The sequence below is a fragment of the Diabrotica virgifera genome, chromosome 6, assembly GCF_917563875.1.
Source record: "Diabrotica virgifera virgifera chromosome 6, PGI_DIABVI_V3a".
NCBI lineage: Eukaryota > Metazoa > Arthropoda > Insecta > Coleoptera > Chrysomelidae > Diabrotica > Diabrotica virgifera.
The window spans coordinates 194,252,179-194,393,110 of record NC_065448.1 but is presented as its reverse complement, the minus strand read 5'-3'; the positions used below and the strand labels follow the sequence as shown (position 1 = coordinate 194,393,110).

Sequence of the window (140,932 nt, the reverse complement as noted above, 5' to 3'; positions counted from 1 at the left end):
TTACGTAATAATAGTAAACTTACGTATATATGTGAAAAAATACAAAAAAAACTATCCCCGCTCGTTGTCTGAAAGAGCCATGTACCGAAAAGTGCAGACTTAAGTGCTCCGATAATATCAATACAGCAAACAGATATGGTATTTTTTGCAAGTTCTAGGAATTGGGCAGTTTGCTAAAGCAAAGAGCATACATAAATTCTTGTATGGATGATATTCAACCTAAGTACAGGTACACAAACGCTGAGAATCCTAGGCGCTATAACCAGGCTTTCCATTTTGTTATAAATGATGTCAAAATTAGTGTGCAAAACATTTTTTAAATCAACTTTAGATATTTCTGACCGCATGATTTTTACAATACAGACTAAGATTGATGCAAATGGTTTTGCACTGGATGATTTAAGAGAAAAACATTGAAAAAATGATCCCGAACAGAAAAAATGATCCCGAACTGATAACCGACATCAAGGGGCATATTAATTCTATACCAAGGGTCGAATCTCACTGCCTACGCGTTTCTACTTCAAGAGAATACATAGAAGGCAGCAAAACCATTAAAGATTTATACAATGATTTTAAATTAGAACAAGAGCGGAACAATAAAGAAATTGGTACATATATTACCTATTATAAAATATTTACTACTGAATTTAATATCGGTTTCTTCCAACCAAAAAAAAGATAAATGCGATCTGTGTAATACCTACAACAATTCCAATGTTAATGAAAATAAATACCTGGAGCAAAAATATAAATCAAATTTAGAAGAAAAAAAAAACTGGAGTAGGGCTGAGAAATTAAATGACCGAAACAAAGTCAGCCAAAATGTAAGAGTATGCTGCAATGTCATACAGGTCAGTCTTCTTCATTTTATTATAAATCAAAACTGAACTGTTACAATTTAACGGTGTCGGAACTGACAGAAAGAATCTAAGCAGGCATATAAAAATGTACACTGTTATTTTTGATCTAAATGTGATGCAAAACGAGGCTCCATAGAAATCGGTTCTTGCATATGGGCCTATTTAAAAAATATAAGTGAAGAGGGCGATGGTGAAAAAAAAGTCATATTCTATTCAGACAATTGCTGTGGACCAAAACAAGAATAAGTATATAACGTCGCTGTATTTATTCGCTGTGCACACGTTAAAAATTAAGAGAATTACACATACATTTTTAATAAGGGGCCACAGTCAGAACGAAGCCGATAGTGTGCACAGTCTTATTGAGAAAGAAGTTAAAAAGAGCTTGAAATCTGGATCTATTTACACTCCAGACCAATACGTAACTTTAGCAAGGAATGCTAGAAAATCGAACCCACCTTTAATTGTGCACGAGATGAATTACCAATCATTTTATGATTTAAAAGGTTTGCAAGAAGAATTGGGGTATAACTTTACGATTAATACTGAGGGAGAAAATGTTAACTGAAACGAAATCAAAGCAATACAAGTGAACAAAGATAATCCTACATATTTTTTATAAGACATCATACAAGGATGAGACTTATAAACAGGTAGATGTAAGGAACAAACGAAAAAAAAATAGGATCAATAACGGAAATAGCACTCAACCCGCCTATACAGAAAAACAAAAATTGAGTACAAACAAACGGAAAGATTTGCAAGCATTGCTATCTAAAGGATTGATTCCTTCTTTTTACTCCCGATTTTATAATTCAATAATTTAATCATTTTTTTAATTCATAGTTCTAAGATAAACGTTGTGCCATATTTGAGAGTAGCCACACAAGTTTCTTGAAACAATCTATTTTATATTTTCGGTTTATTTTTAAAATGTATTAACATCTTTTCATTGTAATATTATAGTGTTACTTATGTTTTAGCTTAATTTTGTAATCAGGCAATTTTGTTAATAAAGATAAATAAACGAATAATCAGTATTTTATTATAAAGAAAACGAAAATTCATTTTGTGTTTAAGAAAATATAGAAACAACTAGGATTAATTCAGTGTCAACTCAAAGTTTTTACATCAAAACTGCAACAAACCTAATTGTTTATTTTACATGACAGTTCATTTAGCAATAAAAGAGCATCATGTAGAATTATTTCATCGGCGCAGAATATATGTTTAATCATAAAGTGAAATAACTCTAAACTATCAAAAGAACAACACATTTGCACCCTTAACAATAGACGAGAGGATTACCATTTACTAAAATCTAAGAGCTTACTAATTAAACTCTCCACACCAACCTTTAGAATTCCTCTAACCCGTATGATTTTTGTGAAATTAATTTTTAACCTGTACTGTGCAAAACTTAAAAACTTTGACTGCAAATTCCCACAAACTGTGTTTTTTGAGTTATTTCTTTTTTTTTATTAAAGGTGCGATAAAGTCCATGCCATTAGAAAAAATATTAAATCTTACGACTAAACTTGTCACTAGCAATTCAAATAAATTATGTTTGTTCTTTCGTTTTTATGTCCAATCTATACAGGGTGTAATAAAAATGTAGGTCATAAATTAAATCACATATTCCGGGACCAAAAATAGTTCGATTGAATCTAAATTACCTTAGTACAAATGTTTACATAAAAAAGTTACAGCCCTTTGAAGTTCTTCTTCTTTAAGTGCCATCTCCGCGACGAAGGTTGGCAATCATCATGGCTACTCTGACGTTCGAGGCAGCTGCTCTGAACAGTTGCCTTGAGCTGCAACCAAACCATTCTCTCAGGTTCTTCAACTAGGAAACGCGTATCTTTCCAAGTTTCTTCCTCCTTTGAAGTTACAAAATGAAAATCGATTTTTTCGAATATATCGAAAACTATTACAGATTTTTCTATTCAAAATGGAGATGTGGCATTTTTATGGCAGGGACATCTTAAAAGAATAATAACAGTGAAATTTGTACACACCATAAAAATTTTATGGGGCTTTTGATCCCTTAAACCACCCGAAACTTTTGTGTACGTTCCAATTTAATTATTATTGCGATACCATTAGTTAAACACAATGTTTTTAAAATTTATTTGCCTCTTAGTATTTTTTCGATAAGCCAGTTTTTATTGATATCTTGATTTCTAAAATCTTACGCATATTTTTAATTTACATTTTGTAGGTATATTTTGAAACCTATTAAAAAGAAGCCGCATCTCGATAAAAACTGGCTTATCGAAAAAATAAAAAGGGGCAATTTTTTTTAAAAACATTGTGTTTAACTAATGGTACCACAATAATAATTTATTTGGAATGTACACAAGCCTTTGGGGGGTTTAAGGGAATAAAACCCCCATAAAATTTTTATGTTACCATATTAAAAAAAGCCGCATCTCGATAAAAACTGGCTTATCGAAAAAATACTAAAGGACAAAAAAAGCTTTTGAAACATTGTGTTTAACTAATGGTACCACAATAATAATTTATTTGGAATGTACACAAGCCTTTGGGGGGTTTAAGGGAATAAAACCCCCATAAAATTTTTATGTTACCATATTAAAAAAAGCCGCATCTCGATAAAAACTGGCTTATCGAAAAAATACTAAAGGACAAAAAAAGCTTTTGAAACATTGTGTTTAACTAATGGTACCGTAATAATAATTTACGTGGAACACACACAAAAGTTTGGGGGTGTTTAAGGGAACAAAACCCCCATAAAATTTTTATGGGATGTACAAATTTCACTGTTATTATTTTTTTAAGATGTACATGCCATAAGAATGCCAAATATTCATTTCCAATAAAAAATCTCTAATAGTTTCGATATATGCGAAAAAATCGATTTTCATTTTGTAACTTCAAAGGCCTGTAACTTTTTTTATGTGCTTATTTGTACGAAGGTAAGTTAGGTTCAATCGAACTATTTTTGGTCCCAGAATATGTGATTTAATTTATGACCTGCCTTTTCGTTATACCATGTATTTTTTGTTAAAAAATTGAAAACGAGATGACATGTGGAATAACTAAATGGCTTTCGTGAAGGCCAATTATATAGAGCATATTTTCTCTAAAGTTATTGTGTGAAAAGATTAGCCCACAGCCTTTCAACTCATATAGTCTTTATAGATCTACAAAATCATATGATAGTGACTACTTTCAATGGTCTGAGTAGCAATAGAAAAACAAGGAATAAACAAAAAATTTATAAAACCGGTACAACAGTAGAAAAATATGACAGCAAACATTAAAATTGACAACAAACCAGAGAAATTAGCAAGGGTCTAAAGCAAACCTCTTACATAGCACCTACACTCTTCAAAATATGTACCTATATTTGAATGAGGCGCTCTCAGTGTGAAGAAGAAAGTGCTGCCATATGGGCATTCCAAATGATTCAATTCGCTGACGACCAAGTCATTCTAGCGAAAGACGTCAGTGCTATAGACTATATACGGTGCGGCAGATAAACGGCCAGTTAGAAATATCTCGAGAACTAAAGGTAACTGACTCATGAAAATTGGAATGAAGGGGTTTTGATGAGTGAACTGTTTAATGAAAATATTTTCATCCATTTGCTACTTCCGGTTACACCGGTTTTAAATGTTGGAATTAGGTAACAAATTCATTAAAATCATTCTTTTGATATACATATATTTGTTTTGCTTCATAGTTTAATACAACAACATTGGCCAAAAATAGTTAATGCTTAAAACATTTTGAATATATACAGTCTCGTTAAATATTTAAAGTTTTGATCTATCCTAGAGTTCTAAAAGATATAACATTGAATGTATATTTCAACATTACAACGAATACCTTATATAGGGAGCATCTAATAAGTCAGTAAAATAAAATTTATTTTGTGTAAGGGAAAATTTATTACTATTTAATTATAAGACTAATATAATACTGATATTATTTCCAAAATAAATTTAATGAATTTTTTTTTTTTTGGTAAAAGGTATATTTATTTAAAATCCCTTAAAAGGGCCACAAATATCACAACAAAACATTTTCGCTCTATAAAAAGAGCATCATCAGTGTTTCAAGTCTAATATGCTGAGCCACTCAAAAATACAAACGTTTTGTTGTGATATTTGTGGCCCTTTTAAGGGCTTTTAAATAAATATATCTTTTACCAAGAATAAAATTTTTTCATTAAATTTACTTGTAAGTAATGGGCATTTTTCAGTACGTCACAAATGATAGAAAAAAAGGCAAGTCCGTTAATACACATTTATAACATTTATTCTAACATGACATTTTAGTTAAATAAATCTGACAGTTGTCACATTTTATTTGCAATTCAGCATAAAAACAAATCAATTGTGTTTATTGCATTTATAAAATGGTATTTTCTTTGATTTGTACAGTCTTATAAATTGTACAGATTATATTCGTAGATTTATAATATAATTCGTAAATAATTTTTTTCGATTATAGCGCCATCTATCGACAACTAGAATAAATGTTATAAATGTCTCTAATCACAGACGTGCCTTTTTTTCTGTCACATACAATTTAATGCGTTAGAAAGAAATCGAAAAACTGACGCACTGAAAGATGCTCATGAGAAAAATAATATACACCCAGCTACAGGAAATTCTTCCTTCTGAATATATCCAAAATGGTTTGCCACTTTTTAGTTTTTAAGAATTTAACCTGTGCATTTAAAAAAAATAGTTTCTTCTAGCGAATTTCTCAACATCAACAACACTTTACCTCTATTATACCACGTTTTGTTTTCTTTTGTGTTAAATATTTCTTATCCTTTAGTCGTAATCCACAAACTTCAATTAAATAGAGTCCAAGTTGAAAAAGTTCACCGATGACTTATTTGGGAACTGTCACAATGGACCAATTAGATCGACACATAAATAAAACACAGAATAGCAATGACTAAACCCGCTATTATGAAAATAAAGATATTTCTTTGCAACAATCATCTCAGTTTAGAACTCAGATAAACAATGGTTAAGCTATGCTATGTTTGGCCTGTACTTTTGTATTGTGCAGAAGTGTGGACACTAAAAGTATCGACCAAGAACTGAATTAAAGCATTGAAAATGTGGATTCATATATGGATGCTGAGGATACATTGGACAGCAAGAAAAACTAACGATGGTCAACAAAGATAGAGAACTCCTAAAGACTGTTAAACATCTGAGACATACACTGAGGGGAAATCGATACAAAATAATTACAACTGATCCTTAAAGGAAAAATAGAGGGCCGTAAAAGTGTAGAAAGAAAACAAGTTTCTTGGTAAAAAGCATCCGTGAATGGGCTCAGATACTCATCAGATGCAGGACAATTATTCCATGTTGCAGAATATCGAGAAGGCTTCGCAATGATGATCGCCAACGTCGAATAATTCTGATACGGCACGTGAAGAAGAAGAAGAATTTCTTCTCCAAATTACTCAACCACTTTATTACACATATTGTATGTATATGTAATATAATACTGACTTATTAAGAGCATCCCTGTATATATAGAGAAAATTGTAGTATATATTGCTTAAAAATAATGTAGGTATATTTGGAACAATCTCTTACAAATATTTTGCTAAATAAGATTATCTTGTAGAGTTTAATAGTGATTTAAATATTAAGGCAATTTCAATTTCAAAAAGATATGACAATAGATCGTTGTGTTTGAATAATATCAATAAAACTTTTAATTTGTAAAAACATAACATGCTAGAGTATAAAATATGAATACTACTGGAAAATTTATATGTACTTTTATGCCTGGTTGCACCAACAGATCTTAAGCTCCAGCTTAGCTAAGCTCTACTTATAGATAGGGCCTCCTTGAGTATCAATTACGTTGCACCATAATTGTGGATTCTTTCCTTATTATCAATTATATCTATTATTATATTATGGTATTTTTATTGTAATATATTATAATTATATTATATTAATTCTTATGATATTCTCGACTTAAGCCTAAGATCTGTTGGTGCAACCGGGCATTAATGAAACTTTTTTAGAAATAGCAAAACATAGTTTTAGTTGGTTGGCTTTGTAGGTAAGTTTATTTAACATACGAGATGTTTTCTCGTTCTAAAAATCCACTTTTTGTCGAAAATCCTTAAGCTTAATCCTTAATCCAACGCATCACAAAAATGCTTTATATCCACGTGAGGGTGGCGTTACATTTAGAGTTTGATACCGGTAAGCATTAAGTATTTTATTTTCATATAGAGCATACACAAGAAGAGCTAAAGCTTTTTTTGCATCACTAAAAGTAGAAGAAAAGATAACTCTTACGCTCTAATTCGATTGCCAGAAAATTTTGCCCAGTCCCAAAATTCCAGATCAGAAGACTTGCTATGGGTGTCAACTTCACCTCTTTAAATTTTTTTATTGTTGTTAGTCAGTGCAATATGTCTCAAAATATCTTGCTATAGTCTAGTACATCTTCACTTTTTTTTAGTAAGTGTTGAGGTTTCCGATTCATATTTGAGTACCGGTCTTACTAAAGTTTTGTATAAATGGCATTTCGTTTTTCTTATACCTGCTCTTCGTTGCTTAATTAAACTATGATAGCTTTTATTCGTGATGAATATGCGTCTTCTCTCGGCTGTTCTAATTACATGCATTATTTTTTTAAGCTTGATTGATTTTCGGGACATTGTTTCTGGGAAGTCGTTCTGTCGGATTAAATACCTTTACAGTTTCTCTTCTTGATCTTATTTTTTAAGGTTATTTCTCTTCTTAAGGTATTTGTAGATTTTGGTAGGGGAGCCCAAGCGGGGATTTTTGCAGTTACTCGAGCGCGTCAGATTATCATATGGGGAGAAACCTGGTACCCTGCAGATGTACCTTTACCATATATTGGCTCTTAACACAGGGGAGTTCGTTAAGGGGGGCCCGAAAATAAAATATATCCTTAAAATAAATAGAAATTGTCAGATTAAGATAAGGTAAGTTAAGTACATGCAAAAGAGTGTATATTTAAAAAATCTGACGATTTGAGCCGGGCGTAAGGAAATGGGCGAGTCCCAAAATTTCACAAGAAAAAAGCGAATATTTCGCGAAACTAATGACTGATCGAAAAACTAAAAAATATGTGCTCAATATTTTTTAAAAATCTATCGAATGATACCAAACATGACTTCCCACGGAGAGAGGTGGGGGCAAATTTATTATTTTAAATACGAATCCCGCGATATTTCGCGAATTGAACATCAGATCGAAAAACTGTAAAATACACTTATTCAATATTTTTGAAAAATCTATCGAATGATACCAAACACGACCCTACACGGAGGTGGGGTGGGGGGTTACTTTAAAATCTTAAATAGAAGCCCTTATTTTTTATTGCAGATTTGGATTCCTTACATAAAAATAAGCAACTTTTATTCGAAAGATTTTTTCGAGTTATGGATAGATGGCGTTATAATCGGAAAAAACCATTGTCGGAAATGGAAAATTAAATTAAAAAATGGCAAGCGCCCACTAAAATGGAAAACTTTAATAAACTTTTTTTGGTTTTAGGACCTACTCTTCACAACCCAATAGGTCCCCATAACGCTCGAGTGACTGCACATTTAGCATACTTTGCTCCCCTACTATTTTGATTGATTGTCATTTCCTGAATTGACAGCAGAGTTTCTTATCCAATGTGATGTTGAATAGAATGCATAAGGTTCTCCCTGTCGTAGACCTCTTCTTTACATCAACGGTTTCCAAACTAGCTTAAAAATAGTTAAAGACCGATGTGAATAATAGGATTATACAAAAATTATAATAACAGAGACCCAAAAATTTGAATTAGTATTTTAGAAAAAGTATACGAAAAACCGTCAGATCCCGCAGCTTTACAAAATATGGTTTATATATAATCGTTGATTGGATATCGGAATTGAATATTCGGATATTTAATCAACGATATAATATACAATATCTAGCTGTGAAGGAATCACAAATAAATACTTTCGGTTTCATATGACTCACATAACTGTTAGTGTAGAATCTAACATCAATTTTACTCTATATTTTAACTGATTACAATAATTTCTGGACGGACAATAACTATAATATAGTAATAGTCTCCCGTTTTATATCACTGACGCGGCTTTGGGATTATAGCAGTGTAGTCTGTATCTCTAGGGCCTATGGTATACAGTGCTCTTCAGATAAAACTATCCACCTTAAATAACTTTTAAACCACTGAATTTTAGAAAAAACGCATAAACACGTCAAATAATACTTGAAGGGGGAGACATTATGCCATACTTCTTAAGCTTGCCGAGAAAGGCATCCTCTCACCCCCCGTATCATCCCTTAATTGTTTTTAATTACTTCCACCTTTTTTATTTTATATTTGGATTCTCCTCTTTGTACTGATTTGAAAAATGTATAACACTATGATGCTTAAAGTGATTAGTTTATAAGAAAAATAAATACAAAAGCAAGAAAACTGGATTGAAAAAAAATTATTTCTTTAACAATTTTATTACATACATACAAACATTTAGAATGAAAATTTCACTACCAAAAATTTTAACAATATTTATTCAAAATGACTTCTGAAATTTTTAATAATTATTGTTAAAATTTTGAATAATTATGTTTAATATTTTTAAAATTTATAGTTAAAATTTTTGGTAGTGAAATGTTCATTCTAAATGTTATAAAATTGTTAAAAAATAATTTTTATTCAATCCAGTTTTCTTGCTTTGTATTTATTTTTCTCATAAACTAATCACTTTAAGTATCAAGTATTATACATTTTTGAAATCAGTACAAAAAGGAGAATCCAAATATCAAATAAAAAAAAGGTGGATGTAATTAAAAAAAAATAAAGGATGATACGGGGGGTGAGAGGGTGCCTTTCCCGGCAAGGTTAAGTATGGCATAATGTCTCCCCCTTCAAGTATTATTTGACGTGTTTTTGCGTTTTTTCTAAAAATTAGTGGTTCAAACGTTATTTAAGGTGAATAGTTTTATCTGAAGAGCACTGTATAAGGAAGATAACAGGGCTAGTGTTACGCTTCAACCGCCTATTATTACCCATGGTTTCACCCAAGCTACTCATTTTATTCAGGCTGAGTCGACATGGGACCAGTAGACATTTTTAAAAATATCTAGATGTTCTCGCCGGCGCACGGTGGTTCCAAATGCCGAAAACGTGGTCATGAGGTAAAATACAACGTCGGTATTTAGGAGTTTTTATGTTTACAGTTGTTTTCTCATAGTATCGTAGAGTTATAATAAGCTGGTATAAGAATCAGACCGGATCTATTCTTATTCATAACTCCGGGACAAGTGGGCCATGAAGACCTTATTTTGGCCGGCAGTGAAAGTCAAAAAGAACGCGTATATTGAAAACGCTGTAAAACGTTTTGTAGTTTATCAATTTTATTGCTGTAAAGCAGATTCTTCTTTTTCAAGTATGTATTAATGTAAGATCAAAGTTGACTAAAGATTTTATATCAATAAATGCATAAAATTTGTTAGAGAATAACAGTGAAAATATACTTGAAATAATCAAAATTTCGTAAAAATACATTCAAAAAGTACATAATTATGCGATTAATGGTTATTAATCTCAAAATGTACAGTCATAATAGGTACAGAATAACATTGGCTTAGCTGCCTTTAACTGCCTTTGCTTTGCTGGCAGTTGTTTGAATACAAAAGTGTGAGATGACGCATATTAAATGATTCTGGCGACTGTTGCATATGTGTGGGCGGTTGTACATAATATGTTCTAAATTTTGTAAGTACCTCAAAAAGAAAAAGTATTGGTAATCAGCAATTGAAAAAGTCCCCCCTTATAATATAACATTTAAAAAAATATGTGTTTAAAATAAAATTTTCGAATTTCTTTCGGCCATATTGGATCTGCCATTTTGTTTTTCAAAAAAATAATGTTAAATTTGCAATCAGCGACTTTAAACTACCAAATTTGACAAGAAAATTTTGCGTCTTGATGGATATTTTCAATTTATTTCCGCCATGTTGGATCCGCTATTTTGTTTTTAAAAACAAATAATGTCAGATTTGTAACCAGCGATGCCAGGAACCGTTGAGTACCAAAATAATTCCGAAGTGTATGAACAATATACGCTTTTAAAGGTTCATGACTACCTTTTCGGCATTTGGAACCACAGTGCGGCGCTTGGATTCGATCCCAGCCTACCTGCGTGGAAGTCAGACATCCTACCGCCTGGTAGGATGCTGAGCTATTCCGCCCTTAATATTAAACTAAAGACTGATTTTTTAAAAATTTTGATTTCGATCCATCTGAACAAAAAATTATCATGTGTTCATGCTAATTTGTTTTATAATTGTTACTAAGAATTTTTAACAATATGTTATATAGATTTTCCAGTAATTATACAGACAGAAAACTGCTTTTAAAAACACAATATTCTTTAAGTTAAATTTCTAGTTAATTCACAAGTTAGAATTTAAATTAAATGGTTAATTATATGCCTATAGACTGCATTATATTCAATATTATTTCTAATGTAGGCATGTGCAAGAATGAATTCCGCCTTTATTTTAATAATGGCAGTAAAATGATTACTGTGCTTTCTAAGCAGTACTATTTGGAAAAAACAAAATTCAATAATGAAACAGTATACCAATGTACAAAACAAAAATAGGATATTTTATTACCCTATTGTAGAACAAATAACGAATCTATTACATTTGACATTCTACAAGTGTCTTTAGACAATTTTTTTTGATATGCGATTATGACATTTATCAAATACAATGTGATTGCAACATTTTCCTTTAAAAATAATGTATACGCTAAATAATAAAACTAAAGAAAAACTAAAATTTTTTTATTTGCAACTATAAATATAAGGAAACGCCTCGTTATTAAGTAAAGCCGGCTTCATAGCCTTTACTACAAAGAGTCGATTACTGTATCAGAAAAAAGGCAGCACCTAGGGCTCTTATTTTTTTTTAATTTAAAATAATTACTTATAAGTATGGCAAGGCAAGAAATTTCTTCCACTAGTCAGCAAATTCAGCAATTCAGACTCACGAAAAGTTGTAAAGCCATTGATGATGATGATAACACGGGCAAACTGCAGTTTGTTCTTTCTTTCGGATCTGAAACCGATGTCTTCTTTGACTTATTCTTCTCTCACATCTCTACGAGAGTGTATCAACTAAAACTGTCACTGTCACAGTGGTAGGTAGTTGGCAAACTCGTCCGATACGTCTAAAGGTGGGAAACAATCAATATCATGTGATTTTATATGTTTTTATCGCTAAACCCTTCTGTATTCTGTATTTCAGTTGATTCAAGCATATTTTAATGAAATAAGTCACTGATAAAATTAAAATTTATAAATAAAATTAAATATATCGTTATTTTTTATCCGATGAAATGATAAACCACATTCTATTTGATAATGTACCTACCTATGTTGCAGGCGTTTAGATAAGATGTTTAATCAAATGCCTAGAACTTGAGGTAAATAGAGTAAACAGCAAGTTTATTTCTTTTTTTTAAACTCTGTTTCTTTTTTTAATTAACCACATCAAGCATGAAAGTTTATTAACGGAATAAAGTTTTTGTCTGTAAATCTGTAGTGTGTGTGTGTTGAGTAAATGTGTTGTTACTTGGTAAAGTCGACTTCATTATCTTTACAAAGAGGCGCTTATTGTATCCGAACGTCTGCGGTCCCTCCGGTGAGTACCGATCCCACAAGGATATAAATTATTTTTCCACCTACCTCTACCGAAAGTATACTTTTCCGGACCTGATTGTAGGGAGCAAAGTTGTACTTTTCCTCCCTAGGGAGGAAAAGTAAACGTGACGTCATAGTGTTTCATTTATGAAATATAACTTATTGACGCCCTGTACAATATCTAATTTCTATTACGTAAGTATCTATACATTTTAACGTTTATTTATAAAACACCCTGTATTTTGCAGAATGGTAAAAAACAGTAAATTGTTATTTTGATTTAACAATGTTTACATTAATAATATAATTTGACTTATATTTGACAGTTCACAGTTATATTGTACCTACTTGTTAGTTTTAGTTCTAATAAATTTTGTTGTTTAGTTACATAAATATATTAAGTAAAAATTAAAAAATTACTTGTTATTTGAGGAAGGTGGAAAAACCATATGTATAACATGGGAGTAAAGTGCCTTTTCCCCCCTTGAATGATTACTGCCCTCCGCTACGCGTCGGGCAGTGAACTTCATTCTCGGGAGGAAAAGTAGCGCCTTCCTCCCTTGTTATACAAATAGCTATTCATTTATTAATTTTTAATAAAGAAAATTTTCCCACCCGGCTGAGATTCGCACTCACTACCCTAGGATCCAAAGGTAGGTTCTCTTACCACTAAGTCACAGAGGAATAAACCATAATTATTGATTGTAATAACAATTACAATGTACGTTTGTTTTTGACGTTTCGGTTTCTACTCCAGAAATCATCTTCAAAATGATGGCTATTTGCGTACAAGATCAAGGTCAAGTAAGTCACTTGTAAAATTTGACTAAACAAAGCGCCAATTAATGTAATAACTCTTTATTTTAAAATAATCTCTTTAAAAACGATTTTGGAAACGAGTTAGGTACAACGCCGCCGCCTACGAAAAGTATAACTCCGAAAAATGCCGTTAAGAGTAGAACTTTCAATGAACGCCGCGAAAAATATTATTTTCGATTATGTGATTGTGAAAATTATAATTCCTAATAAAGTGTTAGCGAATAAATTTATTTTTCATTATCAGCAAAATTATATAATTATCAGCAAAAAACATCATTTCTGTTTGTGGGTCCACGAAAATTATAATTAGTAAAAAGTTCTCAGAAATAATTGTTTTCGTCGGCAGAAACAGAAACAGAAAGGGAAATAATTGTTTTCGTCGGCATCTATTATGAACTAAATCTTTTCGTTATAAATATTTTGGGAGTTATAATCTTCGCGGACACGCATATAAAAAAATTGTATCGCCAACACTTATCAAAGAGTTATTATTTTCGCCGGAAATGTATTAGGAATCACATTAATCATAGGTACCAGCAACAAAACTTTGAAAAGTTTGTGTTCTATTTAACTAAATCGCTAGTGTAGCATATTATAAACACTACAACGCCTGCAACAAATGTATATAGTGAAATTTAGAATTTACAATTTGGTCGACATAAACTTAAACTGTTAACTTCGAATATTTTTCTACAGAAAACGATAACACCGCAATTAGAACGTTAGTAAAATTATCACAGATATCCTTATAATAAAAATAAACAACACAATGGCTAACACAATATGTACTTTATGTTATTTTGCAACACTTAAGCACTTTTTGGCGAGAAGACTTCATATCTGTTGGAAGAAATGTATGTTAAAAACTCATTTGAAGAGATTACGTGATCTACTACGACACAAGGTGCTTTTCTTTACAACAGATTATGTATTTCTACTTAAAGCAGACAATAAGAACTCCCCAAGTATATACATAAGCAATTTTATTTTAAGCTATGTGGTGCAACATACTGTATAGTACTACCAGCTATCTAAGAGACTCGTTAATATTCAACTTAGCGAGGTGTGGAAATCCTGGTTGGATTTCCACACCACCAACCGAGGAGGTTGGTAAATAAGGGATCTACCTTTTTTATGAAATGATCCCTTGTTTAAGTAATCTCACACCTCGAACAATAGCACCCCGCTGAGTTGAATATTAATGAGTCTCTTAGATAGCTGGTACTACTATAATATGACAACGTAGAACGAAGTAAACACTTCTGTTGTATTTAGGTATATGAATTTATTAAAAAATTCCTTAAAATTTATCCACAAGGTAGTAAAAATTGTACAAAAAGTTTTCGGACATCGACTTAATGTCGACTACTTTGTAATGGATAATGTAGCAGTAATGTAATTTAGAGGTTTTTACACCTGTTGAAGTGGCTAGTTACAACTAGTTATACACTGGACGTTCACACTGATGATGGTCAGTTTTGACCGAAAACGTTTTGTTAAATAAATTCATACAGCTAAATACAACAGAAGTGTTTAGTTCATTCTACGTTGTCATATCGAAGGTATACAGCCAACTACAGGGTTTACCCTTTTTAAAGTTTTACTATAATATGACCTTTTATTGGAATAATGATAGGTAATTGGCTCCTTGGGACTGTATTACTTTAACTGTGCGTCATCAAGTCCTGGCTACTACGTATATTACCTGATATTATCAAAAAGGAAAGAGGTCGTCTAAATTTGAAAGGGCCTTGTATCTCGTCAGGTATAATCTAATGATGCAATGGTAAAGTAATACCTTCCTGAGTATAATATCAGTATAACTTGGCAATTTCGTTAAAAATACATAGCATGAATTTATTTAGTTATTTACCAAATATCCTATGTAAGTGATACGTTTTAGTTTTCAATTTTGCTCGAAATTTTGTTTGAAAAATAGTTGATAGAAATTTGTTACTACTTCCAGAAAATATCATATATTTACAATATTTTGTAGAGATACTACCTTACGGCACTACCTTGCTAACTATGCAGAAACATATTTTTTATCTTAAAAACATCTTAATGCCTGTTAATTTTTTTGTGATTATTTCTGTGTAGCGCAATGCACATCTAACCACCGACTCTGGCCACCCACAGCTGACCGGATAAGGGATGAAGATCATGAAAATCCCGGTGCCGAAAGGTATAGTGGCACGCCAGAAAAGAGAAAGATTGTATGAGCATCCTATGTAAGTGACAGAGATAGAGCGGTATTGCACTTTTAATATACGTTTAAATTGGACTCTCCGTGCCAGGCTCGAAATCTCGATAAGTAGATCTTAAGATACAATGTTTTAGATCTATTTCTAGTTTCTTTACGCGTTCGCTTGACGCTATTGTATTTATTATCTACTACTGTATTGTATATTTGTGTTTACACTCTACTATATTTTTTAATTTGTAATTATTAGTGCGTCGTGGTCGTGGGTGTCGTAGGTATATAAATAATATTTTGATTATTTTCTACGTTTAATTTATTTATTGACAGTGAATCAAATTAGTATATTAAAAAACTCTTTTGGTGGTTTTTCGTTAGAAAAAAAACTTCAAAATAAAGAACTCGGTCGGCCTTTACCCGAATTAAAAATTGAAAAACAAAGTGGAAATGGACAAAAACTTCGCTGTCGTAAGTTTAATAAAACTATTTATGATAAAAATAGCTGGCTGTGTGGTTGCGAACAAACTAATAAACTGTTCTGTTTTGTATGCGTTTTGTTTGGAGGTGACGAGATATGCGATGCAGTTTTGTTGCGAATAAAAACAAGGTTTACCTTCTCCGGACATTTAGTTGTTTCTCATTTATTTATGTCAGAGAAGTTTTCTGCTTATAAGGATAAGTTCCCCGAATCATTTCTTAATGAAACATGCACACAATTTTTATTTTTAAACAAAACTCGGCTTAAAACTTAATTACAAGTATTGTATCAGCGAGACGAATTAAGTACTACCTCTGGGGCTGTTCCGTTATCAGTTTTATTAAATGATGAAGGTTTAAAATGTACATTTGAAGAAACTGTTAAACTTTTAAGTATATTAATAACCATTCCCATGTCAACATCTGAAGCAGAACGTTGTTTTTCAATGCTAAAACGAATTAAGACATTCCTCAGAAATACCATGAAGGAAGAACGACTAAGTGCTTTAGGTATGCTGTCTGCAGAAAGACATTTTGTAAATGGCATTGACAATTTTAATAATAAAGTCATTGAAAACTCTGCCACCAAAAAAGAAAGAAGGATGGACTTCACATATCGTAAACTTTAACAGTGATATTAAATAGCTTTGTGCGTGTGTGTAAATAATAGAAACGTGTTATTTTTATAATTTTCTAAATAGGCTCTAGAGACCAAATCGTAACAACAAACTTCAAGTACATCAGCAGTGGTAGGAAGAATGAAAGATTGACAGCATAGGATTAAAGGACGTGGTGGTCGGATGAGTGCGAGAGACGGAAGCTGATGCGTGATGACGAGCGACTGAGAATCGGGCAAAAGAAGGACATCGGGGAGAAATCATGCCCTAACGGGCGATTCCACCCTGATGCCCTAGTATGAGAGGGGTGGGGTTTAGCTGGTCTCGGCCACATCGGAGTTACGGAGGGCAGGGAGGTCCGATTTAGGGTCAAACTGGTCGACGTGACACTCATGAGGTTTCAGCTCAGGAACCCAGCACTGTTGGAAATGTTTACTTCCGACGTCTGTTTGCAGATTCCCCACCTAGTGATGAAAAAAAAAGTACATCAGCAGTAAATACTGGTGGTAAGTTGAGTTTTTTATTGTTAATTACTTAATTTACGGAACTGTTTTGATAAATTTTGGTCAATTTCTTGGCATCCCAAAAATAGTAATATAAGATAAAAATATCTGCACCTATTTTTTTTTTAATTTCTATTTTATATCCTTTTTGACAATATCGTGAAACCGTCACTAAAAATTTAGGCAGCTGCCCGGATTCTGGCACTACCTTCCCAAAGTTATACGAGCCGCCACTGCCTTACGCGTATCCTTTATTATATATACATATTTAGAGGGTACACTCTGATAATTGCAGTGTATATTTAGAGTTCAACAGGATGTAAATGCTATTTCAGGAATATTCTTTTGTCATTTGTTTTTCTTATTTTAATTTCCATTTTCCAAATAGTTTTTTGTACTTTAATTTTTTATGTTAGACGATTGGTGCGTTTGATATACATACATACAATGGACGTCTAAAGTCACTGCCCCTTCCAGAATGTTTTTGAACAAGACAACTTCAATTAATAAATTTCTGGTTAATTCTACATAGTGTTCATAATTTTTTGTAGCTTTCAATGATGTGACAATCAATACACGATTTAAATCTCTCGCTCTAGTTCCATCCTTCCTAGGGGTATTGGGCGCTGATGCCTTTCTTGGCTAAAAGTGTAAGATAACTGACTGGTTGGGTCAGCGCATCTTTTCTGTTTTTCTCTGGATAAAATGTGTACTAGTTCCTTCAACACTCTTCTATTTCTTGCTCTGTTTTTTACTTAACTCCAACTTAACCCAATTTGTATGCCTGTTGTCTGATCTTCATCTCTTTCTTTTCCCCTTAGGTTGGTATTCGAGTGCTTGTCTCGTTATGTTGCTTTGTAGCCTAATAAAATAAAAAAAGTCAAAATCTAAATTCGTACAGGTTAAAACAAATTTTATATCAAAGTTTAGGTGGGTACAAAAGATATTTTCAAGAAAGTATCCATATCATACAAGGGGATCATTGTTAAAATAATTAAAAAGGGGTCATTTTTGCAAAAAAAAATACTTTTTTAACTGCTGAGGTAATTCACTTATTAATGAAGGTCTATGGGATTTTTTCTGCAAAGCTTAAAGGTAAATCTTTCACATAAGACTTACTAGATTAAATTTGACCCCCTAGTTATTTAAATAATTGTATATAAAACTATAAAAACAAATTTACAAAAAATTATTTTTGTTGTTTTACAAAATAAGTTGCGCTATGTTACCAGTATTAAGCAAAAAAAATTGGTCAAAAAATATTTAATATTTTTTGAGATATTGAATTTGTTTATTAAATGTTACTATATTTTCAATTGCAAAAACGCGGTTATTGCCAAAGAAATATTCGCCTGCTTAAGATCTCATTATTTTTATTTTTATGTATATTTTCGATAAATGTATTGATAAATTTAAATTTCAATTAAACTCCCCCCTAAAATGGCATTTGAAAATTATTCAAATATGTTTATAATTTGTGTTTTTAATAACGTCGCGGGAATTAAGTATTTTGAAATGCCGTTTCGATAATTGAGTTCCTGATAATTTTTTACTAATTAACAAAATTTTTTGTCGTTTTTTCTTCTTCTTTTTTTTTCTTGGAGTTATATTACTATGGGCCCTTTTAGGGTTAAATTTTATTAAGAATGTCGAATGTCCGAGTTGTAGATTCTAGACCTAAAAATATTAAGATTTAACTAAAATCTCTTAAATAAAATGTGGCTACTTACCAAGTTACCGGGTGTTTTATTTAAAAATTTAAAAATGATTGTTACCAAGTACTTTAAAACTATTTGACATATCCTTATCATACTTGGCAGAAAGTGTGGCTATTATACACCCTACTAAATTGTGATTAATAAACGTTTCTAGCTAGTGCCATAGGCGTACGGCAGGTGATAGTAAATGATTGACCCTTCCTAAATTCTACGCCACTGAGTGAATTACAATTTTAGCGAAATTTTTCAATTCACCAATACTTTTTATGTAAATAACATTATTGGTATCAATAAAGTCATCAGTTTGAGAGATATTGGAAGTTTAAAATTAATGAATGAATGAATCAAATTAACTATGCCGTTTCATTTTTAACGTCCAATATCTCGAAAACTAATGACTTAATTGTTACCAGTAATGAGTATATTATTTACATAGAAAGTATTGGAGAATCGAAAAATTTCGCTAAAATAGTAATTCCCTCAGTGGCGTAGAATTTGGGAAGGGTCAACCATTAACTATCCCGTGTAGTACGCCTCTGATAGTAGCTAGATACTTTTATTTATCACAATTTGGTAGACTGTATAGTACCTACACTTTCTGCCAAGTATGCTAAGGGTACGTCAAATAGTTTGAAAGAACTTGGTAAAAATAATTTTTAAATTAAACACCCTGTAACTCAATAAGTAGCCACATTTTATTTAAGTGATTTCAGACCAATCTTAATATTTTTAGGTCTAGAATCAACAACTTAGAGATTTGACATTTTTAATGAAACAACCCTAAAAGGGCTACAAAAAGTAGTAATATAACTCCAAGAAAAAAAAAGAAGAGGAAAAAAAGACAAAAAAATTTGCTAATTAGTAAAAAATTCCCAGGAACCCCGCGATGTTATTAAAAAAAAAAACAAATTATAAACAAATTTGAAATATTTTAAAATGCCATTTTAGGGGGAAGTTTAATTGAAATTTGAATTTATCAATACATTTATCGAAAATATACATAAAAATAAAAAATAATAAGATTTAATACAGGTAAATATTTCTTTGGCAACAACCGCGTTTTTGCAATTGAAAATAGAGTAACATTTAATAAACAAATTCAATATTTCAAAAAACATTAAATATTTTTGGACCAATTTTTTTTTGATTAATACTGATAACATAGCGCAACTTCTCCTGTAAAATAAGATATTTTATAGTGCTTATTTAAAACGCTAAAAATAATTTTTTGCAAATTTGTTTTTAAAGTTTTATGTTTAATTATTTAAATAAATAGGGGGTCAAATTTAATTTAGTAAGTCTTATGTGAAAGATTTATCCTTCAACTTTGCAGAAAACAATCCAATAGACCTTCATTAGTAATTGAATGACCTCAGCAGTTAAAAAAGTAATTGTTTTACAAAAATGACCCCTTTTTAATTATTTAAACAATGATCCCCTTGTATGATTTGGATATTTTTTTGAAAATATCTTTTGTACTTACCTAAACTTTGATATAAAATTTGTTTCAACCTGTACGAATTTACATTTTGATTTACATGGAGTCTAATTTTATTTTACTAGACTATTGATCTTTCCTCAAAGTATGGCATTAATTTATATTTGGTTTTCTTGACTGTAGGAGATGTTTAGTTTACTTTCTTCTTTCCCATAGTGATGTATTAGTTATTTTGTCGGGCAGTATATTTTCAGGATTTGTCTGAAATTTGTATATGTTTACAAAAGTTTGCAGTGTTTAGTTGTAATTTCGCCCTGATTCCATGTTACTGTTCCGTAAACTAGTATACTTTTGATGCAACTGTTAAAGATTTAAATTTTTGTTGTTTCCGATATTTTGTAATTATTTGTAGATATTTGCCAATAAATTTTTTCTGGGCCAAAGATGGGTTTCATTTGAACGAGGCCCACAGTGAAGAATACTGGTCCGAGAGCTGTGAGACATTTTTGAGTAGGTATTTTAGGCAACCTGAAATTTTTTCAGGTGACTCTTCCATGATAGCCTAATACAAAAATGCCGGTCTGGCAGGAGGGTAGCGGTTATTTTCCCCGAAAATCCCCCCCTAAGTTAAAAAAAGGGTAAACATTGTTATTACAAAAAATATCTTTGCCGTGACTTTAAACTAAATTTAAATATTCAAATACATATAAAGAAAATAAACAGGCCAGCCGATTTGAGGGCGATTTTAACGCTGCAAGATACTTGCATGGGCGCCCCAGGATTATTTTCAGGGGGTGCATCTGAACTTCCGAAGATGTCATCTGAATCTGTACATACTATTAACGAGTATAAAATATACAACTATACATGCATAACTATGTACATTCCTTCCGGACAGGGAGATGCAATTTTCATTTTGACAGGGTATTTTTTAATATTAAAAATAAATATTCCAAAAGACAGGTTTTTTTGGTGAAATTTTCCAACTGCCAGGTGATTAAACAAATTACGCGTGCATGTAAATGAAAAACGTTATACGCTCTGAGCTTCGCTGGTGTCGCTCCTAGCGGTTACTAATTCAACTTTTACCGGTAATTTTTAAATTTATTATTTAATTGTTATCGCTTAATATTTACAACGCAAAAAAGTAATTAAATTGTAATCGATTTTTTTTAAGATTTTTCTAATCATTTTGACGTTCTATTGATAAAATATCAATTTCTTACTTCGGATACTTTGACAATAATCCTGTAGATGGCGCTAAGATTATAATAGATTATTTATAATTAGATATTACGGAACATTAAAAAAACTTCAATTCAGTATTTAAAACGTAAGTATATTTAAGGTAAAAATATATACCACAGCATTGACCAACTAATATTGTTTATAATTAATGTTTTTAATTTTAATTTTAAATTAATCACTTTGACATTTATGTCAAATTTCCGGTAAACGTTTACAAACTTGTCACTACTGGCGTTCGCGAATTTGTAAATATCCCCTCTACGTACGAGCTCACAGCGTATAGGTAAGCAGCAGTGTGAGAAAGAGCGTATACCGATAGCTGTTTGCGTGCTCTGTTGTAGCTGAACGAGTCCGTTCGCTCGAGAAAAATCACGTGATCTGCCGATACCCATGTTGTTGTGCCTCGAAACGTTAGAGTAATTATTATATATTATAGTTTTTTAAATAACTTTTTATTAATTAAAGGAAAATAATACGTACACTTCGCGTCTTATAAAACTGGTACACTTTTTTTTCCCAATGTAAACCTGTGTTCAGACTGACAATTATTGTTCGTGAATCACTTCGTTGTTGCCATCACAGATAACGGAATTGCACTAAATCTAAATACAAAAAAATAACGTTTAAATGTATATTTTGAATTGTAATACATATATTTAAATTCCACACTTGTTCACTGTAAAAGTTATTAATTTTGTATTAATTTCAAATTAAATTTTTAATTTTTCCAGTGTGTTCTATTTATTCTACACAACTTAATGCAGTTTTGTCCTATAATTTACGAGAAACCAATCACACCTCTCGATTTGACATTAAACATAATAATTTAAAGTCATGTCAAGATTTATTATCTATCATTATTTTTGAATTGAAATATTTTCATAAATTATAATAAAACACGAATCAATGTATGGGTACTTAATTGAGATGACGGAAAATTACAATTGTTTTAGTTTTTAGTATATTAAAAAATACTGTCTGTCGCACAGCCCCGTTTTTACCTAGTTTGATATAATATTTTCGTTGAACTGGCAACGTTGCCATAGAAATTAGAATGACACTTGTGACAAGATCAACTTACACAACTTGAAAAACACGATTTTCGGTTATAAGAGTTGTACCAGTTTTTTTTGACGCGAAGTGTACTATACAATAAATTGTTCGATAACACCACATCTCAAAAATGACAAGTCTTTTTTCAGATGCGCCCGTGATTGCCAAGGCTTCTATAAAAGGACAGCGAATACCTAGCAATTCAATTAATTAATCACCAATGAATTTTTAATTAATTCTAAATATATATTACAACTATTTACACATCATGTAGAAGAGGAATCTGAGTCTCGAGGGGAGTCTGACGAAGAAGAAGGGAATACATATTTAAGCTTAAATGAGGAGTTTGAAGAAGAAGTACAATATTCGGACACACAATTAATTTAGTTAATAGTTTTATACATTTCCGCCTATATATTTATAATAATAAATTTATCTTTTTCTATCTTATTTGCAAAATCGATTGTATAGTACGTATTATTTTCCTTTAATTAATAAAAAGTTACTTAGGAAACTATAATATATAATAATTACTCTAACGTTTCGAGGCACAACATGGGTATCGCCAGGGTACGTGATTTTTCTCGAGAGAACCGACTCGCTCAGCTACAATATAGGACGCAAACAGCTATCGGTATACGCTCTTTCTCACACTGCTGCTTATCTATAGCCCTTTTCATTTACATGCACGTGTAATTTGTTTAATCACCTGGCAGTTCAAACATTTCACCAAAAAAAAAAACCTGTATTTTTTAGAATATTTATTTTTAATACCAAAAAATACCCTGTCAAAATAACAATTGCACCTCCCTGTCCGGAAGGAATGTACATAGCTATGCATGTATAGTTGTATATTTTATACTCGTTAATAGTATGTACAGATTCAGATGAAATCTTCTGAAGTTCAGACGCACCCCCTGAAAATAATCCTGGGGCGTCCATGTAAGTATCTTGCAGAGTTAAAATCGCCCTCAAATCGCATGGCCTGTTTATTTTCTTTATATTTGAATATTTAAATTTACTTTACGTCACGTCAATAATATTTTTTGTAATAACAATCTTTACCCTTTTTTTAAATTTGGGGGGGGGGGATTTTTGGGGAAAATAACCGCTACTCTCCAGCCAGACCGGCATTTTTGTATTAGGCTATCACGGAAGAGTCACCTAAAAAAATTTCAGGTTGCCTAAAATACCTACTCAAAAATGTCTCACAGCTCTTATGCTATACCGTTACACACGTCAATTATGATGAGGTTGCAGCTAGTCGCGAGAAATATTTTCACCTGGAATCTTTATGTGATATTCAGACAGATTTGCACACATCACAATTTACTCAAAAAATGCTACAAATAATTGATATTAGCTGTATGCTATTTACTATTAACTTACAGATCAAAAGACTCCCATTGTCAAACTGTTGTAGCAGGATGTCATATCACTTTCAATGTGTGGTTTTGCTATACAGTGCATTGGTTCACAGGAAATGGCTGATATCAAAGACAGAAAAATATGTCAAAGATTTTAAAAGTATTCCCTCAACTAAAACAGTGCTGTTTATCGTTATATCCAATAAAAATTCTCAATTTTTAACTACAATCAGTAGCGGACTGCTTCCCAAGTTTGGTTATTTCACCACATAAGAAAAAGAAATTAATACTTTCTAAAATAATTACGAAAGAATGTAATTGTAGACGGAAATAACGACGGCTAAATTTCTAATTTCAAATATAACAAGCTGAAAATGCGAGGATTATCATAACGAAAACTTTGTTTATTTACATATTTTAATTCATAATATGAAAAATTTGCTATTATGAAAAGTTGTTCAGAATTAAAAATTATGTTTTAATGTGCAATTACATCATTCTAATTTAAATGTTGTGAATTATAAAGGTACTTTACTCTTGATCGAAATTCATATTTTTATTTACCTAACTCGTATAAAATTAATAAAATTTGATATAATATGATGGTTGCATCATAAGTCTTAGGCCATGAAGAGCTTTTTATGAAGAATAACTTTTCTTCGTAAAATTAAAAATAAAAGAGTTATAAATGAAAATGTTGTTGGTATCCATAATTTGAGAAAAATCTTCAAATATTTTTTTTTTCATTAGAAAGATGTAATTGCACATACATAATATAAGACCATAATTTTTTATTCCAAACAACATTTCATATATACGGTTCGCTAAACTCAGACACAACTGGCTAGTGATTTTAGTCAGTAATTTTGCCAATTCGACAAAAAAATAATGTTTATCCTAGACCTTAAGTCTCTTTTCAATATGTATTTCACTATTTTTTAAAAACCAGATTTATGTAACTACAGACTTTGTTGAAAAGTTGTTCAATCCAATAGGGCTTTTCATTCACAGTCATTTGTTTCGAGCTTCTGTCATGTGTCACATAATATTAATATATCTACGACATACGTTATTTTTATATACAATAATACAAACCAAAGACGTATGACGTAGATATATTAATATTATGTCACACATGACAGAAGCTCGAAACAAACGACAATCGATGAAAAGCCCTATTGCTAAAAAATGTCATATGTCAATTGTCACTTTATATGAGAAAATGTGAAGACACCTTAACGAGCACACCCTGTCTACATCGACTGTCATTAAAAATCCTCCATGTGAGGCGACCATTCTGCTATCTGACACCGCAGTATTCAAATGGTAAGGTTTTTTTGACCTTACCATGATCAAATATTCGTTTTATATATAATGTAATTTTCGTGTGAAAGTCCTTTGTGCTCGTTCTTGATGTTTAACTTTTCTGGATACAAAAATAACCAACAGCATATTGAACAATTTTTTAAACAGACAGACAAGGCTTTTTCCAACCAATAAAAAACTACATAAGAAACAGAAGTATTTCATATCACAAATGGAACCCATCTCTCTTCATAGTGGTATTTTGACCTTTTTGACGTAAGTTAAACTTTGAATTCTAAGATCAATTATTCATTAGAGATATTTTATTGTAGCATAGCTCCGAAGATGGCTTTATAAGCCGAAAGCGCTCAGCTAAGAATTATTAATTTTACACACTTCAAAAGTACACTTCTCCCCCTTTTACCTGTTGTCATAAGTGTGTACAAAACTATTTCAGTCTTTACATTTAAAAAAATAATTACTAAATAGTTAATAATTACTAAATAATTAGTAATTTTGCCAATTTCGGCAAAATTGGCAAAAACCAAAAAAATTACCTACTAAAATCACTAGCCAGTTGTGTCTGAGTTTAGCGAACCGACTATAATAACAATTTTCATTTCATAACAAATGGAACAGTCCATTTATCATTAGGTAGTCCCATTAAAGGGGAGGCCGTATACTCGTATAAACCTTTGTAAAGTTATTAGTAAATTATTGCTTTCAAAATATACTCAAATTGTATTTTTGAACATCTTATTTATTTTATATAATAATTAAATTCACTATCAAATGTCATTGATATTTTATTAATACTTAATTTAAAATTTAGTTTGACATTCACGAAATGTCAAATTCAAATGTAAATAACCTATGCTTTGCTTAACAAATTCAGATTAAAAAAACTAGCCTACTTACTACAAACGATTTCAGCTGACGTTTAGTGTGTCGGTGTGTGTCACATTTTAGACTTTGAGGTTGATTATCTCGAAGACGGTTAGGGATATCGAAATGTCGTTTTCAGATTTGGATTCAGAAGACAAAACCACATACGAATCCATCGATAAATCTACTCTAAGTATTGCAGGAGTGGCGACGCAATAACACACAGACTTTGCGAATTTATAAACGAAAAGTTTTCGTTGATAATAGTCTCCCGTTTTATACCGCTAACGCGGCTTTGGGATTATATCATGGTAGTCTGCTGTAAGTGCTATATCTAGGGCCTATGGTATTCAAGGAAGGTAACAGGGCCAAAGCTACGCTTCAACCGCCTATTATTACCCCTAGTTTTACCCAAGGTACTCATTTTATTCAGGCTGAGTCAACGGCGGATCCAGCAACGTTGCAAAGTGGGGGCAATGAAATAAAATTTTCTCGTCACTGGCGTACGCAGGGTTCTTTTTCGGGATGGGCTGTTATTTTCTTGTTTTCATGTACCATGTTCTTTCAGAACGTTGGTTACCATCATAGCTATCTACATTTGAGACCTCTCATTAAATGTCCGCAATACTCCAGCTTTGTCTTCTTGATGCTTTTTATAATCGCAGTGATCTTTCTGAGACATTCTAGTATTGTAGAGTTTCGAATCTTCTCCACCCAATAAACTATTAAAATTCTTCTATAGCACCACATCTCGAGAGCCTCAAGGCGATTTAGATCAATTTTATTCTCAGTCAAAGACTCGACACCATACAGTAAGACCGAGAACACGTAGCAGCGAAGTAGGCGGATCCTTAATGCCAATCTTAGGGTTACATAATACTTTGGACATCCTTCTAAAAGCGGCTCTTCGGGGGTTTTATTAAATGATGAAATTACCATAACATATAGCAGCGGCAATTACTATTTTTATCTGGTCTCTGGCATTGAATTGAATAGATGGTAATAAACAGATTAATTGTGGGAATTTTTCATTTATCATGTTCCAAAGACTTTTAATAATTTTCGATTCCAAGGAATTCTGCCATATTGATGTTTCATTTATTCAGTTATCAACAGGACACAAAACTCACTATTTATGTTCAATCTATATCTCAAAAAAAGTGTCAGTAGACACCAGGCGAGGTCTTAAGGAGGGGGCAATTGACTCCATTAATCCCCCTTGGATCCGCGCCTGGGCTGAGTCGACCTGGGGCATATAGACATTTTTTTACAAATGTCTAGATGTTCTCGTCGGCGCTGGGATTCCCGGCCTACCTGCGTGGACCTCAGACATCCTACCGTCTGAACTATTCGGCCCTCAAATATACCTAATCTAAATTCAGAGTGGTTTAACTGGTAAGAGCTTTGGACATTTTATAGGTATTTTTCATTGTCGGTTTTTACCATCAATTTCAGTTTATTTGTTGTATTTGTTCGATTTTTCCGTGTTTTTGTACCACTCGAGATAAAGCGTTTTGCAATGGCAACTGCACCATGGTACGGCGTTTACAAAGGGGCCACACAAAAATGGGCACTTATTGATTCTAAATTAATAGGTTAGGAAGTAAAACTGTTTTAATTTCTCATTGTAGAACTATCTGTAGTCTATTTTTGTGGTCTTAACATATCTTTGAGGATACAAAAACACTTTACTAACATTGTGCTACTAAGTCAAATTAATGGTCAGCTTTATTTTGATTTACTTCATTTTTTATAGTCATAATACTTTTTTATTTTTATTTTACTTTTAAAGAAAAGTGCAGTCGTCTTTCCGTCTATTTCAGTAAACAAGAAATTCAAAGTTGGGTGTAATGTTACAACCTTAAAAACTGCATTCGCATTTTGCAATTATTTAACTTTTGTATAATCATGTACATATATGGGTATATTTTTAACAGACTAGTATAAAATGAATACTGTTTTCTTTTATTCGCCGTTTATAATGCTAAATATTTGCAATAGCGATAACATTGATAGAGTGAGTCGCAAATCTCAATTACTACATAAAAATAAAATAACTAATCTTGCTGGTGAAGTGATAGGTGAAAGTAACAACGAAATGAGAGAAAAGAAGTTATTCTATGTAAGTAGATTCCAGTTTTGTAGTACCTCAATGCCTTACACAATGGTCTATGTAGAAGATGAATGGTCCCGTAATTTGCATATTATTGCGCTTGTATAGAAGTCAAAATTTGAAGTTTCTTCCTAAACCACGCCTTAGCATTAAATAATTTCAATACTCAGTAGTAAAATTAAATGTCAGTAACCAATCACCAACTTTAAAGACGATTCTTAGACCATTTTTATATGCGCCATAATATGCAAATTAGTGCCTTCCCCAATGAGGGGATCTCTGTTTCTCTTCATGCTACTCAACTATTAGACCAGGGCTGATCTGTGAAAAAACGTCTATTTTTGAATGTGAAAGGTGGCATCCGGATTTTTGCAGATAAAGTTAGGTGACAACTTCAATATTAATAATTGACTTATGCTCCTTCTCAAATATGCCCGGAACATTAATAAAAAAATTAAAATATTTAAAAATTTTAAAAAATATCGATTTTTTTCTGCTTTCTTTGCTTATAACTTTAAAACGATTAGTTTTGGAAGAAAGTCATAAAAGAAATAAAATAAAGATAATTGCATTTTGTATGATATACCACTAGTTAAAAATGTCTTAAAATATTACCCCTTAAAACATACCTAAACAGTTTACCAAATTTCATTAAAATCGACCTAATAGATTTTGCATAATAAATTTGCAATCTAAATTTTTTTAGAAAAGTTCAAATGTTTTAAAAACTTTCCGAACAAAAAGTAGACCATTTAGAAATTGGCTAATTGTTTTACATATAAAGAGGAGCTTTACCTATCTAATACACTTTACAGAATTAAAATCGGATTATTTAAGGGGCCCCAGCAATGTTTTAAAATTATAAATAATTTTTTGGCTTATAAACAAATAGCAATACAAACAGTTAAAACCGGTATAATTTGACCTTAACTTTCAAATGCTGTCAACAGAATTGCTTTTTTATTTTTTAATTAAAAGTTAGTCAAGATATACAAAAAAATGTTTTATTTTGCGAAAAATTGCTGTAATGTAATTCCTCGAGTTTTTTATTTATAACAATCTTATCGACATCCGGATTAACTGTTACCCAAAAAATTCGTGTTCTACGGGTCAAAATACATAAAAAAACTTGGGTAAGTCCATCTAAATACAGGAGGCCGTTGCATTTCTACTGGCGACAGCACTAATTTGTTTATAAGCCAAAAAATTGTTTAACATCTTAAAACATTACTGAAGCTGCCTAAATAATCCGATTTTAATTCTGTAAGGTGAATTAGAAAGGTAGAGCGTCAAGGAGACCCTTTATCACCATTGCTATTCAATTTGGCTTTAGAATACGCAATAAGTAAAATATCTATCCATAGCTTATATCACTTAAAACATAGTTGCCATTCACAACCAATTACTTCTTACTACATTTATATTCCTATTTACTGTCTATTCCAATTCTCCACCCTTTAATTTATGTTTTATTTAAGTACCTACATTGTTGTTTTAATTCATATTTTAATTCACATTCACATTTTTTACTTTTGTTGCTTTTTATTAAATGACGGCTAATATAGCATTTTAACTACAATTTGAAGCTTTCGATCTACCTACTCTTAGGCGAACAATAATCCTACACGAGCAGTACTCGTCAAAGATCAAGTACGGACCTTAAATATTCAGTTTGCAACTGCACATCCAGTTCTTACATACACAATAAATACTCGCTACATTTTTGATCCAAACGTTGTCAACTTACATCTACTAATAAATAGAATTCTTTAATATATATATATATATATATATATATATATATATATATATATATATATATATATATAAATATAAATAAAATTAAAACAAAATCTTTAAAATCAACACACATTAAAATTGTATATATGTCATTCACTAATTTGATCTACACAAACATTATAACAGGCACAGATTTGTTGGTTGACTTACACCAACTATCTCATCACCCTCAAAAATTCCTAAATCCCATAAATTTGTTTACCTTTGCTGCATCCTCCGTCTATTCCACCATATCCCGTTAACATAACTTCAACAGAAAAATCATGATAATGAATACTGAGTTGTTAGTACCTTGTATCCGAATCATTTTCTAACTTGTTACCTTTGACCTGAAGATGCTCTACAAATTTTAAAGAGCGAAACCGGTCGTCGGAAGTTATAATAAAGATTGAGAGTAAGTCTGACTTTTACTTCAAGTAAAATATCGTCTGAACTAACAGGGGGATTCGCAAATCGAGGATCAAAACTATTGTTGGCCTTTGCCGATGATCTAGATGCAGTCGCTCATTCTACAAGAGACGTAAGAGAGGTGTTTTCACAGCTCGAGGAGGAAACAGGTAACCTGGGCCTTCGAATAAATGAAGAGAAGACGAAATATATGCTGGTGACCAAAAATCCAAGACCAAGAGTTAGGCAGAACTTAACTATTAATGACCACAACTTTGAAGTAGTAAAAGAGTTTAAATATCTGGGAGCAGTAATCACAGAGGACAATCACATAGAAAAAGAGGTCTCAGCAAGAATAGCTGCGGGAAATAGAGCATTATACTCCCTATCATCATTATTAAGATCTAAGCTGCTGAAAAGACAATCTAAATTAAGACTGTACATGTCAATTATTCGCCCAGTTGTTACATATGGGAGTGAAACATGGACTCTACATCAGCGAGAAATAAATAAATTGCAGATATTTGAAAGGAAAGTCCTCAGAATGATATTTGGTCCTCAAAGAGATGAATTGACAGGAGAGTGGAGAAGGCGCCGCAATGCTGAATTGGTGACTCTATATGGTACTGAAAACATCGTCAGACATATAAAAGCTAATCGGATAAGATGGGCAGGTCATGTAGTAAGATCAGAGGAAGACAAGACTGCTAAAGACAGTGTTCTTCGAGAGACCAGACGGTAGAAGATCAGTGGGCCGTCCCAGAAAAAGATGGAAGGATGATGTTGAAACCGATCTATCTAGGATTGGGGTACAACAATGGCAAATCGAAGCGCAAGATCGCAGACGATGGAGGGCCATAGTGGATGCGGCGAAGACTCACCCCGAGTTGTAAAGCCAGTCAAGAAGAAGAAAGAAGAAGAAGAGCGTCTGTTTATATGTAAAAAAAAAATATCCAACTTTTAAATGGTCTACTTTTTGTTCAGAAAGTTTTTAAAAAATTTGAACTTTTTTAAAAACATTTAGATGCATTGAAAAAAAAACATTTCCCATTGAAAATAGTTGATTGCAAAATTATTATGCAAAATCTATTAGGTCGATTTTAATGAAATTCGGTGGACGGTTTAAGTATATTATAAGAATTTTTTAAGCGAATTACGAAGGTTCTAAAGGCAACCAAAGTGATTGAACAAAAATAGGCTCATTTTGCCCCCTTTTTTTGTATTTATTGCTATTTTGCAGAAAGGTTAACAATTTAAGACATTTTTAACCAGTCGTACATCATACAAAATTTAATTATCTTTATTTTATTTCCCTACGAAATTTTTGAATACTTTGTTCCAAAATGAATCGCTTTAAACTTATAAGCAAAGAAAGTAGAAAAAATTCGATGTTAATCGAAATTTTTAAATATTTGAATTTTTGTATTAATGTTCCGGGCATATTTGAGAAGGAGCATAAGTCAATTATAATTATTGAAGTTGTCACCTAACTTTATCTGCAAAAATCCAAATGCCACCTCTCACATCCACTTCAAAACAGATCCGTCCTGGTCTATATAGGGTGAGGCAGATAACTGGCCTATTAGAAATATCTCAAGAACTAAAGGCAACAGAATCATGAAAATTGGAATGTAGGGGTTTTGAAGGATGATCTATTAAATGAAAATATTTTCATCTCTTTGCAACTTCCGGTTATACCGGAAGTTGCTTGTAACTTCGTTTTTTAAAAAGGACACCCTGTATATTTTTACATTTTTGGATTCTCCTCAATATCTTCTTTCTTAAAATATGAGGTTTTGTAATATTATACAAGGTATTTTAAAAGATATTTACGTTTTTTTTATTAATTTCGTAGCAACATTCACACCCTGTAGAATTGTAACAGTTTGACATTAAAATTTCTGCTTACGTTCAAGTGATTTTTAATATAGTCTACTATTGTTAAGAATCATTAGTATCGCTAATTTTGAAATTTTAGTATACAGGGTTGGTCGAAACTCGGAATGAATATTTTCTGAGTTTTCTTAAATGGAACATCCTGTATTTTAGTATTGTAATGAAATGATATTTCATGGTACATTTTTATTTTATAAGTATTCCCTATACCTAATTGCTTTAATTTGTGAGTTATTGGTGATTCAAGCTAAACATTAATTGCAAAAAAAATACGTAAAATTTTATTAGGTTGGCCGTAAAAAAATTCAATCACAAATAATTTTTCAGAAATAAATGCATTTTAATCCAGTCTGATCCTTAAAATTATCAATAATGGTTTAGCTATCAAAATACCTATGTAGTTAAGATTGTTGGTGCGATTAACAATTAAGCACAAATTAAAGCAGTTAAGTATAGGGAATGCTTAAGAAATAAAAAAGTACCATAAAATATCATTTTATTACAATACTAAAATACAGGGTGTTCCATTTAAGAAAACTCAGAAAATGCTCATTCCGAGTTTCGACCAACCCTGTATATTAAAATTAAAAATTTAGCTATACTAATGATTCTTAACAATAGTAGACTATATTAAAAATCATTTGAACGTAAGTAGAGTTTTATATGTCAAACTACTACAATTCTACAGGGTGTGAATATTGCTACTAAATTAATACAAAAACGTAATTATCTTTTAAAATACCCTGTATAACATTACAAAACCTCATATTTTAAGAAAGAAGACATCGAAGAGAATCTAAAAATGTAAAAATATACAGGGTGTCCCATTTAAAAAAACGAAGTTATAAGCAACTTCCGGTATAACCGGAAGTAGCAAATAGATGAAAATATTTTCATTAAATAGATGACTCTTCAAAACCCCTTAATTTCAATTTTCATGATTCTGTTGCCTTTAGTTCTCGAGATATTTCTAATAGGCCCTTTATTTGCCTCACCCTCTATAGGCTAACTCGGTTCACTCGCTAATTCAATGTTTAAGATCCATTTTGTAGTGTCTACCGCTCCTTTGGAATATTTTCCTTTATACCGTGTAATTCGAACTATGAACCAAATAAATTACCTATTTATCACTTATAAGTGAGTATGCAAGCCGTGAAATACTGCTGATAATTTTTCTTTCAATAGGACATCCTGTATAATTTTATATTTTTGAAAGCTCTTTTTGAAATACTCAATTCCTAGAACTCGGGCAAATCTGGGACATCACAAATTCTTCGAAGTGCAGTTTTCTTTTTAATATTCATCATCATCATAAAACCTCTTCTGTCCGCTGCTAGACATAGGTCTCTCCCATTTTTCCATGGTTCTGTGCGTCTTGTTGCCATTTCTTGGATATCCGTTTAACGTCCATCCAGCGTGTTGGTGGTCGTCCTCTGCTGCGTTTGTCTTCTCTTGGGCGCCAGCCAGTTAGTTTTCTGGACTCAAGATGGACCAGAAAAACTAATTTATTTTTAATAACTTCACCAAAATTCATTAAAAAGAAAACTACACTTCGAAAAAGATTTGAAAGGCATCTCCATAAAGACAAACTTAATGCATGTATAACTTTTACTCAGAAGCTACAATAAGACAAGTTTGATCGTCATGAACTAATTACAGTTCTGTGAGGGAATGAAGAATAAACTGGACAAAAATTAGATAACTTTGGGAACCACTCCCTTACGCCCAAACCAGACGGGCCACTCTGTAGCGCTACTCTGTGGATCCATAGAGTGGCTGAAACAGGCGATTTTCTAACGCCGGCGACTACGCTGCGAATTGGATCGTTTGGAAGGGTGCGGGTGTCATAAACAACTTTAACAGTTGCAACGTGGAATGTCAGAAGTTTGTTCTCTGCAGGAAAACTGGATAATGTTGAACAAGAAATGAATAGACTAAACATCGATGTTTTAGGAATCAGCGATACACAATGGCCAGGATCTGGGAAATGTTCAACACGAAATGATGGCGTATTTTATTACTCCGGAATCGACAACAACACCCATCGGTACGGAGTTGGAATCATCATTTCAAAGAAATGGAAAAATTCTCTGATTACCTGTACTCCTTACTCAGAACGCTTAATATTAATACAAATTAAAGAAAGACATAACTTAATAAATCTTATTCAAGTCTATGCACCAACAGCAGATAAAGATGACGATGAAATAGAACAATTCTACAACGACTTAGAAGAAATGCTGAAAGCAATAAAAAAGCAACACATTAACATAATAATGGGCGATCTTAATGCCAAGGTCGGTCAAGGTAAGGTAGAAGAACATGTAGGAAACTATGGACTTGGAAACAGAAACGACAGAGGAGATCGATTGATTCAATTTTGCCAGAGCGAAGACTTCGTAATAACAAACACCCTTTTCAAATTACCTCCTCGGCGATTATATACATGGACATCTCCACAACATACCAAAGAAAAAATAGTGAGAAATCAAATAGACTACATTCTGATAGCAAGGAGGTATCGTAATGCTGTTAAATGTACTAAGACGTACCCAGGAGCTGATATAGGCTCAGATCATAACCCGGTAGTTACTGTGATAGAGGCGAGACCAAAAAAGATTAGCAGACCACACAGAAAGACACTAGATTTAGATAAACTTAGAAACAAAAATATACGACAAGAAACAGGAGAAGAAATAAATGAAAACCTTAGTTCAGTGCAACAACAAATTAACGATACAGATAACGTTAACCAAAAATTAAAGTACATAAATACAGCTATACAAACAGCAGGAAAAAAACATCTGACAAAAACGACAACAAAGAACAAGGGGTGGATGACACAGAACATACTAGACTTGATGGAACAAAGAAGAAAGATGAAGAATTACCTAGACAAATACAAAGAAATAAACAAACACATAAAAAAGAGAATAAAAGAAGCCAAAGAGGCGTGGATTAAAGAACAGTGTGAAGAAATGGAAACCTGTGAGAAAAAGTACGATGCGTTCAATATGCACAAAAAAGTAAAAGAGATAACAGGAAGCATAAAGAAATGCCAAATAGGTAAACTTAAAGACAAAGATGGAAATCTTATTGTAGATCTAGAGAATAAAATAAAAAGATGGACAGAATACCTGAATGAATTATTTGAAGACGATAGAAACAACTTAACTCAGATAATCAATGCAACTGGGCCAGACATATTGAAAGAAGAAGTAGAATACGCAATAAGAAACGCTAAAAATGGAAAAGCAAATGGACCTGATGAAATCCCTACAGAACTGCTGAAGCTTTTGAATGATAAATCCGTAACCATAATATTGCATATATTCAGTACAATATACAGTACTGGCATAATACCGCAAGAATGGTTGCTGTCTACATTTGTCACCATACCGAAGAAAACTAAGGCAATGCAATGTTCAGATCATCGAATAATCTCCTTGATGAGTCACCTGCTTAAAATATTTCTTAGAGTCATCCACAACCGAATCTATCAAAAACTAGACATCGATATTAACGATACACAGATGGGATTCAGAAAAGGATTAGGTACAAGGGATGCTCTCTTTGCCTTGAACGTTCTAACACAGAGATGCCTAGATGTTAACCAAGAGGTACACGCCTGCTTTATAGACTTTGAAAAGGCCTTTGACAAAGTTCGCCACAGTAAACTCAAAGAAATCCTGGAGAGTAAGAACATTGACACCAGAGACATACAAATAATATTAAATCTGTACTGGAATCAGCGAGCTAATATAAAAATAGAAGACCAAACATCGGACGAAATAGAAATACGTAGAGGGGTACGACAGAGTTGTATATTGTCACCGCTCTTGTTTAATATCTACAGCGAACAAATATGCCAAGAAGCTCTCTCATATGCAAACGAAGGGATAATAGTCAATGGAGAAGTTATCAATAACATTCGATATGCTGACGATACTGTGATAATGGCAAGAACAGCGCCAGATCTACAACATCTAGTTGAAAGTATGAATGAGATATGTAATAACTACGGCATAAGGATGAACGTCAAAAAAACCAAATATATGACCTTCAGTAAGAATCCAATAAATGACACTAGTATCACAATAAACGGTACCCAACTTGAAAAAGTAAACGAATACAAATACTTGGGAACCCTTATCAATGAAACAGGTGACCAAAATCACGAGATAAAAAGACGTATTGAAATTGCCAGGTCTACTTTTATAAAAATGAAAAAATTATTTTGTAATCGTGATATTAGTATTCATCTACGAACTAGAATGTTAAAATGCTATGTATTCAGTACTTTGCTACGGTGTTGAGTCATGGACTCTTAAACAGAGGAATATTAAAAATCTTGAAAGCTTTGAGATGTGGTGCTACCGCCGTATACTAAGAATAAGTTGGGTGGATAAAATTACAAATGAAGAAGTAATACGCAGAATAAATAACGAGCCAGAAGTTCTACTGAATATAAAAAAGAGAAAACTTGAATACTTAGGCCACCTGACGAGGGGACAAAAGTACACATTCCTACAAAATATAATGCAAGGAAAAATCCATGGACGAAGAAATCCAGCCCGTAGAAGAATGTCCTGGATGAGAAATTTGAGAGAGTGGTTTGGCTGTACCACTAACGAATTGTTCAAAACAGCAGTAAATAAAATTAGAATCGCCCTAATGATATCCAATCTCCGATAGGAGAGGCACTCAGAGAAGAAGAAGGGTGTAATGTAATGGGCGAGAAAAAAAGTTTGTTCAAATGATTAAAAACTTGCCGGCTAATATTTTTTTTAAAAAAGTGTGTTCGTCAAAATCATTGTAATGTCCATAGTTTTAAACATTTTATAAAATTTCAACGCTTTTGAAAAAATACCAATAAACTCCATAAATGGAATTAGAAGAACCAGACAAAAACAGCTATATCACAGAAAGAAGCACATAAAAATTCAACCAGTACATCTGGTATCCTACAGGCGTAAAATAGTTTGATACAACCTGATAACTGAGTGAAAGTGAAAAACATGTTAGCTTGCAACCCCCTTTTGACTGATATCTTATCGTTTTGTTTTCAACAACAAACAATAAAACCTTTTTTGACCTAGAATGGGACCCCACTATTTAACATAAATAAACAAACAAGATTGTGAGTACCTATTTGTTTTGTTCAGTTCAAATGCATCCAATGTATTCATATATAGGCCAGGAACCGAAGCTTTTCACCTCGCAATTTTTACAGAATGGATCAATTTGCTTGAAAATTTAAGAATAAGTAGTGGATAGTCCAAGGATCAAAATCTATATGATGCCGAAAGGCGCTTTTACCATGGGGGTGGTTGCCACCCCATGTCGGGGGTGGAAATTTTTTATTATATTTTGACTGCAAAAGTTGGTAAAAACATTCATTCTAAGCAAAAAATGTTCTATACATTTTTTTTGATAAAATTAATAGTTTTCGATTTATTCGCTGTCGAAAGTGTTTGTTTTATATCGAAAAAATCAATGTTTTTCGATATACTCATTTACGATTTACTCATTTTTTGCCGTAGAACAAATTTTTTAAAACCAAGTTCTTGGGAATTAAATAACCTACAATTTTATATTAATACATTTTTTCGTATCTCTGATGCTAATCTTTCTATTCTGAAGAAAATGGCATTTTTACCAAACTACAAAAATTAGTTATTCGCTTTCAACTCCAGTTTTTTAAAAACTAATCATTAAATAAGAAAATCTAAAAAATCATCAAATAAATAAGAATGAATAAGGCCAATGACTAAAAACACCGCTAACTTACATTATTATACATACTTCCAATTGGTTTCCCCCTTTTTGTTTTTCAAAAAAATATATTGATTTTTTAACCGTAACTTTTTATTTTTTACTTTGGAAAGTTTGGCAAAAAAGAATTTTGTAGGTTTTTACAAGGTCTATAAGCCTATTAATATTAAATCTTTTTAAAATCGTCAGTCGCAAAAAGATGTGAATTTGAAAGGGTTGGTAAAGGTGGTTTTTGCATGTTATTACAAGTTTTAATTGTCAATAGCTCACTCAATTTTTGGAGTAGAAGAAATTTTTGCAAACCAAATTCTTGGGAACTACATAAGCTACAATTTCATAACAGACATTTTTTTCTTATATCTGATGTTAATCTTGATATTCTGAAGATAAAGCCATTTTTTCCAAAACTACAAAAATTCGTTATTCGCTTTTAACTCCATTTTTTTTAAACTAATCATTCTAAACCGGTCAAACTTCTAGAACCTATTAATAATACATAAATAAAAAAGACCAAATAAGGTCCATGACTAATTTCAATTAGGGTGGTGATTAGGGGGTTGCTTCCGAACACTTTTTTGCTGAAAAAAATGGTGACTGATATTCTTTTAATTATAAGTCACTTTATTGTTGAGCTAGAGACTTTTTTATTTCTGGAGATAGACATTTTTAAATACTTTAAATTAGTTAGAACAAGTTTTCCTCAAAAAATGCATAGTTTTCCCGTCTTTTGACTTTGAAACTACAATATTTATCATTTGACGAAGAAGAGCCAACATTTAATAAAGTATAGCTCGATTACTATTGGTCTTAAAGACAATTTAAAAAAACGGTTTTGTTTAATTTTTTAAAAGGTACATATTTGTTAAGTAAAGTTGTTTTGATAAAACGACGATAACGGAGTTATTAGCAGAAAACTTATTAAAAACATTGATTTTTTCGATATAAAACTAACACTTTTGATAGCGAATAAATCGAAAACTATCAATTTTATCAAGAAAATGTATAGAACGTTTTTTGCTTAGAATGGACGATTTTACCAACTTTTGTGGTCAAAATATAATAAAAAATTTCCACCCCCGACATGGGGTGGCAACCACCCCCAATGGAAAAAGCGCCTTTCGGCATCATATAGATTTTGATACTTAAACTATCCACTACTTATTCTCAAATTTTCAAACAAATCGATCCATTCTGTAAAAATTGCGAGGTTTTGTCCTATTTTAAGCTTCATTACTTGGACTAATAATATAATGTAAATATATATAGAGAAAACATTGCTTATGGGATTTATTCTTTTCGATAGGGCTACCTTCTTTAAAATCAGAAACAAATAATTCAAAGATTACGTCCCACGGTTTTCCTTTTAATGCCCTCGGGATCTTGTATCACATATTATATTCGGTCTGTTTTGCACTTCAATCAAAAACCGTTCCGAATCGAAATTCATTTTAGGTGCTCACCCTATAATCTCTCGTAAACATCTGCGGCAGCTACAAAAGTGGTCCGTCTGAATTGGGTTTGCCACTAGTGGACGCTACTAGCAGTGACGCTCGGCGACTGTGGCCAGCTACACTCGCTCGTCTGTGGTGCGACGGCTACTCTACATAAGAACCCACGGTAAATCATCGTCAGCCACTCTGTGGATCCACAGAGTAGCGGCGCAGAGTGGCCTGTCTGGTTTGGGCCTTATAGAATGAAAAATTTTTCATAATGAACAGGGAGGTAAACCTTGGGATACTTCTTGAATGTGTCATGTGAATATCATCAACAAATTATCGCTGATACCATATGTGACCACATAATTGATCCCATTTTTAGAAGGAAATTTGAAAACTGAAAAATATTTGGGGATTAGATTAATGAGTATAATTAGAACGGGGCCCATTGAAACCTCATTATGCTGTAATTCTAAGAGATTATTTAAATGAATTATTTCCGAATAGAGGAATTGGAGGAGAGGTACTATCTAGCGGTCAGCTAGATCACCAGATATTACACCGGTTGATTATTTTCTATTGAGAAATTTAATAATATAAAAATGTATACCATTTTTATTCAGTTGCAATGCGAAGGCAAAACAATCTTACTTTTCAATTAGAATACGGAGTGCAGTCCAGTCCCTTGAATCGCGATTTTCGGCTCTTATTGGAGCCTTCAGCGGAAGGAACGTAGGCACTGTTCTCCATATTTTAACTGATTCGTATCGAGAGGTTTTCCCACCCATTGCAACTGAAATGATGATAGTAGGTGGCTAGCGCCATCTGGCATTGAAAGACGAAGTAGTTTTCAATCCTAATAGTAAATTATTAATATTGAAAATTTTGAAAATATTACTAAAAGATTTTTAAATTGAAAACTTATTGGTACACTTTCCTGGTGACACCTCCAAGACTTCTACAATTTGCAAGTCAAATGGATGCTGCAGTGAAGACGGGAGGGAAGGAATTCTACTCTGCAGCTGGTAAAGTTCCAACGGAAAAATGCACCTAGTTACTCTACGGAGTAATACGACTATAAAATAAAAAATTTAATAATATGTAGCTAATTTTTGGTAACAATTAAGTGGAGAGAATATTTCCAAAATTTCTTCCTATATTTTAATCATATTGACCATAAACGTTATAGTATTTTTAAGCCACAGCATTAAGGAACTACTTAAAATACAAGGTGTGTCATTGAAAAACGAATGTACCAATGTACCGTCAAAACTAAGGGTATACGAGGTCAACGTTATATCCTGCATGTTTATACTTTTTGAAATAAAAACAGATGGTTTCGTTTTGATTCAATTCGGTTTTCTTACCATCATCTAACACGTGTTTATAGGTTTACCGTTATCAGAGAGGCTTTGCAAGAATACTGAACTGAATCAAAACGCACCGACTGGTTGGTAAATATATTTAAATATTCTACCAACGTATGCCTTTAACGACCTATCTCTCTCCTATTATGGCGCTACAGCCCAAGTCGGGCCCTGGCCTCCCCTAGCATCCGCCTCCAAGTATCTCTGTCTCTGGCAGCTCTCCTCCATTTGTCCACCCTCAATATCTCTTTAGCATCTGTTCTCACTTCGTCTATCCACTTCTTCCTTGGTCTTCATACTGGCTGACGTCCCACCATATTTCCGCTAAGCGTTCTACTAGGTGTTCTGTCGGTTCCGAATTGAATGGGTGGATGAGTAAGCGGGCATAGATGAAACTATGAATGATTGGAGTTGAATGAGAGAAAGTATGAGGGAGCGGACGAGAAAGAGTGCATAGATGAAAGTATGAACGACTGGAGTTGCTCGTAACTGCCAACTGTCATCTTCTGGCTGTTTTCATCCGGGATTGGGGGCCTCCTTGTCGCCCTACCTGCGCACGGGTTGCGCCAGACGGTCGCTTCGCTGACTGGTTTGGTGCGGGGCGTGGGCGGGGAGTCGGCCCAGGGGCCAACTGATTCATGGAATGCACGCTAGAAGTGCCGGAGGGGAGATATGAGTAAGGTCGACGGGTCAGATATGCTCGCTAAGAGCGGTCCCAGACCCGTCGGCTGGAGAAAAGAGGGGGTGGGTTTAGTCGGTAGGCGGCCCGTGATACAGATAGGATGGACCGAATCCGACACGCCTGGGACACCTTCCCAGACGGTCTTGAGAAGATTCCCACCTCCCAAAAAAAAGGTGTTCTGTCGGTATCCATTCTTATAAGGTGAGCTGCCCAACGCAATCTTTGTATTTTTGCATAATTTGCTATAGAGGGTTCTCTGTACTATTGGTATAACTCGAAGAAAAATGAAGTGAGTGTCGATTTATACTTTTTTTTAAAGACTGTACGTTTAGTTTTTAAACTTATCGTGTCCCTTTATCATAATTTTCTCAAATAAAGCCAAAAATCATGATGCCTCCACAAGAGATTTCCATACTATACAAAGGTAATGAACATTGGAATACCCAAGTAATTCTATAGCAATATTATGTCACTATGAAATTATTTGGTGACACATAGTTACAATAAATGGATCAGCTGCTTTAATATTTGAATTATAGTGTAATAACTTAAATGTTTGAACTTCTCTAAAAGCGTATGCAGCGTTTCCAAAATTTCGACAAGCACAAAGAAAACAAGAGAATAAGAAGTATTAATCATTGTTTGTGTTTATTACCGACACAGTAGATGGCGCCTCTGTAAACAACCACTTTAATGGAAAATATTTATTTACTCCTTGGGTGTCTCTCGATTTGGAGTTTGTAGCAATATCTGATGATAAGCAATAACTTTAAACTCACAATAATACGCTGTCATTTGCGAATTCAAATACAAATACTGTCAAAACGTCGTGTCCCTGACACGTAGACAATACACCTAAGCTTATTGAAAGCTTTTCTGGAAGATTTAATTTGCATATAGATTACATATATTCGACTCACTCTAACTATCATTTTTTAACATAAAACAACATGATAAACATTTATTAAAATATAACAAAAATAAATGTTGCAAAGATGCTTTGTATAGTATATACACAAACAAACACAACAGCACTACAATTATTGCACAAGTTGTACTTAAATATACATGTATTATTCTCCATTTGGACCTTGTTGTTCCTCCTCGGTCAAATTTTGTAGAGCTTCTTGTACGGCATTTTCGAATTCATTGCTTACTAATACTTCGTAAGATGTAGTACCTTCTACACATAAAGCACCGAAAACGTTCTTGGATACTTCCCAGGCTTGAATATTTTTCAATATGGCGTCTACCAGACATTCCGCACTTGAAAATAACTTGGCTAGAATTCTATTAAAAAAATCAATTGTAAATAATTTGTAAAAAATGGAAACAAACAGTAAATAAAAGAAAATGCAAAGAAAGGATAAATAAATTCAGTGAACAAGGAATTTTAATAAAATAAGGGAATAGATATAAATACTGGCAAGCAGTGCTGTTTTTGTAACAATATAGGTTCCGGTACGCAATGTTCAGGGGTGCTTGGGGAGTGTTCATAAAGGGGTCCACCCCCGGGAAAACTTTTTAAATTTAGCCTTAATAAGGGCGTTTTAAAGCTGTTTGGGAGCAAGGCAAAATAGCCCGATCAAAGAACAATCTGACCCAAAAAAAAAATAAATAAAGGAAGGATGAAAATTTGGGAATAGGTAGTTGAAATTGTCTATTATTATATAAGAAAATGTTTACAATACTACATCCCCTCCATTTTACAAAAATGGAGGGGAATACCCCCTCTCGAAGGTGAAAAATATACATTCAAAATAAGACCGGAATTGGATAAAATGACTGATTCTAAACAACTTTTGTTCTATAGAGTTTTTTCGCTAAGTCAATACTTTTCGAGTTATTTGCGAGTGAATATGTTCATTTTTAACAAAAAAAAACATGTTTTTGGACGGTTTTTCGGAGATAACTCAAAAATTAAATATTTTATTGAAAAAAATATTTTCTTAGCAAAAATATAGCTTATAAAAATTTGAAAAAAAATGGTGTGTGCATGAGGTCTGTAGACCCAGTAGAAGCAGAGTTGTAGCTAATGAAAAGTAGGTTCTTCTTCGTCAAATTCCAAATCGAATATTTCAATGTGAAATAACCCAAAAACGCAGCACTTTTCGGGGAAAATTCATTTAAACTTTTTTAAAGTGTTTAAAAAAAGGTTTATTTTTGTTTTTTTTAAACTTCTAACATTAAAAGTAAGTGAGTTACGCTCAAAATATTGTTGGCCCCTTTTATTTTCTGGTAAAAAAAATCGCGAAACTCACCCCCTAATTAGCATCACAAATAAATTTTATCACTACCACTGGACAACTTACTTTGCTTATGTATTATTTATATGATCTGTAAGTTTCATCGGTTCAAAGTGCTTATTTTTGAAAAAGCTGTAGTTAAAATGGCTTGAACGAGTAACTAATCACGAGTTTAGGCAAATTTTGAACAGCCATAGCATTTTTGCATAACAAATTTTTGTCAAACAAGAAAAGCAAAACGAACATATTATTACTCTTTGAGATTTTTGATATTACTAATAATTTTTAAGTTAATTCCATAAAAAATTCCATTTTTTTCAAAATTAAAAAAAAAGTTTTATTTTAAACCCAATTTTTTTTTTCAAAAATGAGCACTTGAACCAATGAAACTTATAGACAATATAAACAATACATAAGAAAAGTAACTTGTGAGGCGGTAACGATTAATTTTATTGAGGAAGCTAGTTAGGGGGTGATTTTCGCGATTTTTTTAGCAATAAATAAAAAGACCAGCAATATTTTGAGCGTGGATGAATGGATGAATTACACATCCCTGATAAACTGATAAGATTGGTTAAGGCTACAATGCGTAAAGTCGTTTGCAAAGTCGAAATACAGGGAGAACAATCACAGGCGTTTGAAACGAATGTTGGGCTGCGACAGGGAGATGCGCTGGCGTGTCTCCTCTTCAACATAGCTCTGGAAAAGGCGGTCAGAGATGCCCGAATGGACAACAGAGGAAATATTTTTAATAAATCATCCCAAATTTTGGCATATGCCGATGACGTGGACCTAGTTGCCCACACAACACGCAAACTAAAAGAAATGTATACCACCTTCTCAAACGCCTCGAAAAATATGGAGTGAGGAGAAAACTAAGATGATGGCATCAACACCCAACAATAGAGCCAGAAACATCGGTCACCAATTCTCTGTTGATAACTCTACCTTTGAAGTGGTGGACAAATTCACATACTTAGGCTCCCTGATCACCAAGGAGAACGTCACGACGGAAGAAATCAAGCGAAGGATAATCCTAGCGAACAAATGCTATTTTGGACTTAGTAGACATATGAGACGCAGAAACTTAAGCCAAAAAACAAAAATAACCATATACAAAACCCTTATACAAACAGTGTTGACATATGGATCGGAGACATGGACTATCTCCAAGGCAGATGAAAACCTTCTGCTTTTATTTGAACGAAGGATCCTGAGAGGCATATTCGGTGGCATCTGTGAAAATGGTATTTGGAGGAGGAGGTACAACTACGAGGTATACCACAGATATAAACATATATTTGGCGGTAAAGACGTAGCATCTGTTATAAGAATAGGAAGACTAAGATGGGCAGGACATCTAGCAAGATCACAGCATAACAACCCTCCTAGAAGAATCCTTATGTCACAACCTGTGGGAAGTAGAAATAGGGGTAGGCCAAAACTTAGATGGGAGGATGGTGTAGATGAGGATGGGAGAAAAATAAGCGCAGCAAACTGGCAACGGTTGGCAATGGATAGGACTAACTGGCGTAATAGACTTGGGAAGGTCGAGGCTCTTTCAAAGGCTGTAGCACCATTGATGATGATGAATATTTTGAGCGTAACTCACTTACTTTTAATGTTAGAAGTTTTTTTAAAAAAGAAAAAGAATGTGTGTGTACTTTGTACGCACGTAAGAAGTTATACTTCTATTATATGATTTAAACGAAATTAATATTTATACTTTTTATTTATATTTTGTTTAAATATTAAACGAATTTATACTTACTACTTCTCAAACATTTTTATTAGAACAGTGCCAAAAATTAAAATAATAAAAGAATAAAACACACACAAACACATTAAACAAGCCACAAATGATGTCTGAACATTAATTGTCGAAATTTTTTTTAACTAAATACGTATTTTCTGAAAATACAATTATATAATAAATATACTTACAATCATAAAATGTATTAAAAAAAACAAAAAAGAAAGTTTCTATTGGGACTCGAACCAGCGCTGATAAGCGCGGTTGGTATTGGAATTCATTCGCCTTCAACGCTTAGCCACGGACACTATGTGTCATTATTTACGAAGATCGATTAACTAAACGGATTAAACTTGTGATATTTTGATATTTTGAAAATTGATCAAATTATTTTAATTTTGAATTGAAATGATTTAGAATTGAAAAAATACAACAAAACATAGAGTAAGAAAACAATATATTAGGTGAATATTGATAGAAATTTTGATGGTAATCAAATTATATAAATAAAAGTATTACATACAGTATTTCTCATGATCATCTATCAGTGCGTCACAGTTTTTCGATTTCTTTCTAACGCATTAAATTGTATGTGACAGAAAAAAAGGCACGTCAGTGATTACATTTCGTCGGTGAAATTTTTATAACATTTCTTCTAGTTATTCTAGTTGTCGATAGATGGCGCCATAATAAAAAAATATTTTTTTTAATTATATCATAATATTACAAATATAATCTGTATAATTTATAAGACTATACAAATCAAAGAAAATACCATTTTATAAATGCAAGAAACACATTTGATTTGTTTTTATTCCAAATTAAAAATAAAATGTGACAACTGTCAGATTTAACTAAAATGTCATGTTAGAATAAATGTCATAAATGTGTATTATCACGGACTTACCCTTTTTCCTATCATTTGTTACGCACTGAAAAATGATCATGAAAAGGACAATACTATGTATTTTGGCAGATCAAATAGGTAGGTTTATACCCATGATACATTAACAATTATTACGTACCTGTTGCTTTTAAAAACTATTTAAAAGTCACTACAATATTATAAACTTTTTTGTTTCTGTCCTCACAACAATAAAACTAATATATTATACATTTGTTTACCTTTACCTTTACCTCCAAACCACAGCTGTCCTACAGCTGCCATATCGGATAATTTTTGACATGTCATTTGAACATCCAATCAGAACAAAGTTATAATGCGCATGCGCCGGATAAAAATTCACCCTCTATCGCCGGTAAAGAAGTATAACTTCAAAAAATAAACCTTTTTTTAAACACTTTAAAAAAGTTGTAATGAATTTTCCCCGAAAAGAGCTCCGTTTTTGGGTTATTTCAAATTGAAATATTCGATTTGGAATTTGACGAAGAAGAACCTGCTTGTCATTAGCTAAAACTCTGCTTCTACTGGGTCTACAGGCCACATGCATACACCATTTTTTTCAGTTTTTTATAAGCTATATTTTTGCTGAGACTATTTTTTCGCTAAAATACTTACTTTTTGAGTTATCTGCGAAAAACCGTCCAAAAACATGTTTTTTTTTGTTAAAAATGAACATATTCATTCACTCGCAAATAACTCGAAAAGTATTAACTTGTGAGTGAAAAAACTCTATAGAACAAAAGTTACTTAGAATCAGTCATTTTATACAATTTCGGACTTATTTTGAACGTATATTTTTCACCCCAAGAAAATATTTTTCACCCCGTATTTCCCAATTTTTGTAAAATGGAGGGGATGTAGAATTTTAAACTTTTTTTTATATAATAATAGACAATTTCAACTACCCATTCCCAAATTTTCATCCTTCCTTTATTTTTTTGGAGGTTTTCGTAAAATTTTGTGTTCCCTGATGAAGCTAAAATTCAGGAATTTGTCTATAATTTTGTTGTTTTTTTTTTAATTTTTTTTTGTCCCAAGAGGTACCGGTACGGCGTACCGTCACAAAAACAGCACTGTTGGCAAGTATTAGTATATTGGTATACAGTATGGTGCAAATGAAAGGAATAAAATCTTTATTTCGTAAGCCGGCGACTTTAAAAAAAAATCCTGAAACAAGCCCATTTTTATTTTTAAATTATTTTTTTATATATATCATATTAGTGACGTCATGTATTGTACGTGATGACGTAATCGATAATGTTCTTAAATGAGAATAGAGGTCGTGTGCTAGTTCATTAGAAAAGTTATTCAATTCTATATTCAGTAATAGAAACATTAACATAATTATTTACACAGGGTTACCAATTTTTTTGAAGTTATACTTTTTTAGGCGCCATTAAGAGTGAATTTTTATTATCCTGCGCGCATGCGCACACAGACAGTATGGACTTTGTTGCTAAATCTTTCAATTTATGTAGATATGTATCAGCGCAAATAATGTGCAAAACGAACATATTAGTGTTTTTAGTAAATATATTTCTATTTTTTTTGTTATTGTTTTAATAAAATTTTTTTGAAAGTGGTAAGTAAAATTAGTTTAATATTTAACAAAAATACAACTAAACTGTTTAAAGTATAATTATTTCGTTGAAATCATATAATAGAAGTATAACTTCTTACGTGCGTACAAAGTACACACACATTCTTTTTTTTAATTAAATTAGTCGGCGCAAAAAGAAGAATGTATATAGTTCATTTAATTCAAAATACATTTTACTACTGTCAGGAAACAGAAAAAAATGTCAATTTCACAAAGAAACATTGCTTTTCGCTTAAATTCAATGTTCAAGTTGCCACTCACCTGCCTCTTGGCAGTTTGAACCTTGAATTTAAGGGAAAAGCAATGTTTATCAAATAAACATTTTTTCTGCTTTCTGACAGCAGTAAAATGTATTTTGAATCAAATTAATTACATACATTATTCTTTTGTGTCAATTAATTTAATTAAAAAAATTTTTTGGACACCCTGTATAAAAAATAATTATGTTAATGAGAAATGAGAAGACCCAGATATAAACAATAAATCTGAATCTTCTCGTGGAACCACTTTCTGGTAACATCCTTAATCTCTGCCTTTTACAGTTTATAAGGCAAGGATAAACTTTATAAGTCACATTCAGTCTATTCGTCCAGGAAAAATTCCAACCAAAATTGACTCCCTGTACTCGAAATATGAGTAAAATGAAAGATTAAAAACAGCTTGTTTCAATTGGGTTCAGAGGTGATGCACCATCCCCATGCGTACGTTTCTCTCTCTCCAGACGTCTTCAGTAGGGCTACATGACCACCTCATGAAAATTATGTTAATGTTTATATTACTTAATAGAGAATTAAATAACCATTTAAATGAGCTAGCACACGACCCCTATTCTCATCTAGAAAAATTATAGATTACGTCATCACGCCCTGACAGATGACGTCACTAGTATGATATATATGTCAAAAAATCATAATTAAAAATAAAAATCGACCTGTTTTAATATTTTTCCTTAACGTCACCAGCTTACGAAATAACGAATTTATTCCTTTCATTTGCACCATACTGTATAAACAAAATTATTAACAAATGCTTAATACTTTTAAATAGTTAAAATGGGACACAGAAAAAGCTGTGAATACTAGGGAGAAGAAACAAAGAAACCGTTTTAAGACATAGAACCTAACTACACTAAAGGCTAAATGAAACAAACGATTAAAATAGTTGGCAGTTTAAAATACACAAAGCAGAAAAGGTGCTTTCTGTTACTGTTCTGTTATTACTGTTTTCATCGGAAAATTCCGATACACCTGTTCCGAGGAATAGTGATTCTTGTTATTGCCATCTATAGTTGATTTTTTAACCAAGAGGAGTAAACTAAAAAGACAGATTCACACCCAAGAAAGTTACTAGAAAAGTCACCAAATTCATCTTCTTTTTTCGTTGATCATATCACCTATCATAGAAAAAAAGTTGATTTACTACACTTTTCTTCGGAAAGTGCGATGTGACGTTTCGATTTCCACCTCGAGAATCATTCTCAAAATACAAACTAAACAAATTATTTTATTACTTCTAAAGTAGAAAAATTCATATGATAGCTTAGCCTCCTAACTAAGGATTCAAAAATTACATTCAAATATATTATATTCCAAAGAATGCAAAAACAAATAAAAAACAATTAAAAATAATATTACTGTATGGGTTTGGGTGATGGTTGAATGTTATTTTTTAACAAGTCCTAGTGATTGTCGTAACAGTCTGAGAGTGAGGATATGAATATTGTAATACGGTGTATTGAACAATGACTGTGTCTTGTTATAATGCATGTATGTGTGATGCCTTTGCTGAATAAAGAAAATATGGAAAAAAATACAGATAAAACAGTTAATATCAAACAAGTATACTGGATATAGTCGGTTCGCTAAACTCAGACACAACTGGCAAGTGATTTTAATACGTAATTTTTTGTTTTTGGCCAATTTTGCCAAAATTGTCAAAATTACTAACTATTTAGTAATTATTAACTATTTCAGTGGCGGCTCGTGACCTCAGTATGCGGGTAGGCGACACATATACCTTTATGTATACTCTATACTCTAGATATTATATACTCGTATACCTATATACACAGTGTGTCGCATTTAAGATGAAGACACCCCTATATTGCAGCTATCAAAATAAATACAGATTTAAAATTTTGCAGTCAAGCTAGTGTGATGGTTCACATTTTTTAAGATAGTCATAGTCATCTCAAATTTAAAATTTAAATGCTATTTACTGGGAATCTACAAACAGGGCGAATTTTCAATATTTTGCTTCGCGTTAGAGATATCGGAAAAGGTCCAAATATTATTCTAACCCCACGTATCAAATTTCATGACAAAATTCACACTTTTAGTTTTTTTTATTATTTGTAGTCAGGATCCTAAAACATACAATTGGCTATCCCGAGATGCAGCTCGGGACAACCATTGTCGAAGGCGCAAAAAAATGTAGCCTAACCTAGCCCCAAAAAGTTCCGGAAATTCTCGTCCACTACGGCTAGACAAGCCAGTTACAGCGCTGTGATTAGCGTAAAGAATGAGAGACGCATATCATTCTGTTCTGTTCTTTAGGCGGATTTGAAAAGTGCCTGACTATAGGGTAGTGCCATAATAGAAGTGAGTAGCACTACTACGAGGAGCGTACAATAATTACAACTTCGAAGAGAAATTAAAAAGTAGCTTTTTTATTTTAGATACTTACGTATTGTGTCAAAATTTATAAATTACAATTTTGAAATAAGTAATTTATATTAATAAATAATTTATTATTGTATTGTACATTTGAAGATGTTAGGCGGCGCCTACCTTGCCTACCCCGACGGGCCGCCCCTGAACTATTTAGTATTTTTTTTGCCAATTTTACGAAATTGGCAAAATTACTTACTAAAATCACTAGCCAGTTGTGTCTGAGTTTAGCGAACCGACTATACAAACAGATGTGTTAAAACAGTTTAAGTATCTACTTTGTATATTAAATGTGGGTAAGAAAACATAATTTACCTGTATATACAAATGCAGCAATCTGTCAAAAATTCCAACTGGTGATCGGGAATGGAAGCTTTTTCTCTATCCATCATATTGTCAACCTCTTTACCCATTTTCTTCATCATATCACCTTGAGTGAAAAATTCTGCGTATATCAGTTGGGCAACGCGTTTAGTCTCACCCCAGTCCTAAAACGGAGAATCGTTATTTACTAAAGCATTATTATCAATTTACAGTAAAATTTTACAATACCTTGGTTTGATCTGACAAATCTGCACAGGTCATCAGTAAACTGCATAAATAATATCTGTGTTCGGGATCTGTATTGTTATAACTCTCCTAAAAATAAAAAAATATATACGGTGCGTTCATAAAGTGTAAAACCGTTTAATCATCGTATAAATTCATCATTTTCTCCGATACAGATAGGACGGGTCGAATTTGTATTTCAGGTTTTTTTTCTTCTCTTTATTGGAAAATGATCAAATATTTTTTTTACCTTCGCCATAGCTAACTGTCGTGAATGTATCCTATAATGGACGGCAAGATCGGTAGCGAGAATCATATTTTTTATCAGATCTAAACATATAATGTAGTCTTCTCTGTTTAAATTTTCTAGAAAATTACATCCCTGAAACAAATAATATTATTTAGTCAATTGTCATTGACAGAAAAATCAAAACGAATCAATAGGCAAGTAGTAAAATATTGTTACTTGGTATAAGAGTACTCGTATATTAAAACTTTTATCTATTGATACGCCATTATCTATTTATGTTATGAATTCAGTCCTTTTAATAACAGCTCTTAGATCCATTTTCTAAGAGAGTATGTTTAGTCCAGGGCGGATCTGTTTTGAGATGGACGTTGAGAGGTGACTCAAATTTTTTTGCAGAAATTGCTTGAAAATAAATCAAATAATAATATTTGAGTTATCCTCCCTCTCAAAAAGGTCCGGAACATTGTTTAAATAATCAAAATGTCAAGAATTGAAGGAAAAATTCGATTTTTTTCTTCGTTTTTTTTATTATAACTTTAACAGTATTCATTTCCGAGAAAAGTTGTACTGACATAAAAGTTGCGTAATTCAATTTACTACAATATAAAATTGGTTAAAAATTTAAAAAATAGTCACCCTAGTTGCAAAATAGCAATAATTGCGAAAAAACCATACAAAAACAAGTATTCGCATTTTACGTTTTTCAACCATTTATACTACACTTAGGACCTTCATATTTCACCCAGAAAAACTTTATGATACAGTAAAACAATACTGTAAATTTCATTAAGATCGGTTCAATAGATTTTGCAAAATAAATTTTGCAATACAGCTTTCGCAAAAAAATTCATTTATTCAAAATGTTACAGGACTGAAAATAAAGCAGATAGCAAGTTGAATTTTTTTTTTGCTTATAGAAGTCTACTGTACCTTTCATTTGCAATTATCAAAATTAAAATCGATTAATTACCACGGCGTCAGAAAATTTTTGAAATAAACAATAATTTTTGGTGCTATGCGCAGGACAGCGGTGTTCGATTCACACAGGTTGATTTCCACCAAAATTTGTTCCAATCTTTATCTAATATAGTATTTTCTTACTCTATATTTTGTTGTATTTTAATTTTTTAATTCCACAAAAATCAAACTAAGTTTATTATTGTTTGTGAAATATTTTTTAAACAATTGCATATGTTTAAAAATAATAAACTTTTATTATTTAAATTAAAATATATGAACAAAGAAAGTTTTTGCTAATAAAAGTGTTATTTCAAAGGATAGACTATGTGTTTTTATTTTGCAATAAACAAATTTATTTATTTATATCGAAATGTCATAAAAATTAAAATTTATCAATCATTATCAAATGTCATTGGAATGCCCAATCAGAGCAACCTATCCGCTGTCCTGCGCGTAGCACCAATAATTAATGTTTATTTTAAAAATATTCCTGGCGCCGTGGTGTTAAGCGATTTTAATTTTGCGAAATTGCAAATGACAGGTACAGTACACTTCTATATGCAAAAAAATTTTCAACTTGCTATCTGCTTTATTTTCAGTCTTGTAACATTTTGAAAAAATGAATTTTTTTTACGAAAGCTGGATTGCAAAATTTATTTTGCAAAATCTATCGAACCGATCTTAATGAAATTTACAATATTGTTTTACTGTATCATAAAATTTTTCAGGGTGAAATATGAAGGTCCTAAGTGTAGCATAAATGGTTGAAAAACGTAAAATGCGAATACTTGTTTTTGTATGTTTTTTTTTCACAATTTTTGCTATTTTTCAACAAGGGTGACTATTTCTTAAATTTTTAACCAATTCTATATTGTAGGAAATTTAATTACGCAACTTTTATCTCAGTACAACTTTTCTCGGAAATGAATACTTTTAAAGTTATAATCAAAAAACCAAGAAAAAAATCGAATTTTTCCTTAATTTTTTGACATTTTGATTATTTAAACAATGTTCCGGACCTTTTTGAGAGGGAGGATAACTAAAATATTATTATTTTATTTATTTTCAAGCAATTTCTCCAAAAAAATTTGAGTCACCTCTCAACGTCCAAATGTACTAATATTTTTACAGATGCGCCCTGGTCTATGTGATTTTGCTGATAGCAAGTAAATTAGAGAAAATTCAGTGAACACATTAAGTAAATGGTATTCGCTGTGAGCCGGCAATTGATGAAATCCGATTGACATCATTAATTAGAATAAAGAATTATAGATATTATTTCTATAGTAAACAAAAACAAAGAAAAATATCTGACAAGTAATGACATTAACGTGGCCATGATGAAAAGTCACATTCTAATGTTTTGACAGGGCTTTTAGGTCAGAAATTTTGACCTACGTAATCTTGCTTTTGTAGTAAAAATACTATACATTCAAAACAGTGTATATTTCAAAAATCTGACGATTTGAGCGGGCCGCAAGGAAATGGGTGTCCCAAAGTTTCACAAGAAAAAAGCGAATATTTCGCGAAATGAATCACCCACCCCACCCGACCTCCGTGGGGGGTCGTGTTTGATGCCATTCGATAGATTTTTTAAAAATATTGAATGCGTTTATTTTTCAGTTTTTCGATCTGATGTTTATTTCGCGACATATCGCGGGGGGCGGGGGGTATTTTAAAATTTACCCACCACCCCTCCGTGGGGAGTCTTGTTTGGTATCATTCGATAGATTTTTGAAAAATATTGAGCATGTATTTTTTAGTTTTTCGATCTGTCGTTCATTCTGACGATTTTCAGTTTTTCCCTAAAGATAGAATTTCTTTTCGCCCCCCCCCCCTTAACCAACTCCCCTGTATTAAGAGCCAATATATAGTAGGGGTACAAGGTTTCTCTCCATATGATAATCTGACGCGCTTGACGCACTAACTAACAAATTAATGTCGAATTGTGAAAGATAGCTATGGGAAATAAACACAAATAACTTTTGTTTCAAACAAAATGTAACCGTCGACTTCAAGATCTTTCATCGTATGCTAATGATTTGCGGAAATATATATTTTATTTACTTTTTAATTAATTTTAATTTTAAACTCAACTAAAATTCTACTAGGTACCTAAAGGACACCGCACACATCTTATGGAAAATAAAATAGCACTCAAATAAAATAAAATTTACATGAATAGATTGGTCTTGAAATTACAATCATTTCACATATCATTACGCCAACTCTGAAATGTAATTAATAACGGCGTAAATTGTAATTAAAGTTTATCGAAATCACATTTTTGAAGTCCATAAAACTGTCTTTCATAAATACTAGTCTAGTGGCTATTAAAATGAGCTTCCAAGCGTGAGCTAAGCAGATTAGATTAGAAGAACTATATACTTTTGTACAGCTGGCCAAATTATATCTACTTTTAAAACGGTACCGAAATCATTAATGTTTTATCTTTTATTTTTTTTGGTTTTATGATCTTATTTATAGTACGCCCCTGGTATTGATACATTTATCGTTCCCAATAAATTAGCCAGTGTAATGTTTTTTTCGTTAAAGAACTGTCGAATTAGATCATCTGTGATATTTTATTTTCACGACATCGAATATTAACCCTTAAACGCCCAAGGGTGGGTAAAAAATGTCCACCTAATGCGTATTCCCTTGTAACATATTTATTACGTGTTTAATTTTTTTTTTAATTATTTATTGTTAAAAAGACAGCCCATTATCGAATGTTAATTTGGTTCTACCAATATTTTTGAAAATAAAAGCAGCATCTTGAGTTAAATATGGATGGGCATAAAAAGTACACCCTTGGCAAAACTTGTTACTAAAGGTTTCTATATAATTTCTCGTTGGTAGGAAGATAATCCATATAATTATCGATGTATAATTACATAATCTACATAATTATCCGCCAATGAGGAGGCTGAAAGAAAGAATATGGAGAAAATCGACAAATCTGAATTACTGGTATGTTAATTTTGATGTACATTGTAATTTTGTTGTAAGGTTTGTAAATTGTTTATATTAATATTTTAGAAGATGCTGTGTTTATTAAGCATAAGATTCTTAAGTTTAATCCATTTTCAACAACTTTCAATAAATATATTAGCTATTTTCGAGGTGGACATTTTTTACCTACCCTTGGGCGTACATGGAACCTAAAAAAGGTTGGGCGTTTAAGGGTTAAGCGGGCTCCACACTCTCGGCGAAGTTACTTCGCCAAAGTTGACCGAAGTCCGAAGTACCTCTCTACATACTCGTTCTACTTCGCGAGGAAGTGCGATACCGACAAAGAGCGGTGCAATACCGACAAAGACCCCTTTGACTCGGACGCGCCAGACCGACAGAGAATGGAAGCAGAACGAAGTGAGGCAAAGTTGCACAAGGTGACCGTCTACAGTCTACACTGTCGTACTTGTTGAACCTCCATCGACTTCGGCGAGAGTGTGGAGCTCACATTATACTGTTTATCTAACTTATGTTCTCAGGGATTTGGCGTAGATATCATAAGTACCTCGAATTGTTTGTGTTCTACCGAGTTACGCGGTTTTACTTCAAAGAACCTACTCGCTGAGAGCCGTCTGGATGTCGCAAGTTTGTGTATGTTATTGTTCGTCCGTTATAACTTTTCCCATGCGTCACAATTCATTTTCAAACAAATTAAGTCAAAATATAAAGTGAAACGTACGACGATGTGTGTAGTATATAGTATACAGTATACAAAATGTATATGTTATGGACCATATGATTAATTGGTCATTTTTCATAATGCCCGGGCTATATAAAAAATGCCCAATACTGTCGGTCAATATAATAAATACTATTAAATTCATCACATTGCCCGGGCATTATGTATAATGCTTGGCATCTACTAGACAGGATGATTAAAACTACTTTTATTTTTATTAAATATGAAATATATTTATTTTGATACAATCAAGTATGTAGTAAAAACTAAAATATTTCTTATATACTAATGAAAACAGTCTTGCAGTCTTCTGTGAAATGGCACATGAGTACATTTAATGAATAAGTATACATAAAAAATATAATACGTATTAACGGTAATTGAGGAAACCAAAAAAGAATTCTGTGTTTTTATTTGCATTTTTTTCTAATGACCGAAATCGATGGTAACACACAAAGCGGCCAGTGAGAAATTAAATCGTTTTTCTTCTAAATCAAACTCAATTTTAAATAAAAATACACTTACCACCTTTGCGTGCTACATCATCGAAATTTATTTTGTATGAATGATTTACAATACATAACTATTTGTTGAAACATGTTCCACTATGGTGACACTTGGAGTTACATATTTTTTTTTTCTTTACGACACTTACACTTATCAGATTTACACCCACCTTTACAACCGCACCTACTGTATCCTTGTCCCCCATAGTTAGAAGATTTTCTTGCGCATTCTCTAAGAGATATCTCAGTGTCTGGAATCTCTTCTATGGAGATAAACTTTTCTTTACAAACGGTAAACTGGTATCTTGAATATAACTGATTTAGTATGCCATATTTTGTGCCTAGTTTGTAAAGCTTTTTTTCAGTTATCTCTGTCACGATAGCTAGTAGATTTCTTTGATCACTACGAGCTCGGTCCACATCTGGCACTCGTATCCTAACTGTGTTACCTAGTTTAGCCGATGGATATTTGGAATTGGAAAATTTTAACATCTTCTCTGCTTGTTTTTCTGGATTCGTCAAAGCCAATTTTCTTTTCTTCCTTACATCGTTTATTCTAATATCTATATTGGAATCCAGATTTTCATTATTTTCTAAATTAACTACAATAGCCGTTTCTACCGCATTTGTTAAAAATTCTGGAACTTGACTAGATTCACGAGATGAATTTTGAACATGAGATGAACTTGATTCGGGCAACATTATTGAAGAGTCCACATTTATATTATTATTTTGTATTATATCCGGTTCTGTAGATAGCCCAGCCTCTTGATTTTTGAACAGGACCTCTAAGTCTTCCTCCGAATTAACATCAGTCAGAACTTCTTGGGGTAGAGAGCTTTTTAAACCAACTTTCAACTTTGTGCCGAACATGGCTTCATATGGACTACAACCTATACCAGTGTGATGAGCTCTATTTTTCATTAGTTGAACAAAACGTAAGCCTTCAGACCATTTGTTTGTATTGTTGTCTTCTAACCACGAACTAAGCATATTCTCTACGTCTTGATTGGCCCTTTCTATAGATCCTTGACTCTGAGAATGCCTGGGTTTGCCATGTACCATTTTTAACTCGGGCCACATGCTACACAGCTCTTTGATAATATGGTTAGCGAATTCTCTGCCATTATCTCTATGAAGCACACTCGACGCCCCAAATATTATGAAAATATCCAAAAGTACATGCGATACTTCTTCTGCTCTTTTACTTGTAAGAGGTCGAAGTTGGACAAATTTGGTAAGATGGTCTTGATAAACAAGCAGAAATTTATAACAGCCATCGGCTTGTGACTGCATATCGATTAAATCGACTTGGCATCTTGAATTCATTTCCTTGCTCAATATTGGTTTCACCACCAAGCCTTTCTTTGGAACATTATGTTTTTTCTGACAGGTCATGCATAAATTTAAATAGATAACAATCATCTTCCTTGTAATATTTTTAAATTTAGAATGTACTTCCTTCTCCATTCGGTTTCTACCACCATGCCCGATAGTAATATGAAGATCGCGCAATGTATCAAATATTTCTTCTGTATGGACGTAGTATTTAATTACGTTATCTTCTTTCACAGGAACAATCAATTGTTCTACTTCTCTAATCGTCATAACGTCGAATCTTCGTAAGCGCTGATATCACTCGGCGTTTTATTTGTCTGTTTACTTTTAGAGTTTTTTACCTTCTGTATCATTTCCATGTAGGCTGTTTTTGTGAAAATTTGTGAATTTTGACTTTTTACTGAAACTAATTCAGTTAACCGATTGTTAAATCGATTTTTCATATCACTTAATGGTTCTTCTTTTTCCATAGTTCACTATGCAATACTTTATAAACAAAGAATTAACAAAGAAATGTCACAAACAAACCACTTGTCGTATATACCATTACTAACATTCAACTGCAATATGATTTATAAATAATGGCCGACCTGCTTCGGTGACTGTAACCTTGGATACAGCGCGTTGGTTCGCTGCTGAAGATCGCATGATTTACTAAGAACGCCGATTTATCACATTGCCCGGCCATAGTATAGCATTTTTCATAATGACCAGACAATATGATAAATTGTAAAAAGTTATCAAATTGCCCGCTGAAGTTAGTCATTATAATAATGACCGGGCATTATACATAATGGCTAACATAATCACTTTGTCCATAACATATATACAGTATACACATCGACGTTCGTTTCACTTTATGTTTTGACTTAATTTGTTTGAAAATTAATCGTGACGCATGGGAAAAGTTATAGCGGACTTACAAAATGCATTCCTTTGCAGAGATAAAGGCTCTGAGTTGTTTATGTAATATATTTGTTGGTATCAAGTGGGCCAACTGTGGGAAATACTGAGACGGCTGTTATCATGGGAGAATATGGATCTAAAAGAGTGATCAGAATTTTGTTTGGTTTATTCCTATTCGCTAAAAAGAAGCCTTATAGAGGCGTGATTTAAGTTTGCTTAAATTTTTTCTATTCGTTGTTAAGATGAAGAGTGGAAATTGGCTAATTTATTGATTGGTAAAACCTGACATGGTTGAGTAGGGTAGAATGATAGGGAGATGGAAGGAGTTTTGGTTGTGTGAGAGTTCTGAGAGATTCGGGATCAGTTCTGAGGAGTCTAGAGTAGAAAGCTGGTGCTCTTTCCGTCGGCAGGCTAAGTCTTTTGCCTTGCCGACGGAGATAATTGTTTGATAATAGTTTCGTGGAGATAGTTAAAAGTATTTAGTGCAGCTCAGTTTTAGTTCCAGAGCCGAAGTAGGCTCAGATGTTCCGCTATATCTACGGTCGTACAGAGTGCAAATTCTCGGCCGCATCTTGTGTTTCCAGAAATGGATTAAACTGATCAAAATTTGGTTTTTTTTTGTCGAACAGTTTTTCGTTTCTTTCAATTAAGTTTAATCAATAACAATAATATATTATACAGGGTGGTTCATCTTATTCGCCTCGGTCTCTGTACGGAAAACCACTTGATATTTAAAAAAAATTTCTTCACAGAAATATACAGGGCCTTTAATACTACAATCTAAAAATAATGTGAATTATACAGGGTGCTCCAAAAAAGAGTGGTACATCAAAGTTATATTTTTTCTTATGGAATGCCCTATATCTGATGACATTATTGAATTGACCTTAAAAAATAAACTATACTTTCATAAGGGTTGCATATACCTAAATACAGGGTGTTTTGATTTATTTTCATTTTTATAAAAATGTAAGGTTTTAGAAAAAAATAAATATCTACGAATCTAAGAATCAATAACAAATTCTTTCTTGGATCTTAATAATAGATTACTTAGCATACTTAAACAGATGCTTATTGCAACAAAGTTTCTTACAGGGTGGTCAAAATATGAGATTGTAGTATTAACAAATTCACGTTGTAATAACTTACTTATTTTAAATGGAACACCCTGTATCTTACTAGTCTATCGCGTATAAAATTTACTAAGATTTCAATTTGTATAAGAGTTTCCTATACCTATCTTTTTACAGGGTGGCCAAAATATTAGATTGTTCTATTAACAAATTCAAGCTGTAATAACTTACTTATTTTAAATAGAACACCCTGTATCTTACTAGGCTATCGCGTAAAAATTTATTTAGCTTTCAATTTATATTAGGGTTTCCTATACCTATCTTTTTACAGGGTGGTCAAAATGTTAGATTATTATATTAACAAATTCAAGCTGTAATAACTCACTTATTTTAAATGCAACACCCTATATCTTACTAGTCTATCGCGTATAAAATTTACTTAGCTTCTTATTAGAGTTTATTATACCTATCTCCCTTCATTTATCAAATATTTAAAGATTTCCTAATTTGTAAGCTTTAAAAATTAGAATTAAGTACCTATATCGTGGTTATGTACAACACGTCACCAACACCGGCAATATACTTAAATATCTTAGTCAAGATACTTTCGTTAATAAAATTCACATTTTTATCATCTAATCACACAGAGTGTTCTTATTTTAAATGACATACTCGATATTCTATTCTTTATCATGAAAGATATTTAAAATCTCTTCAATTCCATTCATTCTCAATACACATGTTATTCTGTAAATATAAATTCCCATGTTATTCTGTAAATACCCATTCTTACATATTTTTGTAGAATAGGCTCATTTTCGTCATAGTAGCCATTGCATTTAATTGTTTGTAATTGCGATTCAAAGATTCAAACAAAAAGTGGTGTTCTTAAATTTACTTAATAACCGTCGGTTTAAGATATGGAAAATACTTAATACGGAATGAAATATAATTTAAATATCTTCCAGAATACGGCATCTAATATAGGGTATGCAGTTTAATACAAATATATTATTCAATGTCACATGTAGGCCAAAATCAACTAAAATAATACAACACTCTGTGTGATTACATGATAACAATGAAAATTTTATTAATGACAGTACCTTATCTAAGTATATTGCCGGTGTTGGTGATGTATTGTACATAACCATGACATAGGTACTTAATTCTAATTTTTAAAGCTTACAAATTAGGAAATCTTTAAATATTTAAAAAAATGAAAGGAGATAGGTATAGGAAACACTAATAGGAATTGTAAGCTAAATAAATTTTCTACGCGATAGCCTAGTAAGATACAGGGTGTTCTATTTAAAATAAGTAAGTTATTACAGCTTGAAGTTGTTAATAGAACAATCTAATATTTTGACCACCCTGTAAAAAGATCGGTATAGGAAACCCTTATACAAATTGAAAGCTAAGTAAATTTTCTACGCGATAGACTATTAAGATACAGGGTGTTCTATTTAAAATAAGTAAGTTATTACAGCGTGAATTTGTTAATAATACAATCTCATATTTTGACCACCCTGTAAGAAACTTTGTTGCAATAAGCATCTGTTTAAGTATGCTAAGTAATCTATTATTAAGATCCAAGAAAGAATTTGTTACTAATTCTTAGATTCGTAGATATTTATTTTTTTCTAAAACCTTACATTTTTATAAAAATCGAAATAAATCAAAACACCCTGTATTTAGGTATAGGGAACCCTTATGAAAGTATAGTTTATTTTTTAAGGTTAATTCAAAGATGTCATCAGATATAGGGCATTCCATAAGAAAAAATATAACTTTGATATACCACTGTTTTTTGGAGCACCCTGTATAATTCACATTATTTTTGATTGTAGTATTAATGGCCCTGTATATTTCTGTGAAGAAATTTTTTTAAAATATTAAGTGGTTTTCCGTACAGACACCGAGGCGGATATGATGAACCACCCTGTATATTAATAGTATCCAAGTGTTGAATACAATAAACGAACAATGGAATTTCATCTCTAATATAATTAATAGCTGTACTTTATCTGTCAAAATGAGTGTTATGTGCCGTGACATCAAGGAAATCGTTTAACACCTTAACTGCCGCATTGGCTATGGAACACCCACGGGTAAAGAAAAGAACAAGGTACTTGCGATATTTTTAATTGTTGAACTCTTACGTTTCCTCGCAAATTAATAAAATGATTACAGAACTTTTTTTTTCTTGATAACAACTTTGCCAAATTTTTATTTGTTTTCAATATAGTAAGCATTATGTTTAATTATTAGATTTTCTTTACCAATCTCCACAATTCTTAGAAAGTAACCATGCATGAAAGTAGCTACGGTAAGTACAAATATTTCAAGTAGCCGGCATTCTTAGTTTTATATTTTTTTTGTACAAGTAAACATATAATATATCTTCTTTTTTAATTATGGCGCCCCCCAAGCATTTGAGTTTCTATTATATTTAAAATCTATTAAGAATCCACCCCCAGGTCTCTGAAGACTTAGAGCTACCGAGGTATTTCAAAAAGTTACGTAGCACCAAGTATATTTTTGTTTGTTTAATTTGCCATGTTACATAATATTTTTTTGCCTTTGTTATCCATAGGCGTGGTATATTAAATGGCGCCCGGAACGCTGGTGCTACACTTTATTATCAATAAGTCTCTGCCTTAAAGATTTATGAGATGGCGATTCCGAAAATCTTCTCTCTCTCTCTCTCTCTCTGTCTCATTTAAATTCCCATTTGATTTTAGATTTATTTATATAAATTTACGCCGTTATTATTCAAAATTCAGAGTTGGTGCAATGATATGAAATGATTGCAATTTCGAGACCAATCAATTCATGTGAATTTTATTTCATTTGAGTGACATTATATTTTCCATAAGATGTGTGCGGTGTCCTTTGGTTGAAAATATAAAACAACTTACCTCCATGTTGAGTATACACAATGTTTGTGATAGATGGTGTCTCTCCATCACTGAACCTTCGCTAGAATATAAACTGGCTAAAACAGTATCAGACTGTTGCTGGAATGCATTCGTTGTTCCTCTATGATCAATATCATGGCACAAACATGAGATTAAATAAGCCAGGGATTCCAATTTTCTATATAAAAAATGTAGTTGTCATTAATAAGGTTTAACTTCCTTTAATGGACCAGTTTACACTAGTCACAAGTATTTCATAACTTTAAAACATAAAAAGAAATCATAAAACAAAAAATAAATATTAACCTTAGGAACGACACTTTCATATGTATGTATGATCTTTATCCCCAAGAAGCTCTAGGCGAAGAGACCAGTACAGTCCACAGATCAGCGGGAAAAATCACTTGGAATACACAGTTGGAAGAGCAAAGAAAAGAGCAAAGAATACACAGTTGGAAGAAACAGAAAGCGTACAAAAGATGGCTGAACACTAAGAACCTTGAAGATAAAGTGATATACAAAGATCAACAAAGAATATTTAAAGAAATGACAAGGAACAACAAAAACGAAACATGGGATGCAAAATGTAAAGAAGTTGACTGTTACATCGGAGGAGCACGATCATCAGAGGCATGGAAATTAATAAAAACCTTGAAAACTGACACATCAAATACAAGTCGAATACAATCCATCCAGATAGATGCATGGAAGGAGCATTACGCAAAGGAATTAAATGAAGACAGAAATATCTATAACACTGATTCACCCCAACGTATACGAGTACACGGCGAATATGTAAACGTGGAAGAACAAATACAACAAGCACTTAAATCCATGAAGAACAACAAAGTATCCGGGCCGGAGAACATACTAGCAGAACTTTTAAAACACCGAACACCAAAACTAATAAGGTATCTTAAAGTGCTATTCACAAGACACTTGAATGGGGAAGAAATCCCGAATAGTTGGAAAGAAGCATGGACTACTCCAATTCATAAAAAAGGTCCAAAAGATATCTGCAGAAACTACAGGTGTATCTCGGTCACTAGTACCTTTAGCAGGCTCTTTGGTAAAATCTTAAAAAAAATTATTGAGCAAGAATACGAATCTCATGAAATTGAACAGCAAGCAAGTTTTAGAGCTGGAAGATCTTGCGTAGACCACATATTTACCCTAATACAACTTAATGAAAAGAAAATTGCAAGAAGCCAGGAAATACACCTTTTATTTGTGGATCTCACAAAAGCATATGACACGATTCCTGTGAGAAAGCTGTGGCAGTCTCTTGAACGATCTTCCTTAAATAACACGATCATCGCCGCTGTCAAACAATTATACAATAAAGCAACATCAAAAATCAAACTAAACAACACCTTATCAGAAGAATTTCCAGTAACAAAAGGATTACGACAAGGATACTGCCTCTCCCCAATACTATTTAAGATCTATTTAAATGAAGCACTAAAAAACTGGAGACGATCTTGTTCAGGGATGGGAATTCAACTTGACGATGATACAACGTTGTATACTCTACATTTCGCGGATGACCAAGTCGTAGTAGCAGCGGATAAAGAAGATTTAGAATTCACGACGAGACGGTTATTTCAAACATATGAAGAGTGGGGCCTTTCTGTAAATAGCAGAAAAAATGAAGCAGAAGATCTAATAGTTAACGAACAATAAACAATTAAGAACTGTGAGGAATATGTATATTTGGGAACAACAATCAACAAGAGTGGGCGCACCGAAAAAGAGATAGAGCAAAGGATCGTGAAAGGAAAAAGGGTGATTGGATGCCTAAACCCGATGCTATGGTCAAAAGAACTATCTAATCAAAGAAAACATCTCACCTTTAACTCGCATCTTTAAAAATATAGTGCTCTATGGATGCGAAACATGTTAACTTACTAAATCCCTGGAACGACACCTACTTGCATTGGAAATGGACTTCTGGAGAATATCGGCTAGAAAATCAAGGCTTGAAATAATACAAAATGACCAAATCAGAAATATAATGGGAGTCAAGTCAATGTCACCAGACAACTGATCTGGTATGGTCAGAAAAAGAAAAAACAATCAATGGCGAGTACTTTGACTGATGCCGAATTGCGTCAAAAACGCCCCGGTTTGGTATGTAAAAAAGTGCTCTTTCGCCAAGACAACGCACCGGCTCACCGATCGGCCGTCGCCATAGCAAAATTACACGAATTGGGCTATGAATTGGTTGAACATCCACCGTATTCCCCAGATCTTGCCGCCAGCGACTTTTTCCTGTTTGCAAACCTAAAAAATGGCTCGGAGGACGCCGTTTCGCAACAAACGATGAAGTCGTCGCTGAAACTTCGGCCTGTTTTGAAGAGCTCGAGCAAAAGTACTATTCGGATGGGATAAAAAATTGGAATTAATTAGTCTTACTAAGTGTATCGAGCTAAAATGAACTATGGAACTATGGTGAGAGGAACTATGTTGAGAGATAAATCGATTTATTCCCCAAAAACTTCTTTTTTGATATAAAACTTGATATAAAACTAGCCAAAAGGCTACTTTTATATCAATCCACCTTCGTATCTTCTATTAATGGAGATAATGAGGAGCCCGTGGCTAATCCAAAATCTTGTTTATAAAAATAGTGGTCTATATAATTCAAAATAATGTTTATGCACACTGTTAATAGTCGCATTATAGCTACTGATAATATTCAGTTTTGTCCTTCTCCAGTTTGGTTCTTATTACTCTGGGCTAATTAGCAAAATACAAACAAAAGTTATTTACCAGCAATTTTATTGCTGGAATCGAATCTTATGACCCTCTATATTAATAAAATAGGTATGCAAAGTAAACAGAGAGTGTGCTACTTTTTTTATAAACAAAATGGCGCCCGAAAATCGTGTTTTTTCAATTTTTGCTCTATAACTCAAAGGATTTATTTTGCTCTATAACTCCACCGCTATTAAATTCTGCATCGAGACATGTTTCTCTCGATTTACTTTGACGAAAAGTTTGCTTGGAAAATGCTTGTTTTTCCAACAAAATCTTTAATTTCCAACTAAAATTTTAGGTAAGTAATTATTTATCAATAATTAAATAACTTGGTGATATAAAAGCCCTTTTGGTATATATTATATTTCCAGAAGGCGATGCAAATTGAATGAACAGTTTAGCAACAATTAAATTGTTAATTAAAAATTTACGGTCGCTATAATATCCATAATAATTACGATGCATAAGACTAACTATGATTTTTGTATAAAAAGGCACTATACCTATCTAATGTACTTTACAGAATTTAAATTGGACTATTTAAGCGGCCTCGGGAATATTTTAAAATTATAAACAATTCTTTGGCTTATAAAAAAATAGAATATCTCGGCAAATATGAAATTAAAGTAAATTATGAAAACGATATTGAAAAGAACGTGGCATGACGCTTCTTTTAAAAGAAACAACGTTTAATTACGATGAGTGGTTCCTGAGATACAACCGGTCAAAGTTCACCGGCATGTACGACAAAGATATAAACAATAGGATGGTAATTTTCAAACCATCACCTTTTTATTTCGGTCCTCTTTCTTCACACAAAATTTCATATCTTTAAAAGACTCGTAACATATATTCTTATAATAAAAACTATCGATATAACGAGTGAAAAATGCCAAAAATACCAAAATTCCAATCAAAATTTAGGTTGGAGAAAATGGAATCTTAAAGTACAAGATCGGTATACGTTAAAAAATGCATTTTCTCGGCTTCCGATGGAGCAGTTTTCTTCATTCTTGTTTTGTTCCCAAGTAACTCGAGTAGAGCCATCTAACTAACGCACTCTTAAATGTCAAAGTTGCTTTTGTTTTGTTATATGAAAAAATATCAATGTTTGTTTTGTTATGTTAAATAAATTAATTTATTATAACAAAAATTTTTAATTTGTTTAAACAAAGATTGTTTAAATAATTATACAGCTTTCAAATGAGAATATTTCTATTTTAAACGTTAAATGGTACACTTGTGGTAAGTTTATCTAAAAAAGAAGTTTTTCTAAAAAAAAGTTAGAAGTGGAAAAGATATGTAGTTTTATTTTCTTATAAATAAATTAATTTATTATAACAAAACAAACGCAGCTTTGACATTTAATAATGGGTTAGTTAGAGGGCTCTACTCGAGATACTTGGGAACAAAAAAAGAATTAATGCTCCATGGGAAGCTGAGAAAATGCATTTTTTTAAAGTATACCGATCTTGAACTGAGATGCTTTTTTCTCCAACTTAATTTTTGATTGGAATTTTGGTATTTTTGGCATTTTTCACTAGTAATATCGATAGTTTTTATTATAATAATATATGTTAAGAGTCTTTTAAAGAATTGAAATTTTGTGTAAAGAAAGAGGACCGAAATAAAAAGGTGATGGTTTGAAAATTACCATCCTATTGTTTATATCTTTGTCGTACATGGCGGTCAACTTTGACCGGTTGTATCTCAGGAACCACTCATCGTAATTAAACGTTTTTTCTTTTAAAAGAAGCGTCATGCCACGTTCTTTCCAATACCGTTTTCGTGATTTACTTTAATGTAATATTTCCCTAGATATTCTATTTGTTTATAAGCCAAAAAACTGTTTATAATTTTAAAATATTCCTGAGGCCGCTTAAATAGTCCAATTTCAATTCTGTAAAGTACATTAGATTGGTATAGTATCTTTTTATACAAAAATCATAGTTATTCTTTCTTATGCATCGTAATTATTATGTTTATTATAGCGACCGTAAATTTTTAATTAACAATTTAATTGTTGCTAAACTGTTCATTCAATTTTCATCGCCTTCTGGAAATATAATATATACCAAAAGATCTTTTATATCACCAAGTTATTTAGTTATTAATAAATAATTACTTACCTAAAATTTTAGTTGAAAATTAAAGATTTTGTTGGAAAAACAAGCATTTTCCGAGGAAAATTTTCGTCAAAGTAAATCGGGAAAAACACGTCTCTATGCAGAATTTAATACCGGTGAATTTTTATTCGAGTATTTTTGGTGTAAAGTTAAAATCTTTAGAGTTATAAAGCAAAAATTGAAAAATCACGATTTTCGGGCGCCATTTTGTTTTTAAAAAGAGTAGCACTATATAGGGTCATAAGATTCGATTCCAGCAATAAACTTGCTGGTAAATAACTATTCCCAAAAATCGACTATTCTCCGATAATCTGCCCGGACTATATGATTTTTAAGGTTTATTCCAATCAAAAGGCATCAAAATAAGTGGCTTGCCAATTATTTGTTGATGTTGTTATGAAAAGGCACATGAAGAAGAAGATTTGTTCAATGTATCTTAGCTTCGGTTTCCTCTTGTTTTTCCTACTGGTACTATGTTGTGACTGCTTTTAAAAGATTTGTGATACATTTATATTTAGAATAAATAATTATATAAAAAAAAACTTACGTCATATACTTTTTTTCCACCAAACTGAAATTCTTCAAAGCCAAATATGCAAAATGAGTGGTTGAAAAAGCATGAATCCAGTTGTGATACGGTAAGTCCCTATAACCTTTTTTCACATACAGTAAAAATCTTGTAAGAACATCTCTTTTAATTCTGAAGTGATCGAATAGATTCAAATTATCGAACATTTTCAGTATGTAACAAGGTATTTCTCTGTGAAGTACCCTTCTAGGTACGAATGAAAAACTATCAAAATCGGGAACATTATGATATCCCTCACATAGAAGAACATCAGCAACATCTTGGTCAGTAACCTAAAATTAAATGAACATTATTTAGAGTGGCTTCAAATAGATATAACAAAAATTTCATTAGTAGTGATTTATGATATAAGTGTTAAAAGTACAATTTTAAGGCACGTATGTAAAAGTTGGATGCAATTCACATAAGTGCCTTAAAAATGTACTTTTTAACACGTATATCATACAATATTTTTTCTACAAACGTCTTATATATAAACAATTATAATTTATTCATTCTCAATTACAGGACAATATCTACAAAAACTTTTACTTAAACTTGACTGACATTCCATTTTTATATTTTTCTTGACATTACATCAAAACTGCCTATATTGTCAATACGTAAATCATAGAGATACGTCAAAATAATTGTCAAAGTTAATTTAAATTTGGAAATCTCTCCGAAAAATATTAATTTTTGGCGGATTATTTGATTTATACCGTTCTAATTTAGTTTTGTTTAGTTTTGTTAAACTTTTCCTTATTTAGTTTACATTTTGAAAGTGTTCATAAGTTAAACGTTACTTGAAAACTCCTCTATGGAGTCATCTAGTGGAGGCGAACCGCCTGATATTGAGAATTCGATGGATAGTAGCTGTGATTTACAAGATTTAAATGGATTTCTACCCAACCAGCCTCAAAATAAGATAAGTAGTAGTATTAATCTTAACAATATTAATGAAAAACAAAATACTTTAGTAAACTCAGATCAACCAGAAAAAACCAGGCCTGTTTATTTATACGAAAAAATTGATTTAGGACCTTTTTACATTTTCATTGAAAACTCCAGTTTAAATTTTACAGGAAAATTAAACGCTGTTAAAATAGGCGAGATCCTATTTACGTTACATCCAGAAATTGACAATTATATAAAAAAAAATTGACTCAATCGGACGCAACCGAGTTAGGGTCTCATTTAAAAATTATAGTAGCGCAAATGCTTTAGTTACTTCCAAATTCCTTATTCAAAAAAATCTGACCGCATACATTCCAAAATTTCAATTGTTTAAACTAGGTGTAGTAAGGGATATAGATTCAGATATATCGGAAGAATATCTTAAAAATAGAATAAAGGAATTTGATCACCATTGCAAATTCTCGGTTGAGTATGTGAAACGAATAACAAGAAAAATAGTAGCAGATGACAAAGTAATATTTAATCCAACAAAATCAGTTATTGTGTCTTTTAAATGCCAGAATATACCAAAGTATGTAGTAATTAATCATGTCTTACACACTGTTGAAAAATACCAGCAAAAGGTAATTATCTGTTACCACTGCTATAGGTATGGGCACATGAGTAAGCAGTGTAAAAGTAATCCTCGCTGTTTTAAGTGTCATGAATCTCACCTTTCCGATTCTTGTCCTTTATCATCGTTTAACAAAAAATGTCTATCCTGTGAAGGTGAACACTTCACTAATGAATGGGAGATATGCCCAGAATTTGATCGCCAAAAGAAAATAAAACATTATATGTCTGAAAACAGCTTATCTTTTAAGGAAACAATTAAACTCTTTCCTAAGATAACTTATGCATCTATAGCAGCCAATAATTCCTCAATAAATTCTCATCAAACTCCAAATATGAATGCACCATCCTCTTCATATTCCTTTACTCAATTGTCCACGTCTCAAACATCTTCCAATCAGTTCGCTCTACCTTCAGTTTCAAATAGATATACAATAATAAAACCACCAAAATACAAACGACCTATCTCTTCCTCACCAGACCAAGTAACAATGGAACATCAAAAAATAATAAAGTTAAACCCCATGTCCAACAGACCTGGTGGTATTATCACCTCTTCTTCGTATCAATCTACATTTAATCCAGAACAAGGATCTAAAATACATGAACCATCAAAAGAATTAACAGAATTAATATCAAATATAGTTACAAGTATTATCTCGAATATAAATCACAAAAATTTTGAAATTCCAGAAAAATCAGTTCTAGTAAATTCAATTCAATCAGTTTTAAGTTCTCTCTTATATAATAATGAATAGATTGGTAATTTGTCAATGGAATTGTAGATCGGCTAACTCTAATAGAGAAAACCTTATCCACCTATTAGAAGACCAGAAAGTTGATATCGCATTATTATCAGAAACTAGATTTAAACCAGAAAAGTATTATAACTTTCACGGGTACAATATTGTCAGAGACGACCGCTTTTCAGTAACTGTTGGCGGTGGCTCAGCAATTTTAATAAATTCAAACCTATATTACGAGGAAATCACCATGAAAGTAGATTTAATAAACGTCAATAAAGTAGCAATAAAAATAAAGTTTAAGTCATATACTGTCACATTTATATCTATGTATGTTCCCCCAGGAACCAAGTTATTGTTACAACAATGGAACAATTTCATAACATCTATAGAAAGACCATTTATAATAGGAGGTGACCTTAATGCTCACCACATTGCCTGGGGCCTAGACAACCAAACAGATATGAAAGGTAAAATCTTGATGGACTGTATAGACGATAATAATTTAATATTCAAAAATGATGGCTCTCCTACTTTCTTTAGGAACTTCTCGAAATCGGCAATAGACCTGACCATTTGTACTCCTGACTTAAACCACCTGATCACTTGGAAAACACTTCAAGACCTATTTGGTTCAGACCATACACCTATAAGAGTAGAGTTAGAGGATCAACCAACTCATACATATAATCCATATTCACAAAAGTGGAATTTAAAGAATGCCGACTGGAAATTATATGAACAGTATTCGGAAGATGTATTCTCTCAATTTAAAGATATAAATTCTTATGAACAAATTTTGCACAATATAAATACAACTGCATCCTACTGCATCCCCAAATTTAAAATAAAAAAACCGACTTCCAGAGGAAAATACTGGTGGGATTTAGAATGTGAAGAAGCAGTCAGAAGAAGACAGGAAAGTTTTTGTATATTCAAAGAAAATCCAAACTATGAAAACCTACTTAAGTATAAAAAAGATGATGCACATGTCAAGAAGATCACTAAACAAACTAAAAGAAATAGCTGGAGAGATTATGTCGGATCCCTAAATAGGTCAGTCCCTATTAAAGATGTATGGTCAAAAGTTAACCGAATAAAAAATAGAAAAACAAAGAACAAAGTCCCTGTTATTCTGTCGGAAGCTTCGTGGATAGAAGAGTTCCATCAAAATATCACACCGCCGTCTGCAGAATTAGTAATTCCTGATTTACAACTAAATGCTCTGTACGACTATCCAGAACCAATCCGTTTCCTAGTCAAACCATTTTCTGCCACTGAACTAAACTTTGCGTTGAAGAAAAACTCAAATTCAGCACCAGGTGCCGATAATATCCATTACTCGATGCTATCAAATCTTTCAAGAATTGGTAAGGCTGCACTACTAAATATATATAATGAAATTTGGATGCGCCGCATAAAGATTCCTGACGATTGGCACGTTTACACTATTATCCCGGTTTTAAAACCAGGAAAATCATCAAAGAATTGGGATTCTTACCGTCCAATCGGTCTGGCTTCCTGTATACTAAAAACATATGAGAGACTTATTAAAAACCGTCTGGAATTTTGGCTAGAAAAGAACGACCTATTACCAAGAAGTCAGTTTGGTTTTAGAAAAGGTAAATCCACACAAGATAGCCTCTGCCACTTTTTAATAGACATTTATAGTTCCTTTACTTATAAGAAAGCAGTTAGTGCTTTGTTCTTAGATATAAAAGGGGCTTACGACAACGTTAATCTTCACATACTATACGCGAAAATGTTGGAAATAGGAATACCCGAGATAGTAACATGGAACATCATTAACTTATACATTAATCGAGCAGTTCACGTTAGATTAAATGGAGATCAATCTAACTCCCGATACACATCTTTGGGACTACCTCAGGGTAGCATCCTAAGTCCTATATTATATATACTGTATACTGCTGACTTAGAAACTAAACTTCCTCAACACATAAAAATCCTACAGTACGCTGATGATGTTGCGATATATGCAGAAAATAAGTCAATAGATAGATGTAATAACTACCTTAAATCGACATTGAATATTATAAAAAAATGGGCTACCGATAATAACTTAACAATATCAGAGAGTAAATCAACCATTGTTACCTTTATTAAAAAACGATATGTTCCTCAAAGCCATCTACAATTTGATAATACTAGTATTCCTTATAAAACTTCAATAAAATTTCTTGGCGTATTTTTAGACTCCAAATTAAATTGGAAAGAACACACAAATTACATATTACGAAGAATGGAAAATGCAATGAATATCATGAAGACTGTAAGTGTCAGTAACTGGGGAGCTGATCCAAACATATCAATATTACTATACAGAAATTTGATAAGATCAATCTTAGACTATGGATCTATTTTTTATGGCTCAGCATCAAACTCTGTACTCCAAAAAATCGAGAGGATCAAAAATAAGGCACTTAGGTTATGCACTGGTTATCTTCGTAGCACACCTATATTGGTCATGGAATGTGAGCTTAATGAACCTCCACTTTCATTACGCAGGGAATACCTAAGTGAGAAATTTATAGTTAAAACAGCGGTTAACGATAAACTGCTATTAAATAAAATTGTTCATTTAACCACCTCATACCTAACTCATTATTACTGGGAAAAAAAGAAACTGCTTTTAGTTGTGGAAAGCTTCCTCAACGTTTCTAATTCCAATGGCGACATACACCAAATTGAACAAAGCTCGTCTCGAAAGCTAAATTATGAAGATTATTTATCTCCAGTTAATTGTCATTTAAGTAATATTCGTGCGACAGACTTCCTTACTAAAATAGACCACCTTCAGTGTGTACAAAAAAACTGGGGGAGTTATCAGAAATTATATACGGATGGTTCAAAAATGGAAGGAAAAGTTGGATATGCTATATATTACCCACAAAAAAGTATAAAAATAAACAACAGATTACCTGATAAAATGACAATTTTCACAGCTGAACTCATTGCAATCAAAGAAGCATACAAAATATGTATTAATCAAAAAGAACTCAATTATGTTATATTTACAGACTGCCAAAGCATTGTAAAGAAATTGAAATACAATGTACATAATTTTGCAGAAAATTATATCATCAGTGACATCATAGCAATGAACAGTGAAGCTTTGAAATCGGGCAAAAATATAATATTGTGTTGGATAAAAGCACACATTGGTATAAAAAACAACGAAATAGTAGATGATCTGGCTAAAAAAGCAACAACGAAGGAATCCACTCTGCATACTTATCAACTTCCTATGGGAGACATAATTTCTATTATGAGATCTATCAAACGGACGAAATGGCAGGAACAATACAATAATTCAGACAAAGGAAATTATTACAAAAAAATCCAGCCTACACTTCCCATCAAGACATGGTTTAATCAAGTTTCCAACAAAGGCTTTATCAAAACTATTTGTCGAATAAGAAGTAATCACTGTCTGACTCCAGTCTACAAAAGAGAAATAGGACTTGTAGATAATGATGAATGTTTATGTGGAGAGCTAGCTGATCTACAACATATGCTATTAGAATGTCCTTTACATTTTATTGAAATATCAAACTTTTTTGCCAATCTAGTTCAAGTTAATGTACAATTTCCTTTTAATCTTATATACCTTTTACAATCAAACAATCTAGATGTTTATAAAATTTTGTACAACCATGTTAATTGTTTAAAATTAAAGCTCTGAGAAAAAAAGAAAAAAAAATAAAAAAAAAATAATTAAATAAAATAAAAAGTTACTAAGATCTAAACCTCCGCGAGGTTGAATCGGGTTTAGGTCTTAGCGCGATAAAAAAATATACAAAAAAAAAAAAAAAAAGTGTAATAAAAAAAATGTTAAAAAATATAATAAAAAAAATAATAAAAAAAACAGAGTAAAAAAAAACAGTAGTACTAATAGTTTTAAATTTAGATACTAAGCATATATTTTGTAAAAGAGAGAATTCAAAACACATTGACTGGCCAGTTGGTTGCTTAAACCAGTGCCAATAAAACATAAACACACACACACACACACACACACACACGTAAATCATAACAACTATAGAATAACATCTTACTTTTATTGTTGTATATTCTAACAAATTGTAATAGTTTTTTTCTACAAACGTGTTAAAAATGCAATAATACAGTTTAAATTAAATTTTAAAAAACCTTTTTTCTACAACCGTGTTAAAAATGCAATTTTTAGCACTCCATAGGAGCGATAAAAATGCTACTTTAAAGCACTAGTGCTTTAAAAATTTTAAGGCACTGCAGTTAAAAGTGAATTTTCAAATTGTGAAACGTCAAAATATTTATATTTCATTTATTAACATTAATATTAATAGTACAACTTGCGCAATTTAAAAAACATGGTTTAAAAGGTTTTTAAAATTTAATTTAAACTGTATTATTGCATTTTTAACACGTTTGTAGAAAAAAACTAATAAAATTTGTTAGAATATACAACAATAAAAGTAAGATGTTATTCTATAGTTGTTATGATTTACGTATTGACAGTATAGGCAGTTTTGATGTAATGTCAAGAAAAATATAAAAATGGAATGTCAGTCAAGTTCAAGTAAAAGTTTTTGTAGATATTGTCCTGTAATTGAGAATGAATAAATTATAATTGTTGATATATAAGACGTTTGTAGAAAAAATATTGTATGATATACGTGTTAAAAAGTACATTTTTAAGGCACTCATGTGCATTGCACAATTCGCTTCGCTCATTCTGCAAACTATCACATGCGTGCCTTAAAATTGTACTTTTAACACTTATATCATAAATAACTATTAAACCACCTTTTTCAAATTGCGCAAGTTGTACTATTAATATTAATGTTAATAAATGAAATATAAATATTTTGACGTTTCACAATTTGACAATTCACTTTTAACTGCAGTGCTTTAAAATTTTTAAAGCACTAGTGCCTTAAAGTAGCCTTTTTAACGCTCCTATGGAGTGCTAAAAATTGCATTTTTAACACGGTTGTAGAAAAAATATATTTATAATTAATAACGAAGTTATGACAACTTAAGATTTTAAAACCCACTAAGCTGAGTTTTAAAGTACGAGTCATCAAAAAACAACATGTAACAACAAATAGTCATAAAAATTATCATTTTTCAAATAATTTTAATTCAGATTCAGATAATTTTAAACCATCGCAGTATGAAAAAAATGTTGAATATAGCATACAACTTTAATATAAAAGTAACACACTTAGATCTTTTCTTTCATTTTCTTCAATTGATTTTTATTGTTCATAACTGCAATTTTTTATTCTCTACTACTTACTCAACCAAACATGTTTTCTATGCCAATTTTTTCGATACATATACTGTTATTCCAGCTCCTATCTCTTTCCTGGTAAAATTGTTCATTGTCTCTCGCAATTCTTACTGCATATTTTTTTTATTGTGAGTCCTGGTGCTACTACATTTTTTACTCGTTTTTCACTTTCTATTTTTCCACTCTTTCTTTCTTCAAAGCGAGCTCTTTTCTCAGTTGTTCCATTTCTTTCATGGCTTGTTGATTGTTTTCTTCAGATCTTTTATTTATTTGTTATATTCTTTTCTTTCTTCTTTAATCTCTTTGATATCCTGGACTATAGAATTCATATCGTCGCTGTGTTCACGTAGTTTTTCCTTTATTTCCTTCATGTCATTCGTTAGTTGTTTTATCATTTTCATCATTGCTTCTAATAATTTTTCATTTTCTTCTATTTTGGTGTTCTTGGTATTTTTTTTTTCTTTTAAATATATGAACTTCTGACTCTCCTATTAGAGTACCTTTCCTCTGTCATGGAATCATCTGAATCCATTTTTTTGTACCGCGATAAGAACCACCGCCCAGGTCGACCGTTCAGAGACTCAGTTCTTCTCAGTACTGCTTCTGATCTAATTTAAAGTCTTCTTCTTCTTCTACGGCACTACAGCCCAAATTGAGCCTTGGCCTCCTTTATTTTTTGCCTCCACCCTTGCTTATCTGTGGCTGCTCTTCTCCATACTCCTAAAAGAGCTTGTGCGTCGCTATTTACTGTGTCTTCCCAGCGCTTTCTTGGCTTTCCAAGCGGTCTCTTTCCCTGCATTCTAGCATTCAGTGCTCTTTTTGGTAGTCTATCCTCTCCCATTCTTATCACATGTCCGGCCCATTGCAATCTTTGTATTCTAATGAAGTCTGACAGGGGCGTTTCCTTATAAAGTTGATAAAGCTCGTTGTTGTATCGACTTCTGAGGATTCCGTTTTCCCTCACAGGTCCTAGTATTCTCCTAAGTACTTTCCTTTCGAATGTATCGAGTTTGTTTTCGGATGTTTCTTTCAGGACCCATGCTTCACTGCCATAGCATGTTATTGGTCGAATTAAGGTTTTATAGATTCTCATCTTTGTATTTCGGTGGACATTTTTAGACCGAAATATATGGGAGAGGGCAAAATAAGCTCTGTTTGCCTGCGTTATTCCCTTCCGTATTTCTCCATCTTCTGATCCGTCGGCATATAGTTCTACTCCCAGGTATGTAAACTTTCCAACCGTTTCAATGCCATCTTCATGTATAATGTTTTGTGGGACTATATTTCTTCTCGTCTGTATAATTATTTTTGTTTTTTCTGTGTTAATTTCCAGACCTAGTCTTTTTATGTGCGTTTTTAACTCTGCGTATGTTTCCTATGCTCCTGTTGATGTTCTACTCATAATATTAATATCATCGGCATAAGCGGCCAGTTGAACCGTTCGGTTGGTCAGTAGGTTTCCTCGTCCAGTTTGCGTTTGCCTAACCGCATACTCCAGTGCCAGGTTGAACAAAGTTGGGGCCAGCCCACCTCCCTACTTTAGTCCCTGCGAAATTTTGAAGAAGTCTGTCCGGTGGTTCTGTATTCGTACACATGCCTGAGTTTCATACATTGTGGCTTTAATAAGTCTAATTAGCTTGTGTGGTATTGTATTTAAATTCTACTAAAGTAAAATCTAAGTTAAATATAAATTATAAATGAAACAATATAAAGATATTTTGGAACCTTTTCGGAAAACGTACGTCCACCTAAGTTTAAAATTTGGTTATCTATTGTTTACTTATTTTTTTCCTGGTACATATTCACTGAGTTCGTCTGTACAGATTGTTAATTAATACATATTTTGTACAGTAGTACCAGCTATCTAAGAGACTCGTTAATATTCAGCTCAGTGGGGTGATATTGTGCGAGATGTGGAATTACATAAACAAGGGATCATTTCATAAGCCAGGTAGATCCCTTGTTTATGGATTTCCACACTTCGCTGAGCTGAATATTCATGAGACTCTTAGATAGCTGGTACTACTATACCTACAGTTATTAAAATCTATATTTATATTTTGCACTTATTTCTATGCGTTTAATTACAATTACTAACTACTTATTTGCGTTTGACACTCGTAATTGGCCAAAAATTAAGTAGACTACAGAGCGATTTTTAAACTGGTTCTCACAGCTTCTCGACTAGAGATGGGACATGGGAGTTTTAAATATAAATATCCATAGAAACTATATAAATATTTTATAAATAAAGATTTTCTTTTATTTCATGCATACTTTAGATTCGGTTCCATGACATCTCGTAACGCGACAGTTCGTAACCGGACAGTTGGTAACGGACAATTCGTAACAGCGACAGTTCGTAACGGCGACAGTTCGTAAATATACAAATTTGTAACGGACAATTCGTAACCTCCAAATTGAATTATTCTATTTATTGTTGTTAACGTGGAAACTAACTGTTATTACAGTTATAAATGAAATTATGTTTATCAATTTAACGAATCAGTATCAGGATAAACATTTTTAAGGCACTTCATATTTCGTGTTTCAGAATATAATAAAAGTAGTTAAACCAAGTATTAAAGTATTACAAGCCATCCCTCTTATCAACTATAGCCGTTGATTGAATGCCCCAAGCTATTACCAATCACAAGGTTTATAATAATAACAGGTAATTATAATCTTTCCTTTACAAAATGTTTATTTAAAAAGTTTGGAATGTCTAAAGACGGTTGTCAGATTAAAGATTTCAGGAATTAAGTACTTCATTGTTCCTTTGTCTAGGTATATCCAAATTTAAGGAACAATAAGAGTGATAAAATTTTAAAAATAATGTTAAAAGTTTCTATGTATTTAAATATATTTGTTTGTGTTTAAAGACTTTCAAATATTCTGAAACACGAAATATAAAACGTGTTAAACATGTTTATCCGTACTGATTCGTTAAATTGATCAACATAATTTCAATTATAACTGTAATAATAGTTAGTTTTCACGTTAACAAAAATAAACATAATAATTCAATTTGGACGTTACGAATTGTCCGTTACGAATTTGTATAGTTACGAACGGTCGCCGTTACCAAGTGTCGCCGTTACAAAATGTCGCTGTTACGAATTGTCCGTTACCAACTATCCGGTTACGAACTGTCACGTTACGAGGTGTCTGATCACGTTTAGATTCATATCACTAATAAATCACTGACCCGAAAGTACCTACGTCTATGTTTGTGAATAACAATAAACGTAGAAATATATTTGTTTTGTACTCGCACATTTTACAGGATCAGGACGGCAAATAACGAAATCTTGTGTCGAATTTAGACGTAAATGTTAAACTTATTAAGAAACTTATTAAGAACAAAATAGAAAATGAAAAACGAAGCAGAGGAGCAAGCTGGCTTTGGAGCTGGGCGGTCCACAGTAGACCACCTGTACTCTATTACGCAAGATATTAAGAAAAAAACAGCCGTCAATAAAGAAGCTCACCTAGTGTCCGTAGACTTACAAAAAGCATTAGACAGTGTGCCCCTCAGCAAACTATGGTCAACCCTATAGCAAACCAACATTAAATATGGTCTTATCAAAGCAGTCCAAAATCTGTATAATGGAATGATTGCAAAAATTAAAACTTTATCAGGGATGTCTGATCGATTTAAGGCAACGAAAGGATTGAAGCAGGGTTGCTGTATTTCGCCAACCCTTTTCAAAATTTATCTGGAACAAGCACTCAAGCTGTGGAAAAGAAAATGTAATGGCATGGGAATTCCTCTCGATGATGAGACAACACTATTCACTTTATGTTTCGCTGATGACCAAATTCTGATTGCTCAGGATCATGACGACATGAGTTACATGACGCGGAAGCTAATAGAAGAATATAACAGGGGTCTCGAAGTCAACATTAAGAAAACTGAAGCCATGTGTATCGGACGGACAAAGCAGTCCATTACATTAGACATTAGACGATGGGGTAGAAATTAAACACTGCGATGAACACAAGTACCTGGGCATGAAGATAACTCACGATGGAACACTTGATGCTGCTATAAAAGACAGAAATATACATGGTAGAGAAGCCATATCCATGATGAACGGCATTCTGTGGGACCAAACAATATCTAAAGCGAACAAACAGCTCATACACAATACCATACTTAAAAGTGTAATCACATATGGCAGTGAAGTTTGACCATTGAAACAAAGAACAGAGAAAATATTACTATTAAAAGAAATATACTTCTGGGGAAGAGCAGCAGGCAAATCAAGATGAGATCGGATACCAAATGAGAGAATACCAGAAATGATGGGAGTCACACATACAATAATTGATGACATAAAAACAAAACAACTAATATGGTGCGGCCATGTACAGAAAATGCCAAATGACAGGATCCCTAAACATATTTTGGCGTGGACACCACAAGGGAGAAGGAAAAGAGGAAGGCCGAGAAGAAGCTGGAGGGAGGGAATCGAAAAAGAACTAGAGGAAAGAGAAATCCCTCCGGGTCTATGGTTAAACAGATAAGAATGGCTATTAACAGTCGTAAGGCGTCGGAAAACGCTGTAAACCGATAGTAGTAGTATTAAAATATTGTATGTATTTTGTAAGCATTTTACATATATATAATCGGTTTAAAACGTCCTCCGACATCTTCCGATGCCCAATCTCCATGCGTCTCTATCTTCCCAAAGGTCTTCGTCTAAACCTCTCTCTCGGATCTCTCTGTCTATTCCTTCTCTCCAGCTCTGTCTGGGTCGGCCTCTTTTTCTCTTTTTAATCTGTTTGGGCAGACGGTGTTCTGGCATTCTCTGCACATGTCCATACCACTTTAGTTGTACTCTTATATTCTTCGACAATCGTATGTGTGACACCTATAATCTCTCGTATACGTTCGTTATTAATTCTTTCGAGTTTTGATTTTCCTGCGGCACGTCTCTAGTAGTCCATCTCCGTGGCTTGTAGTGTTCTTTCAGTAGTTGTCTTTAACTGCCACACGTCAGTTCCATACATCACTATGCTCTTTATATTAGTGTTGTATATTCGATGTTTATTTTTTTTATATATGTTGATCCCAAATAATACTATTAGTTGAGATATGGCCCTTCTACCTTGAATGTTTCGTTTTTTTATATCCTGATCTGATTTGCCGTCGTCCGTGATTTCTATTACTAAATAAGAATATTTATTGTTGTACTTAATGTGTTGTCCGTCGTTTAAAACTATGTTCATGTACATTGTTTTATCTATGTTAACTTCTAACATAGAAGTTAGAAGCATTTTACATACAGGCATTAATTAAAAACTACTTTTTTAATCAATGATACAAGTGTATAATTCTTTTCGAATACCAAATAAAGGGTGAAAACTCAACTTTTTAACATCAATGTTTAAACGTTAACTGTTGAAACGGGTTATTTGAATAATAAATGTTTTAATAAACAACTAATATGTTCGATGATGTTAGAATTCAGAATATATTTATCCAACCCCATTTGCTGCACAAAGTTATTCAATGAAATGTATGGCAATTACATTTAATTATAATAATCAAGTCTGTACGTAAACGTTTATGTTTAAATTACAGTTTACCGTAAAATTAATAAACCATTTCATAAATTCAGAACGCTATTTCGGTTCGCTCTATTTTAGAGCAACTATAAATAGTTATATCGATAAATCCAGATCTCATTCATGCGATGCATAATTATCACAAACTAAGCGGTAACAAATTGCTTTACGAAAATTTTAAAATTTCCATTCAAATATGGTGTACCTATTTAACACTAAAACACTAGTTTATAATAGAAACTTCCAAAATTGTTTCCTTATTATGTATAACCCGTTTTTATTCATTTAACTTAAAGAACCCAATCCCAAATAATGATTTTCCAAGCTACCTTTGATCATCCAGAGGGATATTAAAGGAAAACCGGGTCCCGGTAGGAGCCATATTTCATGGCTTAAAAATATCAGAGCCTGGACAGGCCTTTCAAAATCTTTGTTTAGAGCCGCATTGGACAGAGATAGATTTGCCGGACAGCTTGTATCTTAGTGCATCCTAATATTATGTGTAGATTTTGGCATTGGATCCGAACATGTAACACCGTTGCCGTATCCTCTATTTTTTCATACTATCACATTACATGTAAAGTTAAAAGTTAAAGTTAAAAAATAATTAGTTTTGAAACACCAATAATTAAGTAAAGTTTTTTATGTTGTTGTTTTCACCAATTTTGAAAAAATATGAAAACGTCGAATTATATCCACTTCCGTCTGTCCGTCCGTCTTGTCTATCTGTTTGTAAACTCAACTCCTCCGTCATTATACCAGGTAGAATGACAAATGAGGTGTCAAATGAAAGCTTATAATCTAAGGATGATACTAAAGGTGAGAAGGCTGTCAGTCTGTCGGTCCGTCCGACCGCGAATATAACTACTCCGTCACTATACCAGGTAGAATGACAAATGAGGTGTCATATGAAAGCTTATAATCCAAAGATGGTACTAAAGGTGAGAAATTTGACATAGGCTGTCTGTCCGTCTGTCCGTCCGACCGCGAATATAACTCCTTGGATTATAAGCTTTCGTTTGACACCTGATTTGTCATTCTACCTGGTATAGTGACGAGGAGTTATATTCGCGGTCGGACTGACAGACGGACAGACAGCCTAGGTCAAATTTATCACCTTTAGTACCATCCTTGGATTATAAGCTTTTATGTGACACCTCATTTGTCGTTCTACATTCTACCTGGTATAATGACGGAAGAGTTAAATTCGCTGTCGGGCGGACAGACAGCCTAGGTCAAATTTATCACATTTAGTACCATCCTTGAATTATAAGCTTTCATTTTACACCTCATTTGTCATTCTACCTGGTATAGCGACGGAAAAGTTATATTTGCGGTCGGACGGACAGACAGCCTAGGTCAAATTTCTCACCTTTAGGACCATCCTTGGGTTATAAGCTTTCATTTGACACCTCATTTGTCGTTCTACCTACAACGACGGGAGGAGTTGAGTTTACAAACAGACAAACAGACGGACGGACGGACAGACGGACGTGGATAATTCAAAGTTTTCACATTTTTTGAAAAGTGGATTCAATTTAAACGTTCTTATAAAATTATTATATTATCCTTGTACGTACATTTAACATTGATTGAAATTCTGAAAGAAATAAAGAAAAAAGTATAGCAACACTGTGCCGCACAAACATAAGATTCAGCTGTAAGGTATATAGGGTGCACTAAGATACAAGCTGTCCCATTTGCCAGTGTAGTCGCTAACCTCCACTAAAGGAGACAGCACCACAAGAAGAAGTTGGGCACAGTGGCGCCTCGTGGCTTTAGGGACAGGGTCGGCAAGGTTTTGTCTCCTCCGATATGTACGCCATCTAATAGTAATATGTCGTATAATCCGTGTATATTAATATTATACACATATTATACAGAATATGACAGAAGCTCCAAACAAATGACAATCGATGAAATGCCCCATTAAAAGGCTTCAATTTCATAGGAGATTTTTGGTTTTTGTTCATTTTTATTTATTTTTTTTTCCTATAAATTTCCAATTTCTATTCCTTAAACCGGGAGATTCCTATAACCGGTATTCTAATAAGCGGGTTCGACTGTATAATCAACTATTCTAAATGGGAAATAAGCCACAATTTAACTAAAAAAAATGATTTTATTAACGTTTCGACGCCCAAATCGTTGTCAAAATACAAAATATTAATACAGTAATATTTTGTATTTTGACAACGACATCCGAGTTGGGTATCGAAACGTTAATAAAATCATTTTTTTAGTTAAATTGTGGCTTATTTACCATTTAGAATAGTTGATTATACAGTCGAACCCGCTTATTAGAATACCGGTTATAGGAATAGAAATTTGAGGTCCCGAAATGATTCTACTAGCCACCAAGATTGGTTATTAGAATATCTCGGTTATAGGAATACTTTTGATTTTGTGGGTTTTGCAGAGATCGTTAAAAATTGGCAATTTTCAATTTTCACTTTAGATCGAAAGGTTCGTCTGAGAAAAAAAAAGTAAATAGTGATATTTGTAGAGAATTTTAAGTACTTTAATATCTGTTAACAGATCATTTAATAAAAGTCAATAGTTTTCAAAATTTAAGCAAACAAGCGGGACAAAGCAGAACTTTTTCGCTTTTTTCGCGATTTACTCAATGTTCCGTCACGAAATTTTGTCCGCAAACCTCATATTCGGATTCAGCAGCCCAAAATACATATACAGGGTGTTTCATTAATAATTGTCCATATAGTAACTGGAGAAACCTTAGCACAAAATACGAAGATTTAACCTAAAACACTTAAATAAAATGTGGTTCCTTACTGAGTTACAGGGTGTTTTATCTAAAAGTTTAAAAACTATTTTTGCTTAGCATTTTAAAACTGTTCGACGTATCCTTTTCATACTTGTCAGAATGTGTGACTACTATACACCCTACTAAATGATGATAAATAAACGTTTCTAGCTACTACCAGAGGCGTACGACAGGGGATAGTGAATGGTTGACCCTTCTCAAATTCTACGCCACTGGAGGAATTACTATTTTAGTGCCATATTTAGATTCTGCAATACTTTCTACGTAAATAATATACTCTTCACTGGTAACGATAAAGTCGTTAGTTTTCGAGATATTTGAAGTTAAATATGAAACGGCACAGTTATTTATTTTGATTAATTTATGATATGATTCATATGATTAAAATTTAAAAATTATTTGTACTCAGTACTTTAAAACTATTTGGCGAATCCTTATCATACTTGGCAGAAAATGTAGGTACAGTACACCCTACTAAATTAAGATAAATAAACGTTTCTAGCTACTACCAGAGGCGTACGACAGGGGATAGTGGCTGGTTGACCCTTCCCAAATTCTACCCCACTGACGAAATTGCTATTTTAGTGTAATTTTTTGATTTTCCACTACTTTTTATATAAATAGTATACTCTTCATTCGTAACGCTAAAATGATTAGTTTTCGAGATATTTGAAATTAAAAATGAAACGACACACTACATTAATCAAAATAACCGTGTCGTTTCATTTTTAACTTCAAAGATCTCGAAAACTAATGACTTTATCGTTACGAATGAAGAGTATATTATTTGCATAGAAAGTATTGGAGAATCTAAAAATTATGCTAAAATAGCAGTTTAATCAGTGGCGTAGAATTTGGAAAGGGTCAACCATTCACTTTCCCCAGTCGTACGCCTCTGGTAATAGCCAGAAACGTTTGTTTAACATAATTTAATAGCTTGTACAGTACCAATACTAGCTGCCAAGTATGAAAAGGATATATCGAATAGTTTTAAAATTCTGAGCAAAAATAGTTTTTAAATTTTTAGATAAAACACCCTGTAGCTCAGTAAGGAACCACATTTTATTTAAGTGTTTTAGGTTAAATCTTCGTATTTTGTGCTAAGGTTTCTCCAGTTACTATATGGACAATTATTAATGAAACACCCTGTATAATGAAAGAAATCAGAACTACCCCAAAACTTTCCCACTAGGGAGCTCGTAGAGTACAAATTGACTGAATTATTTGGACTTACAAAAATTTAACTGTTTAGACTGGTGTCTAATAGAGCTAATCGTCTAAATCGCCACACACATTGCTTCAATTATTAAAAAAAACATTGAGCATTTTTTTCAAACCTCTCACCAATCGAAATAATACCAAGTTACGTTATTTTAGCTAAACACTGCATGATATAATAAATTTATAAATAAAAATAAATACATACCCGCATATGATACATCATCAGTTCATTTGATAACTGACTCCTGGCCTGAGTGTCTTGTATTTTCTTGTAGACAAGACTGTGCATTATGGAGATGCCGCAATAAATACTGAACGCGTTAGCTACCTGTTCGTCAAAATAATCGAAATTTCCGTCAATTTTATTACAAAGTTGTGCCACCCCAACGATACCGTCTTCATCCCTAATTGGAAAACACAGGATGTTTCTCGTTTTGAAGCCAGTGGCTTCGTCCATTCCTTTATAGAACAATGGATGTTTGTAAGCGTTTTTTATGTTAAGCGTTTTACCCGTAGCTGCCACGTGACCTAGAAATATAATATACATGTTACTCCAATTATAGTATAGTAAAGTTGATCCAAAAGATGGCATAACCCAGACATCCAAAGTGAAAGTTATCCTTCAACACCAAATTGTTCTATATGGTCCACACAATGTCCAGAAAAAGTCACACCATTTTGAACGTCGGGTTTGGGGGGGAGAGGGGGGAGAAATCGGTAAATTCGTAGTTTTTTAAGTTTTTCGCCAATATTTCTAAAACCATACGGTTTAGCATGAACAACCCTCTATACAAAATTGTTCTACATTAAATTTGAAATAAAAAAGGCCCTATGCATAATCTTTCTAAAATGAATGGTTCCAAAGTTACGGAGGTAGTATAGTATAACTGGTCCAAAAAAGGCCTAACCCAAACATCCAAAGTAAAAGTTTTCCTCCAACACCAAAATGTTCTATATGGTCCACATATTGTTCAGTAAAAAGTTACACCATTTTGAGCGTCCGGTTTGGGAGGGAGATGGGAGAGAAGCCGGTAAATTAGTAGTTTTTTTAAGTTTTTCGTCAATATTTCTAAAACTATCCTTTAGACTAAGTAATGTTCTATAGAAAAATGTTCTACATAAAATTTAAAACAAAAAATGTTCTATACATAATTGTTATAAAATTAACGGTTCCAGAGTTACAGAGGGTGAAAAGTCGAGGTTTTCGATACTTTTTATATTTTTTGGGCAATATTTATGATATAACTATACCAAAAACCCAGACATCCAAAGTGAAAGTTATACTCCAACACCAAATTGTTCTATATGGTCCACATAATGTTCAAAAAAAAAGTCACACCATTTTGAGCGTCGGGTTTGGGGGGTGGGGGAGAAGGGGAGAAATCTGTAATTATAAAAAGTATCGAAAACCTCCACTTTTCACCCTCCGGAACTCTGGAACCGTTGATTTTATAACAATTATGTATAGAACCTTTTTTGTTTTAAATTGTATGTAGAACATTTTTCTATGGAACATTCCTTAGTCTAAAGGATAGTTTTAGAAAGATTGACGAAAAACGTAAAAAAAACTACTAATTTACCGACTTTTCCCCCATCTCATATAGAACCCCATATAGAACAATTTGGTGTTGAAGGAAAACTTTTACTTTGGATGTCTGGGTTAGGCCTTTTTTGGACCAATTATACTATACTATCTCCGTAACTTTGGAACCGTTCATTTTAGAAGGGTTATGCATAGGGCCTTTTTTACTTCAAATTTAATGTAGAACAATTTTGTGTAGAAGGTTGTTTATGCTAAACCGCTTAGTTTTAGAAATATTGACGAAAAACGTAAAAAACTACGAATTTGCAGATTTCTCCCCCCTCTCCCCCCCCCCAAACCCGACGCTCAAAATGGTGTGACTTTTTTCTGAACCTTATGTGGACCATATAGAACAATTTGGTGTTGGAGGATAACTTTCACTTTGGATGTCTGGGTTTGGGTCTAACTATACCATACTATTAAATTTTGTTTAATTATAAACAGCTACTTGTGTACATAAAACAATGAAAGTACACTTATCGGCACAAAAGAATAAGGCTATAATATATTAAAAAAATCACTTAAATCGGACAACAGGTTTAGGAAATTCAAGACATCAAAAATTACCCATTTTGTGGGGTGGCCGTTTTTTGTGCCGGCCAGTGTACATGTAACAATTGTAACGATCGTAATCAGGAGAGTCTTTGTAAAATTAGGGACACGAAGCTTGACACACATTGCCGCCATAAAATTACAAAAAAACCGAAATTTTGTCTTTCTGCCTTTTCTACACATTCCCGTAAAAACAGAACGCCACTGATAAATTGGAAACTTGTAGACGTGTCCATTCTCGTCAATACTATGAAAAGAAAACGCTTCTTCCTTGGTTTTTCCATATCCTAAGCTAAGTAACTACTCTATTCTCCTTTATGGTGTCGAGGCTTGGCCTGTTAATGTTGACTTTTGAAGCTTTTGAGATGTGGCTTTTTAGGACAATTTTGAAAATACCGTGGACCGATCATATTACGAACGAAATGGTGTTGCACAGAATTGGAAGAGACAGAGAACTTTTGACCGCCATTAAAAAGAGAAAAACAGCATATTTGGGAAGTACGAGTTATTACAGCTGATTATGAAGGGTAAAATCGAAGGAAAAATGGGTCCTGGTAGACGACAAATATCCTGGCTGAAAAACATTTGCGACTGGACCGGGTTAAACACACAGCCGCTTTTCAGAAAAGCAGAAGATAAAGACGAATTTGCAATGGTTATAAATAATAGTCTAGTCGCAACATAGGGGGTCCCGTGGGCACTTTTAGCTCGCCGCGATTTGATGGTGGTATTATAGGTTTTTTGAGTCGCTGAATCCAATGGAAGTGGTCTGGAAGCCCAAATGTGGTACGTTTAATTGTTATTAACAAATTATGGTAAAATTAGGTATTTTTCAGGAATTATTAGAAGCCCTGTAAATAAATTGATAAGTGTTAAGGTCTTCTCTGGTGTATTTTTGGTCGCTGAATCGATTGCGACTAGTCGCGATTACCCAAAATATGTTCTTATTTTGTTAATAACAAAATAATTGTTTATTCACCGAAAAGCTAGAAATAATGCGCTATCTACAGCAAGTTTGTAGTCTTTTTCTACGCTAAATCGATTGCCACTAGTCGTGATACCTTAAACCACGTTCTGACTTTGTTATTAATAAATTATTGCAAAAATAACGGTTTATAGTACGTTTACTCACGGATTTTGCTCTAAATTAAAAAAAACCACTTGTATTGACATGAAATTTGGCATACACGTAGCTAACATGTCAAACAAAACAAGTGATATTCTGCCGATGTGTGCTTTTACCCTGGCGGTGAGTTTCACTCCTTTTCGGGGGTGAAAAAAGAAACCTTTAAAATAAGTCTGGAAGTGGATAAACTGATTAATTCTAAGCAACTTTTGTTCTATAGTTTTTTCAGTAAGTCAATACTTTTCGAGTCATTTGCGAGTGAATATGATCATTTTTCAACAAAAAAAAACCCACGTTTATAGACGGCTTTTCGCAAAAACTTAAAAAGTATTTTTTCAAAAAAATTTTTTTTAGCAAAAATATCGAGTATAAAAAAGTGAAAAAAATGGTGTATGTGTGAGGTCTGTAGACCCAGCAGAAGCGGAGTTGTAGCTAATGAACAACAAGTTCATATTCGTCGAATTCCAAATCGAATATTTCAACATAAAATAACCAAAAAATGAAGCACTTTTTGAGGAAAACTCATTACAACTTTTTTAAAGTTTTTAAAAAACCTTTATTCTTGTTTTTTGAAAAAGTATATAGTATCAAAAATGAGCAAGTTACGATCAAAATAAAGTTGGCCCATTTTTTTTGTAAAAAAAACGGGAAAATCACCCCCTAATTAGCATCTCAAATGAAATTAATCGTTACCGCTTCACAAGTTGCTTTACTTATGTTGTACTTATATGATCCGTAAGTTTCATCAGTTCGAAAGTGCTTATAAAACCACCAAAAACGTGTTTTTTTTTGTTGAAAAATGATCATATTCACTCGCAAATAACTCGAAAAGTATTGACTTACTAACAAAAACTGTATAGAACAAAAGTTGCTTAGAATTAATCAGTTTATCCACTTCCGGACTTATTTTAAAGGTTTCTTTTTTCACCCCCGAAAAGGGGTGAAACTCATCGCCAGGGTAAAAGCACACATCGGCACAATATCACCTGTTTTGTTTGACATGTTAGCTACGTGTATGCCAAATTTCAAGTCAATACAAGTGGTTTTTTTATTTAGAGCAAAAACCGTGAGTAAACGTACTATAAACCGTTATTTTTACAATAATTTATTAATAACAATGTCGGAACGTGGTTTAAACTATCACGACTAGTGACAATCGATTTAGCGTATAAAATTACTATGAAAAAGACTACAAACTTGCTGTAGATAACGCATTTCGAGCTTTTCGGCGAATAAACAATTATTGTTATTAACAAATTAAGAACACATTTTGAGTAATCGCGAATAGTCGCATTCGATTTAGCGGCCAAAAATACACCAGAGAAGACCTTAAAACTATCAATTTATTTACGGGGCTTCTAATAATTCCTTAAAAACACCTAATTTTACCATAATATGTTAATAATAATTAAAAGCACTCCATTTGGGCTTCCAGACCACTTCCATTGGATTCAGTGACCCAAAAAACCTATAATACCACCATCAAATCGCGGCGAGCTAAAAGTGCCCACTGGACCACCTATGTTGCGACTAGACTATAACCAACCTTCATTAGTGGAGTTGGCACTCCACTAATTTAAACTGAATAAAAGGAAGAAGAAGAATTTAAGTAACGTTATTATTGATATTGTTGATCCAATTAAAATGGGAATATTGATTTTATTTATTTTCAAATAAAACAATTTGCAATAATATACATTTCGATTTATAACGTCCTAAGTCGCCTTCTGACTCATAGTTCTAACCTAGTCTCCATTGGTCCCTATCTTCCCACAGGTCTTCTTCCAGATTCCTCTCCCGCATCTCTTTGTCGATAGTCGATACCCTCTCGCCAACTTCGTCTAGGTCTTCCTCTTTTTCGCTTTCCTAAGGGTTTTCATTTTAAAATTCGTTTCGGCAGTTGCTCCTCAGCCATTCTCTGTGTATGGCCAATAGGGCAGACAATGAGGGTATTTGGCTCCGAATTCCATCCTACTACATCGATTTACTTCATATTTTCACAGTAAGTAGAGAATAGCTCAAGAAACAAAGTCTACCTATATCTTGGGTCTTTTATCTTGGGGGTGGTTCCCACCTCTTCTCGAGGGTGGAAAATTTTTCGATCAAGATAACCACGGAACTGGCTAGAGCACCTAATTCTAAGTAAAAACAGTTGTAATATATTTTTTTTTAAAACTCAATACTTTTCGAGTTATTCGTGGTTGAAATTTTTCAATCTTCATTGAAAAATGACACCTTTTCGGACGGATTTTTGCGAATACCTTAAAAACTATGCATCTAACTAAAAAATTATACAGGGTGTCCCGAAAAGATTGGTCATAAATTATACCACAGATTCTGGGGTAAAAAATAAATTGATTGAACCTCACTTACCTATATACAATAGTGCACACAAAAAAAGTTACAGCCCTTTGAAGTTACAAAATGAAAATAAATTTTTTTTTCATATATCGAAAACTTTCAGAGATTTTTTACTGAAAATGGACATGTGGCATTTTTATGGCAGCAACATCTTAAAAAAAAATTAAAGTGAAATTTGTGCACCTCATAAAAATTTTATGGGGGTTTTGTTACCTTAAACCCCCCCAAACTTTTCTGTACGTTCCAATTAATTTATTATTGTGGCACCATTAGTTAAACACAATGTTTTTAAAACTTTTTTGCCTCTTATTACTTTTTCGATAAGCCACTGTTTATCGAGATATTTTGAATATTTGTCGAATCCACCACATATTTGTATATGGTTAAGTACGATTATAGAGATCTGTTAATAATCTGAAAATTTATTTATAATTTACATTTTTAGGTATATTTTGAAAAAGAAGCTACATCTCGATAAAAGATGACTTATGGAAAAAAGACTAAGAGGCAAAAGTTTTAAAAACACTGTTCAACTAATGGTACCACAATAATAGTTTAATTGGAACGTAGACAAACATTTGGGGGGTTTAAAGGATCAAAACCCCCATAAAATTTTTACGTAAATATAATGAAAAAGAAGCCGCATCTCGATAAAAACCGACTTATCGAAAAAATACTAGGAGGCAAAAAAGTTTTAAATCGCTGTGTTTAACTAATGGTACCACAATAATGAATTAATTGGAACGTACACAAAAGTTTGGGGGGGTTTAAGGGAACAAAATCCCCATTAATTTTTTATGGGGTGGACAAATTTCATTATAATTTTGTTTTAAGATATTCCTGCCATGAGAATGATACATGTCCATTTTCAATAAAAAATCTCTAATAGTTTTCGATATATTGAAAAAAATCGATTTTCATTTTGTAGCTTGAAAGGGCTGTAACTTTTTTTATGAGCATATTTGTACTAAGGTAAGTTAGGTTCAATCGAACTATTTTTGACCCCAGAATGTGTGGTATAATTTATGACCAATCTTTTCGGGACACCCTGTATAATAAAACATTTTTTTAGCTTATAAAAAACAAAGAGATTCGTTCCTTCACAAATCTTCTAGTTATAATTCAAAAAGAAATATGGTAGGTGAAGAGAGTGTGTTTTTTGCTGCATGCTCAAATCGGTGCATTCAAGAAACTGTTAATTTTAGGTGTATAATGCTTCTAATGCCTTTTGTAGTGCTTGAAAAGACCTTTGAAATGAGCGATATTAAAAATCAATTGCATTTAAACTAACCGAGGTATGCTGCAAAAATGTTGATGACTAATGTATTATAAGAAAAAGTATATTTAACCCCTCATCCACCAGAATTTAAATGCATCGTTTTCCTTCTACAATACCTTTTATTATAGTGTTATTTCTATGTTCAAAAAGTTGAACGGGTTTAAAATAAATGGATTTGGAAAAAAATAAGATCAAATTATAGAGCGCATTTTTAAATTTTCTTCAAAACCTTCCTTTTTGTCCATGTAACTCAAAAATGATAAGATATACGAAAAAAGGATACCGAACAAAAATGTAGGGGTTTTTTCAATAAAAATTTCGTTTTTATTTTTCATTACTGTATCTCTTATCATTTTCAAGTTACATGGAGAAAAAGAAAAATTTTAATAAAATTGAAAAATGCGCTCTATAATTTGATCTTATTTTTTTCACAAACCATTCATTTTAAACCCGTCCAACTTTTTGAATATAGAAATAACACTATAATTAAAGGTATTGTAGAAGGAAAACGATGCATTTCAATTATGGTGGATGAGGGGTTAAATATACTTCTTATTTTTTCTTAAAATCCATTAGTCATCAATGTTTTTTGCAGCATATCTCGCTTAGTTTGAATGTAATCGACATTTAATTTTGCTCATTTTAAAGGTCTTTTCAAGCACTACAGAAGGTATTAGTCTATGTATTGGTACTTATACAACTAAAATCGACCTTTCTCTGTTATTTACAGTTGAATACACTGATTTGAGAATGCACAAAAAAACAAACTCTTTTCACCTTCCATATCTCTTTTTTTGTTATAACTAGAAGATTTATGTACGAACGAATCTCTTTGTTTTTTATAAGCTACAAAAATGTTATATATAGATTTTTTTAATTAGATGCATAGTTTTTAAAGTATTCGCAAAAAAACCGTCCGAAAAAGTGTCATTTTTCAATGAAAATAGGAAATTTTCAACGACGATTAACTCAAAAAGTATCGAGTTTTAAAACAAATATATACAACATTTTCTGTTTAGAATTAGGGTTTCTAGCCACTTCCCTAGTTATTTTAACAAAAAAAATTTCCACCCCCGAGAAGGGGTGGGAACCGCCCCCAAGACAAAAGCCATACATCGGCATAGGGTAGACTTTGAATAAGGAGATATTTTCGGGCTACTCCTAAAATTTAATTAAAATCTATGCAGTAGGATAGAATTCGGAGGTAATATCCTGTTCTTGCTCATTGACTGGCGTACAAATCAGATTAATTGTTCTGTTTTAACATCGTTTACTTCTAACAATTAAGAGAATAAAACTGAGATACATGGGAAATGTGATAAGAAGAGATCAATATATAATACTCCAGGTCATTATGCAAGGAAAAATCAAGAGAACAAGATCCACAGGAAGGAGACGTAACTCATGGCTGAAGAACCTTAGGGACTGGTTTGGATGTAGTAACAACGAATTATTTAGAGCCGCTGTCTCAAAAGTAAAAATCGCTCTGATGCCAATATTCGAAGCGGAGACGGCACCTAGAGCAGAAGAGCATCATTTGCTAATCGATGTTTTGGACCCATAATTTCTCTAATGCGTTCGTTTGTTACCTTGACACTTGACTTACCTTTCCAGCTTCACCACATCGCCAAAAATCCATTTCGGTTATGTTAAGCATTGTCTCTGTTGCATTCTTTATTTTCCACACTTCCGAGCCGTACGCAACTATGCTTTTCTTATTGTGTAAATTCTTCTTTTTGTTGTCCTTGGATATCGCTTGGTCCCAAAGAATATTAATTACTTCTGAGGCCTGAGGATTTCTGTGTTTTTGTATCATATGTCTAGATCATCATATTCTGCCTACACTAGCTGCTCATCTGCTTAACACCGAGTTTAAATTTCGGTATTAGCAAGAGGAATTCCCATCTCATGGCATTTCCATTTAACATGTCCTTAAGAGCCTCTGTAGGTATATCTTAAAAAGGGTGTGGGTCAGGCAGCATCCTTGCTTTAATCCTTTCTTAATTGTGAAACCTTGCGTTATCTCGTCAACAACTTTTACTTTTCCCTTTCCATCAGTTCCCTATTAGCAAAAATTGAGCAAGAAGGTATGATAGTGCAGACTTTAGAAATAATTTCTTGTATCGGCATCATTTGGTATCTGTTACCGAGACCTGATGATGCTGTGCAAATTATAGACAGCGAAACCGGTCGTCGGAGTAACACAATAAATGATTGTGAGTACGTCTCTCTTTTATTTTCACTCATCATGACCTCACATATGCAACCCATTCAACATTTTACTTTTTCCTTAGTTAGGAGATAGTTTTGATGATGGTGGTGATGGTTGGCATGGAAACTAGTCCATTTGCCATAGGTTTTTGGCATGTTTATATAATCTTATTCTAAGTTATATTAATTATTGTACATTTACGAATTGAAACTTGACTGTTACAAATCTAAATTATATATCCAGAAGCGTATAGATGATTACATACGAGTTCAGATATTGATTTGTGATTGAGTGACAGGAGATGGGTTATGTTTATTGGAAGTTGCACATTACTTTTTACAAGGTTTTCAGAAAATATATCTGAAAGTGCTTTGTTTTTAAAACATCTAAAAAGGATGTGATTAATATCACACTGGGAAATATTATCGCATGAGCACTTTCCTGATTCGATAATTTTAAATCTAGCCAGGTGAGCTGGAACAGCACCGTGACTAGTTTGGGAGATAGTTTTGAATTGCTTAATTATCTTAACATTTATATTGGACGTTTTGAAGTATCTTTCACAGTACTTGGTGCGGAACACTGTCGTATACCTTTTTTAGGTCCACATAGAGCAATTGAACTTCCTAATCAGAGGAAATAAATAGTTTTCTCTGGAAGAGAAATAAACAATCAGCTGGACTACTATCCACGTCAAGGACGTCCAAAAATAGCAACAACGCCAAATCGTAGAAAAAATACACGATATAGATACAGGACAGGATTCATCAGGACAATGCACCGTGTCATATATGGGCATTTTAACAATGGCTAAAATCCATGAATTAAATTTGTAATTGTTGGAGCATCCGCCGTATTAATCAGATTTGGCCCCTAGCGACTTCCATCTGTTTCAACAGCTTAAAAAAAGTCATGCGTGGGAAGAGTTTTTCATCAAATGATGAGGTCATAACAGCTGTGGAAGCATATTTTGTAGTGATCTTGAAAAAGTAACTATTCGTTACAAAGTACTCGTTACTTACGAATACCGAAAGTAACGATTACTAAACAGAGAGGCAAATCGTTACTTTGATTACTCTGATTACTTCGTTACTTCGTACCAATCGTATCAGAGCTAGTAACGACTATTGTATCTACTTTGATTACTCTGATTACTTCGTTACTTCATACCAATCGTATTAGAGCGAGTAACGACTATTGTATCTACTTCGATTACTTTGATTACTCTGATTACTTCCTTACTTCGTACCAATCGTATCAGAGCTAGTAACGACTATTGTATCTACTTTGATTACTCTGATTACTTCGTTACTTCGTACCAATCGTATCAGAGCGAGTAACGACTATTATATCTACTTTTATTACTTTGGTTACTGTGATTACTTCGTACCAATCGTAACAGAGCGAGTAACGACTATTGTATCTACTTTGATTACTCTGATTACTTCGTACTTCGTGAAGGTCGTTGTTATATCAGAATACCTATACAAAATACCTACCTACTGAGAAATACGATTCTCGATATGATTACCGGTATTCAAATACAAAAGTAACAAAAGTAATCATAGTAATCAAATCATTTTTATCCCTTAAACAGATTGGTGAAGGTCGTTGTTATATCGGAATACCTATACAAACCTACCTACTGAGAAATACGATTCTCGATATGATTACCGGTACTCAAATACAAAAGTAACAAAAGTAATCATAGTAATCAAATCATTTTTGTCCCTTAAACAGATTGGTGAAGGTCGTTGTTATATCGGATTACCTATACAAACCTACCTACTGAAAAATATGATTCTCGATATGATTACCGGTACTCAAATACAGTGGAATCATAGTAATCAAATCATTTTTATCCTTTAAACAGTTCGGTGAAGGTCGTTGTTATATCGGAATACCTATACAAAATAGCTACCTACTGAGAAATCCGATTCTAGATATGATTACCGGTACTCAAATACAAAAGTAATCATAGTAATCAAAGTAACGAATACTGTAAATGATTACTTTATACAAAAGTAACGATTTGTAACGAATACTCGAAAGTAACTATAATAATCAACATCACTAATATTTTGCAGCCCTTCCAGACTCTCACTTCAGGGATGGAATTTATAAATTGAAATGTCGTTAGAGCAAGTGTATTGATGTTCAGGGAGCTTATTCTAAATAATAGACTGTTTTTCAAACCATAAAATTGTGTTTTTCTTATCGAACCGAAAATCTTATTGAACAGCTTAGTAAAAAGAATATAATTACCTGCAATACCCTGATCCTTCGCTATTCGCACTTCAGTACTTTTATCTGTAGGACTCACACCATCAAAAACTTTGGCTACAAGATGCATGTGATCTGGATCTAGAAGGAAGAGAGAACATCTTTCGGCGTTCGTAAGTCTTCTTGCCTCTGACATAATTTCTTTTAAAAGATCATTTAAATGTCCAAGATGAGAAAATAGCCTTCTGGCGACTGAAAGTAAGCTCTGGCATTGGTTCTTTAATCTCTTTTCTTCTTCGCATTGCCTCGTATTTAAAAGTAGCGTCAATGTATAATTTAAGGTTTCATTCACTAACTTCGTTACAAAACAGGAATCTTTTGGAGTATTTACGAAACATATTAAATATACTGGACTAACGACTAGCTTTTTGGTAACGTTTGCTGAAATAAAATTTAATGATAAAAATTAGGTTTACACTCACTATGAAGTCTATTCTATGTTCACAAAATATGACATTAATTAAAAAATATCTACTCTACGTAACAGGTTGATGGTATACTAATACCAATAAACATAACTAAATGGTGACTAATACTGCAGTCACTGAAGGTGGATTTGAGCTATTACCTCCGATTTCGTTGAACCTCTATTGATTTTTATGAAAATTGGTGGGTGGTTAGAGTTAGAGGATACCTCAACAATGTGACATAGTGCCAATTCGCGCATTTTGCATTTTAGGGGTAAAATCCACCCCTGTATTAAAATTATTTTTTATAGTTCTGAAAGTGCAGTCAGCAAAGGTTTTTACCTCCGATTTTGTTGAACCTCCATCGATTCTCATGAAAATTGGTGAGTAGTTAGAGGATGCCTCAAGAAACAAATGTGATATGATGCCAACTCGTACTTTTTGCTTGTAGTGGTGAAAACCACTCCTTTTTTTTTAAATGGTAAAAATGCAGATTTTAGCATTCTGGCGTAAGTAATCTCGTTTCGTTAAATAAAATAATTACTTTTTAACATTTATATGCATGATTCATGATTTTAATTAATTTTTTAACCCTTTTAGCAACCACCCCTTAAGTCGAAAATAATGAAAACATTATTTTTTATACTTATGCCTGAAAGTGCAGTAACTAAAGGTTTTCACCTCTGATTTCGTTGAACGTCCATGGATTTTCATGAAAATTGTTGAGTTGAACGTTAGCTAGATGGCTCTCCTCGAGTTACTTGGGAACAAAAAAAAAAAGATGAAGAAAATTGCTTCATGGGAAGCCGAGAAAATGCATTTTTTTTAACGTATACCGATTTTGAACTTTGATATTCCAATTTCTCCAACCTGATTTTTTATTGAAATTTTGGTATTTTTCACTCGTAATACCAATAGTTTTTATCATTATAATCTATCTTAGCAGTCTTTTAAAGATATGAAAATTTGTGTGGAGAAAGAGGACCGAAATAAAAAGGTGATGGTTTGAAAATTACTAGCTTATTGTTTATATCTTCTCCGTAGATGCCGGTCAACTTTGACCTGTTGTATCTCAGGAACCACTCATCGCAATTAAACGTTTTTTTTATAAGAAGCGTCCTGCAGGGTTCTTTCCAATACCGTTTTCATAATTTAATTTATTTTAATATTTCCCGAGATATTCTATTTGTTTATAAGCCAAAAAATTGTTTATAATTTTAAAATATTCCTGAGGCCGCCTAAATAGTCCAATTTCAATTCTGTAAAGTACATTAGATATGTATAGTGCGTTTTTATACAAAAATCATAGTTAATCTTATGCATCATAATTATTGTGGTTATTATAGCGTCCGTAAAATTTTAATTAACAATTTAATTGTTGCTAAACTGTTCATTCAATTTCCATTGGCTTTTGGAAATATAATCTATACCAAAATAGCTTTTATATCACCAATTTACTTAATTATTGATAGATAATTCCTTACCTAAAATTTTAGTTGAAATTTAATGATTTTGTTGGAAAATCCCGCATTTTTCGTGAAAAATTTTCGTCGAAGTAAATCGGGAAAAACATGCCTCAATGCAGAATTTAATTACGGTGAATTTTTATTTGGGTGTTTTTGGTGTAAAGTTAAAATCTTTGGAGTTATAGAGTAAAAATTGAAAAACTCGATTTTCGGGCGCCATTTTGTTTATAAAAAAAAGTAGCAGACTATCTGCGGACTTTGCATACCTATATTATTAATATATAGGATCATAAGATTCGATTTCAGCAATAAAATTGCTGGTAAATAACTTTTCCCGAAAATGGAGTATTCTCCGATAATAATCAGCCAAGACAATATGTTTAAACGAACACCGCCGAGTGCTAGATTTTTATCGGTGAGATATTTAGTCATGAACAACATTTCCTTGATATAATAAAATAGAAATACTTCATGATCTTGCGCGAAGATAAATCTACTATAATAGTTCCATACTCATCAAAAATCCATTACAAAGAAAGTAAAAAAAAATTTTCGTTTTATAATCTATATTTTGTGTTAAGAGAGATTAAATTTACACTTCAGGTAAGTATATATTTAAATTAATAGTAAGTGGATAGTAATTATCAGTGAAAACACATCTGTAGATAAAAGATAAAAAAAATGTATACAAATTTTCAAATATCTCTGTTTAAATACTTGTGACTGATTCCTGAGTTTAAACATTCCACAACACTTTATACCTTTCAGAAAATTTCAAAATGTAAAAGAATAAAAAATTACTTCAAATATTAAATGAATTTGGCATCGATGACAAAGATGTACGCCTAATCAGAAACTTGTACTTACAGCAAAGATCGACTGTACCAGTAAACAAAGAAGAATCACAATAGTTTACAATAATACAGTAGTCCGTCAGGGTTTTTATTTTATCACCGACCCTATAGGGAACTTGCATAAAATTTTAAATTCGAAAAAAATGTTATAAATCACAACAGAACATAATTTAAAACCGTGACCAGACACCTCGTAACGAGACAATTCGTAACCGGACAGTTGGTAACGGATAATTCGTAACAGCGACAGTTCGTAACGGCGATACTTGGTAACGGCGACAGTTCGTAACTATACAAATTCGTAACGGACAATTCGTAACGTCTAAATTGAATTATTCTGTTTATTTTTGTTAATGTGGAAACTAACTGTTATTACAGTTATAATTGAAATTATGTTTATCAATTTAACGAATCAGTACGGGGATAAACATGTTTAACACATTTTATATTTCGTGTTTCAGTGTATATTAAAATTCTTTAAACACAAACAAATATTTAAATACATACAAACTTTTAACAATATTCTTAAAAGTTTATTCCTCTTATTGTTCCTTAAATTTGCATATGCCTAGACAAAGGTATAATGAAGTACTTAATTCCTGAAATCTTTAATCTGACAACCGTCTTTAGACATTTCAAACTTTTTAAATAAACATTTACCATTTTGTAAAGAAGAGATTATAATTAGCTGTTATTATAATAAACCTTGTGATTGGTTATAGCTTTGGGGCATTAAATCAACGGTTATAGTTGATAAGGCCGATGTCACATTATGCGTTTTGACCGGATGCGGTGGAGACGCATCCGTTTCCAACGCTACCGGACCGACCTGTCACACTATGCGTTTAGTCTCGTGCAGTAGTAAGCGCGTACCGATGTCTCAAAACGCATCCGTTTCCAACGCAACCGGACCGACCTGTCACACTATGCGTTTCGACTGGATGCGGTGGAAACGCATCCGGTCAAAACGCATAATGTGGCATCGCCCTAAGGCCGATGTCACATTATGCGTTTTGACCGGATGCGGTGGAAACGCATGCGTTTCCAACGCAACCGGACCGATCTGTCACACTATGCGTTTTGACCGGATGCGGTGGAACCGCATCCGTATCCAACGCAACCGGACTGACCTGTCACACTATGTGTTTAGTCTCTTGCAGTTTGCAAGCGAGTAACGATGTCTCGAAATATTTTGAAAAATAAATTGTTAGCAATTTCTGTATTGGAAGCGGAGGGAATTAGGGAGTTGGTGGAAATCTTACAATCTCACATATCGAAAGAAAATATGTAATATGTTCATAAAGTATTTTTCAAAACAAAAGGACTATAATCAAAATATGCAAATCAGCTTGAATACCGTGATTCATAAAAGGTTTGGAATTTTGGAATTCACTATCTTAGTAATAGCTGGAAATTATGAGGTACAATATGATAAGACAATGGCCCCGGTGGTTATGTAAAGATTTAATAAAATTTGTGATTTAGTTTTCATTGAATGTTCACTACTTAATATACCTGTTTTCATAGAAAGTTTTCTGAGAATAGATATTTTTGACCTCTGGGTATTATTAATACACAAGTTTTAAGATAATTGTTATTTCCTTTCATGAGAAATTAATCTTAATTTATGTATTTTTAATCCAATCTAATAAATAAATTGTCAAATTTCCCTCTGTTTATTGTCTCAGCCGTTAATGGGTTAAGCCAACTTCTATCCACGCTTTGCATTTTTGTCACTATATTATTTTGTACTTTTATCCCAAAGTGCTGGCTTCTCCTGAATGAAAGTAATAAATTTATCAGTGTCGAACATTTTCACTATATTATTACTACTGCTGACTTTGATTCACACAGCCTGACTGCATTCATAAGAATGATTGTGTTGTCGATGCATTTCGGTCTTCTGGTCTTTGGGTGTCGCCTTAGGTAGTTGCGGCGATGTCCGGTAGATGCGGCAAGAACGCATAGTGTAACAAACCTCATTTAAAGACGTGAGTTGTCATCATCTCATCGAACCGGGCCGTTTCCACCGCATCCGTTTCCAACGCAACCGCACCGATCTGTCACACTATGCGTTTTGACCGGATGCGGCGAAAACGCATCCGGTCAAAACGCATAATCTGAAGACCGCGTCTCAACATCAAATAATTTGATCAAACTAGTTTGAGCAAACTGAAAGTGACAGTTAGTGACGTCACATCCTGAGTGTTCATTGTGGATAATAATGAAAAATTTTAATTTTAAATAAAGTACAAACAAGTTAGACAACTCAATACAAAAAATTTGATCAAACTAGACTGATAGTGAGAGCACAGATTTTTAGAATTTCAAAAAAACTGCAATTGTGACGTCACTTTGACGTACTTCCTCAAGTACGTCAAGTTTGCTCAAACTGTTTGATCAAATTATTTGATGGTGAGACGCGGCCTTGACATCGGCCTAAGGACGATGTCAGATTATGCGTTTTGACCGGATGCGTTTCCGCCGCATCCGGTGAAAACGCATAGTGTGACAGATCGGTCCGGTTGCATTGGAAACGGATGCGTTTTGAGTCATCGGTACGCGCTTACAAACTGCACCAGACTAAACGCATAGTGTGACAGGTCGGTCCGGTTGCGTTGGAAACGGATGCGTTTTCACCGCATCCGGTCAAAACGCATAATGTGGCATCGGCCTAAGAGAGATGGCTTGTAATACTTTAATACTTGGTTTTAATACTTTTATTATATTCTGAAACACGAAATATGAAATGCCTTAAAAATGTTTATCCTGATACTGATTCGTTAAATTGAGAAACATAATTCCATTTATAGCTACTGTAATAACAGTTAGTTTCCAAGTTAACAACAATATACAGAATAATTCAATTTGGACGTTACAAATTGTCCGTTACGAATTTGTATAGTTACGAACTGTCGCCGTTACGAAGTGTCGTCGTTACGAACTGTCGCTGTTACTAATTGTCCGTTACCAACTGTCCGGTTACGAACTGTCGCGTTATGAGATGTCATGGAACCATTTAAAACAGAGGTTCTCAATCTGTGGTACATGTACCACTGGTGGTACATATCATTATTGGCGGTGGTACACAAAACACAGAAAAAATTAAAATAGTAGTACTTAGTAAGTGTTGATAATACAATTTAAAAATATAGGTGGTACCAAAAATAATGAAAATAACTGTAGGTGGTATATCACTCAAAAAGGTTGAGAACCGCTGATTTAAAACATGTATCAAAGATAAAAAAGTTTTGTTTGTCTTTCGTTTGGCCCCTAAAGATGATTAACAAATCAAATTATACCAGCCAGCCCAAAACGCGTTGTGACGTCATCCGGTTAAATGTTTACATTCTGTACCAACCAAGTAAACAAAATTGTATAATTATAATTTTAAATTAGACATTATAAACGTCAGTAGAAAATACAGTTATGTGACGTCACAAGTGTTTTTGATCGTTTGAACTATTCATAGAAAACTTGTACTTTTACAAAATGGTTTTATTTTCCATAGTAAACCTTCCTTCTTTTCCTTCAAAAACTTTATCAAACTCCAATCTCAACAAAGTGGTACAGTAGAACCTCGGCATAACGAATCTGAAGGGTCCGAAAAAAAATTGTTATATCGGGAATTTTTCAATAACGGAGTTCGTTATAACGAGGTTAAATGCGGCCAATATTCGTTAAAAAGGAGTTCTTAAAGCTGCATTCAAACCTGTATATAACGAATTTCTCATTGCTTAACCTTGGTTTAACAAATTAGTTACAGGATAACTGTAGACCTGCGTCTTAACTTATAAAGTATGCTATCAAAAACAGGGGAAAAACAAAAATGTTTTTGAGAATAACGTAATTTATTTGACACCACACATGGAAAACTATTAACAATTTTAAACTTTGTTTGCAAGACTGTCAAACGATCTTTGCTGTTTTTTCCGGTCCGGTAGGCACTTAAAAAAAGCCCTGTCTCATCAGCATTGTAGATATCATCTGCATTGTATCCACGGGTCAAGTCTGGCAATTTAGCTTTCCAATATTCGCAAGTTACATCATCCACGGCAGTACTTTCGCCACAAACTTTTTTGAAACTAATTTCGTGCCTCTTTTTGAACCGATTCAACCAGTCATTACTTGCTCGAAAGTCTGCGTGCCCTAATTGTTCTGCAAACTGTTGAGCATTTTCTTGGAGTATGGGACCTCCAACGGGTACATTTTTATCCCGGCACTGGATTGTTTATTGAGTAGGGGGGCAAGCAACTCTGATTGTTTTCATGTCTGGACTTATATGTGAGTCGCCACTATCTATACTCAACCTCAGGTTCCTGAGGTTAAAATAGGCCGATTTAAGCTAACTTACCTTAGTACAAAGTTTATAATAACCGAGATACAGGGTGTCAAAGTTAAACTTTTTTTTATTTAATATTGAATATTTCCTGACAGGTATGAGATAACAACATGAAATTGGGTATGTGGGGGTTTTTTGGGTCGAGAAAACTAAATTCCCTACCAAAAATAATGTATTGCCCAGAGGGCGCCACATACGCCATTCAGCACTCATTTATTACGTTCAATTTTTTTTTATCCCTCACTCTGTATAATTTTGACATTAAAATTTTTATTCTCCTATTAGTTTTACTTAAAAAATGTATACTTTTTTCATCTCCCTAAACTCAACCGTTTTCGAGATAAACGCATTTTAAATCTGCGATACACCATCATTTTTAGCATAATATTATTGTATGTAATAGTTCCACCCGAAAAATAACTTAAAACAATAATAATTGTACCAGTTCTCAAATTTATGTCATTGCATCGCAAATTCCATTTGAAGAAATTTGCGGTACATTTTTGGATAATTTTATGGTTTTAAGTTATTTTTCGGGTGTAACTACGATATTATGCTAAAAATGATGGTGTATCGCAGATTTAAAATGCGTTTATCTCAAAAACGGTTGAGTTTAGGGAGATGAAAGAAGTATACCTTTTTTAAGTAAAACTAATAGGAGAATAAAAATTTTAATGTCAAAATTATACAGAGTGAGGGATAAAAAAATTGAACGTAATAAATGAGTGCTGAAAGGCGTATGTGGCGCCCTCTGCGCAATGCTTAATTTTTGGTAGGGAATTTAGTTTTCTCGACCCAAAAAACCCCCACATACCAAATTTCATGTTGTTATCTCATACCTGTCAGGAAATATTCAATAATAAATAAAAAAAAAGTTTAACTTTGACACCCTGTATCTCGGTTATTATAAACTTTGTACTAAGGTAAGTTAGCTTAAATCGGCCTATTTTAACCTCAGGAACCTGAGGTTAAGCTATGGCCCATTCTTTACCAAACACCCTGTATAGGGGTTTGCTACCCCTCAATCTTCATTATACAGGGGTTTTAATTTATCTCCGCAAATCGTAAAAATTCGTTATATCGAGGGTTAAAATCGAAGTAGTTCATTATATAGGGGTATTTTTTACATTGAGTGTTATGGACGTTTGAAGGGGATTTAAAAAAATTGGTTATATCGGGGAATTCTTTATATCGGGGTTCGTTATATCGGTACTCCACTGTATATATATTATTACAATGACATACGATAAATGTCATTAGAATATAAATATTTTTCCTTATTCCGCGCCGATGAGCTGGCCAAATACCCAAGTAGGTGGACGCCAATAAACTAAAGAAGGAAAAGAAGAATATACCTAAATATAACCTTAATCATAACTATATAATAAAACTATGTGACGTCACGGGTCGTTTGAACTATTTTATACCGCAGAAGACTTTAAATTTGTATTTCTAAGTTATTACGAGTTTTTGAAGCGTGGAATTTTGGAAATCTCATTTTTAAACAAAACTCAACATTATTCTGTAATAAAAAAATGTGTAAGTTCCCTATTCATTGCACATTCAGAAATTATATTAGGGCAAACTATCAGTGGATTAAAGAAGACATAAAATCAATGATGAACTGCCAATTAACGATTTGCGGCTGCTACCGTCCTAATAGCTGATAGTGCGAACAGACTACAGACAGTAACGGAGCCTGTAATGTAAGTCTGTGATAAATACAGCATTAAATTGAACCGTAAAAAGACAAACATTGAGAATTAATATAACATCAATTAAGAACAAAGAATTAAACTTTGGAGATAGTAGACTAAGTTACCAATCTGGGATACAGTGAAAATGCAACAAATCACTCACAGTAGCTTCGGCGATTATAGGGCATGACAAAACAAATGAAAATGGAAAAGAGTTAATCGATTTCCGCGAATCGCACTCTCCAACACGGATTAAACGAATCCGCATCTCTTAAACGTAGTCTACCAACATAAAAACATACATAAATATACCAGAGTTCAACCAAAGAGAAACATCAAGGTCAATTATAGATTCATATACAAACAAAACAATAAACACATACAAGTAGAAGACGTAAGCCTACCTAATCGACCTGTAGGTCGTTACCTACAATATCGACAGCGACTACTATTACTATGGTATAGTTAGACCCAAACCCAGACATTTAAAGTGAAAGTTATCCTCCAACATCAAATTGTTCTATATGGTCCACATAATGTTCAGAAAAAAGTCACACCATTTTGAGCGTCGGGTTTCGGGGGGGGGGGGGGGAGAAATCTGTAAATTCGTAGTTTTTTAAGTTTTTCGTCAATATTTCTAAAACTATGCGGTTTAGCATGAACAACCTTCTATACAAAATTGTTCTACATTGAATTTAAAATAAAAAAGGCCCGATGCATAACCCTTCTAAAATGAACGGTTCCAAAGTTACGGAGGTAGTATAGTATAATTGGTCCAAAAAAAGGCCTAACCCAGACATCCAAAGTAAAAGTTTTCCTTCAACACCAAATTGTTCTATATGGTCCACATATTGTTTAGTAAAAAGTAACACCATTTTGAGAGTCCGGTTTGGGGGGAGAGATGGGGGAGAAGTCGGTAAATTAGTAGTTTTTTAAGTTTTTCGTCAATATTTCTAAAACTATCCTTTGGCGTAAAGAATGTTCTATAGAAAAATGTTCTACATAAAATTTAAAACAAAAAAGGTTCTATACATAATTGTTATAAAATCAACGGTTCCAGAGTTACGGAGGGTGAAAAATGGAGGTTTTCGATACTTTTTATATTTACCGATTTCTCCCCCCCCCCCCCCCCCCCCCAAAACCCGACGCTCAAAATGGTGTGACTTTTTTCTGAACATTATGTGGACCATACAGAACAATTTGGTGTTGGAGGATAACTTTCACTTTGGATGTCTGGGTTTTTGGTATAGTTATACCATACATTGCCCAAAAAAATATAAAAAGTATCGAAAACCTCGAGTTGTCACCCTCCGTAACTCTGGAACCGTTGATGTTATAACAATTATGTATACAAGATTTTTTGTATATAACATTGTTTACGCTAAAGCATAGTTTTAGAAATATTGACGAAAAACGTAAAAAAACTACTAATTTACCGACTTCTCTCCCATCTGCCCCCAAACCGGACGCTCAAAATGGTGTAACTTTTTACTGAACAATATTTGGGCCGTACAGAACAATTTGGTGTTGGAGGAAAACTTTTACTTTGGATGTTTGGGTTAGGCATTTTTTTGGACCAGTTATAATATTCTACCTCCGTAACTTTGGAACCATCCATTTTAGAAAGATTATGCATAGGGCCTTTTTTTATGTCAAATTTAATGTAGAACAGTTTTGTATAGAGGGTTGTTCATGCTAAACCGCATAGTTTTAGAAATATTGACGAAAAACGTAAAAAACTACGAATTTACCGATTTCTTCCCCCTCTCCTCCCAAACCCGACGCTCAAAATGGTGTGACTTTTTTCTGGACATTGTGTGGACCATATAGAACAATTTGGTGTTGAAGGATAACTTTCACTTTGGATGTCTGGGTTATACCATCTTTTGGATCAACTATACTATACTATACAGGGTGTTTCATTAATAATTATCCATATAGTAACTGGAGAAACCTTAGCAAAAAATATGAAGATTAAACCTAAAACACTTAAATAAAATGTGGTTCCTTACTGAGTTACAGGGTGTTTTATCTAAAAATTTAAAAACTATTTTTGCTCAGAATTTTAAAATTATTCGACGTATCCTTTTCATACTTGGCAGGAAGTATAGGTACTGTAGAAACTACTAAATTATGTTAAACAAATGTTTCTGGCTATTACCAGAGGCGTACGACGGGGGAAAGTGAATGACTGACCCTTTTCAAATTCTACGCCACTGGCGGAATTGCTATTTTAGTTCCATTTTTGGATTCTCCAATACTTTCTATAAAAATTATATACCCTTCAGTTGTAACGATAGAGTCATTAATTTTCGAGATATTTGAAGTTAAAACTGAAACGACACGGTTATTTTGATTAATGTATTGTGTCGCTTTATTTTTAATTTCAAATATCTCGAAAACTGATCATTTTCTCGTTACGAGTTAAAAGTATATTATTTACATAAAAAGTACTGGAAAATCAAAAAATTACACTAAAATAGCAATTTCGTCAGTGGCGTAGAATTTGGGAAGGGTCAACCAGCCAATATCCCCTGTCGTACGCCTCTGGTAGTAGCTAGAAACGTTTATTTATCTTAATTTAGTAGGGTGTACAGTACCTACACTTTCTGCCAAGTATGATAAGGATACGCCAAATAGTTTTAAAGTGCTGAGTACAAATAATTTTTAAATTTTAATCATATGAATCATATATCGCAAAATAAACAAAATAACTGTGCCGTTTCATGTTTAACTTCAAATATCTCGAAAACTAATAACTTTATCGTTACCAATGGAGAGTATATTATGTTCGTAGAAAGTATTGGAGAATCTAAAAATGGCACTAAAGTAGTAATTCCTCCAATGGCGTAATATTTGAGAAGGGTCAACCATTCACTATCCCCTGTCGTGCGCCTCTGGTAGTAGCTATAAACGTTTGTTTATCATAATGTAGTAGGGTGTATAGTAGTCGCACTTTCTGCCAAGTATGAAAAGGATACGTCGAATAGTTTTAAAATGCTGAGCAAAAATAGTTTTTAAATTTTTAGACAAAACACCCTGTAACTCAGTAAGGAACCACATTTTATTTAAGCGTTTTAGGTTAAATCTTCGTATTTTATGCTAAGGTTTCTCCAGTTACTATATGGACAATTATTAATGAAACACCCTGTATACCTAAACGACAATTATATCAATGAGAAGTAAAAATTCTAGTACCTAAAGCAAGAAATACCTTTCAAGACAGTAAATGCTTAACAAATATATAGGGTCAATAAGATCAAGAGAAACATGGAAAACGGCGAAAAGTCTTAGAACAAACAGAAATTCTTTTTTGATAAGTAAAATAGATTTAATAGAAGAAAGGTCTAAATTCGCGAACAGCATCACAGCAGCATATAAAGTGGAATATGATGTGGACGATGAAATAACAGAGCAGAAAGTCTTAGATGCAATAAGCAGTGTCTAAAAAATCGAAAAGCATGTGAACCACGAGGTATACCGAACGAATTACTAAAACGAGCCGCCTAGGCGGCTCGTTTCGTATAGGGTACGAGCTTCATAATGATAATTAAATACAAGTTGTATACACGATTTATTCTATGATCATTCACAACAAAAAATATATTCATATTTATTAATTTTGTAACGCAAATAAATTAAGTAGTTTGTCAGTTTATTTACATATTGAGAACTGTCACAGCGTATGTATTTGACTCGCCATTGGTCACTGCGCGTGTGCCACCTTCATCGCGAATGCCATATCGCGATTCTATTGGTTAAAAATCTGTATCATAATGAAGTTCATTATGATACAGGTAGTGAAATCATAATTAGTCTAGGCGCCAGAGGGGTCACCGTGTCATATTCAATTCTGATGGACAAACTCAACGGTTTCTTATGGATTTTGGGCTGCCGATTACGAATTTCGAGGGGGGATTTCGATCCGAGTGGTCAAAAAATATTATAAACAATCTAATTGTTTATAAATTGTTTATTAGGGTCTGGCTCATAAACTAAACGAGATAAAAAATGTTTCAAATAAAATTTGTTCCTTAATAAAAAACAAAGAAAAACCCGTTTACTAAACTTAAATCTAACAATTAGAACTCAAGATATTGTAAAATTAGTGCACAATGCAAATTGCAAATTGCAAAATAAGTATTTTTCGAAGCTTTATAGATCGTAACTCGGCTTCTACGCATACAAATGAGTCTTAGAAGGTGTCGTTTTAAAACTTAATTAACAGGCTTCCAAACAAAGTTTGTTAAATTACTTGATCTTCATTTGTTTTAAAGTTATGCCCGTTTGAAGTTACAATTTTCTTAAAAATATTGTACATTCATTTGTTTATAAGGGTTTCAAGCAAATTTGAGCTATAAACATTTATACTTTAATGAACAATAATGATAGAAAAACTCAAAAGGAACAATTTGAGGTTATGAAAATGTTTATAAATTTATTTTTGGCCAAGCTGTCGATATTTTAATGGCGCGCGCTATGAGGCGCAAGATCGGCTCACCGCGTAAAGGTTCACGCTCTAACTTCTAGATGCAAATTATAATTTCTATGTACACATACGTTATCTTCATTTTTCATTTTTGAAGATCCAAATGCAATTTTATCATATAATTCTTATAATTAAATCATCATACTGTACCCTGTATCACCTTTCATTCTATTTACTTTGTCTTCTATTTTTTGCATTAAATGAGAAAAAAACATTAAAAACTAATATTTCAGAAGTATAACTAAAAAGTAAGTTGATATTATTAATTAATACTATTTTTACAAACATTTTTTTTCATGCATCTGCAAATCTGCATAGAGATATACAGGGAATATCAGCTTTTTTACATCTGCATAACTTCTTAGCGAAATTTTAACAGTTACATGGTGGTACAAGTCTGTTCTTGTAGGCAGTAAAACTAAAACTTTTTGAGGCTTTAGAGTCTAATTATCTATATGATATCCATATAAAGTGGATCTAGTTCTTTTGCAGCATCATCAAGGCCCGTCAATTGTGTGTATGCCGCCACATCATAAATGGTCGTTTTATATGCAATGATGATGCTGCAAAAGAACTCGATCCATTTTTATATGGATATCACATATTGGCTCATTTGCTTGCGTAGAAGCCGAGTTATGATCGATAAAGCGTCGAAGAATACATACTTACTTGACTGTGAGCCAATCTTGCGCCTCATAGCGCGCCATTAAAATATCGACATCTTAGCCAAAAATATACTTACGAACATTTTCGTAAGCTCAAATTGTTCCTTTTGAGTTGTTTTATCATTATTTTTAATTAAAGTATAAATGTTCATAGCTCAAGTTTGCTTGAAACCTTTATAAACAAATTAATGTACAATTTTTTTGAGAAAATTATAACTTCAAACGGGTATAACTCTAAAACAAATGAAGATCAAATAATTTAACAAACTCTGTTTGGAAGCCTCTTAATTAAGCTTTAAAAGAACACCTTATAAGGCTCATTTGCATGCGTAGAAGCCGAGTTACGATCGATAAAGCTTCGAAAAATACTTATTTTGCAATTTGCATTGTGCACTCATTTTACAATATCTTGAGTTCTAATTGTCGGATTTAAGTTTAGTAAACGGTTATTTCTTCGTTTTTTATTAAGGAACAAATTTTATGTGAAGCAATTTTATTTCGTTTAGTTTATGAGCCAGAGCATTCTAAACAATTTATAAACAATTAAATTGTTTATAACAATTTTTTGACCGCTCGGATCGAAATCCCCCCTCGAAATTCGTAATCAGCAGCCAAAAATCCATAAGAAACCGTTGAGTTTGTCCATCAGAATTGAAAATGACACGGTGACCTCTATTTGGCGCCTAGACTATATAGTATGAGAATAGAAAAAAGAATTTTGTAATCGACTTTTTTAGAGGCATAATTATTTCTCAAGCGGATTTAAACATATAAATCAAAGAAAATATTTAAAATGGTATATGCATAATATAATATGTATAATATAATATGTATAATATATATTACATATAATTAACTTATAAAATATGAATTTTAATTATCTTAACTTTTAATCATTTATTAAAAAAATTTAAAAAAAAATACGTAACAGACGGGTTTCGAACTCAGGACCTCTCGATCTTCAGTCTACCACTCTGCTACTGAGCTACCACGTATCCATTCGCTAACGTACTTTAAAATGGTATTTAAATGTCATTGCATTAGTCACATTTTTAAAATAGTTTGATATTAAAAAAATCGATTTATCCATATAATAGCAATTAAATATTGCATTGTTAGCTAGTTCTGAGCTATTCTGGAAATTAGGAAACAAAATCAGGTGCATAGGAAACATAAAACTATGTTTAAAATGGATTACAAAATTTGTGGAGACAGTGACAAAGACCAAGCCAAGTATATAAAAACGTGTTAAAAATAAAAACAACATACCTTTCCTCTCTTTGGCAATTACAGGAACAATTATAAGATTGTGTTCTTCTTCATCTTTTATGACCTCATCAATCATAGTTTGTATCTTTGGATCTAAATTATCACATTTTAACCCGCTATCTTTATATACTACTAAGTTGCTTATTGTGTCTTCACATAAACAAGATCTTATTGGAGTTTCTAGAATTTTATCTTGCACTACTTGAATTATCGCCTCATCCGACACATTAAATAAATTTATAAAAAATACTTTTTTAGCATCTACTTCAGCTTGAAACTAAAAGCAAATATTCATGAATTGATCAAAAAATTCAGTCACAATAAACAATACTGATGCAACTGACAGTATGGTGCAAATGAAAGGAATTAATTCGTTATTTCATAAACCGCGGACTTAGAGGAAAAATCCCGAAACAGGTCGATTTTTATTTTTAAATTATGGTTTTTTGGCATATAAATCATACTAGTGACATCATCCATCTGGGCGTGATGACGCAATCGATGTTTTTTTTAATACGAATAGGGGTCATGTGCTAGCTCACTTGAAAGATTATTTAATTCTCTATTCAGTAATATAAACCATAACGTAATTATTTATACAGGTGGTCAAATTTTTTTTTAATTAAATTAATTGACGAAAGAAGAAGAATGTTCAAAATATATTTAACTGCTGCAATAAATCAGAACAAAATGTTTATTTCAGAAATAAACATTCCTTTTCGCTTAAATTCAATGTTTTATTTTTTGATTAAACAGTTTTTTCTGTTCGCTGGCAACAGTAAAATGTATTTTTAATTAAATAAATTACATACATTCTACTTTTTTCGCAATTAATTTAATTAAAAGCATTTTTTGACTACTTTGTATATATAATTATGTTAATGTTTATTTTACTGAATAGATAATTGAATAACCTTTCAAAAGAGATAGCACACGACCCCTATTTTCATTTAAAAAAATCATTAATTACGTCATCACACCCAGATGGATGACGTCACTCGTATGGTATATATGCAAAAATATCATAATTTAAAAATAAAAATCGACCACTTTCAGGATTTTTCTCTAAAGTTGCTAATTTACGAGATAACGAATTTATTCCTTTCATTTGCATTATACTGAATATTTTTTATACAATATACATACAATTTGTAATAACATGTATTTATTATACAGTGAGCACGTAAAGGTTGGAATAAATTTATTTTCTCTGAAATGGACGATTTTGGAAAAAAGTCAGGAAACAGATCAATTTTTTTTAAATTACGACTTTTTGGCATACGTCACCCATGATTTTTTAAAGTGAGAATAGGGGTCGTGTGATAGCTCATGTGAAAGGTAATTCAATTTTCTATTCAGTAATATAAATATTAACATAATTCTTTTAAACAGGGTGTCCAAAAAAACATTTTTGAATTAAATTTTTTGACATAAAAAGAAGAATGTATGTAATTTATTTAATTCAAAATATATTTTACAGCTCTCAGAAAACAAAAAAAAAATTGGAAAGAAATCCTTTGTAAAAGGTATAAAAATTTTTTTTTAATTAAAAATCCCTTAAAAGGGCTGCATCACAACAAAACGTTTTCGATTTTTATAAAAAAATCATCATCAGTGTTCGATAAACTGGATGCTAACTGAGCCACAAAAGAAAAATTCTGGGTAAAAACCCTTTACATAAAATATAGATGCCTTAAAAGTGCATACTTCAATAAAAAGGCCTGTGATGGTCACATGGCAAACAGGATAATGCCCTAAGGTAAAGTATACAGGTTTCCCAACACGTGGGATCCAAATTGAGTTGATCACATTTCAATGACTTAATGGCAACTGAGTCATTGAAATGTGATCAACTCAATTTGGATCCCACGTGTTGGGAAACCTGTATACTTTACCTTAGGACATTATCCTGTTTGCCATGTGACCATCACAGGCCTTTTTATTGAAGTATGCACTTTTAAGGCATCTATATTTTATGTAAAGGGTTTTTACCCAGATATTTTTCTTTTGTGGCTCAGCTAGCACCCAGTTTATCGAACACTGATGATGATTTTTTATAAAAATCGAAAACGTTTTGTTGTGATGTAGCCCTTTTAAGGGATTTTTAATAAAAAAAAAATTTATACCTTTTACAAAGGATTTCTTTCCAATTTTGTGATTCATGGTATACAGCCAACTACAGGAAAACTTTTTCTTTTCCTTGTGGATTTAAAAAAAAAGTTTATTTGAAAAATAATCATTGCTTTTCGCTTAAATTAAATGTTCAAACTGTCAAGAGGCACGTGGGTGGCCGCTTTAATATTGAATTTAAGCAAAAAACAATATTTATGTATTAAATAAACATTTTTTCCTGTTTTTTGATAGCAGTAAAATGTATTTTGAATTAAAGAAATTACACACATTCTTCTTTTTATGTCAATAAATTTAATTATAAAAAATTTTTGGGCACCCTGTATAAACAACTTTTAATATTTATATTGCTATATAGAGAATTGAATTACTTTTCGAATGAGCTATCACACGACACCTATTCTCATTTAAAAAATCATCGATGACGCCATCACGCCCAGATGGGTGATGTCACTAGTATGATATATATGCCAAAAAGTCATAATTTGAAAATAAAAATTGACCTGTTTCGGGATTTATTTCCAAAATTGCCCATTCATGAAAAAATGAATTTATTCCAACCTTTGCGTGCTCACTGTATAATGGGTACTCCTGAAAATTCACACTGTGTACTTTTGAAGGTATAAGGCTTTAGCGTTTGCAATAATAGCCCAGTTAAGTGGCATCAGAAATCTTGAATGACATAAGCGTATTTTTGTAGTAAAAAAACTATATCATCCTATTATTTTTTTGCTTTAGCTGCCTCGAAATATTATTAGAAATGAAAATTTCATTAAGCAGACACTTTAAAGGATGGGAGTGGAAAGCTAAGGGAGAGTATCTTATCATTTCTAATAAGCATAGAATTAACAATAACTGGATGGTGTTCTGCAATAATAGTCTATCCCACATATCTATTGTTCAGAGTAAATGAGCATAATGTATCTACCTACTTTAAAAAAATCACTGATAGAAAATAAGGCTTTATTGTCACATTTTCATATTTCAATAATTACAGGCTACCTTAAAAACGAACAAAAGCCAAATAAATAAAAACATTTTATAGCAAAACTAACTTGAAGCGGCTTAGACGGTTTTTGCAAAATTTTTAAACTATAAGTTTGTCATTTTACAGTAACCGACTATCCCTCCGAAATGATAAATATACAAAGAGAAAAACTGCAAATTCAAACTTCATTACTAATAGTAAGTAAACATTACAAAATTAAGTTTCTACTCGATTTGATCTTGATCAATCCGGAAATCTGGATTTAACCCAATTCCTTCTAAATCTTTATAGTCGATGTTGTTCAGAAATCTATAAGAAGGCATCGAATCTGGGGGAATTAACTTACCTACATAAATCTTTAAGGTCCATTATTTTTTTAGCGATAGTGGTTTGCCATTTAGCCACAAGGGAGACAAATCTACATTCTTTTAAACAGGTTTTCGACCTTGACCTAAGTTTTCAATATTTACCTTCGAAAATTGTTCATTCCTCCTCACATGTTTTTTCATATACACAACTGTAGGACTTTCCTTTGTAATATCTATTTCCACCTACCTCTACCGAAAGTATACTTTTCCTGACCTGATTGTAGGGAGCAAAGTCGTACTTTTCCTCCCTAGGGAGGAAAAGTAAAAGTAACGTCATAGTATGTCATTGATGAAATAACTTATTGACGCCCTATACAATATTCTATTATCTATTACGTAAGTATCTATACATTTTAACATTTATTTATAGAGCACCTTGTATTTTGCAGAATGGTAAAAATAGGCTATGGATTATATTCAAAATAAGATAGCTAAAAGGAACTACAACGTTAACGGGGTTTTATTATTTCATGTGGTCAATGGATATATATATATGAAAAAACCGCGGAGTGCTACCATTTAAAGCGGTGCGTTTTTGAGAAATGGCTGAATTAGTCCCTGGGCACAGGTTACATTAGGGTGAGTTCCATGCACTTTTGGTACAAACATACCTACATTAAAATTGTTCCTGGTTAAATTTCTTATCTAAATATCACTTTCTAAAGTCAATGATACTTTTTTTTACAAAAATATATTCAAAAGAAAAAGCACAAAGAAACCCAAAAGAAAGAAATTTTGTTTTTTGTCCCATAACTTTTGTCCACGAGGATATAGGTATAGACATTGCTTTACAGAAAAAAACCTACATATTTCTTCTTTAAAATGTTGTTTAGTAGAGGTAATTAGAATTTATAGTTTTCAAAATATGATTTTTCAAAGTTCGCCACTCACAGCAATTTTGGGCAATTTTCCTTGTTATTTTGCAATTATTGTGCTGTAACTTTTTTCTACGTAACTTTAGGTATATGCAATGGTACACGTAATAGAAATAGAAATCAATTACCTTTAAAATGGTCTACTGTGTATCGTTGTACGACTTTTTTTTAAAGAGATTATGGTTTTTCAAGGTTTTATACTTTTAACGATTTTTATAATATAATATAAAAATAAAATAATATTATTATATAATATATTATATATAGTATATATAATATAATATTATATTATATATTATATAGTACCTAATATAGAAAATATATTATTTTTTACATTTTTTACGATTATTTTTAAAATTTCTCATTATAACTTTTTTTCTTCTACGTTTAGGTATATTACAAAAAATTCTAGGATTATTTTTGAATAAGATATTATTTTTCAAAATGTAATAAGTACTTGCAACGATTTTTGATTTTAGGATTATTTTTTAAATTTCTCATTATAACTTTTTTTTCTTGTACATGAATATGCTATATATTGCTCAATAAAGAGAGCTTGCTTTCTTTTCTTTAAAATGGTGTATCACCTATATTTAAATAATTGAAACCGAGTGATTCTTTGATATTTTTTTACCTGTATTATTTAAAATTATTTCTTTTACAAAAATTACATAAACATTAGTCTTAGAAAACATAAACATTTAGTTAAAATTATTTAAACGTTGACATTTAAAAAATTTTCAAAATCAAAGTCCATCTCTTCGTTAGCATTAGCTTCAATATCTTCTTCTGATACCTCAGTTATCTTAGAGTTCCCACAATTAGTACCCATGCACATGCACCCTTTGCAAAATATTGAACAACTAATTCATATCTTCCTACAACCGCAGTTTTTTGTACATCCTTTGATACATTTACATGTTATTTTTTCAAGCAAAGCGTGTGGTGCAGGCGCTTTGACAGTAAATATTGGAATTAATCCATATTTTCAAGTTTGCCCGGCCGAGTCAAGTGGATCGAAAGTATTACCTATAAAAAATAAGATTCAATCATAACACACAGTCACATAAAAAAGTTATAATGAGAAATTTAAAAAATAATCCAAAAATCAAAAATCGTTGCAAGTACTTATTACATTTTGAAAAAGCATATCTTATTCAAAAATAATCCTAGAAATTTTTATAATATTTATAAAACAGAATAAGCTTTCTTTTTTATTATACATATAATATATACCTAAATGTAGAAAAAAAAAGTTATAATGGGAAAGTTAAAAAATAATCGTAAAAAATATAAAAACTCGTTAAAAGTATAAAATCTTGAAAATGATAACCTCTTTAAAAGAAGTCGTACAACATTATACAGCTGAACATTTTAAAGGTAATTGATTTCTATTCCTCTTACATGTACCATTGCATATGCCTAAAGTTGCGTAGAAAAAAGTTACAGAACAATATTTGCGAAATAGCAAGGAAAATTGCCCAAAATTGCTGTGAGTGGCGAACTTTGAAAAATCATATTTCGAAAACTGTAGATTCTAATGACCTTTACCAAACATCATTTTAAAGAGAAAATATGTAAGTTTTTTTTCTGTGAAGCAATGTCTATACCTATATTCCCGTGGACAAAAGTTATGGGACAAAAAACAAAATTTCTTTCTTTTGGGTTTCTTTGTGCTTTTTCTTTTGAATATATTTTTGTAAAAAAAAGTATCTTTGACTTTAAAAAGTTATATTTAGATAGGAAATTTAACCAGAAACAATCTTTTTGTAGACATATTTGTACCAAAAGTGCATAGAACTCACCCTAATGTAACCTGTGCCCAGGGACTAATTCACCCATTTCTCAAAAACGCACCCCTTTAAATGGTAGCACTCCGCGGTTTTTTCATATATAGAGATTCATTGACCATATCAAATAATAAAACCCCGTTAACGTTGTAGTTCCTTTCTATAGTACATAATCAATAGCCTAAAACAGTAAATTGTTATTTGGATTTCACAATGTTTACATTAATAATTTGACTTATATTTGACAGTTGACAGTTATACTGTACCTACTTGTTAGTTTTAGTGCTCTAATAAATTTTGTCATTTAGTTACATAAATAATATAAAAATGAAAAAATTACTTGATATTTGAGGAAGGTGGAAAAATCATATGTATAACATGGGAGTAAAGTGCCTTTTCCTCCCTCAAATGATTACTGCCCTCCGCTAGAAGGAAAAGAAGCACTTTCCTCCCTTGTTATTACAAATAGCTATTACATGTGTCTTAGCCAATTAATATCATCCTTATTTGTATCTCTTTCGCGATTTATTATTGATTGTTGCAATACACTAAATGAAACCATTTCTTCAATTTTAAGTAAAAATAAGTTTATAGGTTCCTTGACTAATAAAAATAATAGTCCCTGCAGTAAAAACAATTACCAAATGTCTAATTATTTGGCTTAAAATGTTACAAGAGTGTAAATAACAACCTGCCACACGTTTAAAACAATGAAAACACACTTGCTTACCAAGATTTGCAACAAGCGTCTAACCCATATATACCTAATGAAAACGTGGGTTAGACTATTTTTACAAATTTCTGTTCTCATATTATTTGACAAATGTGGTTTAGAAGTTAGTTCACAGGTGCCGCCATGTGCATAGATGTGGCTTATATCATTTGTGCTTGCTGTAGTATGCGTTAGGATAAACAGTTTGGCACGTCTAACCTCATTTGTTAAACAAACAAATGTGGGTTAGACTGTTGTTGCAAAACACCATCCAACTTAAAATAACCTCGCCTTGCAAAAAGGTGCCAAGTGAAATTTTATTCAAAAGAGGTGTTATGTGCAAAAATGATATGTACGAAAGTTCTACCTATTTTGTAAAAAGGGGACAAGTGTATTACTTATTGTTGTTGAGATAGTCTCATAATTTTTTTGGTGTCAAGTAACATTTTTTCTTAAACTGGTTGTGTAAAAAGGAGCTAAGTTCCACTTAGTAAAAGTATAAAAATGTTACTCTTGGCCCCTTTTTGCAAATCAGTGACGATATCTTGTTAGATTTATTTCACATATTTGCTTAGCAGTTAGGTACACAAGTCAGATACTTTTCTGTTCTTCACTTATTATCCTATTCTATGTTTTTATTTCTTTTATGTGCATTTTCTAATTCTTGTGAATGTGATTAAAGGAAGGAATGAAGGGAAAATATTACTGGGACTAATAATAAAAACAACAAAATAAAAATGATAAAGAATACAGATAGGTACTTAAATACATTTTCAAGGGTAATAAATTTTCAAAATATGATGAAATTATTTAAAATCACTTGTGACATTTCCCTGATATAAGCAAGCTGATAAATTGTTTGATTAAAGAATGTAAAAGCATGTAGGAAAAAAACAACTTTTCAGAAAAAAGTTTGGATCAATCTTACTATAATAGGTATAGATAATCTATAATAGGTAATAGATAATAGGTAATAAAAAGTTTGGATCAATCTTACTATAATAGGTAATAGATAATCGTAGCTCTATCAAAAGAAGACAACTTGCTCACCTTTGGCATCTCATTATATTTATTAATGTTGATTTTTATAATTTTCAGACATCCCTCAAAAAAAATATACAAAAAACTTCAAAACGGCTTCAGCCAATAAACAAATCAATAAAATATTAACAATAGGCGAAAGCCACAAAAAAAAAATATTAGTAACAAAACCCAAAAAAGGGCACGAGGGGCCCACATCCTCGAGCGCCGAGTCGCCGAACTGGACATAGCCCAGAGCGGGGACTCGGCGCCCGAGCAAGCAAAACAGATCGAAGATAAGTCACTAGAGATAGCGGGAATAGAGCGCCTCACGCTGGCCTGCATTGATCGGGGTAGGATTTCATATGGGAGTCCGTATACCCAAGACTCCCATATGATAAGCACTTTGCTGATTGAGAGCCCCTATAGCGCATCAGAGTGCTATCGGGGGGTAAGTGGATGGTCTGGAGCATTGAAGCGGGGTGGAGTGATTCCTGCTTACGGGAGTTAATCCTCCTCGCCCCAATGAATTGTATCACCCGAATGTCATTCTCTAGGGGTGAGCAAGTCTCTCATGCTGGGTTAAATCACTATGCTTGCTTGCTTTACTATAATAGGTAACTTAAATAAGTTCACATAAAGTGTAGTTTATAACAGGAAGTAAATAATAATACAGTCAATTAATTATTTATGTATGTAAACAAACATAATTGTGCTGAGGTTATTTCAGTAAATTATTAGTATTTTTATTAATTTGAATGAAAGTAATACTTACATACATATTCATTTTAGCCTCTAGGTTTTTTGTATGTGTATCAGTAAGGTTTTCACATAATTGTAATATTTTTCCTGGGTTTGCTACTATAATCGTCGTGAGAGGATTTTCAGTTTTGTAGGTGATTTCCTCCTCATTAACATAACTTTTACAGTAGGGTGAGGGTGGAAAAAGATCGTTATTAGGTAACTGTGCCATTTTTGTCGTTTCTTATTGTTTCCACTGCAAATTTTAATCACAAAAAATTTAGATTAGCCACTGTGCCATAATTCAAATCGTTTGATGTATAAGATAAGATAAGTAATGAACTTTATTGATAATGTCATGGTGATACCACATAATCATATACCAAATGGTTAAGTTTACTTAATTCGGGAATTATGTCTCCATTAAATTAATTAAATCCATTAAAACCAGAATCACGGAGCTTTTAGAATCTCTATAATTTAGAACATTACACAGACACACAACACAACTGGTGAACTGGTTCACTGCTGTAGAATTTTATATTTTGCGTTCTGTGTACAATTTTGCATTGGGAATTTGACAGGAGTGGTAGTCTGTGAAAGGTAAACTTCGTAAAGCTATACGTGACTATAAATTTTAATACAATCGAATTGAATGAGATTAAAAGGGCACCGGAGGGGTTTCATTGAATTGACAAAGTAGATTACATTCAGGAAATACGCGTTGTGTTTAAAATGTAAATATTTATTGACTCTACTTAGCTGTTATTGAAATTAAGTATGATCTTCTGTACACAAACGATAATGTAAAATAAACTGCAGGATTGGCTTAAGCCCGAATATGTTATGTGTATACAGAGTGATGCAAAACTCTAATCTCGGTGGATTTTGTAAATATGGTAAAAGTGTAAAAGTGTAAAAGATAAAGTTTTGATTATGATAGTAGGTCAATATTGTTACGAAGCTTATTTAAAAAAAATAATTAATTCCATAGATAGGTATTTTATGGCCTTGGTTGAATAAATCATAAAACTATATTCTAGTTTCCAACGCTTGCGATCGTCAAGTCATCTAATTGTAGACGCCTATCTTCCATTGGACCATTTACTTCTTGTCTCCACACACACGATCTTCTTGGCCTTCTATTTTTCCTGCGGTTGGTGGGATCCACTATAAAAAGAATATTCTCTTTGGTCATCTTTACGTCATCTTTGATAATTCATAATTTCGACATGGTTATACCACTTATACCATTTCAGCCTTTTGCATTCTCTAGTTTCCAAGATGTCAATGTCTGTGCCCATATGCTCTCTGATTTCAATATTCCTTACTCTATATTATCAATATCTTCTATTAGGGATTTAGCAAGATCTCGCCAATAATCCATTCCCATTGTTTATATTTTGGTTTGGATGCGTCTTTTTTATTTATTACCCAAAGCTCTGAATACTTCTGTTATCATTTAGGTATTTATAATATTCGACCCATAATTCCGGGGATATTAGAGTTAACTTGTTGCGTTCTTTTCTATCCGCTCTACTATTTTTAAGTATTTTCCAGGCTTCTGTACTTCTTGCATCCATACAATTTTACACGTTATCGCAGACTATATTCCACATCTCATTTTTTGGCTTCATTTACCTCCTTTTTACTTCTTTGTTTAAACTGTTGCCGATCGTAAGTGTTCTTTGTTGCTAGTCATTTATTATACATATCCTTCTTCTTTCCCACAAGCCACAAGCTATTATACCTATTTCTTTCTTCCACCATTCATTTCTAATACTATCCACTTCTCCAATAGCTTCCATTGCAGCTTCGTCAAGAGCTTTCATGATTTCTTTCGTAGGTATTAATTGGTGAAGTAACAAACTAACAAACATTGTGTAATTTCAAATTGAACCTCATTCTAATTTATAAGTAGGTAGGTTAAATCTATCATAAATCCATTTTTAGTTCCATACCTATTATTACGAAAAAATCTTTTTCGCAATTATTTATTGCGTATTTAAAAATTTGTTAAAAAAATTAAATAAAAAAAATAAATTATTTTCTTGGGCAATTAAAAAACTTTATATACAAGTATAAAAGTGTACCTACTGAGTAGTAAAACGTATAATATAATAGTAAAAAATTAATATATACGTGATTTACTAGTAAATAAAATAATTAACCTTGAGATTTGTTACATCATACTCGTTGAGCTTAATTTAATACTACTTTAATTTGTTTGTCTCCATAAAATCCTTTTAATGTTATATACGAATAATTGTTAAGAGGCTACATCAGCGTGTCATCAATAGGGCTTTTCATTCACAGTCATTTGTTTCGAGCTTCTGGCATATGTCGTATAATCCGTGTCTATTAATATTATACACTGATTATACAATATATGACAGAAGCTCGAGACAAATGACAATCGATGAAAAGCCCTATATTAATTCGAGCGATAGTAGCCGCACCGTTTGTCGAAAGTTTTGCGAACCTTTGGCAACACTATTAAAGACGAAGGCACAATATTGTCATAACATATATTGTGATGATGGTGACTATTTTTCTATATTGCCAAATCAGTCAGTTAAGTTCGATTTCTTGTCATAGACAGTGAAAAGTGATATTTCTTGTTATACAGGGTGATTGATTAGTGGGGTAAAGCTCAATACATCAGCTATAATAATAAATAGCAATAAAAGTTAATAATAAAAATTGTAGCCAACTTTGAGCTTCACATTACAAAATTAGTTAGAATGTTACAGGTTGTTCGATAACACAGTGGCAGACCAAACTTATCTTTTTTTAAATGGAATACCCTATATTTTATTTTATATTCAAAATCCTGTTAACTTCTCCATCACAAAATATAAAGTTTGTTATGTTATACACAGTATTTACAAAGTTATAACCAATTTTGTATGAAAATTGTAACAAGTTCAACTCCCTGTATAAATAAAAATAAGCACAACAGCAATGGTTTATTAATGCCATATTTTTTTATTTATTGTCAAAATTTTCAAGAATTATTGACCTTGCTAATTTTCTTTATATCAAATACAGGGTGACTCAAAACGCAAGTACATTATTTTCTCAGTAATGTTAAATGGAACACCCTGTATTTTATATCATTATTGAAAAGTAACATTACCGTACTTTAATTTTTATATAACATTCCCTATGTCCAAATTTATTAGTTTTCGAGATATTTTTATTTTTCAGAGCAAATTATTTTAGGTGTCTAAATTTATCTAAATTTTAAGTACCTAAGCCATGAATAAATTGACAATTGACGATTACTGATTATCATTCCGGTAATCAATGTAACAATGTAGCAAATAAATAAATAAAAATAATTTATTAGTAATACATTTTACAAACAAAAACGCAACCACAACATGTAACATTTTTGAAACAAATAAAAAATACTTTTTTATGTAAATGTAACAATGTAACAAATAAAGAACGAAAAATAATTTATCAGTAATACATTTTGCAAAAAAACATGTTTGAAAAAATTAGAAGCTACCTACTTTTAATAAAATATGTTTAATATTTAATTACATAAGGTGTTCCAAATTACCTCCTAACACATTTATGCACGCCTAAAATTAACACATCCCTTGTTGTTGGAGGTATTTTAAACTGCATTATTAACGTAACCCCAAAAAAATCAGTCCAGTTTATTAAATTCTGGTGATTTGGTTGGCCACGCTACTGGTCCATTGAAAAATGAAAATATTTCGAAAACTAATAAATTTAAAATAGGGAATGTTATCTAAAAATTAAAGTACGGTAATGGTACTTTCAATAGTGATACAAAATACAGGGTGTTCCATTTAAAATTACTGAGAAAACAATGTACTTGCGTTTTGAATCACCCTGTATTTGATATAAAGAAAATTAGCAATATCAATCATTCTTGAAAATTTTGACAATACTTAAAAAAATATGGCAATAATAATCCATTGCTGTTTTGCTTATTTTTGTTTATACAGGGAGTTGAACTTGTTACGATTTTCATATAAAATTGGTTATAACTTTGTAAATACCCTGTATAACATAACAAACTTTTATATTTTTGTGATGGAGAAGTTAACAGGATTTCGAATTTAAAATAAAATATAGGGCGTTCCATTTAAAAAAACATAAGTTTGGTCTGACACTGTGTTATCGAACAGCCTGTAACATTCAAACTAATTTTGTAATGTGAAGCTCAAAGGTGGCTAAAATTTTTGTTATTAACTTTTATTACTATCTATTACTATAGCGGATCTATTGAGCTTTACCCCACTAATCAATCACCCTGTATATTAAACGATTTTAGTAGTTCCAATGTGATACAAAATCTAGTCATGGGATAAAGAAGTTCATTCGAAGTATTTTTTGATCTTCTTAACCTTCCGATGACCAACCTTTTTTGTTACACACGGATGACCAACGGGGGTAGAAAATGACCCCAAGTCAAAAATGACAATTGACAAAAAAATAAAGTTGTTTTAAGAAATGTAATAATGTATTCGTAATTTTAATGTTACTATTGTACCAATAAATTATAAATAAACATTAGTAAAACATATTTTTAATTACAACTGAACAAAAACAGGAATCATCATTCTGAACTTAGAACTAAGGAAATTTTCAAATATACACTAATTACGTCGCCACAGGTTTAGCAAACAATTTTTTTTCAATATTGAAATGTTTCTTACATACAATTCCAGATAATAGACGATATTTACTTAATATAAAATTCACAATACAAGGGAGTTCGTCTTTGACCCCAAATTCAGAAAATATTTTTTTTTTTCGTAAAATATAGGGAATTTTTTTTATTACAAAATATCAGGGTATCTGGAATGATAATAAAGTCAAATAAAAAAAATAGTGAGTTTAAAATTGAAAATATTTCTGAATTTATTAAATAAAAACATGCACTGGGGTCCAAATTTACCCCCCTTGGTCATCCGAGGGTTAATGGCGGTACAGACTCGTGTTGTGATATTTTATTTAATTATAGAGTAATTTCCACATAGTCACATATTTCTCAAATTGGACTCTGCACCGGTATTCTTTACTATATTACGTATAAGTATAAGTAGGTATGTGTGTCAAATAACTCGACAAAATATTCAAAATTAAAGCTGCAATCTTGGAACGCGTTTTCCGTCTTGATGCCGCGCTGATGTAGCCTCTTAATAAAAAGATTAATTTAATTTGGCACTATTGTCATCAGAGCCGTGCGGTACATCTTCTCAATATGATGCAAGTCTTCGAAATACCGCCCCTTAAATATTATTGAAACTTAACTTTTATTTTTATTAAGCGGGTAGACGCAAAATCTTTTTTGCTCCTAAGGGAATCTAAGGGAATCCAATGATATTTAAATGCATTTATTTTTTTCGAATCCTGAAAAAACTATATTTAATATTTTTGAAAAATTTAAATGCAGAATGAAAGATTACATTATTACCGAGGGCTTAGTAGAAAATCCCTTAAAAAAAATTTTTTTAATGAAATATTTGAAACTAAAGATCACACTAAATTTTCTCTTTTTTTCACCTCTGTAACTTTCGGCCCTCGATAATAATGTAATTTTTCATTCTGCGTTTAAATTTTTTTAAAATACTTATTAGTTTTCTCAGGATTCGAAAAAAACGAATCAATTTAAATAGCATTAGACCAAGATTTTGCGCCTACCCCTTTAAATGAAACTATACAAAATGAACGAAAACTTTTATTTTAAAAACAAAACATACTTTAAGTTAAATAAAGTATGTACCGTTCTCACTTTAATGTTGACAAACTCGTCAATCAGATTTGTAATTGGTGTAGTCGAGTGGGGATAGATAGGTGTAGCAGCTAGTGAGAACTCTATTGAAATAAGTGCTAAATTTTTTAGTATTGTCTGTCTTATGGAGCTTCGTAAATAGTTATTAATAATTTTTAATTTTGAAAAACTTCTTTCTTCACTAACTACCGAGACAGGGAGTGTTAATAAAATTCTTAGTGATACAACTACATTCGAGTATAAAGAAGTTAGATCACTTTAGCAGAAATAGTTCAAAACCTCTAAAGGTATCATTTGGGATATATCACGCAATTATTCTAGAAGATCGTTTGTCTCTATATCAGATTCCTTTTCTTTTTCTATTGAAAGCATTGAATAAAGATTCATACAATATTTTTCTAGGGTTTTATCATCCATTTCCCTTTATTATCATCATTTAAAATATCATACAAAAATTTAAAATGTTTATTATGTGTTTCTAGAAGCGAAAATCGATCAATCAAAGAATTAACGGCAATGTCTAAAATATAGATAAATAAAAGAGCTCGTCCACAGATTTTTCGTAATCAAATAAATGCTTTTTTCTCTTGGCTCGAATTTCATTTTCACCTGGAAATTCGGAAGTTTATTAAGATTTTCTCCAATGTCATTAAATTTTTATTTAATTTGGTCATTAGCCATATTGTCTGTAGCTTTTCATTTTTTCTATAGTTTCTGACAACATTTTTATTCAATCTGACATTTTTTTTTTATTTTACTGATTATGCCGCCCCCCTTGTGATGCCGCCTGATGCGACTGCCTCGCCGCATCATAGCACGGCACGGCCCTGATTGTCATCGCCACAGCTAACACAGACAAAATCATAAGTAAGGAGAATAATAAATTTTCTCCCTGTAATTTAGTTTGTAAATAGGAATAAAACTCTTAATCAAATCCATAAGTAGGGATCAATTTATAACTTAATTATCATCTTCTTATGGTAGGTAGGTACGTAGTTATTCCGGATGTTGGACATCATCATAGCTATCTTTACTGGTTTGCCGCAACATGCACAAACGTATTATAATAAGATATACAGGGTGTCCAGAAACTCTCCCGACAAACTAAGACCGGAGATTCTTCAGTTAATTTTATGACGATTTAACCCAATTCACCTAGTACGAAAATGCTTCCTGAAAGAGATAAAGCTCTTTGAAGATGGCGTCTTGGAATTAGTTTTTATTAAATATCTTCAGAACGCTTCTATTTAGAAAAATGAAAACTGGTACCCTTATTTATCTTCCAGAGATAAATCGATTCCATCAATTACGAATTTGTAATACCGGTCATAGGCGCCCGTTTCGGGTAGGGCAACTGGTATTTTATAGCATAACTTTTTTATATTTGACTTCTAAGCATTTTTGACACTGGATTATTAAATTGTGAGGTATTCTAGTAATCAAAGGTACTCTTACTTTAAGGCGGTAGGATGCACTGTTTTCTAGAAAAATCGATTTGAAAATTTTTCGTTTATTAAATTTAAAAAAAAAATTTCAAAAAAAGAGGGTGTATTATACCAACTTAGAGCAAGAGTAACTTTTAGTACTAGAATATCTCATAATTTAATCAAGTGTCAAAAATGCTTAAAAGTTAAAAACAAAACAGTTATGCGATAAAATAACCGTTTACCTACCCAAAACGGACGCATATGACCGGTACTAGAATTTCGCAACTAAGGAAATCGATTTATCTCTGAAAGATAAATAAACGTACCAGATTTCATTGTTCTAAATAGTTTTTTTTAATTTTTATTTAAATTCAACAAACGAAACATTTTCAAATCGATTTTTCTAGAAAACGGTGCATCTCACCTACTTGAAACAAGAGTAGGTACGTTTTAGTAAGTATTTAAGATAAAAAAGTTATACGATAAAATAACCGTTGCCTTACCCAGAACGGGCGCCTATGACCGGTACTAGAAATTCGTAATTGATGTAATTGATTTATCTCTAGAGGATAAATAAGTGTACCAGTTTTTGTCTTTCTAAATAGAAGCGTTCTGGAGATATTTAAGAAAAACTAATTCCAAGACGCCATCTTCAAAGACGTCTATCTCCCTTAGGAAGCATTTTCGGACTAGATGATTTGGGTTAAATTGTCTTAAAATTATCTGAAGAATCTCCAGTCTTCGTTTGTCGGGAGAGTTTCTGGATACCCTGTATAATTCCTACCATTTAATTTATAAGTAGGCAGAATTTATGCTTATTGTATGCATTTTCTTGCTACAATACTGGACAACGTTATAGCGGAGGAATGGGGAATATTTTCATAATATTGTCTCCTTATCATAATATCTCGAATTATGGTGTCCCGAATAAAGTACGTGCCTCCTAGTGGAGGGATACGGGCAACAATACATTGGCTTATAGGGCAGTCCTTACAGTAGGGATCCTGGCCTATACTGAAAAATGCAGGCGGGTGTGGGGTAATACTGCACTTTGGTTGCATTGGTGGTGTATTGGCTAAACGTGCAGGGCAGGGTATGGTGCTGATAGAAAAGGCATTCAGGCATCAAATATCCAAACAATATCTTTTCAGGCCATAAAAATGAAAAGACCTTCTCCAAAGATATAAAAACGTATACTGAAATGATGGCATCTCCTGAGGTAAAATATACCGGAAGTAAAATGAGCCTACGTTCGGATCTCCGGGTGAGAACTATCTCAGGGGAAACACCATTGCAGGTTAGAAAAATCAGGATAGGGTCGTGGAATCTTGGTAGTCTTACAGGTAAGAGTCTGGAGTTAGTGGATGCGCTCAAACGAAGGAGAGTTCAAATTGCTTGCGTTCAAGAAACTAGGTGGAAAGGTCAAAGGGCGAAAGAACTAGGTGAAGGTTACAAATTGTGGTATGCAGGAAGTAGTAACACTAGAAATGGAGTTGGTATAATTGCTGATAGTGAAATGAAAGATAACGTAGTGGAAGTTGTAAGAACGAGTGATAGAATGATGTCAGTGAAATTTGTAATTGATAAAGAGGTATTGAATGTTGTGTGTGTATGCTCCTCAAATAGGTCTGGGTGAGAATGAAAGAAGAGCTTTCTATGACCAATTAGCAGACATCCTGAGTGATATTCCAGCAGAGGAGAAAGTTATAATAGGAGGTGATTTCAATGTACATGTGGGCCAAGCCAGGGCAGGATACGAAGCAATACATGGGGGATTAGGCTTTGGAACTAGAAATGAAGCTAGAGATGACATGCTTGAATTAGCAACAGCATTGGATATGCGATTATTAACACATTCTTTAAAAAGAGAAACTCAACTTATTACCTACAAAAGTGGACAACATCAATCCCAAATATACTACTTCATGATAAGGAAAGGAGACATACGTGAGTGCAAGGACTGCAAGGTAATAGTTAGTGAGACAGTAAGCCAACAACATAAGCTGCTTGTTCTGGACATCGAAGTAAAAAGCGAAACTAAACAAAAATCTCGGAGAGGACCACAAAAAATCAAGTGATGGATGCTAAAAGATGAGAAAGAAGGTCAATTCAGGAGAAGAATAGTAAAAAAAGTATGTTGGAACATGAAAGGAAGCCCTAATACAATTTGGAGAAAAATGGCCAGTAGTATTAGAGAGACTGCTATTGAAACACTTGGAAAAACGTCAGAAAAAAAGTTTGAGGATAAAGAGACTTGATGGTGGTCAAACGAAGTACAAGGAAAAATAAAAGAGAAGAGAAAATTATATAAAAAGTGGCAAGAAACCAGATCCGACACAGATCTTCAAAACTATATGGTGGCGAAAAAGAAAGCGAAAGTAGCAGTAGCAAAAGCCAAAGCAGAAACGTATCCAAACCTATACGATCAACTTGATACCAGGGAAGGCGAAACGAAGATATATAAAATAGCCAAAGAGAGAGCAAAGAAAGCAAAATATTTTAATCAGATTATATGTATCCGAGATGAAAATAATAAAATACTAGTTCACAAAAGGGATGTCAAAAAAAGATGGAGAAAGTACTTTGACAGCTTATTAAATGAAGAATTTGACAGACAGCCTGTAGAGTCAACGGAGACAGTAGCAGCAATGGTCACCAAAATAACAAAGGGAGAAGTGGCTCAAGCGCTTCAAAAAATTTAGAAAGGAAAAGCGGTAGGACCAGATGATATTCCTGGGAAAGTATGGAGAGCATTGGGAGAGACAGGAACAAGGTGGCTAGCAGGTCTATTTAATAGAATTATGGAAGTTGGACAAATGTCAGACGAATGGAGAAGCAGTATACTGGTACCTGTTTACAAAAACAAGGGAGATATACAACAATGTACAAACTACAGGGCTATAAAACTGCTTAGCCACACCATGAAAATATGGGAAAGAGTAATTGATAGACGGATACGTGAAGAGACCGAAATATCCGAGAATCAATTTGGCTTTATGCAGGGCAGATCAACAACAGATGCAATTTTCATTATAAGGCAGTTGATGGAAAACTACAGGAGTAAAGAAACAAACCCTCATATGGTATTCATTGATCTTGAGAAAGCATATGATAGAGTTCCTCGAGAGATTCTGTGGTGGCCACTCAATAAGAAAGGAGTCCCTGGTGAATATGTAAAGATTGTTAGGGATGTCTATGAGGGAGTAACGACTAGTGTTAGGACAGGTGTGGGAGAGATTGATAAATTTCATGTGAAAGTAGGATTGCACCAAGGCTCTGTGCTTAGTCCGTATTTATTCTCATTAGTTTTGGACCAGATAACAGAGAAACTACAGGGTAACATTCTATGGTGCTTAATGTATGCTGATGATGTCGTGTTTGTAGGAAATAGTAAAAGAGACTTAGAACAAAAACTGGAAGAGTAAAGGAAAGCTCTGGAGGAAAAAGGTTTAAAACTTAGTAGGACAAAAAAAGAGTATTTGGAATGTTCATTTAAAGAGGGAGTTACTACAAATAAAATGGTATCTTTGGATGGTGAACTGATTGTAAAAAGCAATAGTTTTAAGTACCTGGGATCGGTATTACAGAGTAATGGAGAAATAGATGGAGATGCATGCAGCAGAATTAGGGCTGGATGGATGAAGTGAAAAGAAGCGGGTGGTGTGTTGTGTGACAGAAAAATTTCAATGAAGCTGAAGGGAAATTCTATAAAACAGCCATAAAACCGGCTATGATGTACGGAACTGAATGTTCCGTACGAACACCCAATACGAAGAATAGCTGAAGTGCAGATTCCTGGAAGTAGTAGGAGAGGAAGACCAAAGAAGACCGTGGAGGAGACGATAAGGCAGGACATGTTGGTAAAAGGGATTAACTTTGATATGATCCAAGATAGAATTGTGTGGAGAAATGCAATTAGGGAAGCCGACCTCGGATATGGATAAGGCAAAGAGAATGATAATTATAATATTAGGAGCGAGTTGTGTTATCGGTAATATGATTGGTTCATCACTTTAGCAAATCAGGTACATTCTCCTGAACACTGCAAGTAGCTCTCCGATTAGTCCAAATTAATCAGTTAACGAGGTACGTTCTACATTAACCGATCTTTTTACGTTTGAGGCATTGCCTAAACAATTCGGCAATGCCCAAGGGGCATCACAATCAGAACAAAATAATCTATAAACACCACTACGATTCATAAAGTGGATTGGGTCTTTTGTGTTACATAAAATTTTGTTTAGAGTGTTATTGACTTTGAAAGAGATATGGACATTGTCAGAAGAACATAGAATGTGTTTGATCTTCTCAGAAGACCGAATTGTGAAAAGGTAGAGACCTATAAATGGGAGGGATAACAGGATGTGAATTGTAAGCAAGTTGCTGAAGGCGATTGGTTTCTCTTTTTCGGATGAGCTTGTCAATTATATTTGGGTTGTAATCATTGTTAACTGCTATTTGTTTAATTATATTGAGTTCCTTGTTAAATTCAACTGTAGATAGAGGTAGTGTATGTAATCTGTGGATGAAACTCCTAAAAGCGGAATATTTATGTGAAAGTGGATGGTTAGATGAAGAATGAATAACATGGTCAGTCTGGGTAGGTTTGCGGTAGATACCAAAGTTTAACTGGTTGTTGAGTCTGGTAACAGATAGGTCAAGAAAATTGATGGCATTAGATGATTCTAGTTCCATAGTAAATTTAATATTGGGATGGATTTGATTGATTTTGAATAACAGGTGATTAGCTGAGTCGTACTGACCTGATATAAAAACGAGACATTCGTCCACATATCGGAACCAATGTAAAATTTCAGGATTTTTCATGATGTAATTGGATTCTAAATGATCCATGAAGACATCAGCTAGGAAGGGGGATAAGCAACTACCCATTGCTAAACGGTCAGGTTGTTTATAGAATTTATTGTTAAAAATGAAGAAATCTTGTGACAGACAAATTTGTAGAATCTATATTATCGGAGAAATGATATGGAATCTCTATTATCGTTACAAAGTACTCGTTACTTACGAATACCGAAAGTAACGATTACTATACAGAGAGGCAAATCGTTACTTTTATTACTCTCATTACTTCGTTACTTCATACCAATCGTATTAGAGCGAGTAACGACTATTGTATTTACTTTGATTACTTTGATTACTCTGATTACTTCGTTACTTCGTACCAATCGTATCAGAACGAGTAACGACTATTGTATCTACTTTGACTACTTTGATTACTCTGATCACTTCGTAGTTCGTGAAGGTCGTTATTATATCGGAATACCTATACAAAATACCTACCTACTGAGAAATAGGATTTTCGATATGATTACCGGTACTTAAATACAAAAGTAACAAAAATGATCATAGTAATCAAATCATTTTTATCCCTTAAATAGATCGGTGAAGGTCGTTGCTATATCAGAATACCTATAGAAACCTACCTACTGAGAAATACGATTCTCGATATGATTACCGGTACTCAAATACAAAAGTGACAAAAGTAATCATAGTAATCAAATGATTTTTATCCCTTAAACAGATCGGTGAAGGTCGTTGTTATATCGGAATACCTGTTAAAATACCTACCTACTGAGAAATATGATTCTCGATATGATTACCGATACTCAAATACAAAAGTAACAAAAATAACAATAATAATAAATCATAGTAATCAAAGTAACGAATACCGTAAATGATTATTTTATACAAATGCTACCTACTGAGAAATACGATTCTCGATATGATTACCGGTACTCAAATACAAAATTAACAAAAGTAATCATAGTAATCAAAGTAACGAATACTGTAAATAATTACTTTATACAACATACCTACCTACTGAAAAATACGATTCTCGATATGATTACCGGTACTCAAATACATAAGTAATCATAGTAATCAAATTAACGAATACTGTAAATGATTACTTTATACAAAAGTAACGATTTGTAACGAATACTCGAAAGTTACTATAATCAACGTCACTATTAGTTAGGAGAGTGTTTACCAGACCAATTGTTTTATTTTTGGGCACTGAAGTGAATAGGTTGCTAACATCAAAAGAAAGCATAGTATTCTACGTTATTTAATCGAAGGTATACAGCCAACTACAGGGTTTACCCTCTTTTTGAAGTTTTTATATATTTTTATATTTTTACATTTTTAAAAGCTGCTTAAAAACCTAATTTCAACGATCCATATCATGTATGGTCTATTATGAATAATACAGGGTGAAATTTTGAAATTACGGTGTGTGAAAACTACTTATGGAATAACATTTTTTGTGCCCTTATTTTAGAAAATTATTTAAAAAACGCTAGAATATGTCAACTTTTAAATTCAAATATGCACTGTTTAAACATAAATTAAAATATACAGGGTGATTCACACAAGTCTAGCATAGTCCATGCTTTTTAATCTTAATAAAACACCCTGTATATATTTTTATGTTTTTATAATCCGTTAAGCAACCTCACATCAAAAGAATGTATTACTGTAGGGCCTATTATTAATAATACAATGTGAAATTTTAAAATTATGCATAATTTTCGTTAAGCTATTAAATACCTACATAAAATTTTAAAATTAGTAATTATCATACTTTAGTGATAATGGTATTATTTTTTAAATTAGCTAAATAAAGACATACATTTTCTAAACTAAGTATCAAATTGGGTTTTGTTATTAATGCCTTGACGAAATTTATAAATAATTTCAAAATTTCATCTTGTATTATTCATAATGGATCCTACATAATACACTTTTTTGAGATGAGGTGGTGAAGTAGCTTCTAAGAACATAAAAATGTATAGGGTGATCCATTAAAACTAGAGATCATGCACTATGCTGTACTTGCGTGAATCACCTTGTATATTCAAATGTATGTTTGTAAAGCGTTCACTTGAATTTAAAAGTTGACGTGTCCCAGTATTTTTTATAATGTTTTTTATAATGTATTTTTGATAAATAAGGACACAAACAATTTTATTCCGTAAGTGATTTAAATAATTTATAGTTTCAAAATTTCACCCTGTTTTATTCATAATACACCCTATATAATATAGTTCGTTGAAATCAGGTTATTAAGCAGCTTTTAAAAATATAAAAATATACAGGGTATTCTATTAAAACTAAAGCTTATGGACTCTGCTAGACTTGCATGAACCACCCTGTACATCTAAATTTATGTTTAAAAAGTGCACATTTTTAATTAAAAATCGACGAGTCTCAGCGTTTTTTATAATGTTTTGAAACAATGACAGAAATAATTTTATTCCATAGGTGCCTTCCACACTGTATAAAGCAGCGGGTTTTGCAACTCTCAATACGCAGAGACTTTGCAGAGCACATAGAGAAAATTAAACAGATTGCGGAGGACCGGCAGGCCCTATACACAGATCGAACACCATGAAAGAGACTTAAATCCGGGAAAAGCTTCCTTGGAACAGTGCATGACGAACCGCTCGAGTTTTTTCCTCATCCTCAGGTTCAATGGACCGGCCAATCTCCAGACTTTTAAAGCGTGGAAAACTATGATTATGACTAGGATAAGAACGGGGATCGTTCCAGTAAAATCAAACATGGTAAAATGGGGAAAATAGACCTAGATGATATGAACTGTGACTGTGGAGACACACAGATTATGGAAACATTTAGACATTACTTCTAACATGCAGAAACTGTCCTCATCGGTGTACCCTCGAAGATTTGTGGCTCTCCAACAAAGATGGAACCAACGTAACCCGATAGTGGGTCGAAATTCTATGAATGACAGTGCCGGATTAACCATTAGGCGGACTAGGCGGCTGCCTAGGGCCCGGGCACTTGTTGGGGCCCGCATCCACACACAAATACATTAATTAATATTTAATTATTTAAGCAGTTATTTAAAAAAAATTTAAAATGTTAAAAAATCAAATAGGGCTAACTGAGACAAAAAGAAAAAGAAAATGGTTAATTTATAATTTCCAATCAAACTCAGTTTTTTGCTTTGTCTTTTGTCAAATATCAGAAAAATACAACCGACTTCAAGACAAATTAAGCAGTTATCTTCAAAGGCATTTTTATATTCCATGTTCTAATCATTTCTTCAATTTGGTAATCAATTTTGCCCACAAATTTTGATAAAAGCTGGTAATTATTTTGGTATGGTACGTTTTGCTTTCAATTTCTACCCACCGATGGGCCTTATATTCCATTCACTCACGGTAAAATATTGCAAAACCTCCGGATATTAAAGAACCTTTGGATTTGAAACAAGAGCTTGGATTGACATGAAATTTGGTATAAGCATAGCTAACATGTCAAATAAAAAGTGATATTGTGCCAATGTGTGTTTTTGCTCTACGGTTAAGTCCACCCCTTCTCGGGGGTGAAAAATATACCCTCAAAATACGTCTGGAAGTGGATAAACTGGCTAATTCTAAGCAACTTTTGTTCAATAGAGTTTTTCATCAAGTCAATACATTTAGAGCTATTTGCAATAGAATACCTTCATTTTTCAACAAAAAATAACACGTTTTTAGACGGTTTTTCGCAAATAACTCAAAAATTTTATCGAAAAAATATTCTTAGCAAAAATATAGCTTTTAAAAAATTGAAAAAATGGTGTATGTGTGCAGTCTGTAGACACAGTAGAAGCAGAGTTGTAGCTAATGAAAAGTAGGTTCTTATTCGTCAAATTCCAAATCGAATATTTCAACGTGAAATAATCAAAAAATGAAGCACTTTTCATGGAAAACTCATCATAACTTGTTTAAATGTTTTAAAAAAGCATTATTCTTGTTTTAAAAAAAAATTCTATCATAGAAAGTAAGTAAGACACGCTCAGAATAAAGTTGATTCCATTTTTTGGGTAAAAAAACTGGTGAAAATTACTCCCTAATTAGCATTCCTAATGAAATTAACCCTTACCGATTCACAAGCTACTTTACTTATGTATTGTTTATATGCTCTGTAAGTTTTATCGGTATAGAGTGCTTATTTATAAAAGGGCTGTAGTAGAAAGGGCTTGAATAAGTCACTAATCACGAGTGTATGCAATTTTTTTTATTTGGCTTAATGCCTCGACAACTAATGGCCATTGGCATGGTACAGTGAATTTTTCCAATCAGGTACCTAGTGTAGTGGGTAGTGTGTGTGTTGAGTAAATGTCTTGTTACTTAGCAAAGTCGTCATTGTTTTTGCAAAGAGACGCTAATTGTATCCGAACGTCTGCCGTCCCTCCGGTGAGTACCGATCCCACAAGGATAGAAACTATTTTCATTTATTAATTTTTAATAAATGAAAAATTCTTTACCCAGGGTATGCAAATTTTGAACAGTCATATCTTAACCAATTTTTATCTTCCAAAAAAGCAAAAATCTGAAATATTCAGAAAATCAAAACCTATATTTTTTGCTCTTTAAGATTTTTGGTACCACTAATAATTGTTAAGTTATTTTGGAAAAAAACACATTTCTTTTTTCAAAATTTCAAAAAATTTGTTTTACTTTAAATCCCAATGTTTTGAAATATAAGCACTGTGAAGCGGTGAAACTTACAGATCGTATAAATAATATACTTATAAGTTTTTTCAAGATTTTCATAAATTTTCTATATTTTTGTGCCAAAAAAAGGAATCAACATTATTTTAAGCTTTACTTGCTTAATTTTGATACTTGAAACTTGTTTAGAAAAACAAAAATAAGACTTTTTTAACAATTTAAAAAAGTTGTGATGATTTTTCACCGAAAAGTGCTTCATTTTTTGGTAATTTACGTTGAAATATTTGATATGAAATTTGGCGAATAAGAATCTACTTTTCATTAGCTCCAGTTCTGCTTATACTGGGTCTACATACTTCATACATACACCATTTTTTTAAATTTTGTATACGCTATATTTTTTCTAAGAATATTTTTTCGATAAAATACTTAATTTTGGAGTAATTTGCGAAAAACCGTCTAAAATGGTGTTTTTTTTTTTGGTGAAAAATGAATATATTCACTCGCGAATAACTCAAATAGTATTGATTTAGTGAAAAAACTCGATAGAACAAAAGTTACTTAGAATTAATCAGTTATCCATTATTTTGAATGTATGTTTTTTCACCCCCGAAGGGGTGGCACTCATACCCAGGGCAAAATCACATATCGACACAATATCCCTTTTTTCTTTGGCATATTAGCTATGGAATATTAATGAGTTGTTCCGAAATGTAAAAAAATGAAAAATGATCTTTTTTACATTGTTGTAATTTATTTTTGGGGTAACTACTTCCCAAAACAACATAAATATCTGTAAAGTTAAACCGTCACTGATGAATGACATGCCCGGGCATAATAAAGTTAAGTTACTCGCATATTATACAGTGGAACCTCGATTATCCGTCTCTCCATTAACCGTCACCTCTGTTAACCGTCATGGTACGTTGTATTTACTACATAAGCAAAAATTTTAATGTAAAAAAATAAAAAAAATTTAATTTGATTTGTGATGAGGACACAAACGGCTATCCATTGCTGACAGATAAAAAAATCTTTTAAATGGCAACAAAGGCGGACCAAACAGATTCAGAAGCTGACACAGACTTGGAATTTGACTGTAGATATGTTGATGAACCTATTGTAACTGACAAAGATTTGCGTAAATAATCTAGAGAAGCTGCATCGCACATGCAATAATTCATCGAGTGGTATTCTCAACAAGGAGAAGCCAATAAAGTAGATTGCATGATCTTTGAGATCTTTCAAATTTGAGAGTTATACTATGAATTTTTAATTTTTTTTTAATGTTCTGTTAACCGTTTTTTCGATTATCTGTCATACCCTTGGTCCGGTGCCCTGACGGATAATCGAGGTTCTACTGTATGTTTCTTGAAACATTTTTGGATTTGTAACGTGTCTGGTTTTGAATGTATAAAAGCTCTTCAATTGTATAAAAATTAAATTTTAAAATGTGATTGATACAAAGTTTAGCAATGCATTACAAACGTCGGATATTTGCTGTAAATGTATGAATGTTTGCTGTAAACTGATATGACCAGTCGAATGGAATATAACGTATGATTGATATAACTAACGGGAATATTTACCTACCTTTTTCATTCTTGTCTACGGCAGATATTATCGACTATCGACTATTGCTGATTCCATTGGTAGATACGCAAATTTTTAGAACGTTTCACATGGTTCTGCGATTAGAGCTCCGTTTACTCAGTGGATATAAAACCTGAAAAATTAAAAGTGCCAAATAAAAACTGATGGTACCTAAATATATTAATTTTCTTAAAATATTGTAAACATTTCTCACTTATTAAAGATTAAGATTTTAATCACTTTTGGTTCTAAATAATTTAGAATTTATAAGGTGGTGGGTATCCAGTTTTTTTTTAAATTTTTCAATAAATCCAAATAATGTCAAACATAGTCCAGGCGACAGAGTTTGGGTTCATGCTGACCTTATATTTTATACAGGGTGTCCCGAAAAGATTGGTAATAAATTATACCACAAATTTTGGGGTCAAAAATAGTTCGATTGAACCTAACTTACATTAGTACAAATGTGCTCATAAAAAAAGTTACAGCCCTTTGAAGTTACAAAATGAAAATCGATTTTTTTCAATATATCGAAAACTATTAAAGATTTTTTATTGAAAATGGACATGTATCATTCCTATGGCAGGAACATCTTAAAGCCAAATTATAGTGAAATTTGTCCACCCCATATGGGGATTTTGTTCCCTTAAACCACCCCAAACTTTTTGTACGTTCCAATTAATTCATTATTGTGGTACCATTAGATAAACACAACGTTTTTAAAACTTTTTTGCCTCTTAGTATTTTTTCGATAAGCCAGTTTTTATTGAGATGCGGCTTCTTTTTCAATACATTTACGTAAAAATTTTATGGGGGTTTTGGTACTTTATACCCCAAATGTTTGTGTACGTTCCAATTAAACTATTATTATGATACCATTAGTTAAACACAGTGTTTTTAAAACTTTTGCCTCTTAGTCTTTTTTTCACCTTTTATCGAGATGTAGCTTCTTTTTCAAAATATACCTAAAAATATAAATTATAAATAAATTTTCAGATTATTAACAGGTCTCTATAATCGTACTTAACCATATACAGGGTGTATGCGTAACTTGGAACCATATGGGAAACTTTTTTAATATCAATTTTACGAAAAAAAGTTATTCTTTATAAAGTGTTCTGCATAGTATAAAACCTAAGATGCAATCGTCAGATATCAAATTTTGTCAACAGTATACGAGGTATGTCAAAAAATATGAATTTCGCTCAAGAGCAAACTACCTTTATATTTCAAAATATCAAAAAATTGTATTATGAAAAGTTATTTGTAATTAAAAACCATATTCAAATATGCAATAACAACCTTCTACTTGAAAAAAAAATTTCTGAAATTTTCCTAAATTACAGATTCCGAACATCATTTTTATTTATTAGACAAGACATGTAATAATTCTTTTATTAATAATTTTAGGAAAAAAAAGTTATTCTTCATAAAAATCTGTGCATGGTCTAAACCTCAAGATGCAACCATCAGTTATCCAAGTTTGTTAATTTTATACGAGGTGTGTCAAATAATATGAATTTAGAAAGAATTCTTTCTAAATTCTCGGAATCGGTAATTTGGGAAAATTTCAGAAATTTTTTTTTCAAGTAGAAGGCTGTTATTGCATATTTGAATATGGTTTTTAATTACAAATGTACATACACCGTTCTTAGGATTCAACGCCCTTCGGTAGGGATCTATGGGGGAGTTTCACCGAGCCGCAAGCCCTTATCCCTTGCCGTACTGCTCCCTCATAGGTCGATCAGATGCCCGCATATTCAGGTCTAAGCGCCAGATTCATATTTAGAATTTTACACT

The 140,932-nt window shown here is 32.4% G+C and overlaps 1 protein-coding gene across 1 annotated transcript; it reads right to left on the bottom strand.

Annotated features, from left to right (window-relative positions):
* Nucleotides 1-42,606: 42,606 nt before the first annotated feature.
* On the bottom strand, nt 42,607-121,495 carry LOC126886613 (cGMP-dependent 3',5'-cyclic phosphodiesterase-like). The gene is made up of 10 exons (XM_050653601.1): nt 120,877-121,495; nt 112,219-112,495; nt 97,012-97,410; nt 85,840-86,162; nt 68,462-68,775; nt 63,029-63,206; nt 51,631-51,762; nt 51,384-51,470; nt 51,147-51,319; nt 42,607-42,949 (listed from the first exon to the last, which is right to left on the bottom strand). The coding sequence occupies exons 1-10, from the start codon at nt 121,072-121,074 to the stop codon at nt 42,733-42,735; spliced, it is 2,298 nt and encodes a 765-aa protein (XP_050509558.1). The 5' UTR covers nt 121,075-121,495; the 3' UTR covers nt 42,607-42,732.
* Nucleotides 121,496-140,932: the final 19,437 nt, after the last annotated feature.

What these genes read in the sequence shown, in the direction of transcription:
- LOC126886613 (XM_050653601.1), bottom strand. Translation starts at nt 121,074, where the DNA reads ATGGCACAGTTACCTAATAACGATCTTTTTCCACCCTCACCCTACTGT. An exon ending in GACAGTTAGCTATGGCGAAG is followed by an intron (nt 51,471 to 51,630) that starts GTAAAAAAAATA and finishes TTTTATTTTTAG; the next exon opens with GAGAGTTATAACAATACAGA. An exon ending in TGCTGCATTTGTATATACAG is followed by an intron (nt 42,950 to 51,146) that starts GTAAATTATGTT and finishes TTTTTTTAATAG; the next exon opens with AATTCTAGCCAAGTTATTTT.